Source organism: Zingiber officinale, chromosome 9A (genome assembly GCF_018446385.1).
Source record: "Zingiber officinale cultivar Zhangliang chromosome 9A, Zo_v1.1, whole genome shotgun sequence".
Lineage (NCBI taxonomy): Eukaryota > Viridiplantae > Streptophyta > Magnoliopsida > Zingiberales > Zingiberaceae > Zingiber > Zingiber officinale.
In genome coordinates, this window is record NC_056002.1 from 5,208,236 (window position 1) to 5,350,551 (window position 142,316).

General features: G+C 39.9%; 12 protein-coding genes and 1 long non-coding RNA gene across 18 annotated transcripts; 3 read left to right on the top strand and 10 right to left on the bottom strand.

Annotated features, from left to right (window-relative positions):
• Positions 1-11,429: 11,429 nt before the first annotated feature.
• Positions 11,430-13,699, bottom strand: LOC122021870 (probable trehalose-phosphate phosphatase 6). 2 transcript variants are annotated; one of them, XM_042580044.1, is made up of 10 exons: positions 13,275-13,699; positions 13,033-13,173; positions 12,861-12,932; positions 12,684-12,782; positions 12,448-12,603; positions 12,288-12,365; positions 12,147-12,216; positions 11,996-12,066; positions 11,835-11,927; positions 11,433-11,736 (listed from the first exon to the last, which is right to left on the bottom strand). In XM_042580044.1, exons 1-10 carry the CDS (start codon positions 13,569-13,571, stop codon positions 11,677-11,679), a joined length of 1,137 nt encoding a protein of 378 aa, XP_042435978.1. In that variant the 5' UTR covers positions 13,572-13,699; the 3' UTR covers positions 11,433-11,676. The 2 variants fall into 2 exon arrangements, with proteins under 2 accessions (XP_042435977.1, XP_042435978.1); XM_042580043.1 differs by having other exon boundaries at positions 11,430-11,736; positions 11,835-12,066.
• A 21,326-nt stretch (positions 13,700-35,025) lies between these two features.
• LOC122021320 (ethylene-responsive transcription factor RAP2-4-like) lies at positions 35,026-36,518 on the bottom strand. The gene has a single exon (XM_042579437.1). The coding sequence runs from the start codon at positions 36,123-36,125 to the stop codon at positions 35,283-35,285; it is 843 nt and encodes a 280-aa protein (XP_042435371.1). The 5' UTR covers positions 36,126-36,518; the 3' UTR covers positions 35,026-35,282.
• Positions 36,519-39,317: 2,799 nt separating this feature from the next.
• LOC122018740 (protein SOSEKI 2-like) lies at positions 39,318-41,608 on the bottom strand. 2 transcript variants are annotated; one of them, XM_042576149.1, is made up of 5 exons: positions 41,225-41,608; positions 41,078-41,147; positions 40,881-40,993; positions 40,040-40,793; positions 39,318-39,653 (listed from the first exon to the last, which is right to left on the bottom strand). In XM_042576149.1, exons 1-5 carry the CDS (start codon positions 41,475-41,477, stop codon positions 39,554-39,556), a joined length of 1,290 nt encoding a protein of 429 aa, XP_042432083.1. In that variant the 5' UTR covers positions 41,478-41,608; the 3' UTR covers positions 39,318-39,553. The 2 variants fall into 2 exon arrangements, with proteins under 2 accessions (XP_042432083.1, XP_042432082.1); XM_042576148.1 differs by having other exon boundaries at positions 39,318-39,656.
• Positions 41,609-47,086: 5,478 nt separating this feature from the next.
• Positions 47,087-49,873, top strand: LOC122020976. 2 transcript variants are annotated; one of them, XR_006122395.1, is made up of 3 exons: positions 47,087-47,396; positions 48,765-48,911; positions 49,611-49,872. It is a non-coding gene; the product is annotated as an uncharacterized LOC122020976 (long non-coding RNA). The 2 variants fall into 2 exon arrangements; XR_006122396.1 differs by lacking the exon at positions 47,087-47,396 and adding an exon at positions 47,776-47,794 and having other exon boundaries at positions 49,611-49,873.
• Positions 49,874-50,826: 953 nt separating this feature from the next.
• On the top strand, positions 50,827-56,552 carry LOC122021203 (18S rRNA aminocarboxypropyltransferase-like). The gene is made up of 10 exons (XM_042579290.1): positions 50,827-51,005; positions 51,278-51,315; positions 51,908-51,957; positions 52,062-52,127; positions 53,010-53,050; positions 53,253-53,389; positions 53,886-53,976; positions 54,909-54,980; positions 55,853-55,965; positions 56,116-56,552. The coding sequence occupies exons 1-10, from the start codon at positions 50,926-50,928 to the stop codon at positions 56,244-56,246; spliced, it is 819 nt and encodes a 272-aa protein (XP_042435224.1). The 5' UTR covers positions 50,827-50,925; the 3' UTR covers positions 56,247-56,552.
• A 1,670-nt stretch (positions 56,553-58,222) lies between these two features.
• Positions 58,223-59,061, bottom strand: LOC122021536 (50S ribosomal protein L7/L12-like). Its single transcript, XM_042579659.1, has one exon. The coding sequence runs from the start codon at positions 59,050-59,052 to the stop codon at positions 58,507-58,509; it is 546 nt and encodes a 181-aa protein (XP_042435593.1). The 5' UTR covers positions 59,053-59,061; the 3' UTR covers positions 58,223-58,506.
• Positions 59,025-59,429, bottom strand: LOC122021537. Its single transcript, XM_042579661.1, has one exon. It carries the CDS (start codon positions 59,427-59,429, stop codon positions 59,205-59,207), a length of 225 nt encoding a protein of 74 aa, XP_042435595.1. The 3' UTR covers positions 59,025-59,204.
• Positions 59,430-62,527: 3,098 nt separating this feature from the next.
• Positions 62,528-79,950, bottom strand: LOC122018627 (40S ribosomal protein S16-like). Its single transcript, XM_042575997.1, has 2 exons — positions 79,410-79,950; positions 62,528-62,807 (listed from the first exon to the last, which is right to left on the bottom strand). The coding sequence occupies exon 1, from the start codon at positions 79,854-79,856 to the stop codon at positions 79,419-79,421; it is 438 nt and encodes a 145-aa protein (XP_042431931.1). The 5' UTR covers positions 79,857-79,950; the 3' UTR covers positions 62,528-62,807; positions 79,410-79,418.
• A 166-nt stretch (positions 79,951-80,116) lies between these two features.
• On the top strand, positions 80,117-86,240 carry LOC122018625. 3 transcript variants are annotated; one of them, XM_042575996.1, is made up of 12 exons: positions 80,117-80,365; positions 80,453-80,540; positions 80,735-80,834; positions 80,939-81,012; positions 81,118-81,189; positions 81,378-81,455; positions 82,138-82,259; positions 83,690-83,762; positions 84,479-84,540; positions 84,612-84,995; positions 85,645-85,739; positions 85,824-85,965. In XM_042575996.1, the coding sequence occupies exons 1-11, from the start codon at positions 80,280-80,282 to the stop codon at positions 85,697-85,699; spliced, it is 1,194 nt and encodes a 397-aa protein (XP_042431930.1). In that variant the 5' UTR covers positions 80,117-80,279; the 3' UTR covers positions 85,700-85,739; positions 85,824-85,965. The 3 variants fall into 3 exon arrangements, 2 of the variants coding, with proteins under 2 accessions (XP_042431930.1, XP_042431929.1); XM_042575995.1 differs by having other exon boundaries at positions 80,118-80,365; positions 85,640-85,739; positions 85,824-86,240; XR_006121843.1 differs by lacking the exon at positions 85,824-85,965 and having other exon boundaries at positions 80,118-80,365; positions 84,612-85,455; positions 85,640-85,739.
• Positions 86,241-86,901: 661 nt separating this feature from the next.
• On the bottom strand, positions 86,902-91,760 carry LOC122021831. Its single transcript, XM_042579995.1, has 7 exons — positions 91,605-91,760; positions 91,273-91,358; positions 89,623-89,763; positions 89,363-89,525; positions 88,346-88,454; positions 87,576-87,783; positions 86,902-87,320 (listed from the first exon to the last, which is right to left on the bottom strand). The coding sequence occupies exons 1-7, from the start codon at positions 91,723-91,725 to the stop codon at positions 87,219-87,221; spliced, it is 930 nt and encodes a 309-aa protein (XP_042435929.1). The 5' UTR covers positions 91,726-91,760; the 3' UTR covers positions 86,902-87,218.
• A 2,339-nt stretch (positions 91,761-94,099) lies between these two features.
• On the bottom strand, positions 94,100-101,743 carry LOC122019926 (probable inactive receptor kinase At5g10020). The gene is made up of 3 exons (XM_042577567.1): positions 100,614-101,743; positions 97,149-98,792; positions 94,100-94,920 (listed from the first exon to the last, which is right to left on the bottom strand). Exons 1-3 carry the CDS (start codon positions 101,590-101,592, stop codon positions 94,340-94,342), a joined length of 3,204 nt encoding a protein of 1,067 aa, XP_042433501.1. The 5' UTR covers positions 101,593-101,743; the 3' UTR covers positions 94,100-94,339.
• Positions 101,744-120,889: 19,146 nt separating this feature from the next.
• LOC122018679 lies at positions 120,890-122,729 on the bottom strand. Its single transcript, XM_042576075.1, has 3 exons — positions 122,635-122,729; positions 122,288-122,557; positions 120,890-121,182 (listed from the first exon to the last, which is right to left on the bottom strand). Exons 1-3 carry the CDS (start codon positions 122,650-122,652, stop codon positions 121,135-121,137), a joined length of 336 nt encoding a protein of 111 aa, XP_042432009.1. The 5' UTR covers positions 122,653-122,729; the 3' UTR covers positions 120,890-121,134.
• A 669-nt stretch (positions 122,730-123,398) lies between these two features.
• LOC122020712 (probable serine/threonine-protein kinase PBL3) lies at positions 123,399-126,902 on the bottom strand. The gene is made up of 6 exons (XM_042578723.1): positions 126,531-126,902; positions 125,092-125,462; positions 124,866-125,001; positions 124,394-124,530; positions 124,144-124,267; positions 123,399-124,014 (listed from the first exon to the last, which is right to left on the bottom strand). The coding sequence occupies exons 1-6, from the start codon at positions 126,592-126,594 to the stop codon at positions 123,641-123,643; spliced, it is 1,206 nt and encodes a 401-aa protein (XP_042434657.1). The 5' UTR covers positions 126,595-126,902; the 3' UTR covers positions 123,399-123,640.
• Between the last annotated feature and the right edge of the window lie 15,414 nt (positions 126,903-142,316).

Here is a 142,316-nt window from a genome sequence, read left to right on the forward strand (position 1 = left end):
ACCCACTTGGAGAAATAGTCTACCGCCACTAGTAAAATTTCCTCTGCCCGGTCGCCATCGGAAATGGACCCACAATATCCATTCCCCATTGATCGAACGGACATGAGATGGTTGATGCCTTCATCTCCTCTGCAGGTCGGTGGGAGAAGTTGTGATACTTCGGCATGAAAGCATGTAGATACCGTCCGAGCGGCATCTGTTTGTAAAGTTGGCCAAAGTATCCGGCCAAGAGGATCTTCTTGGCCAATGAGCGTCCGCCCGGATGACCCCGCATGATCCTTGATGTACTTCCTGGAGGATGTGCCGAGTCCTCCGAGCTTACACATTTCAGCAGAGGACGCGAGAAAGTGAACCGATCGGCTCTTCTCTTAGGAGCCGGGCTTCATTCATCGGATGGTGTGGTGCCCGAACGGAGGAATTCTATAATAGGTGTCCTCCATCACTTGGAAACGCGAGGCCTTGCATCCGGTCGACATGCGCCACCGCTTTTTTCAATTGGTTGTTGAATGGCGACCGACGTTATTGAGCTCGCGAGTTTGGCTAACTCATCGGCCGCTGGTTCTCCGCTCGTGGGATCTTCTGAATAAGCACCTCTCGGAAAGTAGCTTTGAGTTTTCAAAGGCCTCGGCTAGAGTTTGAGCCGAACACTGTTGATTTCAAAGGTGCCAGAAAGTTGCTGAGCGGCCAACTGTGAATCGAATGTAGAGTCACCCGACCTGCTCCCACATGCCGGTCTGCCTGCAATCCGGCTATGAGGGCCTCATATTCTGCCTCATTATTCTAGCCGGACGGATAGGTGCATCTTTTCTTCTGAGGTGAGAGTAGTAATATTCCGATCCCACTTCCGAGCCGAGTGGAGGATCCATCCACATATATTCTCCACATAGCTTCCGTGGCCTTTGCACTTGGTCACAAAATCAGCCAAGGATTGGGCTTTAATCGCCGAGGGGCTGATATTGGATGTCAAATTCACTTAATTCGTCGTCCACTTGATAAGCCGTCCGGACGCTTACGGATTCAACAAGACTCTTCCAAGTGGACTGTTCGTCCGGACAACAATAGTGTGAGCCAAGAAATACGGCGCCGAGCGGCTAGAACCAAAGCAAAGGCCAACTTCTCGAGCCCAATGTAACGAGATTTAGCATCTTTTAAAATGTGGCTTAGAAAATACACCCTTTCGCCCTCAAGGCAATCTTGAGCCTGCTCGGTTGACGACAGATACATATAAAGTGACTCACCCCGACCGGCTTGGCTAACACTGGCGGAGAATTAAGATATGTCTTCAACTCTTCAAATGCTCGGTCACTTTCTTCATCCCATCTGGAACTTAGTGGCCTTGTAGATCGAAGAATGGCCACTTCAGTGGTTCCGAGATGAATCTGGATAAGCATTATCCGACCGTCAACCTTTGCACTTCTCTTGTATTTCTTGGGGCGGCATGTCTTGCGTTGCTTTAACCTTGGGATTTGCTTGATTCCCCGGTCACTATGTATCCCAAGCGCCCTCCTTTGGCTCGAGCAGACACTTTTGGGGATTTAGCTTGACTCCATATTTGCGCGGAAGGTTTCTTCCATATCCTTGAAAAGATCGGCCGCTCGGACGGATTTGATAAGAATGTCGCCCACATAAACTTCCGATTCCGCCTGATCTGCTCCTTGAACACCTTGTTCATCAAGCGTTGATAGGTGGCCCCGGCATTCTTCAATCCGAACGGCATCACATTGTAAGCTTACTTTTTCTTGATCTTCCCGAGCGAGCGGCACTTGATGATATCCTTGGTAGGCGTCAAGCATGCAAATTAATTCACAGCCGGCCGTAGAGTCTATCCGGGGCAGAGGATAAAAATCCTTGGGGCATGCCTTGTTTAAATCTCGAAAGTCGATGCAGACCCTCCGCCCGGCTTGGAGACCAAGACTACGTTGGCGGTCACTCGGGAACGCACCTCGCGATGTGGCGGCCTTGAAGTTTTCCACCTCCGGGATAATGGCATTACGCTCGTCAAGTCCCTTTTCTCTCGCTTCATCGCCGAGCGTCCGGTCGGACATGCAATTCATGCTAGGCTCGGCGAAATTCCGGGTAACTCATGTGTCGACCAGACGAATCATGATTTCGTTGGAGGCATTGAATCGCTCCTTCTTTCTCCGGATCGAGGCGATAAAGTCGTGGCCTCCGATCGGGTCGGATGGATCTGGACTTCCTCATTTTCATCATAAATTAAAGCAGGAGGCTTCTCGGTTACTGGGGCGCCTTCCGAGCGGAACAAGCTTCTGCCGGATCATCTCTATATAGCACCGCCGAGTTGCTATCTCCCCGCACTTCTCCTACTTTGTCCTCCACGGGAACCTTATCTTTTGGTGGAAGGTTGAGACAACCGCTCGAATTCGAGGGTCGGTCAAAATGACGTTGTAGGATGAGGAGAGTCGACCACCACGAAGTTTATTGTCCCGGTCCTCTGGCTCTTCTCCCAGTAGGTGGCCCCGGATTTGTCCGACCGGTGAACTTGCCGTAAACCCGTGAGCGGGTCGTCATGGCAAGACTCGGCTCGATCAATTTGCACTGATCGAACGCCTTCTTGAATATGATGTTGACCGAGCTCCCTGTGTCAACAAATATGCGGTGGATGGTGTAATTTGCTATTACCGCTTTAATGAGCAGCGCGTCGTTGGGGCACTTCTACTCCTTCTAAGTCCCCGGTCGAAAGTGATTTCGGTCCACTTGCCCGCTCTTGGTTGCAACCGACTGCGTGGACGCCCGCCTTTCGGCTCGGTTGGAGTCTCCTCCGGCCGGCCCACCAGTAACGTTGATCTCACCCCGGAAGTATTGCTCCTATTTTCCTCCTCTCGAGCGGACGGTCGTGACCGTTCTCTGGACGCCCGGCGATTCTCCAGCCCGAGTCGCGGTCGATCACGCGGATGCAGTTCTGGACTGCCCACCAGGGCGTGGCGTTTGCAAACTACCGAGGGCGTATCCTAAACGTGCAGGTGACCGTCGCTTGGGACAGGATGGGTCACCGTTACGGCCAGGAGGTCGATGTGTTGTGCGTATCCGTCGGTGGAAGGTGCGGAACATAGGGGTCCACCTCTTCTTTGGCTTGGGCGGCGGCCACTTGTACGTGCGATCCGGGCGTGAGGATCAATTGCCCCTCGGTCCTCCGGGTGGTCACGAGCGGCGCTTTGCTTCCGCCGGCATGAGCAGTGCGCTTACCGAGTTTCCTTTCCGAAGCGGCTTGCGCTTCTTCCACATTTATATATTCGTTGGCCCGATGTAGCATGTGATCATAATCTCGGGGCGGATGAGCGACCGGAAGAAGTCCCCATCCACAAGGCCTTACGTGAAGGCATTCATCATCGTCTCCGATGTGGCCGTGGGGATATCCATCGCCACTTGGTTGAATCACCGAATATAACCTCGGCGATTCTCTCGGCTCTTGCTTGATGGCGAATAAGCTGACACTTGTCTTTTGATAACGCCGACTATGGCGAAGTGGTGGAGGAAGGCCGTTCGGAATTCCTTGAAGCTCGTGATGGATCCGGCAACCTCCGAAACCACCGTTGAGCCGATCCCGAGAGGGTGGTAAGGAAGACTCTACACTTTACTCCATCGTGTACTGATGGAGCGTGGCTGTATTATCGAACTTACCCGGATGATCGTCCGGGTCCATTGTTCCATTGTATTCGCCGATCGTCGGAGGCACGTAGTGCTTGGGCGAGGGTCTCGTAGGATAGCCTCCGAAAATTGGCGATTGATCCGCTCGGGAGGAGTCCGCTGAGCTTTCCCTTCTGTCATCCCACCTTGGCATTTCATCCGAGGAAGATCCTCTATCTCTTCGGGCTGGAGGGGTGCGAAATAAGGTCCGATGGAATGCGACGGTGGTTGGAGGTGCTTCCGCTCGGCCACCGACGCAGATGTTGCTTGTTGCTCCGCCCGCTCGATGCTTGTTTTTGCTCCATGAGTTTGGCGGCCCTCATCTCGACCGGCGAGTTCTTCGCTGAAAGCGCCACCGTGTGTTGTCGTCCATCGCCCATTGTTCTTGTTCGAATGCAGGAGCGTTCCCACAGACCGGCCAATTTGATCTGTCCGAACCGGACAACGGACGCGGGCACGTGGCGCTCTCCGGGTCCGGCCATCCTGCAACAAAACCGAGCCGAGGGTGCCCGGCGACGGTCGACGCTCAAGTCAGGTAAGTGGTGGAGAAAGTGGCTGCCAAATTTGTATTATGCGTACCTTTGGCGAAGTAATAGCCTCTTTATATAGGACGGAGAAGGAACTGATGCACGCCCACCGAGGTGCATACGTGTCAGCAACCCATACCACAGTATGCACTTGTCAGAGAGCTTACCTGACACCATGCTGCCATAGTCCGAGCATGTTCTTTGATGGGACGGCAGGACCACCCGTTGTCAGACTAGAAGTATGGCACAGCCATACGACTTGACGGCTGTCAGAAGATGTCCCCGTCTTTTACCCACCGTCTGACTGGGGTGCCCGGCCCGCCGGGCGGGCGATGAACGTCGTCCGGACGACCTTGATTCTTTGCGCCGTCCGGGCGGCACCTCCTTCCGCTCGGTCATTACGCACTGCTTTATTTGAGCGTCGGACCCCTGGTCCCTACCAGGGTGCCTTTTACTATCAGATTTCCCTTTCTTCTGAGTCCGGTCGGCTCGCCCTTTTCCGGCGAGCCACTGGACCCTTTGACCTCCCCTCAGCGTTGACTCCTTATGGGGTTCCGGATTTTTACCGCCGGATCACGAGGTTTGGACGAATTTCACAAAGTGTTTGTCAAAGGATTTGAGTGTGCCTTTAGAAGACAATGCATTGACTATTTATAGTCATGAAAGAGGTGGCCAAGGCATATGAAGATATGGCTAGATAGAGGAGCATGACTAGATGAAAGGTCATGGCTAAGTGGAGCACTACAAGAATTCAGACTTTTAACGATGCATTTTAGCATTACCAAATGTATGTAAAATGAGTCGCAGAACATTTTGCGACGTCGGCATGCGTCGCAATTGGTCCGTATGCAAATGTCAATATGATCTTTGGCGACGCATTAAGGTACGCATCGCCAAATGTTACAACATTTCATGACGCAAGTATTGGCGACACCTTCTTTTATTACGTCGCCAAATGATGTTGTCAAAGGTGATGTCATTTCACAACACTAATATTGGCGACACCTTCTTTTATGCGTCACGAAAAGGTTCTAACATGTCACGACGCGTGAAATGCGTCGCGAAATGTATTTTTGCTATATTTTTTTCTTTAATTATTTGTGACGTAGTCTATGCATTACAAAATATATTGTTCGTCCAGTCACAACATTATAATGTGTCTAAAATACATCATAAAAGTGCAATTTACTATTAATTAGTCAAATATTTTTAAAACATGAAGACAACTAGTCAAATATTATCCAAAAGAACATAAGTACTGAAATGCGTGCATTATATAATGTTGCAAAATAAAAAATTACATAGTCGATGATGGAGGCGAGGGAGGTGGTTGTAACGCTTGCCCTTCCATTGCTTACGAAGGATAGAGTTACTTGAAACATACATACATGCATATATGACAGCGGAAGTAAATAAATAAAAACTAATAATCATGTTATCATAGAAGCGTGTCCGTTATCATAAAGCATATATCAAAAATATGTCATGTGAACAATGTGATCATGTATCATATTAACATGTGAACATGCTAGCATTCATAACTTGATTTAACATCTACTACTTGCTACGCGATACATGATCTTTTACTTAACTAGAGCATAAAGCATACTAACATGGAACATGAAAACAAATGTTCATAATGAGTATAAACCATCAAGTATCATCTATCAAAAGCATTATGTAGCAAAATAGGATCACATGCAAAACTTTAAAACATATAAGCATATATAAAGCAGATTTATTCCATCATGCCATTGCCACACACATCTTTGTCCTTCCTACTGCTCTCTTTTAGTTTAACCATTCTTTTCCCTTTTCTGCAGTACAAGGGAAATTAAACTATAAGCACATAGGCTTAGTAAGATCCTTTCATACTCACAAAAACATAAATCATGCATTTAAACATAAAGTAGTGACATGTTTATTTAACCAACATCTAAATATAAAATTTGCATGCTAGTATAAAGTAGTGTCATACTCATTTAAGCAAATCATAACATAGCATGTGAGAGCATAAACATAAAGTAGTAGCATGATCATCTAGGCATCATAGATATATTCTCAAAAAACATCTTACTAAAGCATAAAGAAAATCATTTAGCATGAAATAAGTATATGCAAGATGTCCTTTTGAAAACGTGTATCATGAAATGAGTATATGCAAGATGTCCTTTTGAAAACATATATCATATAAGTACTTAAACATAATATCAACATGAGGACCCGACTTTGTACCACATACATGAATTTGTGCGCATCCTAAATAGATCTGAGGTAGCTAATCTTGAACCTATTAGGAACTAGGCCGTTTCCTTGACCATCGACCTAAGGGCACTTAGGAGTTCATCCCTTACTAGGCCCGTTTCTTTGACCATCGACCTAGGGGCAACTTAGGAGTCCATCCCCGGTATAAGCCATACAAAAGTAAAATAGCATATATATCATTTTTCTTATCATATCATGGCATATCATGTTTCTTGTCATATCACGGCATATCATGTTCTTGTCATATCATGGCATATCATGTTCTTGTCATATCATGAAGAGTGCTCTTAATCCCAACTTAAGGGAAGCATCTCTTAGGCTTTTCATCATACATAAGCCTTGCATAAGCATAACATGATGGCATAAAGTGCACATAACATATAGCATATCATAGAGAAAGCATAACATGATGACATAAGTGCACATAACATATAACATATTATAGAGAAAGCATAACATGATGGCATAAGTGCACATAACATATAGCATATCATAGAGAAAGCATAACATGATGGCATAAATGCACATAACATATAGCATATCATAGAGAAAGCATAACATAATGGTATAAGTGCACATAACATATAACATGGTGACATAAAATCCATATCACATCATAAAGAGTCATTATCATGCATGATTGGGGTTTTGAACTTCCTACAAACCCGAAATCATAACTTGGCCGAAACATATAAGCATGAATCATAGATTTTCAAGCAACATAAAAACATGGGATCAATAGCCTAAGTTCTCATAATACTTAACATAACATGTGAGACCTTTAAAAACCCTAGGTAGCTCCTTAACCTCATTTTTCTTGTCTTGGCCGAAACTTGTGAGCATGAATCTTAGGTTTTCAAGCAACATAAAAGCATGGACTCAATAACCTAAGTTCTCATAATACTTAACATAACATGTGAGACCTTTAAAAACCCTAGGTAGCTTCTTAACCTAAATCTCTTGTCTTGGCCGAAACATGCAAGCATGATTCTAGTTTTCTTCTAACAACTTAAAGCATGAAACTTTTACACCATACATAGTATAGCAAGTGAGACTCTTAGTAGGCATAAATGAGGTTCTAACCCTAATGTTCAAATCTTGGCCGAAACCTCTAGAAGCATGATTCTAAATTTTAATGCAACATAAGGCATGGAACTTAAACTAACAATATATAGAAGATCATACATTATGAGGAAGCATAAGCAAACATAATTTAGGTCTAAAAACTTTCTCTAAACCTTTTCATTTCTTTTGGCCGGAACCTAAAGGTAAGGCTCTAGGTTTTTAATGCAACATAAGGCATGGAAACTTAAACTAACATTATATAGAAAGTCATACATCATGAGGAAGCATAAGCAAACATAATTTAGGTCTAAAAACTTCCTCTAAGGCCTTTATTTCTTCTTGGCCGAAACCCTAAAAGCATAGTTCCAAGTTTTTCTTTTTTTTTTTCTTTTAACAACATGAAGCATGAAAGCTCTTAGTAACCATAAATAACCTCTTAACTTTATCTTGGCCGAAACTTTACAAGGTAAGACCCTAGGTTTTTCAAGCAACCTTTAAGCATAAAGCATACGAAAGCTACTTGTACTGTAGGTGAGGGAATACTTACTTCCTTTCGCTAAGGAAAAGTACCCTTGCTTGAGAAGTTTTCCTAGGAAGAAGACCCCTTAGCTTGGTTTCGGCAATGAAGAAGATGGGCTTGGGATTTTGGTGGGAGAAAGAAGGAGGAGAAAGAAAGAAGAAAAAATGAAGTTTCCCTTTCCTTTCTCTTATTTATCCAAAATGAAGGAAGAAGGCAAAACCATCTTCTTATTGGGAAGGAAGAAGGAAACTCAAACTTTTCCTTCTAAGTGAAGGGGGCCTTCACTTTCACCACCCTTAACTACAATCTCCCTTCTCTTTCTAATAGCACACCCTTGCTGATGCTACTGGTTATCATATATAACCACTTACCAAGAGGTTCAAGGTTCAAACCTTGGTCATGCCTCTTTTTTTTATTCTTTTTGCTCTTTATTTTTTTTTGAAAAGTCGACATAAAGCTCATTTTAATCATGCAATAATTTATATAAAATTGCTAGGGATCCTATGGGTGTTACAGTGGTGGAGGAGGTCGAATTGAAGAGCATGTTGCTGGAGGCTGGAATGAGAAGCCAGGAATGACCTGTTGAAGTTGGTGCAATAATGCTTCAAATTTTTGATGTTGCTCACATATAGTCAGATTATGTTCATTAATTGTTTTCTGCATAGTTGTAAATTTTCCATAATCATCATGATGTTTTGAACTGATGTTTGTGGCTCTAGAACCACCCACTACAAATAGTTTAGGTAATGGACCTAAACCCTTCACGTAACGAGACCATGAGTCTAAGACTTGCGTCATGATATTGACATCCTTTGGTTGGTGCACATTATCAATAGTAGAGGTGAACACTTCACTTTCTGATTGAGTCAATCGAAGATCTACCATTTCAGCCTAAAAAAAATATTAGTATGAAAAATAATGGATTAATGAATTTAAATTTTATGAATAAATACATCAACAATATGTAAAAAAAATTATAAACAAATTAATCATCAAATATACAAATAAATAACCAAATGTTATTTCATTTTACATTAATTCAATGAAGCGGAAGGAATTATGTAAAGTACGTATCAACTATATATGCAAACAACACAATCAAACTAGAATTGGATCAAGTAGTAACTATTATGTATAGATATACATTAAACAGAATTCTTAAAACAAAATATTAAGAAACATGCAAGCAATAGAAACATTCGAACACCTATTACATAATTAGGTACATAGATATAATGTAAGGGTTTGTTTGAATATGTAACTTTCAACAATAGATATAAATATTCATTAAACAATATAACTATGTATAGATATTCATTAAATAAAATTCTTAAAATAAAATATTAAAAAATATGCAATCATTGTTAACGTAATTAATTAGTTAACAGTCAAATAGGTTCATTAATTCAAATGTAAGGGTGGTGTGTGGTGAAGGAATGCCTCATTGTCTCAAAGTGTAGTTAAAGATTATTATTATCCATCAACTTCTCTTATTCTATAGTACTATATATGTACGTAATTAAAGATATATGTAAGGTTTGCTTGAATATGTAACTTTCAACAATAAAATTCTTCAAATCAAAGATATTCTACAGTATTATATATGTTTCACTTGATTGTTATAATACCCGTAGATGAGGTGATCAGTGGTACAACCTCAAGGTTAAATGCTGGTTGGGTTGACCTTTGTCTCCATTATATTCTCGAAGGTAATAAATACTTATATGTTTTTGTGCAGCCCAATCATTCTTTCATTGTCCTCCTTTGTGAAAAAATTTCTCGAAGGTGTCGATCACACTCGGAGGCTCTCTCGTCATAGGATCAGCCATTAAGAGGGTCATCTATTAAGAGGCTAGATGAAGAGTCATGGCTAGATGAAAGATCATGGATAGATGAATGGTCACCATACCATTACAACATATCATAGTATCTACTAGTGGCTCTATAACCAAAATCGGGTCTTTACGTAAGCCTCTTAAGCTCGATCAATTCTTGAGCCGACTGACTATGTACTAAATGTCAAGGGTGAGAAGTCGAGCCCCGATAACAATGATTCATTTAATTGTATATATTCCGATTCTGATTGACACCTTATATAAACTTTGATTGTTACATTATTTTAACCATGGATCCCATATTATCTCTGGTCTACTCATACCATATCGTATCAAGACCTTTTCTAAATCCTAAATATTAGCGTTGATTACTTAATTTCTGACCTCATTATATTACGAGGTGTAGCTTTGATTAAGCAAGCACCCATATGAATTCATTGGCACAGTACTGTTGTTTAACTTCATGCATCGCCATGCACGTAGCACTGCCTGCATGTGTCAGAGCAACTGTAGCCACCACGGCCGACATGTCTTGACTATGACGACAAGCATCTTTCCAACATTTAATCAAGGCTTAACCCCCACACACACTAAATCATGGATGGTTATTTGCTGATAAATACAGGGATCCCCCTGCTCCAATTCTTTGAGATGCCTTACCTTCGTCCCCAGAGTCATGGTATCACGATAGAATATTCAGATTGTCTCCCAGATATTTACGGTTCGAATATCAGCTACAGTGTATTTGTAGGAATTTTTCCTCCAAATGGGGGTATAATCAAAGGATGTTGGGTTTCTGGATTGGTCACCGTGTGCACTTCCTGATTTATCTTGGTGGCCGGTGGAAAACTTCCATGAGACCGGATTGATCACCCTAGAGATAATCAATGAGGTTAACTGAGATTATTAAATTTTTTTTTTTTTTAAATGTCTTGCCTACACTTTACTCTTGAGGTCTTTGGGTGGAGTCTAGTACTGACCTTTCCACGCATGAAATCGGTGGAAAAGAGGCTCACCAGGCATGTCTCAGTGGACCCTGAAAATGATTCACAGGGAGAGAGTTCCCAATGGATGCCAACTCCTCTCTCATCAAGGTTGTTCTTCTGCACTGCCTTCCTTTCCTTCCCTTCCCTTTCATGGCCTAACAAATTATTGACTTTCTTTTCACAACGAGAAAAGAAGGAAAAGAAAATCAAATAAAATATTGACATTAATTTGATCCAAAAATGATTGAATCTTTGAAGTGAGTCGTTCGATTGAACTGGTGAGGGTAGTTTCTGGGTTATGGGCCAACTGTAGATGTTATTATAGTTAGAAAAGTCGTTGGAGTTGTGTTTGGGTTGAGTACAGTAGGAGCACATTCGATCTATCTTTAAACTTTATAAAAATTAATTTTAATTTTATCACTAGTCATGGACAATAATTTAGACTTGCCAACATTGTTTTAGTATTATAAACTATGTATTAGCGAGTGTTTTAGTTTGACACTCCAAGTCGCAGAGATCTCAAGGCACTGTCTGCTTCTCCAATTTTAGTCCAAGATTCTGGAAGGAACAAGTCCTCGTTGTCAAAATATTTCTTTATTTCATTGCTGACAAAAAGATCATCAACAGCCTGCGTGAATGCTCTTCCATTTTCCGACAGAATAATGGCAGTGCGAGGCACGGAGGGAACAAGGATCTTGGAGGAAATTTTTTGACAATTTAAGGGATTCACTTTGTTTTTTTATATCTCTTACTTTATTTTCTTGAATAACTACATTAATCCTTGCCAACAAGATCCAACTCAAGGAAAGAAAAGCTCCTTAATTAATCTCAACTCAGTTCTTGGAGGAAGGGCGGCGCTTCCATTCCACAAGACGGCGCAAAAATTCCTTAACCTGGAATCATAGTTCCGATCAACAGTTTAATTTTTTTTTTTTTTCACAAACAACAAAAACATACAAACACACACACAGAAAAATCCATTGTTGCTCACTTCAGTAGGGTCTCTGAGGGAAAACGATGCTTTGGTTTTCTTTGCGACCTTGGAAACGAGAATGCCCACTCCCTGTCCCCTTTCATGCAAAACCTGAAGTGCAAATACACTGAATATTTTACAGATTGAATGTTTAATTGGATAAGAATTATGTGTGATACCCTGAAAGCATCTTCGTCGGTGTTATCGTCTCCAATGTAAACTGGGAACACATTGCTGCAGTCGGCGAATCCTGGAGTTCGGAAATTATCAGCATGAACAGGGAATTAAAAAGTTGGTCATGTGTCGTAACTGTGGCTGATTTAAGCATACCGAGAGATTCCAACAAGAACTCGAGGGCCTTCCCCTTGTCCCACTTAATAGTTGGCCGAATTTCCAGTACCTGAAAACGAATAATCAAATTAATGAATTGTTTTCAGGGGGAACCGAGAGAGATTGATTGAGCTAAGCTACCTTTCTTCCCACTGTGAGAGTGAGTTGAGGGTAGTCCTTGACCACTGCCCTGACTTGATCAGTTAAGGAGCTCCATTTCTGGCATCGAGTAGGAGGAGGATTAGTTGTTGTTCTTGAGAAGAAAACAGAGAGTGAGAATGAGATGTTTGTTGTTCTTCACCTTTTCGTCGACGCAGCGGAAGTGAACTGAAAGAGTGAATTTGTTGTTCTCGATTCTCGATCCTGAGATTGAATTTGTTTTCTCCACCAACGTTTTGTAGACCTCATCGATCATGGGAAGGTGTTCGCTCGCGGGTTGGAAGGATACAGATTTGTCCTGCAACGATCGAATCAGTGAGATCAGTAGGCAGAAGTAGAAGCGATGTGGATGCGAAAGAGTGAGAGAAGGACAGAGACCTTAGAATTTGTTCGCTTTGTTTGTTTGCTGGGGCCTTTGATGTCCATGCCGTGGCTCCCAGCGTAGTACAACTCCCTCAATTGCACGAAGTTAAACACCTGGAAAGTATCGAATATCGAGATTGAACACGAGCGTTCGTGCATTTAATTTGATCGAATGATTAGATGGCGATGGACCTTGTCGCGGCATCTCCCGCTCACGATCGCAGTGGGGAAATGCCTCGCTACGTCTCTCACGGCTTCTCGCATCTGTGAAAAAAAATAAAAGTTGAGATTTTTAAGCTTGAAATGAAGCAGAGTGAAAGCAGAGAGGAAGGGAGAGAGGGCGGCGGCGGCGGCGGCGGCGTACGGCGTCGGACATGAAGGCGCAGTCCGGGTCGTCGACAATTGGAGAGAGAGTGCCGTCGTAATCGAGGAACATCACGATGCGTTTCCCCTTCGATGTCGCGACGATGTCGTCGAAGTTTACCAGAGCAGAAGGGTGCTGCCTCTGCGCCGAGATCATCAGCGACATTAATTTTTTTTTTTTAAAAAAAAAAGCATTTTTAAGGCAACAAAATCGTATTTTTAGCGTGGAGGAGGAGAACGGACCGCCCATTTCTCGTACTCCTCCTCCTCGCGGGCGGCGGAGAAGGCGGCCTTGACGTGGGTGGGGGAGGAGGCGTGAAGGGAGTCGACCCACGGGTTGATCCTCGCGCTTCCGCCGCCGGCGCCGCCGGCGCCGCCGTTTCCTATTTCGAGCTGGCTGACAATCTTGCAGTTTGCGGCGATTCCGCCTAGGAAGGCGGAGTCGCCTCCGCTAGCTGCGGCCGCAGCCATCGCCCTCGTGAGGGCGAGCTCCTCCGGCACTATCACATTCTGCTTCCTCATCTCGGCCACCGAAACCATGAGCAATCTAAGGCTTCTCTCTCGGTCTCGAGAGAGAGAGAGAGAGAGCAACGAATTTAAATAGTAAAAAAAGTAATCGAAATTGCAGCGTAATTTCTTCGGCGTCGAGAGGAAAATACACGCGCGACTGGGACGACGAGCGACCTCCGCCGGTGGCATTTATATAGGGCGCGGGGAGAAGCATCGAAACGGACAAAGCCACGTCAAATCAACCCGCCTCGCCACCCACCGAGAACAGAACACCAAAAGATCCTCTTTCGTAATAGAATCCTCCACGTGTCCGGGCCCCACGCTCCCTCCAATAGTGATTTCTCACGTGGCCGGGTGCCGGCCGCCAACGCCTAGGCACCACCTCAACACCACTCCCTGTTGCGTGATTGCGCAGGATAGTTGATCCCCGCAAGGTCGCGGCTCAAAGTTTAATACAAATATTTTATACATCAATTCCTTTTTTTTAATTCCTTTAAAGATATTTAGCGATTTATTTTATTTAATTTTTATTACTTTTTAAAGGAAAAGGCCAAAACGTACTTGGGCAGCCCTAACGCCCCTGGGTTTACCCAGCAGCTGTGGGCTGCACTTAAAACCAGTTGCCCTAAGAGGCCTAGTGGAGGGTAGTTTTGGTACCCAAGTTTTTTACTTAGGGTAAATTATATATATGTATATATAAAAGGCCATGATCATTGACATTTCCTATATTTGAGTTTGACATGTCAACTAATTAGTGTTGTTTAGAATAAAATTAGCATATACTTGGTGAGAAATCTTCTCTTGTTTAATTAGTCATTTTCGTAATATTTTGTACACAACTCAACTTGAGCTTGATTGTCTCCTCCATAGACTAGCACACATTCTAAAGCTAAAACAAAGTACATGTCATTTTCAGTGAAATTATAAAAGATCTCTGTAAATCTTACTAAGGTTAATATATATATATATATATATATATATATATATATATATATATATATATATATATATATATATATATATATATATATATATATATAGATTCTCCTCAAAAGTTTGGTAGGGATGAAGCGATATAGGGGTTGTCTCTTCAAAGATGGAAAACGACATTGGTGAAGCCGAAGTTAATATCACTATGAAATAGGAATGGCATGTTGTTGATGGTGGTAGTGGAGTGGATGTAAACTAAGGGCGAAGGGAATATAGGCATGAGATGTGCCCATAGATTTGGCTTGGAATCGAGCCATCTTGGGGGATGTATGATGTAGTAGGTGAACCATATTGGAGACTTTCCAAAAGGTTCCCACACTTCGCCCATTCTTAATACTTTCTAGTTGTCGAACTCAAAACTTTGGATACCTCTTAGACTTATTGCCAATAATTAGTCGTTGTAGTGCCAATAATGAAGAGAAGTTTATTGAGTTGAGAATAAATAACTACAACTATCGCTCGTATCATAGTTTATATATAGAATCTTATAGATTATATATAGGAAATAATGGTTCGTGTCCAAATGAGAACAACAATTAATTAAGAGTTCAACATAACTCATTTTGAAACGAATAGTGTTGTGCTTAGTTTGACAAAGCTATGTTTGATGAAGCTTTCCTAGCACATGGGCTAACCCAACGGCTAGTATAAACTATAAGCATTAACATCATTTTTCTTCCCTAGAATAAAATAATAAGAATTTTGTTTCAAATTTATTTATGTCTTATGTGAAAGGAGAGAGATATTACCATAGTTGATCTACAATAAAGTATCTAACTAAATTAAATCTATATACACATGGTCTTCTTAACACATTTATTAAAGTCCACAAAGAAAAGGACATTTTCTTGTTTACTTGCCTATCAAAAGATTTTATTTAAGATACTGTCGACCATCTCATTAAGGATGTCATTTTCTTATTATTTTAAAAATTACTCTATTTATATGGGTCATGATTAAAGTGAGATTTTCATAAATCTATTTTCTCTCTTGTCATTTTCTCCTAATCGAGGTAGTTGGTGTAAGAGCTTCGAACACTTAAAAAAAAAAAAAATTACCTGAGGTTAACGTCTCCGTCATGCACTTTCCATCTGTGTACCTATGTTTACCTCTCTCTATATTCATGGGACCGACTTTAGGAAGGTCGCTGATGTGACGGTTCTACATTTTTTTTTTGAGCACTTAAAAATTAGTTCGCAAATAAAATTAAACTTGACATGCCATGTGCTTCTTCCTTTTAAGTCTCACATGAAATTTGTTTTCTTTTCCATATAAATATTAGGGATATATATGTACTAAACATGAATTCTAAGTCCAAGTCTACGTTTCATTGCGAAGTTTCCTCGTCTACGTTCAAAGTCAATGATGGAAAATTATACTAGAAATCAACAAGAAATAACAAGAGAAGTTACTAATTAATTTCTCTCTCAGAAAAAAAAAAACTTGTAAACTTAGTGTAATTTTGTTTTGCTCCAAGTCAATGGCAGTTCTTATTGAGTCAATTTAACTTGACCCGGCACTCACCATGAAGACTCAAAATTATAATTAATTGAATACCTTATTTGATCCTCTCAAAATTTTCCATTGAAAACATCAAAGTTGTTACACCAAATTGAAAATAAAATAACTAAATACTGTATAGATAGGAATAGGGTTGTGAACAAATCAAATCGAACCAAGTCGAGCTTTATAGTGTTCAAGTTTGTTTGATAAGATAATCGAACTCAGCCGAGTCGAGCTTAAAATGAACCAAGCATTTGAAATAATTGTTCAAGTTTGATTTGACTTGTTTTTTTATAAGTTTGAGCTTGTTTGAAACTTGACTTTAACTTGCTTCATTTGGATGTTATCAAACTCTCAATTCAAATTTGACTCGAGCTTGATTTATTTGAATATTATCAAGCTCTCAATTCAAGTTTAATTAATTATTTAATTTTTTTACTTGTTTGATTGATTATTAAAAATTTAATAATTCAAACTTATTTATTTATTTTATTTTAGTTTTTTATTTATTTAGTGTGTTGATAAGAGTTTTATTAATGAATATGGTTCGTAAACATTGTTTAAAAATATTATTCACAAATATTATTCATGAACATTAACGAGTTGAACATATATGTGTTCAAGTTTGTTTGTTTAATTTAACGAAATGTCCAAACTTGTTAATTTAATTGATCTTATGTATCTTAAACAAGTATAAATAAACTCTTGGTAAAATATTATCACAACATCTTCATTATTATCATTGTTATACTTAACAATTGTCACAAAAATTAGAGAAGTGTAAAAGAAATAATCATTTGAAATGTCCTGTAAAAGACAATACCAAAAGTGTCACAAAAGGAACCTTCTATTAATACTTTAATAACTTTAATGGCAATCGAACACTCTTCCCATCCCCACAATAAGATTACGATAGAATTTGATTTCTTTCACATAGAAGATGCTTTTTTTTTTCTTTCTTCGAAATAACATCAGAGAATAAAAAGATAGAATATAACTGTAGAAAACATTTTTTTTATTTAAAAAAAGGAACTATTTTCACAACCAAACACAAACCAAAACATGGAATTTATCTTCTTTCGTATTGTTCCACATCAATCAACCACCTTATGCTCTTTCGTTTGACCCAGCCTTCCAACTTGCGTCCACTGAAATAATCCTTCTCAAACACTCTTTTTTCTTCGGTTCGCATCACTTCAGCACCACGATGCATCATCACTGACACAGCAAAACATTTACTTTGCTTTCTTTATGAAATTCCAAAAACAATTATATTATTCCAACTTTTTGACAGATCTAATTGTCGATCCTCATCATCACTCTATCATTATATACTACCATCATAATTGTCCTTCGGATCTTCACATAAGAGAGAAAATGGATATTGTATAAATTATACTTTGAATTTATTTACTTACTTAATATGCGAACTAAGGCATTCAGAGATGGAACTATATCATGCACGTTGAAAGTAGAATAGCAAGCTTTCGTAAGATGTTTTGTGTGTTACGCTAGGCAGGCGAAAAGTTAACAGAAGCTCTATAAAAGCCAAACAAAACAGAACAAAACTCGCATTCAACATCACTAGACATGCAAGTCACACCGACTGTGCACGACGATGGTGGACTGATTAATCATGCATATTACTTCCTGAAATATGACAGATCAATCGAGCCTGAGCATGCTTTAAGTAAAGAGAGAATTAAACTGAGTTAATCGTGCATATTAATTAATAAATCAACCATCTTCAATTCGCGTGTTGCTTTGCAATGTGCATGCCTTGGAAGTTTGGCAAATTAATTGACAAAACAGCTGATCTAACTCCAGCTTTTGGAGATTTTGACTGGTGAGACGAATGGAGACTCAGATTCTGGTTGCTTACAACTCAGAGTGAACTTTACAGCGAACAGTCAGAATCAATCAATGGAGATGGAGTAATTGATTGGTTTTATTCACAAGAGGAGGAATGCAGAAGGAAATGGAGGCTGAAAGTTGATTTGGTCCTGATTAATTTCTCATCAAGAAAGTGACTACTTTTGCTAGATTTCAAGCGAATCAACTGGAAATCAGTGGGGGGAAAAATATGAGAATCTAGAAGAGAAGCTTCCTAGGTGAGTGTAATAACACTAATTAATTCAGATTGAATATTTGGTTGCCAAAGGAGCTCGTTAAGGAGGCCCATCGAGATCAGAGTTTATGAAATTGGGCTTATGAGTTAGAAGGAAAAACATTAGAGTACTTTCAGAGACAATGGGTGATACGACAAATGGGGCCCCGAAGTCAGGGTCAAAGTCAAGAATACCGACTGAGGTGGTGATAGGAGTCAACACTCGAAGCTAGCATGATCACATGTCTCAGCTGAGTGGTCTAGCCGATCTGACCAAAGGTCCGATCGGGATCGATGAAACATTGAGTTGTATTGGTGTCATTCAAAGTTGAGTCAGTGTCACAGTCAAGTGGTCTGGCTGTAGTACCTTCGATCCAATTGGACATGCTAGGCACACGGTCCGACCAGACTAGACTCTTGTGTTAGACCTCATGGTAGTTTTGATGTGATCAGCCAAGTTGGTTAGGTCCTGCTTTGTGTTTGATCCCTGTGTTTGAGTGTGCAGTAGCTTAGGAGCGCAGGAAGTTGAGCGGAAGACGCAGCCAACGAGAAGGACGGCACAGGAAGGAGCCGACGGGCTCCGTGCGTCCGAAGGACGAGAGAGCTGCGGAAGAGTACTCTAGTGGAGCGAGAAGAACGTGCGCAGTGTTCGAGGGACGAGAAGCCGGACGGAAGCCTGCTCGAGGAGAAGGCCGGGAATTGGGTTCGGGTGAGCCCTATTCCGGTTGGCCGCAATCACCCAAAAGAACGGAGCTTCGGAAGTCAAAGCGAAGGAAAAAAAAGAAGCTGGAAGCTATTTATACTATGCAGAAATTGGGCTATGCAGAAATTGGGCCATGTAGAAATTGGGCCATGTAGAAATTGGGCTATGCAGAAATTGGGCCATGCAGGAACCTTGAAGGCGCCTTGAACATGCATTGAAGGCGCCTTCAACATTGAAGGCGCCTTCATTGCTTGTTGAATGCGCCTTGAGCCATGTCAGAATGACCGTTCGAGCACCGGATAGAATTCTATCCACTCACTGAGCTGGAGCGCCTTGGACCTTGTTGGAGGTGCCTTGGACCCTCGGGATAGAATTTCCAGAGGCTATTTAAAGGTCCCTGGAGCTAGGAATTAAATATAACTTCTACATTCAACTCTGTAAGCAACTCCTAGTAATAGTTCTGAGCCGTTAGAGTGTAAAAGGCTTCTCCGTCTTAAGCAAAGGAAATTCTTTTTAGTGCGCTTCTCATTGCCCTGGATTAACAACATCCTTTGTTGTAACCAGGTTAAATTTCTGTCTTTCTTATTCTGCCTTTTAATTGTTATTGTTTACTATTGTAATTTTGAGTTGAAAGATCCGAGGAGGGTATAATTTTATTTTTCAGGAGCAATTCACCCCCTTTGCCGGCCTCCGCTGCACCTACATCTTGGACCAAGCGGAAAGGCCGAGCGAAAGTCGAGTCCCCGAGAGACTCATCATTCTTTAGCTGACCCAATCCTAGCCACGAGCGAAGGCTAATCTGATGACAAAGACGACTCGATCAACCTACCAGCAAAACATATTAAGGGTCCCTCAGTCAACGACCTAATTTTGGTGTTTTGTGTAACGATTCTCAGATAATCAAGGGAATATTCCTTGATGCGTTGATGATGAAGGGTCCCACCCTGCTGCCATGGTGGAGATCAGAGGAGGTCAAAGTCAAGGCAGTTAACGCGCAGATGGCAACGTATGGTCGGGCGAAGCATGCCCCGACCGGGAAGAAGGTTCTAACCCGCTGTCGCCTTCGACACAAGGAGCAATCAAATAACCGATGCTCAAGACAATGTACAGAAGCTGAACCGAGCGGCGACCCCACTCTGCTAGACAACAGAGATGTGCAAAGTTCAACTTCGGCCGAGCGGCTACCCCGCTCAGCCTGACAGCAGCCTTCAACCATAACAAAGTGTACCTTTGGTCGAGCAGACACACTATAGGAACAGCGAGGTTCTGACCGACCAAATGGGGCACCAGGGCGGCGGAATTCAGGCCGAGCGATCAATCCGCTCGGCCTAGTAGTACACTCCCGATGATATCCAGTGATATCCTTTTGGGAGTTGGTGCCGCCGACACCGGACATGGGCTGCGAGAAGATCGTACAACAGAAGCTTCCACTGTCACTTCAAAGATATGCTCGACCAGTTAAGGTACTGTGTTAGAGACACTTTATTGACATGTCTTTTCAGGGAAAGTTTTGAGAAGCGTGCTCACCTTGGGAAGCGTGCACGTGCGCTACCGGAGCTCTATATAAAGAGGGGTCCAAGAATCGGCGGAGGTATGCGAGATTCACTGTTTGTGCTACAGGCTTGTTGCTTCTCTTTCCACTTCATCGCTAATGACTGACTTGAGCGTCGGAAGGCCAACGCCGGGGACCCCTTGCCTGGCTCGGCACTGATGTTGTCTGTGTTGCAGGTTTGAGCGGAGTCCACAGGAGATCAGCGTGAACACCACATCCCAAGCTTTCTGTCTCTTCGACTTTCGAACAGGATCATATTTGGAGCGTAAGCAAGACAGCCGGTCGACCAAAGAAACTTCCCTTTGCGGCGAACTCGCCTCCAAGGATAATGTGCTGGCCATCGCAAAGGATGAGCTGGAGGCCTCCCGAACGGCCTTGAAGACCTACCAAGAAGCCGAGTCTAGCCATTTCGAGGCTATGAAGAAGAATTACCTTCGCTCGGATGTTTTCAACAAGAAGGTCGCCGATCGAGCTTTACGCCTTTTCGGCCTAGCCATCGATGGGACGATCGACCAACTCAAGAAGGGTGGCTACCTACCAACAACTCTGTCCAACAACGTCATCAGCTGGGATAAGCTTACCTCGTTACTACCTGATGATGTTCTGGATTACCTTGAGTGAGGTCGAAAGCTCTTGTAAAGTTTTGGAGTCATAATATTTTAAAGTCTTAATGAATGCTCATTCGCTCGGACGAGTTTTATCTCCTTGAATGTTTTTTTGACTCCCCTTTTCTTTGAGCATTTGCACGAACTCGTAGCCTCGTGACTCCAATCGTCCGTAATTAGTCTATCCAGCCGATCGATCCCTTTTGTATTCAGTGTCATCATGATTCTACAAACTGCCAATCGGCCCTAGAAGCATTTCGAAGAATAGTGTCGAACGGTCACTATATTTAAAATACTTACAAGCTTTTTGAAGACCATTCGACTCTGAATGAGGGGAGATAAGAGATCCGATATATTGGTCCACGACCAATGAAGATCACTCGACCCGAATGGGGGAGATAGGAGAGCCGATATGTTAGTCTGCGACCAGTGAAGAGTGTAGATCCGGGTTTAAGGTCGCCGCTCGATCGTCGATGGAGACAAGCGTTTAAGGTTGTCGCTCGATCGTCGATGGAGACACACGTTTAAGCTCGTCGCTCGACCATTGACGGAGACACACGTTTAAGGTTGCCGCTCGACCATTGCTGTAGCCCCAGGTTTAAGGTCGTCGCTCGACCATCGATGGAGACAAGGATTTAAGGTCGTCGCTCGACCGTCGATGAAGACTCACGTTTAAGGTTGTCGCTCGACCATTGACGGAGACACGCGTTTAAGGTCGTCGCTCGACCATTGCTGTAGCCCCAGGTTTAAGGTCACCGCTCGACCGTCAATGGAGACACGAGTTTAAGGTCGCCGCTCAACCGTCGATGGAGACACGCATTTAAGGTCGCCGCTCGACCGTCGATGGAGACATGAGTTCATGGTCGCCGCTCGACCGTTGATGAAGACACGCGTTTAAGGTCACCCCTCGACCGCCGATGGAGATATGCATTTCAGGTCGCCGCTTGACCGTCGATGGTGACACGTGTTTAAGGTTGTCGCTCGACCACTGATGATGAATCGAGTTTAAGGTCACCGCTCAACCGTTGATGGAGACACGCATTTAAGGTTGCCGCTCGACCGTTTATGGAGACAAGGGTTTAAGGTCGCCGCTTGACTGTCGATGGAGACAAGGGTTTAAGATTGTCGCTCGACCGTTGATGGAGACATGCGTTTAAGGTTGTCGTTCGACCGTCAATGGAGACAAGGGTTTAAGGTCGCCGCTCGACCGAAGGGTGCACAGGAGTAGAGAAGGACTGAAGGACTGTCGCCGGAAGCGCTTGAAGATGGCAAAGCGTAGAGGAGGAATGCGATGCGACGGGGCTTATAAGCCTCGGAGTTGACCGACCGAAGCCATCTGATCTAGGTGGCAGAAACCTAGGCCGAGATCTATTCGTTGAATTTAAACCATCAAACGTCACATCAATATCCTGTCACGTCAAGCATGCGACAGCGATAGACGTGACACATGGTGTATCGCCACGGGTCAACATTTAATGACGACATGGGAGCGCGCTCAGCTTTAATGCTCAGAGATTTGCATGATTTCCTAAAAATCTAGGTGACGTAAGCCCTGTTCGCGCTCGCCCAAGACAGTCCAAGAAAAGATTTACAAGTATAAACCTTAGTGGTGTCAATCGGATTGAGGGAGCATACCTATGGTTGAATGACAAGCTTCAATAGGTCGATCAGCAAGGAACGATCACGTCTTGATCAGAAATCACATAGTGTCGAAGGCCGATCGGGAGGAAATCTGCTCAGACAATTATCCAGTCAGTCAGACTTACAGCGTCTTTCGACTATACTTGAGGGGAAGGCTTGTGATGCGGTGATGATGAAGGACCCCACCCCGCTGCCACGATGGAGGTCAGAGGAGTTCAAAGTCAAGGCGGTTAATGCGCAGATGACACCGACCGATCGAGCGAAGCATGGCCTGACCGGAAAGAAGGTTCCGACCCGCCATCGCCTCTGACATAAAGAGCAATCAAACAACTGACACTCAAGATAATGTATAGAAGCCGAGCCGAGTGGCTACCCCGCTCGGCCAGACAACAGAGATGTGTAGAGTTCAACTTCGGTCGAGCAACTACCCCACTCGGCCTAGCAATAGACTTCGATCTATCAGCTACCCCGCTCGACCTGGCAGCAGTCTTCAGCCATAACAAAGTGGACCTTCAGTCGAACAGACACATTACAGGAACAGCGAGGTTCTGGTGGAACAGATAGGGCACCAGGGCGACGGAATTCAGGCCGAGGTGTCAATCTGCTCGGCCTAGCAGTACACTCCCAATGATATCCAGTGATATCCTTTTGGGAGTTGGTTCCGCCGACACCGGGCATGGGCTGCTAGAAGATCGTATGGCGGAAGCTTCCACTGTCACTTCAAAGATATACTCGGCCTGTTAAGGTATTGTGTCATTGACACTTTACTAACACGTCTTTTTAGGAAAAACTTTGAGAGTGTGCTCACCTTGGGAAGCATGCATTCACACTACCGGAGCTCTATATAAAGAGGGGTCCAAGTATCAGCGGAGTTATGCGAGATTCACTGTTTGTGCTACAGTCTTGTTGCTCTGCTTTCCACTTCATTGCCGGTGACTGACTTGAGCGTCGAAGGGCCAACGCCGGGGACCCCTTCCCTGGCTCGACACTGACATAGTCTATGTTGCAGGTCTGAGCGGAGTCCATAGCAGGTCAACACAAGCGCCACATCCCCAGCTTTCCGTCTCTTCGACTTTCGGACAGGATCATTCCCTGTGCAGTCATTACAATGAAAGTTTCTACTTGGCAAAGCACAAAAGCTATGAGTCCATTTTCAGAAAGGTGTCAAAATATCATAATGGTGAGTCCTTTTTTGAAAAAGCAACAATATTCGTGCACAGAGGAAAATTGATACTATATAAGAGGTCTCCTCCTAAAGGCGTAGGTATGCAAGATTACGCACTTAGAGCCCATTATTCTTTTCTACTATTCATTGCATCTTTTTTCCTCTTGGCCACCTATTTAACTTGAGCATTAGAGTGCTTGCGCTGGGGACCCCTCCTTGGTCGGTCGCTGACATTTTTCTCTCTCTATTTCTCCTTTTTTTTTATACACAGGATCGCTCAACACACTCTGTTTCCAGCTCAAAGTCTTCTCACAGTCAATATTGATGCCACCTACCCAGCATGCCATCTTCTCCGACTTCAGACAAGATCAAATTTGGTGCAATCTGTGAGAAGTTCACCTTATTCTGAAGTGCAAGGATGGAAGAGACTAGACAATTCACTACAATTACTGTTGGTCCCGGTGCAGCCGACAAGAGAATGGTGAATTGCCCTAAAATAAGAGTTAAAAAAATCTCTTACTTTTGAACTACCAAAGATAGATAATTAATTAAACAGAAACAAATGCATAAAATAATAGCAAGAGGCAAGAACGATTTATTTGGTTATAACCGGGGATGCTGTTAGTCTAAGACTTTGAAAACTCCACTAAAAATCTTCTTCTAGTAGAGTGACCTTTAACAGTAATTAAGTACAAAAAATAGAAAGATGTAAACAATAGAAGTAAGTGTTTCATTTTTGAGTGTTATATAAATGAAGAGGACTAGGGCTTTATTTATAGTCGATTGGTCAGATTCGTCCCTTGGCTGAAGTAGCATCTCTGGGCATCTAGAGTAGGGCTGGGCACCCCTAGCGATGTAATCTATCTTCTCCGCAACAGCTCTTCAACAGTTTGAGGATAAAATTTTATCCTCACTTGGGCGCCTAGAATGTTGCTGACATGAACTTCGACGCCATCGTCATGACAACGACTTACCGAGGCACCGGTATTGTTCCTGGGTGGTCCGGGCACCCGAACCGAGTTCGAACGCCTAGACAAGTCAACACAAAGTAGACTTGTTCGGCTATTGCTCTGGTCGCTTGAGTGATTCTCCGGCCATCCAGAATTGAGATCATTAGAATACAACTACAGAATTGATTCTCCGGTCTTCTTCTCGAGCAGTCTTCCGCTTCGGCTTCTCGTCCCTCGTAACCGCCGAGCGTATCCTTCTTATTCACTGTTGTACTCTTCTACAACTTATCGTCCCTCGGATGTACTGAGTTCGTCGACTTGCTTCCTATGCCATCCGTCTTGTCCACTGGATCTTTCACTCGATTTCTTGTATTTCTAAGTCCCTGCAAACTTAGACACAAGGCATTAAAAATGTAGAGCCTAACTTAACCCGATTGATCATATCAAAATTCACCTCGGGTATTTACAATTTCTCCCTTTTTTATGTGCATCAAAAGTTAAGTTAGAGTAATAACAAACAATGAAATAAGTGATTTTTGCAAATAAGTACACTAATTTGGCAATAAAAAAAATATACTCTCCCTAAACTCAATTCCTAATTTCTCCCCCTTTATCATATAAAAAAATAGGATAAACACAAAAAAGAATAGTTAGAAAAATAGTAAAGCATTTTTCTAGAGATGTAAGATAGAACTATCAGTTATATGTCATTTTACGAAAATTAAATTCAAAAAGGAATAATTTTTAACCAATTAATCAGAAGTTTTGAAAAAAATAATTTAAAAATTACTTTTAAAAAAAAATATATTAAAAGTATAAAATATTTATATTTTAACCGTAAAAAAATTTAATATAGATAGAGTTATATTTCAAAAATGAAATTTTAAAAATAGTTTTTCACATCTAAAAATCTGGATGATTTTTCTCAATATTCAAAATACAACAGTAATTCCTCAAAAAATTAAAATTTTTAAAATTAATCTTTGAAGGGATTTTAAAATTTAAATTATATTTTTTAATAAAAAATTTAGAAAAAATATATAGTCATTGAAAAATCCCAAATAGTTTTATACTAACAGAATATTCATATTTGTGCAACACAAAACAAATTCAATAAAAAATATGAACAACAACTATATGAACCAATTAATTTTATAAACAAAATTAATGAAATTAAAATTAAAGCATTCATAAAATTTAAACTAAGCTTGATTAGAACCCAACATATGTTCCTATCTACTAGATTAACAAGGTAATTTTTTGAAATATTTTTTCATATTACTTTTCTAATTTGACCCATATAATATCTAAAATATCAATTAAGTCCTCTATTATTTCTAAAATTTGAGATTGACGAAAAATTCAAAGATTCATCATTCTTTTCAATAATTCTATTTATTCTTTTGATGTTGAATTTTTTCCATTTTCAATTTTTCAAAACCTTCTAGCAGCCATATATAATTTTTCTTTGATTTTAGATATTTAGATCTAGTTTTACATAAAATTATACTTAACATTTTAATACACTCATACAGTTGATCTAGAGAAAGTTTACTTACCTTACTTACTATGTCATACTCGTCAATAGATGCTCCACCTTCATCAATGCTCTTCTCAAAAATAGTTTCATTGTCGAGTAGATATTCGGCTATTAGTGTTGTGTCGGTGATTTCCTCGGTCTCGAATTTCTCTGATGACGAAGTGATGTTCATCGAAAAGTCAGATGACAAAGCGATGGAAGAATTAGATTCTTCTTTTCTTGATTCTTCATAGAGTTCCAAGAACTTTTCTCAAATTTTTTTTTGCATATTTATAGGAGCCAATTCTTTCGAGTTCTTGAGCAGGTAACACACTCAAAAGATGGAACTCGATCTTACCATTTGCCATAAATTATTCCCGTTGTTTGTTAGTCCAATGATGTTCCTCACTTTTTTTTCCCATTTTACTTTTGGGCACCTAAAACCAAATTTAAATGTTAATAAAATATTGAAGTCGATTTTGAAAAATACCTCAATGCGACTCTTCCAAAACGTAAACTCCCCCTTGAACATTAGTGGATAGATGCTAGATCTGGTCATCTTTATTTTGTTTTAATTGACAATTAGTCCTTCTAAAACGTCCTTGCTTCGATATCAATTGTTGGTCCCAGTGCGATCGACAAGAGGGGGTTAAATTGCCCTGAAATAAGAGTTAAAAAAATTCTTGCTTTTGAACTATTAAGGATAGACAATTAATTAAACAAAAACAAATACATAAAATAATAAGAAGAGGCAAGAATGATTTACTTGGTTACAACCGGTGAGGTTATTAGTCTAAGATTTTGAAAGCTCCGCTAAAAATCTTCTTTTAGCGGAATAACCTTTTACGGCAATTAAGTACAGAAAATATAAAGAAGTAAACAATAGAAGCAAGTGTTTCATTTTCGAGTGTTATCTAAATGAAGAGGATCAGGACTCTATTTATAGCTGACTGGTCAGATTCATCCACTCGTTGACGTGGCATCTTTGGATGCCTAGAGTAGGTCAGGGCGCCCCCGTGGTGCACTCTATCTTCTCCACAATGGTTCTTCGACGATTTCAGGATAAAATTTTATCTTCGCCTCGGCGTTTGGACCAATCTAGGCTCCTAGAGTGTTGCTAACGTGGACTTCGATGTCATCCTTGTAGGAATGACTCGTCGAGGCACCCTACTGTACCAAGGTAGTCTGATGCCCAGACCTTGCCTGAGCACCTGGAGTCCGAGCGCTGGACAAATCAACACAAAGTTGACTTGCCCAGTTGCTATTCTGATCACTTGGGTGATTCTTCAGCCATTTAGATTGTTGGGTTGTAAGGTTGCAAATATAGTCCTATATTGAAAACACATGAAAAAGATCATGAGTTTATAAGAAAAAGATATCTCTATTGACATAAGACCTTTTGGGTAGAACCCAAAAGCAAAACCATGAGGGCTTATATCCAAAGTAGACAATATCATATTATTGTGGAGATATCTAAATTCTTTTCGATCCTACAATTGGTATCAGAGCGAGGTCGCTCTTCACCGAACTAACCACCAGAAGAAGTACGAGCCAGAGCCATGATCCAACATCGAACCATATGGGTGAAACCTGCTTGAGGGGGACCCTGTAGTCCTTTGTTTGAGAGAGAGATTGTTGGGGTTACAAGGTTGCAAACATAGTCCCACATTGAAAACACGTAGAAAAGATCATGGATTTATAAAAAAAGATATCTCCATTGGTATGAGATCTTTTGGTTAGAGCCCAAGAGCAAACCATGAGAGCTTAGACCCAAAGTGGACAATATCATACTATTATGAAGATATCTAAATTCTTTTTGATCCAACAGAATTGAGCTCACTCGAACCCAACTCCGACCTTCTCTTCGAGTATTCTTTCATTCTGGCTTCTTGTCCCTCGGAAGCATCGCATGCGTCCTTCCCGCTCGACCAATGTACTCTTCTGCAACTTCTCGTCCCTCGGATGCACCTTCCCGTGCCATCCTTCTCATTCGCTATATCTTCCGCTCAACTTCTTGTGTTCCTAAGTCCCTGCACATTTAGACATAAAACATTAAAAACGTAGAGCCTAACTTAACACAGTTGATCACATCAAAACTTACCCAAGGTACATATAGTTACTTTGTCGTAAGAAGACTTGGAGTTGCTAGTAACTGGTAGAGCGCAGAAGTTGGTGCAACAACAACAAGTAACGATCGGGGGCCACCTACAATCGATGAATATAGAGTGACACAATAGTGATATTATAAAAGGGGATCTTCACCCACAAGCAAGGTATGCGATGCTACATATTTCTACATGCTTATTGCTATAGTTTTTTTTTACTCTTCTTCTATAAGAATCTATCACTGACTTGAGAGTCAGAGGGTCAACGTCGGAGACTCATTCCCTGACCCAAGACTAATATTTTTTATGACACATAGGACAATGAGAAGTTTTCATCTAGTCAACATCAGAGCGGAGTGTCCAGCTAGTCATCTTCCTAGCTTTCGGGCAGGATCAGTTGCTGTTGTTTAGTTGAAGAGGTGGTAAAAAGGAGATAGGAAGTGCGACAAGCACCCCAGTCGGTGCTATAGAGATTGAGGGTGTCCGCATGAATGAAACAAGGGTTGGACGATCAGCTCTGAGCGTCGAAGGAATGGATGACGAACTCTCTCCCTGCTCAAACGGGGGACATGGAGCTAGGGCTTCGTGGGAAGTTCGTTGTGCGGGTGTAGTAGATGAGCACTTCTTGCACTGTTGGCATTGAAGCAGGGGTTCTTCAAAGTTGGTGGACTTAGAGGGGACCTCCAAGAGCAACAGGGAAGGCTAGGGAGGCGGCCGTTCCTCAATGTTTGCAGCTACATCACTCCCCATGACTTGGCTGGTGCCTTCGTTGCCAGTCGGCTCCTCTGTTGAGCCGATCAGCATAAGCCCATGGCTTGCCAATTCGACCTCACCACGAGCATCCATTTCCTTGTCATCCAACTTGGTGGAATCCCCAAATCAAGCTTTCTACATAATTTTGGTTGTAAAATAGGAAAATAAATCAGTTGGATACAACAATAAAAGGAGGTTGAATTTCTCATTGAAGTTGTCGGGCAGTCGAGCTCAGATGAGGCGGAGCCCAAAGATATACAAGACACCCTCCACGAGCAGCTTGTGAATGTTAAACTTTAGACTGGACAACTGACTAGATACAATGAGGTAGACCAACTCCCATCAGAATACGCCCAGCTCAGGAGCAGGGGTAATTTCATTTGCTAGTCGATCGGGTAGGCTACTGGAGGGATCAGTTGAATATAAAAGTAATGAGACTTTCAACTTTTGTTGGAAGTGGATATTTTATCGAAGAAAACAGAGCCCACTCGAGCTTGGAAGATGAAAATACTTGGCTCAAATTTTTTTGGAGAGTAAAAATAATAGAAGATTCGGGGTATAAGGGGACTCAGTACAAATAAAATAAAATGAGGATTTCAAACAATAACCTAATGGAATTGGGGGCTGACTATTGGAGAAGAATGTGGAAATAGTTACAAATTTCAGTGGAAATGGATGTAAGGGAAAACGAAGAGTGACTAAAAATTAGCCCTTGAAAAAAGTTAAGTAGCCAGCAAGTGGACGGTTGTAGCCAGAGGGAATGGCGATGTGGTGGTTGTGGGGGAGACTATATGTAAGCCACATCTAGTCTACTTACTTGCCATTGAAATCAGAGGCGGTGGAGGTGTACTAGAGACCTTAGACGGCAATGGGAGGAGCAGTAGCCATGAGAATATTCCTTTTTGGTATTTTGTATAATGGTTGTCAAAGAATCAAGAGAATATTCCATATGCAGTCTTTATAATGGAAGTTTCTATCCAACAAAGTACAGAAACGGTGAGTCTATTTTTAAAAAATGTCAGAATATCATAATGGTCGGTCCTTTTTTGGAAATACATCAATATTTGTGTACAGAGAAAATTTGACACCATGTAAGAGATCTCCTCCTAAAGGCGCAGGTATGCAAGATTACGTACTCATAGCCCACTATTCCTTTCTACTGTTCATTGCATTATTTTTCCTCTCGGTCGCTTGTTTAACTTGAGCGTTGGAGTACCTGTGCCGGGGACACCTTCTTGGCTCAGTCGTTGATGTTTTCTTCTCTATATTTCCCCTTTTTTGATAAACAAGATCGCTCGATGCCCTCTGCTTCCAACTCAAAGTCTTCTCATAGTCAACATTGAGATCACCTACCCAGCACGTCATCTTTTCCGACTTCAGACAGGATCAGTAGTATCAAAAAGCTTGTTTTATATTTTATTTTCTAGTCAACTTGCAATTTTCTTCGTATAAATCAGAGTTTAAGATGACGATAGTATCAATTGTCCTCCAAAGGAAAGTCACATGGTGTTGGACAATCTGATTATATGCCGGAGATAGAGAATTAATGAATTGAAATTGAAATTTAACTTCAATCCACCATTGACGATTTGTGACCACCTCCTCTGGATCTTCTTCTTGCTCAATGTTTGAGCATGAGTTAATTTGGTTCAGTATAATCGGACCCTAGATTTATATCTCTAATGGCTCAAGCATGAGAGAGTCTCTCCCTTTTCAATTATTCTCAACATCAATATTTATGAATCAATATAAAGATTCTCATTATAGAATTAAAGTCTCGTTCACAATGGAATGTTTTTCATCTCCAACTCTTTTTTTTTCACATATATTCAATCGTTACCAAAGCCGACCATGGGGTGGTGAAGGTCAGGTAAGCGCACAGGACCCCACTTCCCGCTGGCCCACATATATATATATATATATATATAATTTTTAAATATTTTTTTTAGGTAAATGCTAATAAAGTTCATTGAAATTTTTAAATAAAAAAGATAGGTCCATTTTTTTTTATTTTTATGCATTTTTTTAAAGTAAATAATAACAAAACAATATCCGTGAAAAAAAATTAAATTAAAAAGAACTAGATATAAATTCTAAAATATTATAAATTATTTTATATAATAGTGTCCAACAACAAAAGAAAAATAGACACGGAGTAGTCAAGCAGACATTTCCTCCCCCTCCATCTAGGGCGGTAAATAAGTCAAGTCGAGCCGAGTTTTGAGGTGTTCAAACTTGTTCGAGCCGAACTTAAAATGAACCAAGCTTTTGAAATGAGTGTTCAAGCTTGGCTTGGTTTATTTTTTATGAGCTTGAGCTTGTTTGAAGCTTAGTTTGAACTTGGTTCGTTTAGATGTTATCAAGCTCTCAATTCAATCTTGGCTTAAGTTTGGTTCGTTTAGATGTTATCAAGTTTTTAATTCAAGTTTATTTGATTGTTTGAAACTTTTAGTTGTTTGATTGATTATTGAACTTGATAATTTAAATTTATTTATTTATTTTATTATTTATTTGGCATATTGAAAAGAGTTTTATTAATAAATATGGTTTGTGAACTTTGTTCACGAAAATTGTTCATGAACGTTAACAAGCTGAACACATATGTGTTCAAGCTTGTTTGTTTAGCTTAATAAGTTGTTCAAGTTTATTTGTTTAATTAATCTTATGTATATTGAACGAACATAAACAAGTTCTTATCAAGCTGAATACCAAATTTGTTCACGAATACTTGATTCATTTACAGCCCTACCTCCATCGTCCTTTTCTTATTTTTATTTTCTAAATCTTAAAACCCCTAAACATAAAGTAAACCCCATGAAACTCAAATGCGTTGGCATTTATAAAACATCTATATAAATAGAAAAGTTTATTTTAAAAAAAAATCGGAGCCTTCAAAATTTAGGACCGGTAGGACCGGCCCTGGCCGTTACTACTTGACCTCAAGTGCATTGACATCTATAAAGTAAACACCATGAAGTCCGAGTGCTTGACGACTTGCACATTGATTTCTAACTTATACAGTGAGAGTTATAATATGTTTGCAAGGTTGATGCTCTTCCTTAATTATCATATCCAAGCACTATAGACGGTACTGGGTATAGCCGCAGCATGATCAAAGACCATGGATGGATCATGTAGGAGTCCCCTTAGATGGGTCTAATAGTTAGCGCATGAGGTGTTATTATAATAAAGTCTGAGGTTCGAATCTTGGTAAAGTCGAGATAAATATCTCCCTTATGTGCTAGTCACTATTCTAAAGGTTAGTAGTCTCCTCCGTATTGATCTTGGGATGGATTAACGGGAACACTGAAGACGAACGTATTCGCTTTTTACCATAATTGATGGATCATGTAAGAAGTCCATGGAGTTCAAGAAATTGAACAAGGATATTCTTGTTGCGTTGCCAATAGTTGCTTCTTCAAAGCTTGATCTGGTTTGATTGATTTGTTTCTAGCTTGAGCATGAAGGCAAAATAATTGTCTCAAATGGAAAATATTAATTTAGTTCAAAATTAGAGGTTCGATCTAATTTAATTAGGGTTCAGACTGATCAATAATTGCTTCCAGTTAAATTCTGATAAAACTAATTAGTAGTTAAGCTGTTTTGTTAAGGTGATTCAACGCTTAACCAAAGAGACAATCAATTCAAATCGATCAATTTAAGCTGATTTAACTCACTAATAGCTCAAGTTGATTTGCCAAGAGAAACAAAGCGAAGCTTCATTCAATTGACATAAGTAGCCCAATTGATTGGGCTTGGTCGGGCTAGTTCAGGTAGTCCAGAGATCGGTTCAATGGGAAGGGCGCACAAGATAGTTCGTTAGATAGTGGAAGTCACTTTTGATTGAAAAAAGGGACTCCGCCTCAATTCAAGATAGATCCAATTTGAAAAAATATTAAACATCAAAATCATCCAACTTGACTGTAGAGTTAGGAACTATAAGGTTATAAGAAACTACAATACTATAACTCCGTTCAAAATTATGGGAGAAATGCTCACGAATAAGCATTCACTCTTGTCTTCTTTTCTACCTTGTGACGTCGGATAAGTTAATGATTATTTTATGAACAAGACAAGGAGAAAAATTGAGAGAGAAAGAGAGAAGAGAACACTCCAAGAATACCAAAAATAAAACTCGTCATTCACTAAATAAAGAAACTTTATATGATTTCTCATATAGTTAGATATGTGTTTATATAGTCTTTAGACCCTAAGACCAAGAAAGAAAAGAAATCTTGAAATATAGATCTCAATTATAAATTAAAGAAATTCAGAAAGAAAAAGATCTTGAAATATAGAGAAAGAAAAAGATCTTTCCAAAAAAGAAAATCTCTTGATATAAATTAAAATTAACAGAACAAGAAATTGATATAAATAAATTAGGATCCATAAATACCAGAAATATCAAAATTACCTTAACTATCATAAAAATATAAATTACTAAACGATGGCAACCAAATTCACCCAACCAAATTCACCTCGAGGAATGCAGTAGATTCTCTCGAGCGATATAGTTGAGTTCCTCCTTTGGAGGTTGAATGAATATGGTCAGGCAATACATCAAAGTCTACAAGATGATGTTACTTAGTTCCACCTAGCAGTGTTAAAGGTCCGTCAAGCAATATGGTCATGTTTCCATAAAGTAACCACATGGAGGTATACATAACAATGTCACCAAGGTTTGCCGAGTAATAACTCTATGTCCCGCAGAGCATCCTTATGAGATTCGCCAAGCAATAACTCTATGTCTTACAAAGCAACCTTACAAAAAATTACCACAATAACTCTGTGTTCTGTAGAGGAACCTTATGAAGAATCGCCGAGCAATAACTTTGCGTCAGAGCAACCTGTGAAGGTCCCCCAAGCAATGATACTAAAAGTTCACAAGGCAATAACATTAGGGTCCGTCGAGCGATAATTCTAAAAGTTCACAGGCCAATAACATTAGGGTTTGTAGAGTAATACTATTAAGCGAGTCATTCATTATGAAGCTTTTGATTGTCAACACGTGGTGATAACTGAATGGAGAGATGTTCGAGGCGTTTTCTTTGATCCCTTCTCATCTTATGTGAAGACTAATGATTGGGAAAAACAAGTGATGGACGTTAGAGGCGATTCCCTTGATTCCTTCTTTATAACACATAACAATTTGTAAATGGTGGATGAGTTGTGGCTGTCAAAGGCGGTTTTCTTGGAGCCCTCTTCACTTTATGTAGAAGTCAGGGTTTGAGAGCACGGTAATAAATTATCAGGAACTGCGTCCTCACTGACTTAGGTGGGAAGAAGAGAAAATACACGAAGACAGGTGACATGGAGATTCTCTTCTAACAACTATATAATATATAAGCACCTTAGATGATAGCTTATATGTACGATGGTCTTTTGTTTTCTAACTAGCAGAAGTGACTCTTTCATAAGTTCTTCTTCTTCTTCCTTTACTTGTTCTCTCCATCGATCATTGAGTTAAACATCGGAGGGGTCATGCCAGAGGAACCGATCTGACTCTCCAGTGTTACTTTCTCATATCTACAAAGCTATATGGAAAAGGAGAGCTTGTGGAGGAGGACCCGAGCAAGTAGAAAAAGAAGTCATTACTAAAAATAGCAAAGATGCTCCTAGAAGGGTCTAAATAGTAGAATTTAGGTCTGAAATTTGACAATTATGAGTTTTTGTAATAATGTAGATTTTGAAATTCTACACGTGCGGCCACTGATATAACCTGATTCTAAATCCCTAGTCAAAAGTCATGACCTTTTAAAATTTGAGTTGATCCTGTGTCACCTTATCAAAGCTTTGAACTTGAGCTACAAGGCTTAGTTATTTTTCTCCCACAAGTAACTTCTTAGCCAAAGACAATGCACAAAATTCTCACTTCAGAAAGTTCTCAAAAGTTTATAGTAATTAAACAACAGTCTAGACCTTTTAATGCAGATATATATCATACACAGCAGAGATTTTACCAAATCACAAATATACACAAATGAGAATTGCAAAGAAGATGACAAACTACATGGTTTTGCTTCAAAAAAATCAGCAAACCATGAGGTTTTCCTGCATTCAACTGCAATAATTTCTACTAATGAGAAGAAGAGGCCATGCAAATGTCTAAAACACCATTTGCAAGGAGCCACCGAACCACAAACCGATGCTAATCGGTGGAGAGAATGGAGTCCCAATCGATCTCCCACGACGGATACTTGCGCAGCACAAAGCTTTCCGACTCGTCCCACGGCGCCTCTGTGAAGTCCAGGTGCAGCATCGCTGACCCAGCTGACGACGACTCGCCGCCTTCGTCCGACGAAGAGTTGGATTTGTTGTCCTCCATGCTGCCCTCGCTGGCCACCGGGCAAGACGGAGAGGCTTCCCGCTTCCTGATGCTCCCCAGGGTCTCGCATATGGCCTGGAGCTTGCCGTCCACTGCGGGGTGCAGGGGCGGCCCCAAGTGCGCCCCGCCGCGGCGGAACTCTGGGAAATTGAGCCTTGCGCCGTCGCCGCGGAGCTTGAACGCGGCCTTGTCGTAGGCCAAGGCAGCCTCCTCGGCTGTGTCGAAGGTGCCGAGCCACAGGCGGGTGCGGTTGCGGGGAAGGCGGATCTCCGCCACCCATTTGCCCCAGTGCCGCTGCCTGACCCCGCGGAAGAGCTTGGCAGGCTTCGGCGACGACGCCGCGCGCTTCATGGGTTTTGGCTGGGGAGCGATCGGGGGATTCCTCTGGTTCCCGTGGTGGAATTGAGCCTGGATCTGGTGGATTTGAGCAGGGGAGAGGTAATTTAACTCGACCGAGTTGGCGTTTTGAGGAACCATCTCGGAGCCGTATCCAACAGGCATGGACAGATCGAAACTACTGTTTGGAGAAGGATAGAAGGAGGAGAAACTCGAGGAGAGTGGAACAGGGGAGGAAGAAGCTTCAATAGAAGGCCCAACCTCTTCTCTCAATGAATCCGAGGAGGAGAAAACTAGCAGACTACTGTACGAATCCATGGCTGTCGCCATGTCTGATCTGTAACGCAAAGCTACCGCTTTTCCTAAAACAATTAACCTACTGAGGCGGAAAAGAAGCTAAAAAGCTGCAGATCGCGAACAAGAAAGAGATCGAAAACGAGAACTAGTGCTAAAAAGTAGATCTTCCGATCAAAAAACAAATTAAACAAACGATCGAAATCAACCTGAGGGTTTGAAAAAGCCCTCTTTCAAACTAAACCTGGATCTGATCGTACAGAAACCAGAAAGGGAAAAAGAAAAAAAAAAGTAGGAAAACTAACGATTAGAGATCGAAGAAGGCGGAATCAGATTAGGGATCGAACCTTTTCTTACACGCGAATGAATCTCTCAGCTCACCGATGGGGTGGGCAATGGTGTTTTTTTTTTCTTCGCTCGTTGCTTTCTCCCTGGTGAAATGGAGACCGGTTTTAGGTATTAATAGGGATCCTACTCCCCCTTTGGCGAATGGATAGACGCCACGTGTACTATAACTGCGATCGTCGCGGGAAGCAACGGCTGATTAGTCAGGACGCGTGTCGTTACTCCGTTGGATATTTTGATTGGCCGACGAGATTCGAATGGCTTTTAAATCGACAGTTGTCGATTTGTTATTGGGACGCTGGCGGTTGGATGATCCTAGTGACATTGAAGACTAAGTTGTGGAAGCTAGATGGCGAAACGTGATTGGCTGAAGTTTTTAAGGAAGAAATCATTGAGGCTTTGGGGTGAGTGAGGTGGTCAAACAATGGATGATTAACGAAATATTTTATGTATACATTTTAAAATTTATTATTTTTATTTTTTTAAAAAAAATTTATTATTAAATTTGTTTGGCATCTATTAGTGAAGTTTGAAGTCTTTACCGGATTAGTTGTTACTTCAAAGGAAAAGTAGTTCCTTTTGACAAGCCAAGCAACAAGGTTAGAGTGAGAAGAACGAGATCACAGCCGCTAGTTTTCCATCCGGCGGCTGAGATGGTGTGGATTGCAAGGCAGAGGAGGGAAGTTACGTACGGTTGCTTGCTTGTTGGGAGAAGCTCCAAAATTGAGTTGTCTTTTTTAGGTCTTTTTTGCCTTCAAGTTATGTCTATAAAGAAATGAATGATAAGGCAAAAGCAACAAGCTGATAAGAAAAACATATAAATATTTTATATGCCAAGACTCAAAATAAGGTTCGGACAGAATGCAAAACCAAACAGCACAGTCACATATCAAAATGTGGCACAATAATATTTACTTATTGTTTTTCTAGGATTACTGTCCTCTCTTGGAATTGTTGGTGCTATCATAGTTAATTCTCTCCACCTCCTCTATTTTTATTATTAGTTCAGATAACTAAATATTTGGTCCGATTAATCCCAGAAGTATAGTGGCTCCAGATAATGGCCCAACTATCCTAATAGTTCGAGCGCTAATTGCCCTATATGGAAATTGAACTTGGATGAATGAAAATATTATTCTGCCTCCTCATGTTGCCCCATGTCTGGACCTGCCCGTCTCCTTGAATGGGTATGGTGGCTAGCACATGAGGTATTGTCATAATGAAATCTAGGGTTCGAATCTCGGCAAAGTCGAAGTAAATACTTCCTTTATGTGTTAGTCACTATTCCAAAGGCTAGTAGCCGTCCGTGATTTACCTCCTCTGTGTTGGCCTTGCAACGGGTTGGCGGGGACGTTGGGAGCGAGCGTATTCGCCTTTTGCCACAATGTCTGAGACCTGTCCTCTATAGACAGATTTAGAAGTGAAACCAAGTAAATTAGCATCTAGATGATGTTGTATGTAAGAAGGTCAACCCTAGTAGTCGCCCCGTGATTTACCTCCTCCATGTTGGCTCTGGGACGGATTGGCGGGGGCGCTGGGGGCGAACGTATTCATCTTTTGTCACAATGTAAGAAGGTCAATAATAGTGCATCAATTTTAAAGCGTTTTGATATAAAGATTAAGGTGGGAAGGTGGGGTTCCTTAAGTCAGGTCAAGGTCAAAGTCAAAGTCGACTGATATGATGATTAAAGTTAAAAAAAAAGTCAATTATTGAAGTCAATGTAGTCAATTGTAACGACCAAGAGATTATTTGACCGGACCAATGGGTCAATCGGACCATTGGGTCAAGAGGTTATCTGACCAAACCATCAGATCAGTCGGACACCAAGCCTCTCAATATGGACGAATAACTTAAGATGAATCAACACTCTCTAAGGCCAAATTTTTTTTTAATACAACACAACTGAATAGCTCAATTGAGCAGTTTAGCCGATCGACACTACGGTCCGATAGGACAGAATGAACGCTCGGTCCAACTGAACTCTTTGGTTAAAATCGATAGGCCGAGTAAGGGATGAGTCCTCGACGATATTCTATATGTCCGATCGACCAAGCGATTGCCGACCGAGTCATTGAAAAAACTCTGTCGATTTACTAGATAAGTAGGTTGTGGGCCCTCCCAACCCAACAATCTCATATTCTTTGTTGGCTTTTTGTGTCACGAAGGATAGTAATATTCTATATACAAGTTTTATATCAAAAGCTTCCTCTTTGCCAAATGCCAAAATTAGAGACCCATTTTAGAAAATGTATCAAAACTTCTTTATGCTCTGTTTTTTTCTGGAAACATTTTAAGATTCATGCATAGGTAAATAGTAATTTTCACTATTTATTCATATTATTATTTATCATTTTCTACCTATTACTGATTTGAACATGGGAGGTCTACTAATACTCATTTTGATAGCAGAAGTGCTTCTTCAAACCAGATGAGGTTTAATTTCGAATTCTATTTTGGATTGCACCCCTTAATTTTTGTCTAAAATTTGAGGCAGTACTACAAGTCTAGCGATTTGTGTATGTGGAGTGGCAAAGGATAACACACTAAAGTTACTTCCAAATTTGACTAATGATTAGAGTGGCAAAGAATCCGATGAAGCAGGACGAACGAGTGGTAAAGAATCCAAGTAAATTAAGCCAAAGATTTGTTTAGAAACCCTAAAAAAGACAAAAACAGAGACACTAGATTGATGCTTAAAAAAGAAATGAAAATTCAAAACAGAGAGACTATTTAGAGACCCTTCACGTGATAGAGTCTCTATGTCCACAACATACGGCCCTGCAATGCAAATCCAGGAAGGAAAAAAACAAACACTTCCCAAAGTAATTTATATATATATATATATATATATAAAAGGCAAGATAATAGCTAATCCACACAAGAAACCTAAGACCCAGCACAGACTTACTAAACGCAGAATCCACAGTAGAATCCACAGAAAGATTTTCCATATTCTCAGGCTCAGACCAACTTTTTCATTAAATGCCACACTACTCCTCATCTCACTGCATGCCAGCCACAATAAAGTGCAGTGGCACTGCACACAAACACACACAAATTCCATGCTGCGTCTTCCTCCTCGATTAATTGAAAGCTGCTACTGTTGCTGCCTCTGCCATTACTGTTGCTTGCCAGAGCACCTCCTCCTCCCTGGAATGCATTTCCCCTTCACTTCCTTCCCTGCTCTCTCCTCCTCTACGCCGATCCCCACCTTCGAGCTGCTGCAATATCAACAATGTTTTTTATTCTTCTAAAGTTAAGCTTTCAAAAACAGTGAAAAAGAGAGTTAAAATTTGCTTTCCAAAGCCGAAACAGAGCTGTGGGCCGAAGCATCGCTTCCAGAACGTGCAGCTTGTTTTTTTTTTTTAACTTTCAGAAGGACTATTTTGCATGCAAACAGTGATTCAATTTGCAACAGTTGATTTCTCATAAAGCTGCTTTGTGTAAATACAGGAAGAAATTTAGAGTTCCTATCAGTTTTATTATTTTTTTTAAAACTTTGATCTCAGAATACTGATCGAAAGATCAAGGAATTAGGTTAATGTCATGAAGATTGAATTTAGGCAAAACTAATGGTGGCAAAACTTGAAGTGTAATAATTAACCTTTCTTCATTGTAAGAGGATGATTTCTGGAGGATAGGCTCCGGCGGGCCGCCTCCTCTGCTTCCCTCCTCGACAATGCTGCCGCTGAAGTACTCCTTGTCTTCGACGAGGGGGTGGCAGTAGCGAGGGTTCTCCGAGTAGCACCGCGATGACTCGTCATCGTCTGCCGCTCGGGCCGTGAGTCGACTAGCCGCGCTGTGACGCACGCAACCGGCGGAAGCTGCGGCTGCGTCCGAGGCTGAGTTGGCGGCCGCCGACGCCGCCTTTATTGCTCCGCTGTTCTGGGTGCCTCTTCCCTTGAGCGCGGCCGAGCCGCAGGCGATCAGTTGGAGCAGGACCGAGTTGCGCGACAAAACCGGTTCCGGCGCCGGGTCGACGTCATCGAACCTCTGAGAGACGCCGCCGCAGGTAGCTGCGGCGGGGTAAGCTTGATTGCGAGGCTTGTCCGAGGAGGATGACGACGGAGGGGAGGAATCATCGAGGGGAAGCTCGGTGGGAGCGTGGTGGCGACTCGCTCGAGCCGCCGTCCGGCAGTCGACTCCCTCCATTTCCTCCGTGGAAACCCCGCAGGTACGACGCGGGTATCCCACGCGCATATTCTCACCGACGGTGCGCTTACCCACCACCGTCTCCTCCTCTGCTCCTTGCTCCATATCCTCTGCGTCATCGTCGTCGACAAATTCCAAATGAAGCTTTCGAGGCGCCGGAAGTGCTTTTATCTGCCTGCTGCTCGCCGGAATAGGTTGGAAACGATCTACCATTTCCCAATTCCAAGTAAAATTGATCAAAAATTATTCAAAAAACTCTGAATTAATCATCTCTAAAATCAGGAGGAAGAGACCGTAAGCGCCGGGGAAGATCTCAGAGCCTTTGAGCACGTACTCGACGCCGTCGGCGGGGTAGATTATATCATTCTCGGCCAAGTCATTCCACACGTACCCATTCTTGTAGCTCCTTTAAAGATCAGTAACGATATCAAAAATAAAATAAAATCACAGACGCAAATAAGCAAGCACTGAAACAGGGATTGACTACTACCTCTTGCAAGACCAGGAGAAGAGCGAAGGCATGCCTTTGCCTCTGAGAAGAGTTAATCTCTCAATCACATCTATTGCAGAAGAGAAGGGGTCAACGTGAGCTCAACGAGGAGACTAAAATGGAAGAGGAAGGAGGTAACTAATGGACCTTTGAGGCGGAGGTGGTGGTTCGGGAGGTAAGGGAGCTCGATGAAGTGGGGGTGCTCCAATTGGCCATTCCTGCAGAGGTAGTAAACAACTTGAAGCTTACGGAGAGGCCTGGCGAACCTCTGCTGCGGCAACGGGCGCGGCGGGGGCGGCGGAGGTTGCTGCTGCTGGGCGTAGGCGAGTTTGGCTCGGTCTGGACTCGACTCCCTGCTACTTAATAACCGGCGCCTGCCTCTTCCACCATCGACTTCCATGGCCGCAAAGGCAACAGGACGGGCGGCAAAAGGTGGAGTGGGAAAGGTCCGGGACGATGTTAGAGAATGAGATCGATGGAGGTGAAAGCAACGTGTCGGGGAGGAAGATCGGCCCCTTGCTCCGCAAACTCAAATCCTGTTCCGTGTTATTTATATCAGTTTCAAGTACAGAGCGACACAGCGTGAAACGTGAATATGTTTTTTTTTCTTTTTCTTTTTTTTTTTCTTTTAATTTTTCTTTCGATCCTGTGGGGCAGTTGCGGAGGCTGTGGGTTTTTTTTGTTTTTGTTTTTTTTTTGCTGAAGTGAATATGATTTTTTACGAGAAAAAAAATCCATGTACCCCTGTACTTTTTGCATTTACGTTTTACTCCTATAACTTAAAATATTATATTTTACACTGCATAATCAGCACAGTGAAATGGAAAAGTCAAATATATCATTTAATAAATTAGTTTATAAAAACAGTAATGGACCTCGCATTTAAAATTATGAAACTTTTAAAATATGAATTTAACTTTTAAATTTTCTATTTGTTTTTATTTTATCCTCCCTGTCAATGACTGTGTTATTTTATTAAGAAAAAAAAATATGATACTTCTACTTTAATAGCTCTCTTACAAGCTTTCCATATCATTAGGGGAGAATTCAGTAACAATCTTAATTAATAAATGTATTGACGGTCTATAAAGATGAACTTTCATCGAATTTCATTATTTTCATATTCTTCAGTCCAAAGAATCACATGATATTACATTTCAAAAGTCAATACAATAGTGTTGATTTTCAAAATATAATATTGGTATTGATTTTTAATCCATAGAGATGATGTGCTGAACAAATGATTCTGTTGTTGACTGGGAGAAGACTCTAAGATGGAGAATATATGACACCAGACACTCCTTCATGTGCACACCGCAAAATGAGCAAAGGAAAATGTTAGAGCAAAAATCATGAAGGAGATCTTTGATACAGATACTTCGATGTTTAAGTCAGTATGGGAGCCATGTGAAAATGAAGAAGAAAATGTACAGTAAACACTTGTGCATAAGAACGTATAGTAAAATGTTGTCCAAATATGTAAAAATACATACATGACCAACAAAGAAAATCCTTTTTTATACTAACCCTTAGAAACTCCATAATCATAAGGTGTTAGTCCTTCGCGGAATATGTCGAATACTGAATATCTGATCTCAAAATATTTCGAATACTGAATATGTACGGTCATCCTTCGCGGAAGGTTCCGTTGTAGATATATGAACCATCTTGTGTAATCTCTGTACTCACGAGGTAGCTGAGAATGCTTGATGTCAGAATATGCCGAGTAACGCCAGACAATGAAAGTTATACGAACAACCTCAAAGGAAGGTTTCCCGCATGTATATGCTATGATAACAGAATATTCTTTGATAAGTAGTTGTTATGATTCTTTGACAATGTTATTTTCTAGAGACAGTTTGGTCGACTTTGTAGTCAACCATTGTATGACGGGAGACTAGCACATGAGAAGTGGAGAGCTTAGCTCCATAGGTTCGACCAACTTCATAGTCAATCGACCGTATATAGAGTGTCTTGGTGCTAAGAAATGGGGAACCACGTCTTGGAAGTCTGACCAGCTCTCAAGTCGATCGACTATATATTGAGAATTATATTGTAAAAATGGGAGCAAGTCTTTCAAGTTTGACCGACTTTTGGTCTGATCAATTATATACTGAGAGTTGTATTGTAAAAACAGTGAACTAAGTCCTTTAAGTCCGACAAACTTTGAAATTGACCAATCGTATGTTGACAGACTTATATTTGAAGAATGAAGATCTGCACCTCGTAAGTTTGACCGGTATTGAGGACGACTTGATGTATTTTGAGAACATTTTATGTGAAAAATAGAGACCTAAGCCTCTTAAACCTGACCAACTTTTGGATCCACGAATGTCTGTACTAAATGAGAAGCTAAATTTTGATAAGAATAAATCATTCAGTTATATATATTCTGACTCTGGTTATCATCTCATTCCAATTTTAACCACTATTTTACATTACCTTTAAGATCACCCGTGACAGGCCTTATCAATTTTAAAGTTTATACCATATCAGTATGGCAGTTACCATTTGAATGCGATACCATGGTAATTAATGGGAGGGTAAAATGAAAAATAAATACGTATTTTAAGAAATCGTAAAAATCAATCGCCCAGTAACAGTGTTATAATTTAAAATACCTCAATTGAGAAATTATATATATATATATATATATAAAATCTTGAAAAACACAGATACAAGCCTCTGCTCCACCTTTTGACCATGTAAACCTGTTAATCGTTTTCACTCTAAAAACACCCTTTTAACCATTCTCTTATAGGTTCAAACATGAGCAGCGCGCGATGAAGCAATAAATGAGGCCGACTGACGAAGAGGGTGAAGCAGGACCTGTGATCCCACATTGACATTTGCCTCGAGGCCCTGTTTTAGACTAAAGCTGAAGCTCCCTCCATTGATGAGGCCTCTGCCTAAAGCTGAAGCTCCGCCATCGCAGGGCTCTGCGTCCGAGGTAAGAAGAAGGAGAGAGAGATAGGACTAGTTTAGTTCCTTATCCCATCACGTACCTCTGTCTCTGTCTTCGTTCCATCTCTGTTCTCGTCTACTCTCCATTAAGTCGTTGCTGCTTGGGTAGTAATTGCAGGGAGGGAGCAAGCTTTTGCATCATTCCTTGGTCCAATTGCCCGGTCCATTTGTGCTCTTTTCCACTTGGGTAGATGAATAGTCATTCGTCGCACTCGGTCGCAGTGGTAGAGGGTCCTCTCTTGTTTTTTGTGCGCGTTCTTTGTTTCTCCCCGCCGAGGACGACAAACAATGACAATATTTAGGCAAATTTAAGGCATTGCTCGAAAAGCACCATGATATATATCGGTATGAACTATGAAGCAGAGAATTCGATACTATTACTCCTGTGATTTCTCCGTGGACCAGATTCATAGTTTCTCGATTCAGTATCGATGGGAATGAGTAGTTCAATCATTGTTCCTTCGATGTCTCATCATTTGGAGCTCCTCGACGTTGTATCACACTCACACACCCTTTTTATTCAGCCGGCGATTTAAATCTTTAAACAAACCCAAAAGAGTGATAAGAACAAGGAACGGTGACGAGAGAATTGAAAAGGTCCACTGTGATTCTGATCGATTCATGACTTCCCATCAAGTCCTTGTCGTGGCGGTCTCAGGAAAAGAACAAGAAGCAAACAGAGAAGAGAATGAAGCTGGCGATGCGACAAATGGATGGATTCCCAAGACAAGCAGAAAACGTCTTTTCCTCCCTCCCTGAAGACCAGCAAAATGGCGCTGACGTGGCGACAAACGTACACGTGTATGCGTACGTGCTATTAAAATCGAGAGCTTTTCTGCCAGCTCAGATATATATATTTTAATTATCGATGTTAGTATTGGTAGGGCAGTCAACTGTTAATAAGTCAACGGAATCGAGGCCATCAAATCCCATTGGAAACTGGATGAACGGAATTGATGAGATGTGACCTGATGAGATGGGAGGTGACATGCCACGTGAAACTCATCCTATCTTGGGTGGGTAGCGTGTAAAGTCTAGCCTCTAGGTCAGGTCCTAAAATTAGAAATAAATCTAAATTAGTATTTAACTAAGATCCTTTTACAAAAAGGACCTTTTGTAAATGGTATTACATTTTTTTGTTGTGTGATAGATATTTTTTTTGCTTTGAGATACTGAAAACTATAAATATGTCATTGTGAAGATCATTAGTTTATTTAATATTAGGGAGACTTCTCTGCAGTCGTGATTTGTCTTTATTCTTGTAAAAAAGGGTCGACTTGGATGATCGACCTGCTGTTAGAAAAAGCTGATTGACCATTCCTAAACTGGGCCCTCCAGCTACAGTTTCTGGGAATATCTATCTGTGCGCATTATAAACATTAAAAATCTGTTTTATGCAATGGTGTGTTATAAAATGATGCTTTTGCAAATCCTCTCAACTCATTTTTCATATTTAATTTGCGTAAATGGGCTTTAGTCTTTCCAAATTGTTCCGCTAGAATCAATAGATTCTGCCTACAGCATCTTGATCTTCAACATTCTTCTAGATTCGGAGAAGGCTCTTTGTCGCCCCCGGGTGCTGCATAAGGGTACCCCCAGATGCATAGAAGGGTGCTAAATGGTCATTCAAGTATTCGCAGTTTGATTATCAGATACAACGTATTTATAGAGATTTTTGTTTCAAATCAGACGAGCAACTATAGGATGCTAAGTTTTTAGACCATCATCGTGCGAGATAGGTGGTCCAGATTCAATATTATCTGGTTCCATATTTTGCAGAGAATAACTATTTGTCTCAAATGCAGGAGCAACAATGCAGCCTCCTTAGCACTGGCCTTCTTCAGGTGATGTACTGAGGGGTAGTCCCTTTGCTACCTTCTTTCTATGCAGTGAAAATCTGAATAAAAAACACTCGCTTCTCAATTTGCTAGGTACTAAGTCTTGAGTTTTACTCTCCATTTTAATTCCTGTGATTGTGAAGATCCGAAGACTAAAGCATCTAGTCCTTAGTTTGTTACTTCTAAGAAAGGCTATCGATCCTTCCCGTGCTATATCTTTAGTTTTAGCTAAACAGTCCTACACTGCATAGGCACTGGCAGAAGCCCGTATTTTTTATTAAAAAGAGGGGGGCCTGCACTTCAAGTGATTGTGGCTCTGGTAATGCGGGTTGTGAGATTTATCAGGTTGTCCAAGGCCTTCTGCATTGTCTGGGGTAGTCAGAGCTCCCCTTCCTTCTTTAACAATAGAAAGAAGGAACAAATAAAAAATTCCTTCATAAAAAAAAATCAAAAAGGTTTATTTCGGTGTCTCTTTATTTTTTTTTCAAATATTTTTATTTTAAAATTTTCTTCATTTTCATAAAATATATGTATATTTCGGTTTCAGATTCCATATGCTTCTTTACACATCCTTGCAATGAACGTGACGGGTTAAGAGATAGCCGGCTACAAGCAGTACCACGCATGAAATTGCACCTCGATTTCTCCAACAATTGAACAAAGCGAAATCAAAAGCCAAATCTCCTATCAATATAAATACATCCCCATGATCAACAATTGAATCATTCTGCACGCTCACTCGTATGATGTGCTTCACATTTGGACAGAAACCTCCGAAGGCAAAGAGGCAGACAAAAGAGGAGGCCCGGAAGTTGAAAGAGAAGGCAGAGAAAAGAAGGGAGAAAGAGACGAAGATAAGGGAGGAGAAGAAGAAGAGGAAAGAGAAAGAAGAGAAGAGGAAGAGGGAAGAGAGAAAAAGGAAGGAACAGGAGGAAAAGAAGAGAAGGGAAAGGGAGAAGAGGAGGAGAAGACAGAGGAGATTTTGGTTTTGAAGAAGTTTTTTTTTTTTATGCATCCAAATTCCAGTCTTTGGATGGGATTTTATTATTTGGCGGGGTCGGGCGAACAGTAAAATAGTTAAGGGATTCTTTTGCAAATATGTCCAGGGCGTTAAATTAGGGCAGAAGGAAATCGAGCTTCTCTTCTTGTCTCATGATGCAAAAGGTTGGAACCGCCAACCCAGCGGCCCCCTCACCCCGGCCCCACAAGTATGAGAGGGAGTAAATCACGGTGAATACGGGCCCAGTTATGACATGGCGGTCTTAGGTGTTTAGCACGGACAGATATTGATATTATCACAATTGCTGCCGCAGACCTTTGACCTCCCGACTCATGATGCAAGAATACCATGTCATAACCGGCTGATCCCGCCCGTGGGGGCAGCTTCTCTTCTTGTCTCGATACGACGGATGGGGGCCGAAGAACAGCAGGCGCAGAAAGCTGGCAATGGTGTCGGGGGTTTGGCGACTCCAACTCCCATCTCTGAGGCCCAATTCCTGTCGTGGAAGCGCCGAAAGGTTTTTGATTATTCGTGTTCATCTTGTTTCACTGCAATTTCATCTTACATGGATTTATATTTCTGAATTTCATTGTTGGAGGGTGAGCCTGCTTGGAGTTTCTGCTGTTCTCTTTGTGCTCGACATTTATTTAATTAGTTCTCATCATTACTCGTTCATTCTCATTGTTTGATTCGTTGCCTTCTTTTGTTTGTTTATCGTTTCATCGGGGGTTTTCTCCATCTCTATGTAATAATGCGGAATTTTGGTTGTATGAGGCTTATATCTTTCGCACTTCATTCGATTTCCATCTTTATAATTTTTCTCTCTGATACTTATTTCGTTTCCCTCTTTCAGGATAGTTCATTTCGATCATCAGAAGTGAATACTAATACGACTATTTTTCTGAAAGAAAATAGGTCATATTTTGTTTAGCATCAATGTTTGTATTCTCTACTATCGTACTTACGACTAGTTTTGACTTTGGGATTTATACGCCATTATCCCTTTCCATTTGTTTCACGAGTCCTAGATAGAGTAGAGTGCTAGAAACTCTATTGTCTGTTGGGAGGTTTACACTTATGTTGGAGCTTTTCTCTTTTAAAATTTGCAGTATCATATGGTTTCTTGTGTTTTTTATTTTTTAGTTGTACTATGGAAGTTGTTTTTTTTTCCCGCATATCTTGCCTGAGATGCATACTTAAGATCCAATTACGCATGATTAATAACCAATAGTGACTTAAATGAATGTTTGTATAAGTGAGATAGTGAATATACTGGTAGGCATCTGTAATGACACACTGGATGTATGCAATCTTGATAGTATTGTGAAATGAGAAATTAAGTTTTGCTACAATTTGAATAGTTTTCAGTATAGAGAAACTTGGAGTATACATATATGTATGTGCTCTTACAGTACTTAACCCTTGAACTTGTCGACTTAGTGTTCTTCCAATTATTTCGACCTTGTTGTTGTGAACAAGGACTATATCGGATATAGTTCTATATGTTGTACCTTGTAATGTCATATGCCATTTAGGTAGCTACTTAAGTTTTACCCTCCCTTTTTCTTGTTTAAGTTAGTTCTTGAATTATCTTAGATACACCAAACATAATGAACATCTTGTGTTGCGGTTCACCTCATTGTAAATTTTCATTAATATTTTAGGGGTTAGTTACTTTGGTTTTCCTCTGGAGCTCCATTGCTCCAGTTATCTGATTGCTAAATTAATGCACATTTGCTCTTAGGCTGTTAGGCATGTGCTTCTTGTGTCATTCATATAGATGAATGCATATGCAAGTTATTTACTTTGCTCACTTGATTGCTTATTGGTCTACTTAACCTAGTTATTATTGTCGGCTAAATCTCAAGTTAATGTTCATAAACAGGATGCTGAAGCAGCAGCAAGAAAAGCTGAAGCAGCTCAAAAACGTGCAGAGGACATAGCTGCAGGAACAGTTCAGATGAATGGCCGTGAGCTTTTTCACCATGAGCCTTGGGTATTTGATAATGATCAATACTGATTTTCATCAGAGGTTAGTGTGGTTTGTTACTTAACTTCCTTTGTCTTTTTGCCTATCTTGTGGACTTTCTCTTTATTAGGGTCGTAGCTGGATGTATAGCAGCATTTGTTTCTTTTGGATACACTTATTCCTAGTTAAGATTTGTGTAGCAATTCTTAGTAGAGTTTTATTAGTTTTGTGAGATAGAAATTTCAAGGGTGGTTTGGAATCGGGATTAGGCCAAGACCAGCTGGATGACTTTTTGGACTTGAAGATATTCATACTTGGATGTTTGTTAATAGCACACCGGATCGCATAGAATGTTGCACGATACTCCTTGCTTCCTCTCCAATGCTTGATCCTTGGCTACTCAATGTAGTTCTCATTTGATTTACCTTCCAAGTCATGTTACTAAAATTATTGGTAGTGTCTTCTTTACGGTTATTATGGAACACACTGACATCAATTTATTACTATTGTCATATCAGGTTTATCCTTGACTGGTATATAGTGGATTCCCATGCAAAATTCATACATGAGTTGTTTCGCTAATTCTTTTTTTTTCTTGAATCAATTAGGTAATAGCATATTTCGTCTTGGTCCTCACACTGTGTTGTTTACTGAACAAATAAGGATTCATCAATGACAGTTTTTGAAGTTATACCTTGAATGCTTGAAGTTAATTTGCTGTACCTTTTAAATAGTCTAATAAGTTACTGCTACTACTTACAGGTGTTCAAGCAACAAGAGAGGAAAGAAATATGTCATCAACGAGGATTTCGAGTTGGTGGTAAAACGTGACACAATATTAAAATTTGAAGTATGTACTTCTTTGGATGAATTACCAATTTATGTACTTCCTTGAACCAGTTTATGTAGTTTGTAACCTGAGACATTTTGAAGCCTCAGTAAAAGAACCTCTTTGTTCAACAAATGCAGTGTAAAGGTTGGAGAAGCATTGTAACCTGAGGTTCATGCTTGCTAACATGCACAGTAGAAATAGCAGTTTTCATTCAATGCTCTGCCAAAATTGTTTTTTCTCAAGGTACCCTCGACTTATTAGTATTTTTAAAATCGAAGCTTAGAAAAACATGTAAAAATCATTTAGCTTATAATTATTTAATGTGTAGTTATTTCAGCATCGATTGAGTTTTGGTCAAAAGTTTTTTGAGTGAAGAACAAAAATCTAAAATAAATTTAAAAGGTTGGTTGCATTATACTGTTATTTAGAGTTCTTGATATGTTTTTTTTTTTTAAATTATGTAATATATTTCGACACTCAATCAAATTTTAATTAGTGCAAAAATAAAGTTGTAGACCAATGACTCTTATTAAGACATTACTCATGCACTTTAAATTTTGATTTATTAAGTTATGAATTTTAAAAAAAATTAATGAATCCTTTACTGACCTCTAATAAGGCTTGTAATCTTTTATTTTCTCCTTTTTTCAAGAATTTTTTTACATCTAATAAAATTTTAGTTAAAACGTGATGGATGCTGAAATATGCTATATAATATTTTAAAGCATGCCATTTTTTATTTATTAAATTGATTAGTGAATTTAATATTATAAATTTTTATTTAAAATTTTGATAAGAGATTTATTAACAAACATGATTCATAAATATTATTTTCAAATAATCATAATATGTATTCATTAAAATATATACGCATACAAATTTATTCATGAGTTTATTTAAATATATTATTTAATTGATCTTGTAAATAAAATCTTACTATATCAAATAATGTTTTATTCATTTACAATTAACTATTTCTTCCAAACAAATATTGATGTTAATTAACTTGGTCATCTTTATTAACCATCTCCTTAATTTTGTTATGTTAAGCCCAACAAACGATTTGAATTTCTAACCCAAACCGAACCAACTCGATCCGTTGAGACTTAAATCGGCTGATACGGTGCTTTTGTACCACTATTAAACTGGTCTTGGTTCAGTGAGGACCGGTTCAACTCGTTCGTTTCCTAAGAAACCCTTGCACTGCTGTGCTTTGAGGCGGTGGCGCCGCTCGTTCCAGCTCCGATGGGATACAACCGATCACGCCGCCCTGGGAACCGCTCTGATCGTCGAGGGCAGGCAGGTACTAGCCGAGGAACTCAGTGGTAAGTCCTGCACCTCCTCTTCCTCTTCCTCTAAAATTAGGGATTCGCTTCGTAAGTGGCGCGGTGGCTCCACTTGCGACTTTGCGAACTAGATGTCCATTCTCAATTCACATTTTCTCAGACAGTTAAATTTGTTGCAATAATTGCGTTGAATCTTTGTGTTAGCTCATAGATTCCGGCAAGGTTATAGTTACGTTGGTTTGGTTAGTGGTATTGTGATTATGTATAGCTATAGCTATGTATCACTTTTTCTTATGAATGATATTTTGCAGGAATGAGGACCTGAACAGTTCGCTGCGAACACATGAAGGTATTTAGTTTTTTCACTTGGTAAATGAGACTTATGGTACTTGTAGTATCATTATATTCGTGTGCACTTATGTACTGTCTGTATTTTATTGGACATGATTTCCATCCTCGAAATTAGAAATGAAAAGACAATGATGATCCTGTAATGGGGTTATGCTGCATATATTTAATAGCAAGAAGATTGTGTATTGTCAAGGCACCTTAAAGAGTTAAAGTTCATTATCATGGACATGAACTTATAAAAAAAAAACATATGTTTTGTTTTGTACTCTGTGAACTCTACTTTACAGCCTTTTGTAGTAATGATTGTCCTTCACCATATTTTTCATTTATGAGCTTTTGAGATGTATTAGTATTCATATCAGCTAATTTGTATAATTAGATTTAACAATAGCAAGCGATATATTGATCTTTGCATGCCCAGTTAGCAAAATTTCAGCAATCATTTATCATCAAATTCTTGGGAGTTGTGTTGTCTCAGTTAATTGTTTTATACCATATATGAGTTTTGGATAGACATATAGGCTTCTGAGAAATTTAGTTTCTTCCTTTTAACTGGAACTATTCAAGATGATATATGTCAATTATTGCAGAAGATGGTCACGAAGAAACTAATACTCCAAGGATTAAGCTTGCAATGTGGGTATGTGTTAAACTATGCAGGATGTTAACAGTTTTAATATGTGCACTTCTAAGCCGCCTGAACTAGACATCTTCTACACTCTTTCTATGTCTTGGCTAAATCAGGATTTTGGACAATGCGACATTAAAAGATGTACTGGTCGCAAACTATCAAGATTTGGATTATTGAGGGTAAGTGTTCTATTATTTGAATGGTTTTCTTGGAGTGCAAATCTTAGGTTAGGTTGTCAATTGTGGCCAAATTAGTCTCTGTAGTCTGTCCCATAGGTGGATTGTGTTTGAGGTTCCAGTTTTTTTTTTGTTGACTCTGGTTTTGTCTTTTTGAGAATTATGACATATATACCAAACAAAGAAGGATCACAGCTAGAATTAGCAATTTGGTAAATTGTATTTTGGAACAGGGATTTGAGAATGAGCAAGTTTGCGATCCCTTGCCTTCTGTCCATTTCCCTGTGGATTATATATTTATGAAGTATTATACTAAACAAAGAAGCATCATAGCTAGAATTAGCAAATGAGCAAGTTAGCAACCCCTTGCCTTCTGTCCATTTCCCCGTGAATTATTTTTAAAATTTTTTTTTATTGATATATAACTTTCCAAGGTTTCAAAGTTCTTTTTTGTGCTATGCGTTTACCTCAAAGGTAAGCTTTGAAGATTTTCCCACCATTCAAGGTGCTTATTGAGGGAGTTAAGTTTGGCACGCTGGAAAGGGGTGAAATTGGCTAAGTGTGCAGCTTTATGATTTCACAGAATTATGCATGCATTTATGTATACTTTTTGATGGCAGCAACTGTTGGCAGTAAATATTTGAATCTTGTATTTAGAAATTTTACCTTATTTCTGATATTTAACCAAGGCAAGGTATTCTGCTCATTTTTATTTCCAAAATAATTATTAACCACCATTAACAAATAAAGAACCAAGATAGCCAAGCCAAATTTATGTGCTCTTCTTTCATCCAGTGGCAATGCAAATAGAGTGGTTGATTATTCTGATGCATTACTATAAATTGTTACCATAGTTTACTAACAATTTTATAATATATCCTACAGGAACTTCGTGTAAATAATGGTTTTGGTGGTGTTGTCTTAAGGTACATCTTAGAAAAGTCATCTTTTACTTTTCTAATTTCCTACAATATCACTGTTGATACATACATGTAATGTTCTCAATAAAATTATATGATAAGGATCTAGTGGATCATTACTCATCCTACATTTTTAGAGCTCGATAAAGTTTTGCATTCTAAAATACACAATTTTTGATATGTCTCTTTTTTTTGCATTTGTTGGCAGTCCTGTTGGGAAGCAATGTGTATCCAAGGAAGATCAGGATTTGATTGAGCGAAAAGGACTTGCTGTAGTGGATTGCTCATGGGCACGGCTGGATGATGTTCCTTTTATTAAACTTCGCTGTGGTGCTCCTCGCCTTTGTAAGACCTGAAATACCCATTAGCAATTGTATCTCTTGTTTCTTGACATAATACAGATCAGTGTCTTCTTTTAGTGTTTTAGTATTCACTAAGGCAAATGATGATTTGATTCTGATCTATTTTTTGGGGATTTGACACTCCAAATATTAAAAATGCTATAACACATGATTTAAAGATGTTTTTTAATTCTTGAGCTGTCAGCATGCTCACAGCTCAAGTGTAGCATGGTGAAGGTCTCATCTTTGCGGGATGAATAGATATTTTTTCTTCTATTTTTTTATTTTTAAAATTTCGATATAAACATAGTTGAATGGTACTATGGAAGTGCACATTCCATGGAAATTTATAATTAATGGCTATGTCTTGATATATAAGTTTACAGAAGCATGTGTAACAGATATGCCTAATCACATTTCATGTTTATATATATTATAGGTTCTTATAGCCTATAAACCTTTGCCATTCAGATTGAGTTATTTTGGTTTGATTAATGCAGTACCATGGCTGGTGGCAGCAAATCCAGTGAATTATGGCCGTCCATGTGAATTATCTTGTGTTGAGGCTCTGTCAGCCGCTTTGATAATCTGGTACTAACTCTTCTGTTAGATTGTTGTGGTGGATGTCAAGTTTAGTTTAAAATGTTCTCTGATCTATGGTTCGGCCATAAACGAATTTTGGTACTTTCAAGGATTCAACATCAATCTCATGACTTGCGACATCAATTCAGTCGTGTTAGTTATCTTTCCCACCCATTTATCAGAGCTATATTCTCATTTCACCCAACATTCTTTGTGTACAGCAAATCTTTACAGGAAGGTAATGCATACATCAACTATTGCCCATGGCTGGTCCAAATTATGGATCAATGTTTACTTAAGTGGTTTAGAAAAAATTGTTGAATGTAAGATGATTTTGAACTGTTACCTATCAGGGATAGCTGATCTGATGAACACAGTTGTGGGTGCCTTTGTGACCTTCGAGTTTTTGGTACTGTAGAATTCTTAATGATTGGCACTTTATGCTGATTTAACCACATTGAGTCTTTAATAGAATTTCACATCCTCTCTGCTTCTAGAGCTAAAAGGTTCATAAAAGAAACTGTGGGGTAAGACATCTTCTACAGCATGCCTTTTTATGCTGTTCAGGCCTCCAGCTAAAGTAGCACAAGCAACTTATAATTTGCAGTGAGCCCAAATGATGAGTTCTCGGCATTAACCATACCCATTGAATATAAAGTAGAAACATTAAACTAAATGCCCAAAATAAAAAGACCATGCCTTTATACGGAATTGTTGTGCTTTATTTTTTCTTGATTCTTTACCTAGAATAGAAAAAGGTGGAAATTAGAATTTAGCACGATCCAGTTTCTGCTTGTTGCAACATGTAAAATTTCTAAAAGATCATGGGCCTTGCAGTATATAATGTCCATCTCTGAAGTACAATTCAAGTGAAATATTTGGTTTTTAAAAATTTGAAAGCATGCACATAAGTTCAATTTTTGCTTCCACATTTTTGTCAGCGGTGAGGAGGACACAGCAAATCTGCTGTTAGGCAAATTCAAGTGGGGGCACTCATTCTTGTCTCTCAACAGGTATATGCACTGGCTTGAGATGCTGTTTAAAATTAGTAGTCTGAGTTGCCTATATCTAAGTGCTATGCCTCCATTAACTGAAAAATACAATGTTAATTCCTTATTAAGGTGTTTATTAACCATTTATGAACATTGATCAGTCTGGGATGTAAAATGCATGATTCTTTGGAAAGGTGTTAATTTTGATGTGGGATTTCTTTGTTTTAGGTGAGCAAGAAAATATAGTCGCTCGGAGAGACTATTGAAAATGATACATTATAATGAAAATTTACCATCAGAATTACACCATGGTGCATATCTTAATGATTTATTTTTTCCTTCAAAAAAATTGCTTCAATAAGTGCAACAATTGGCAGATAGTGTTTGGTGCAGGAGTAGCCATGGTGTTGTTGTCTTTTCATACCATGTGTTAGTTACAAAATTAACAGTATGACAAGTACCCTACCCTAAGGAAGCTCCTTTGTCTACGTCATGCATTGTGAAACTAGTCCTGGTAGCTTGCTCTTCTCATGTTTATTGCCAAACTAATTCATTTTTATACTTTGAGGAAAATCTTGCTAACTTCTAATGTAGGTCAATGCTTAAAAAATTCACGATCACTGCTTACTTTTCCAACTATTACTTTTGGAAGTGTGATTCTAACCATGATTATCGGATGACTACTCTTTTGTGTTGGAACTGAAAAGCCTTTGTTACAGGGATTTTTTTTAGTCAAAACGATTATGTTGAATATAGGTAGGTCTACCTAACTGTTAATGCAATCCATAAATATGTCTTACGTAGCTGACAAACTGATTTTTGTTTTTATGGAGAGTCTAACATGCTATCTCTTATGTTGCTACTTATTAATCATATATGTTCGTTGTCTGCAGAGAGCTACTTAATGCATATTCCAATTGCCAGACTGGATCCGAGGTGATTTCTTTCCAGAACTCCTGGTTAGCTAGTAATTCACGAATACCGAAGCAACCACCATGCCTAGAAGGTATATCATGATACAATGGTTTCTTACTGCGTGAAGAAATATTCTACAAGGAGCTTTGTTTGAAGTCGACAAGAAACTGTCTTATCTCGTTAGTTTTCCACATTATGATGCAAGTCAAAACTAAATGAGTTGTCATCTGCTACACCGCAGGTACACCCAATGCATCTCTATGTTCTGATCCATCTGGTAGTGATTCTGAAGAAGGATTGCCGCCGCTAGAAGAGAACTTGAACCACATGACATTACAAGAGAGTGGAGAGAGTGATGAAGAAAGTGAATGAAAGGTGGAGTTATCACTGAAATTTTATCCGAACTATTTGCCTATTAACTTTAAGTTTTGGAGGTTAGAAAATTCATGAGAAGAATACTCAAAGTTTCAGAAATTATTATAGAGAATCTTGAGATAAAGCTGGGATATCTCATGCTTCCTTCATGACTGCGATGGCTACAGAGTTGAAAGCGAACATTTAGGATAAAATAATTGAACTACTGTATCAACTGCACACTTGCACTATAGTTTTGTAATATAAATTCGAATGATATTTAATTTGATGGAATAGAAAAAAATTGCATCAATTTACTGTAAATTTCAATGCATGTTCTTCCTTCTTGTTGCTTTCACTGACACTTGGAATAACCATCCTTTCAATGATTCTCTCTCAATGACACATGACATCTCATCAATACGGGAAAAGTGGGGCTTATTTTATTGCCAGAGAAAAAAATATGCCGAATATTGCTTAAGCATTAAAATTCCTTTTTTCTGAAATTTGGCGAAAAAAAAACAAACAACAAATTTTATCTTCAAACTCAGCAAAAGGATATTTTATCTTCAAAATTTTATTAAGTACTTTTCTGTTTTATTATTAATTGTGTTGTTTCATCTTACTTGTTTCGTTAGTATACATAATTTTCTTGCTTTCTCCTTGTTGTTTCTCACTAAAAGGCAAAGGATGAGAATTGGAGATGACGACATCGGCGCTGGAAGCATTGACCGAAGGAAACTTCAAAGCAATGTTGGCATTGAAGTTTTGAGCAGCGGTGTGTTGCCCAACATCCAGCGTTGTTGCTCTTTTTGGGAAACCCATTTCACCAACAAGATGCTTAACGCAAAGTTACTGTATGCAAACAACACTTCATAGAATCCCAACATCTAGCAAGTAGTTACCGAACTTTAGCTCGGAAGCTCGAGTACCATTTACACCTCCATGTCAAGGTTTATGAGCACAGAAAACATATCGGTATTGCGTAATGCCAAAACCAGCTTGATCTGCACTTTGGAGCTACATTCAAGAAAACTGATTCTTTCATCGTATTTCCTAAAAATTAAAGCAGGCCAAAACTGATTCTAGCTTCCAGTAATCTTTACTACTAACTTCAGTTCTGAATGGAAATTGGAAAACCATGAACCATGTTTCACTTGTTATCGATCACGTTTGCACTCAGTCGAGATACAGACTCAGTTAACTACTAGCCGTTCAAGTACTTTGTACAAAGCTACCAAACTCCTGGATGAAAAATCCTAAACCATGGATTAACTTGCCATTGATCACATTTCAGTTGAGGCACATACTAGTTAATTAGTTCCCGTGAGATATCCAGTTAGTTAGAGGGTGGCAGATTTATTACAATGAACTAGAGATCAATTCAGGAAAAAAACTCCTTCCAACCCCTAACCACTTGGCGGTTGACTATAAGCTGATCTCTGTGATTTTCCTCCCATCACATAATTCGGGGACGGACTGTGAGAGATACCTGGATGAGTACTTAACTACACTAAAGGAAATCATTTGCCGAGACAGTGACTTTGTACCTATTATCCACACTGTAATTTTAAACAACCACGTAATTGATTGTCCCAACCATTTGGAATCAGCTACATGACAATCTTATCCAAGCAAAAAAAAAACAAAAAAAAAGGATTAAGATCTATATCCAGGGTTTAAATAATCTTGAGGGCGTCCGTCTGGACTAACCTAATGCAACTCTTAACCTTTTTCTTCACTGACTTTGTAGCAACTATCAGATATGATCAAAATGAAATATACACATGCTTAGACTGGAATGAAAAGATATCTGATACTAACATAGAAGAAACACAAAAGGAAGCATATTATTTTCATCTCAAGTAAGATAAGATGATTCTTACATGCATAGAGCAAATATCAAAGAAAGATCAGAATGAACAGATAATAGAAGTGAGAAATATGACAATATGGAAGGCAACATGTTAATTAGGTTAAGAATGAACATCACATGAACAACACAGAAGCTTAGTTCTTAGATTAAAATACCAATTAGTGTCACTTTAGCTAAAACAAGATAATGAACTTGCAGCAACCATTGATTCTACACTGAAGGACTGTGTTTGTTTTAGGAGAAAACTGAGAACAGGCCAACAGAATCATCAAGTCTTTTAGTTTGTGCTCGAAACAAAACAACAAAAAAAAATGCATTCAATTAGTTCAACCAGTTTCCTTGCTGAAGATAGGCAACAATGAACATGAAAATGGTGTAAAGTTGAGACCTTGACTTATGTTTCTACTCCAGCGCGATAGTGGCGCCGACCGCCTTGAGTTTGGCAGCGATCGCCTCCGCCTCCTCCTTTGTCACCCCGGTCTTGAGCACGACGGGGGCCTTCTCCACCAGCTCCTTGGCCTCTTTCAGCCCCAAATCGGTGAACGTTCTCACCTCCTTGATGACCTTGATCTTGGCCGCCGCGTCGAACTTCTCCAGCTTAATGTCGAACGCAGTCTTCTCCTTCTCCTCGACCACGCTCGCAGCTTCGGCCGCCTGACCCGGCGCAGCGGAGGGCAGCCCGGCGCCGGACTGCACCAGATTGTGGAGTCCGAGGCGGAGACGGAACAGGATAGAGTAGTCCTTGCGCTCCTCCTCCGTCAGGGAAAGAAGATCATCGGCGATCTGCTGGATCCTCTGCGTGCGGGCCTCGGGCGCCACAGAGGAGAAGGGGCGGGCGGCGGCGGCGCAGAGTAGGCGACGGAGGGGTACCATTTTGTGAGGTATCCGCTTTCTCGTCTCTCTGCTATGTAAAAGGGCGATTCGGGTAAAATCCGGATCCGATAACATCCCTGATTTCTTCTTTTTATTTAAATTAACCGCAATTATTCCGCTTTATGTTCCATATTTTTTTACATCAGAAACATAGAAATATTTACACGTCCCCAGTTTTTTCCCCCTTTCAAAACCAGATTTGGATTTTGAATTCGACGATGGATCCACTAAGCGGAGAAGAGCCCGTCGAAGGCGGCGGACCCGACGGAGCTCCTCGGCTCCACCGCCCGGCGCACTTCCTTCAAGGCCATCGCCGCCGTCTTCCTCGCCACCTCCATGGCAGAGAAGGTAGCCAAGAAGCGGACGCGCTTCTCCTCCTTCTCCCACCCCTCGCTCCTCCTCCTCCTCCTCTCCTCGTAGTCCTCGGCCACCAGAAGAGCTATGTCGGACATTTTCGCGAACGCCTCCTCCTCCTCGCCTGCAGCTCTCCGTCAAGCCCGAAGCAACCGTGATGCCGTGCGCCGATGGATCGGGACTCAGGCGTGGATTTTATAGGGGGGATTCGGAGAGCGTGAGATCAGCGTAGGAAGAGGTCGGTCATCGGTGGGGTTTCGGATAAGGATGAGATCGGTTCGGCTTTGTAGCGTTATTGGTTATTGCTCGCTGACCGACTGCCCACTGCAATTGTTGTGGGCTTGCTTCGGGTTTTCCTGTGGAGCTGCTTCTGGTTTTGAAATGTACAATAATAGAAACTTTTTATTTTACCCCTTGATACTTTGGAATACTAAATTTTATCTCGATAGTTAACAACATACTCCAAATGAAAATGCTATTTTTTGCAGATACCCATCGCATGTGATGTCATGGATAGTTGAGGGTTCCTCCGTGTTATCTAGGAATGGGTTGGCGGAGATGTTGAAGGTGAGCAAATCGTCTTTTGCAATATGGATAGTTGAGGGTGTTTTTCATCAAATCGTGTTTAAATACAATTTTGAGGGAGAACCTTGCACACAAAGGAACGAGTAGTTTCATGACATAAGAAAGATTACATAACCCCCTCTCTCATAGAAAGCAATTTTGGCAATTTAAAATAATATTACATAAAATTTAGTGACAATTTAACAATATCAAAATTTTAGACGGTAGTTAAAACGTAAGGGTAATTGATAATATAATTTTGAAAAGGCGACAAAAACGTGGGCATTTCGAAATATCTTTTAATTCTGTTTCGATGAAATGCCTAGTGCATGTAACGTTGCAAAAAAAAAAAAAAAAAAAAAAAAAAAGAACCGTCACCTAAGCGGCCGCTTGAATCCGGCCCCATAAATATTCAGAGGGGGTAAATCATGATTAAATTGGGCAGGAGGGATGACTGGGGATCAAGTGAAATTTAAAACGTAATAAATCGAGATTTTACGCCCGTGTACAACTGGTGACTCTCGACCCCTCAACCTTCGTTGTAAGTATTAGGCACCCTTCCAGTTGATCTAACCCGTGGGGACACCTAGTGCATGTAACGTTGCAAAAGGTGAAACCGCCACCTTAGCAGCACCCTGGGTCCGGCCCCACAGATATCCAAAGGAGGTAAATCACGGTTAAGCGGGCAGGAGGGGTGACTGGAGGTTGAGTGGAATTTAAAACGTAGCAGACTGAGATTTTATATACGTGTGTAACTAATGACCCTCGACCCCTGAACCTTCGTTACAAATATCAGGCACCCTTCCAACTGATCCAGTCCGTGGGGGTACCAAGTGCATGTAACGTGATCCACGGGAGGAGCGTTGTACTTTTATTGTTCATCTTATGATGGGCATAGCAGAATACTCTAAATAATAATGGGTAAAATAGAAATGTGAACAAATTATAGATGGTAAAATAAAATTTTCTCTAATAATAATAATAATAATAATATTATTATTAGCAATACGCTTGCCACCTTCCTGGAAGCGTGGTCGTGTGTGGTAGGACCTTAGGCTTAGTGTGGGGTCGGGCCAACAGGTAACGTGTCGATCAATTATCGAAACTGTCATTAGTGACGTGTCTTCCATAAGAAAAATGAACGAGTTAGATTAGTCATGACATGACTTGGCCAAGTCATCGTAATTAATTAAAAAGGTCTACCTTAATAAATATTTTATAAAATTCATTTTATATTATCTTATATATTTATTTATTCGTAATTTTAAATTTGAAGGGACCTAATGAGGCAATTATAACGATACGCATATCAACTTTTTTTTAAAAACACAGAATTATCTTCAATTTTATATTTTAAATAAAAAATCTTTCCACCCACCTCGCTACTTATTTTTTTTTAATTTAAATTTTCATAAATAATACTTTTCTAAATATTTTCATCCATTTCTCTATAAATATCTCTAAAATTTAAAATAAATCATTTACTTTATTAAATTTATTAGACAATTATTTTTCATTACACATAATATTTGTTATGCTAAAAATTTTATTATCTTTATTTTTATTATTATTTTATTCTCTTTTTTATTTTTTTTAATTATTTTTTTCTCTTCTTATATAATATCTATTTTTCATTATCCAATATATTTAATTTATTTTTCTCTCTCTCAAATTGAATGATATCTTAATCTTTAAAGAATAAATTTCATTCTCTAAATTTACAAAAAATAATATTTATGAAATCTAAATTTAAAAAATAAATAGTATAGTTGATGTAAATATTTGTTTATGTAAAATATAAAATTTAAAATAAATTATGTCTTTAGGGAACTGATGTATATACTCTTAAAATATCCATATCAATTTCTTTATAATATTTTTAAAATTTAAAATAAATCATTCTCTTTATTAAATTTAAACAATCACTTTTCATTATATACTATATCGATTATCTTAAAATTTTCAATATCTATATTTTTTATTATTTTATTCACTCTCTTTTACTTCTTTTTATTATTTTTTTTTCTTTCGTTGTAATATCTAATTTTCATAATTTAATTCATCTACTTTATTTAACTTTTCTAAATTAAATAATATTTTAATATTGAAGGAATAAATTTAATTTTCTAAATTTTAAAAAAATATTATCCATAAATTTAAATATATTAAGTAATAGATAGAGGAGTTAATGGAAAGATTTTCTTTAGGTAAAATTTAAGATAAATTCTATATTTAGGAAAAGTTAATATAAATTAAATAAAATATATTCTTTAAATATTAAAATATTATTTAATTTAGGAAAAAAAATAAAAGAAATGGATTGGATAATCACAAGTAGATATTACGAGAAGAGAAAAAATTTTTAAAATAAAGAAAAGAGAGAAGAAAATAATAATAAAAAAATAAAGATAATGAAAATTGTAAAGATGATATAGTATATAGTAAAAAATATTTATTTAAATTTAGTATTGTAAAAAATGATAGACGGTGATGAGGTGATCCGTGATCGCTTACTGCCTCAACCACCAAAGTACTTGAAATTTTTCAAGATTTATACAATTAAAAAAAAGATAAATTAAAATAATTAATAAAAATTCATCTTCATATTAATAATAAAAATATAATATCATTATTTATACTAAAAGTGCAAGTTAAAAAAAAAAATTGAAGTTTCAATTCAATGTAATAACAAGTCAACAGAACCAAACATAACTAATCTTCTAAATCATCTATACATGTGACAAAAGGCAAATCATTCACTTCCAGCGCCACTACCAACTCGTCCCTAGGCCAATACAGAGGAGATAAATCATGAATGACTACTAGCTATTAGTGCAGTGGCAAGATATGAGGGGGGAAGTATGCTCGGAATCGTTTGTAGGTCTCTTGACGGCCAACTAGAGGAGATGAGCCTGCATAAGAAAAAAAACAAATCTTTCACGAACTTTACAGGTTTACTAAACTAAACACTGTATAAAAAAAATTAAGAAATTGTTTAAAAAGAAGCGGCACAAAAAAGTTATTTGATTTGCAATAAGGAGATTGTTAATCAAAGGAAATTGAAGTTCACTAAATAACCTCCTTCAGACGGAGAAGTCTCTTAAAACAGTTGAAGCACTTAATTACAGAACAAAACTAAAAAAGAATTATTTACAAGCATTATTCTGAGCTACTGGGACCAGGACTATATTTATAGCTCGGGTCGGAGAGCCTAAAAGGGTTTCAGACGCCTAGAGGGGGATAAAATTTTTATCCCCGTCGCAATGAAATGCACCACGTCGCATTTGGATGAAATTCTTGGTCTAGGCACTCAGACCGAGTAAGTCAACTTCCTATTGACTTTCAATCCTAGTCTTCCGTTCCGGTTCCGCTAGCATTGGTCGGGGTCTTATGCTTCGATTCCACTTGCTTAGGTGATTTTGGCCATCAAGAATATGACTCACCCGAACCTATTATCCAACCTTCGAGCAGTCTCCACTTCAGCTTCTCATTGCTCGGAAACACTGCGCGCCTTCTTCTCGTCTGCTAGTGTATTCTATTGGTGTAATTGACCTCTAGGGGTTCGATGTTTGACAATGCACTCAAATTTGATCAATTTGACCAAAGGTTAATTCAAACAAGACTTGATATTTGGAAGAGAGTAGTCTAGTCAGGACTAGATGACTAGCAAGGATAAGTCTTAACCGAAGGATAAGCAAGTGAGTGAAACTATGTGGTGGAAGTCTTGGTGAATGAAGCCGGACCCTAGTGAGTGAAACTAGGTGATGGAAGTCCTGGTGAGTGAAGCCAGACCCTAGTGAATGAAGCTAGGTGGAGAAAATCATGGTGAGTGAAACCAGGTAATGGAAGTCCTAGTGAGTGAAGCTAGTCAACCCTAGGGAGGTGACCTTAGATAATGTGTAACCGACCGGACCAGCGAATCCTAAAATAAGTTGACACTGTTTTACTTTAATATTTTATCTATTGTACTAACTCAATGTGCAAGAGTGGACAGGTCTGAGGAAGTCCAAATAGATCAACGGGCTGACCGGATAGCTGACATGAAGTCCATACAGGTCGACGGGCTGACCGAATATCTAACAAGTTGATAAGTTAAGGTAAGTCACTGAAGGAGAGTGACTTTGTGAGGATGCATCCCGGTTGAGGGGGCAGTAGACATCGATCCAATTTAAGTCCATTTTGAATCCCTAAACTGAGATCTTGACTAGTTCCTAGCCTAGGGAGAACAGGAACTAATTACTACTCTCTAATTATAATAATGCTAACGCTTGTCTTGTAGGTTTATTGGACTAATATTGTTTTGCAAAACAAAAGAGGGAAATTGCATTTATGTGATTCACCCCCCCCTTTCAGGTGCGATCGATCCAACATGCTCTTCCGCAACGCTTCGTCCCTCGGACGCACCGAGCCCGCCTGCTCTCTCTCATACCGTCCTTCTCACTAACTACGTCTTTCGCTCAACTTCCTGTGCTTTTAAGTTCTTGCACACTTAGACACAGAAGTTAAATACTAATATGACCTAACCTGACTTGATTGATCACATCAAAACTACCTTGGAGTACTAACAATCTTCGCCTTTTTAATGTAAAGAACCCAAGTTAAGTTAGAGGAAAAAAACATAAGTCAATAATAACAAAGTAAATTTTACAAATAATAATGTGCAATAATTAATGTCACCCTCCCTTTAGACTTAATTTTCATGTCTCTCCCTTTGATCACATTAAAATTAGAGTATTCGCAAATCCTTTGAAAAATAAATCTAACCAAAGTCTAAGGGAAGCACCACTTTTCAGAAAATTATTTTTTTTTTTGAAAAATCTGAAATCTTATAATGAATTTTAAAAAATTTAAAAAACTTTACTAAGGGTTGAGTAAACATAAATTTTTTTCAAAACAAAACTTTTCAGAAAAATGATAATTTTTGAAAACAACTTCGCAAAAAAATTAAACATAAAACATTTTAAAATTTTTGAATAACTAAAAATTTAACTTCTAAATAATTTAAATTTTGACAAATAATTTGTTTAAAAGCATTAGATAATTTTTAATTACATGTTTAACGATTAGTTAATTAAATATTAATTTCAGTACTTTAACTTCCAGGTTACGACGAGACACTAAACTTTCTTGATTATTATACAATCATTTCTAAAAAAAATCTTTTAAATAAATTAAATATTTAATTTTCTTTCTAAAAACTCTTGATCTAACTTTAAAACATAACAATTTAATCTAAGCATGTTTTTGAAACCTAATATAAATTCCTATCTATTGGATTAATTAAAAATTTTTCTTAAGGATATATTTCTGTGATATTTTTTAAATTTGCCCATGTGATATCTAATATGCCACTTAAGTCATGAATTATTTCTTACTTTTGAAGGAATGTAAGTAGAACAATTTTTCAAATTTTATATTTGTTTCTTTAAATTTTCATTTTCTAATTTTAGTTTGTTAAAATCCTCTAATCGACAAGTCATTACTAGAGTTTAACTAATTATTTTCTTTTAATAATTTTTTTTTTCTATTTATAATTTGCAAGAATTGTTTGATAACATTTTTATAAAGAGAAATAACTTATCAGAAGGTAGAGACCGTACCTGACTTATCTTGTCGATCATATGGTCTGAAACTCCCTCTAAAGTGCTACTTCCTTCTGATGTTGCTCCTCCGTCATCGATGTTCTCGATGCTCATTGAGAATAAGCTTGCTTCGTCTTCATCTTTCTAGTGACTTGCCACTAACGCAAGTCCGGCGATGACTTTGATTTTTGATTTGGACGACATTTCATCCCACGTCGCCTTTAGATTATAGTTGGTCTGAGCTGGCTTCTTATTCTTCTCCTTGTCCTTGTCCTTGCTTTTCAATTTAGGGCACTTGTCTTTCACGTGCCCTTCTTCATTACAGTGATAGTATCTTATCTTTCTCTTCCTTCTATTACCCTATTCTTAATTAAATTTATTAGTTTTAAATAATCTTTTAAAATTTCTTATCATGTATGTCGTTTCATCATCATCGAGAGAAGATTCAGAATCTGGTTCGTCCAATTTTGCCTTTAAGGCAATAGTGTGCATAGGCTCCTTCAAATCTACACATCTTATTTCATGAACTTTAGAGATATAATAAACATTTACTAATGATGCTCATTCAGTAATCCTAAAAAATACATTAAACACATATCTTAGTGAATCTCGATTGGTTACCTTTTCTCCGAGATTCCTAAAAAATGTCCACTTATCAATAGGGCCTGAGATGCTTTCACTTTTTTTTTAAAAAAGAATCTCTCTCACTTGGATAATCTTCATCCTTTACATCAACACCTATATTACTTACATCATCTTTTCTTTTAGTTCTTCCACCCTTTCTCACTTACTATTCTTGTTATTTTCAAGATAAACTCTTACTCTTTTTTGTCTTCATCAGATGCAATATGATGTTTCATCCAATAAACTTCTTTGATAAACCTCTTATATGAACCAATTTCTTTTTTCTTTACAATACAATACCCCATAATCTCAAATAATATCATTAGACTTCCGCTTCAATTCTACCTCCTGTTGTTTATCATTTTCCACCATTAATCTTTAATAATAAAAAAAAATTAAGAATTAAAAGTTAGAGCAACAATTTAACCTAAATATTAAGAATCCAGATCTGATTATTGAGGACCGACCACTTAAGCATATTACCTCTCAAATGCAAGATTCTTTCCGAAAGCATATCAGATCTCTGCTAGACTTAAACGGTTGCATGGAAGGATGGGGAGGGGTTCTGAAATGGAAACCTCAGAAATATGATCCAAAGACTGCAGAATCAATAAGTACTTATGCAAGCGGCAAGTTTTCCCCATTAAAATCCACTATTGACGCAAAAATTCATGCCATAATGAATTGCATGAACAGCTTAAGATATATTATCTTGATAAGGAGGAGCTTCTTATTCGAACAGATTGTCAGGCAATTATAAGCTTCTTTAACAAAACTGCGCAAAACAAACCGTCGCGTGTCCGCTGGATAGCATTTATGGACTTTATCACTGGATTAGGCATTCCTGTCCACTTCCAGCACATAGAAGGTAAAGACAATACCTTGGCTGACACATTATCACGCTAGGTTTCTTTTATTGCAGGGCCATGGACCCTTTCAAACGAAGACGAATTGATAATACAACAATGGGAGGAAGCAATTCATCAGTTGCAGGCCAAGCCCAGCAACAAGGCAGCTTCATATCTGGAGAGCCTTATCACTTTCTGGCTCAATACAAAGAAGTCTCCTGTAGCCGCGGCCCAAGGGTATACACTATCCTTGAAGAAGACACTTGGCCGACATCGAAAAGACCGTTGCAAACCAACTCATCCACAACATCCTGGAGCTCAAGCTTATTCATGACATCAAGGAAGCAGATTTCAGCATCAGAAGTGAACATCCCAAATGACTCTACTTTAAAGATGCCTTACCCAGCGTCTCAGCTGTAAAGGCGTCCTTATTCACAGCTTTTCTGCAACTACAAGACACCATCCAACATATGGTGGACACACCACCATAAGAAGACAGAGCGTGGTGAGCCCAACAAATCCAAAGTAGATTTGCTTTAACAAAAGCATATTCGAATTCACATGGACTGAGCCTCGGGGAGCCGTCCAAATGAAAAAGAATCTAGCCTTAGCTGTAAAAACTATAGGCTGCGTTATAAAGCTTGTAAAGGGATAAGAAAGAGGAACAGATAAGGATACCCGTGAGTGATGACGAGGCCCACAAGTGCACTCAGCTCATCTCTATCCTTCTCCTTCTCTTTTCTATATAACCCTCTAGTTAGCTCATTGCAGAACACACACCGCTTCACGGTACAAGTTCTACTTTGAGAAATATAAATCTGTAAGTCTTAAGCTTTTAAGTTCCTTTTCTTGTAATTTAGTCCTGTACTTTTCTCTTTGGTACATTATCTAAGTTATTTGAAAAGAAGACGTTTCCGCACGTTATGGTATCAGAGTTAATTTTTATGGCTGAGTAAACCCTACTCAGGGTATTCACAGGGGAGAGGATGGGTGAAAGTAGTAATTACCTTTATGTGTTTTTCCTTAAACAATAAAAGACATCTTTCTTTAAAACTCGGATCTAGCGAATTGCAACAGTTGATCAGTTATAGCGAACTCCGAAGGCATGTCTAGCGAATTGCAACTGTTGATCAGTTATAGCAAAAACATGAACTGATATAGTGTCTGAATAACAGGGTCCTAAAGTTTATCAAACTAAAAGTCTTGTGGTAATAAGGCGACCGGGGAACGACGAGTGGATTGCAAAAGAACAGGTCCTAACTTGGTAACAAAGCAAGGGATGCTGATATAAATCCAAGGGCACACCTGTGTGAGCAAGAAAGCTTTTAGAACCTCCTAAGCTGTAAGCCACAATTCATAGGAATGATAAACCATAGGGTACAGTTATAATTGTGTCTATGTCTAGACGTTGGGAAGAACATATACAGGAATGGTAAACTAAATCCCATACCTCGAACCTAGAATACCTTGATCTATTGATCTAGCCAAAACAGATAAACAGCCTACTAAAAGAGAATTAGCTCATAACCTCTCGGTAATATACGACAGAGTTTGTCTTTCCTGTAGAATTCACCTCAAAAACTTTAAACAAATACAGGAAGAACTAGAAGAACTGCAAAAGGAAAACCAAAAACTTAGTGAGGCCGTGAAAAACATCACTAAAGAGGTTTTAGAAAACAAACCATTGACCAAAAGATAACTTGAAGATCTTATCCTAAAGATAACTGAACAGCCAAAGCAGAAAGAACAACAAGTGCTACAGTTATCAGAAGAATTGAAACAAAAGGTTGACAAGGTAGAAACCATGTTACAAAAGGTTGAAAGTTGGATATTTTCATGAGCTATATAAACACTAAAGCCACAAGCTCATACAAAGAAGCACTTCAAGCTACTGAAGGCATAGAAGCACCAGCTGACTACAAAAGAGGTATTAACAGTAATAATATTCTTATTAAACAAGCTAATACGCAGATACAGCTTTTGGTCACCATCCTAGAGAAACTTGAATCTCTAGAAGAAAGAATAAAGAAACTTGAAGCAAAGGAAGCTCCAGCCCAACAAGCTCTTCCAGAAGAAATTGTCAAAAATCTTTCTGAAAGAATCCAAGTCATCTCTATTCACGAAAAGCCAAAGGAGTCAAAAGGAAGGCTAAGAGTTTTTACAGATCCCTTTCAAATATTGTAAGAAGAACAAGCAAAAACTGCAAAAAGTGATGGCTACGAAAAGCAGAAACCCTCCTGTAACAACAATCACCAGAACAGAAGGGGCACCGCTCTTTGAAGACCAAGTACGAGAATACAGACAAGGTCAAAGGCGTAGATATAATGCGCAAAGAGCTATACAGCGAATAACAAGAAGGATAGCTGGGAGAAGCTACAACAATGCCCTAGAACAACAGCTTGACCCTCAGACTCAGCTTCGGCTTTCAATGCAAGAAAGAGCCTCAATAGTACCAGCTGAAGTCTTATATCATTCACGAAGAGATGATGTACACCATAGGGTGTATGTTCATAGGTCAGAAGAAGCAATACTTGTCACCAGCAATCAAGTTGATAGAGCATTCATACAACCAGAAAGCTTTACTCAACTCCAAAGAAGTGGTATGCGTTTCCTTCATATGGGGGTAATACAAGTAAGAATTCAAATTCTGCACAGACAAGAAGAAGGAACATTGGCACTGGTTGTTTTTAGAGACAACAGATGGCACGGTGATCAAGCCATCTTTGCCACCATGGAAATTGACTTAACACATGGAAGTCAATTAGTTTATGTTATACCTGATACAATGCTTACAATTTCTGATTTCTACAGAAATATACAGATATCAATACTGGCACGAGGATATGAAAACTGGAGAAATGGAGAAGCCAACTTACTAGTTACACGAGGACTGGTAGGTCGATTATCTAATATACCTAACGTTGGTTTTGCATATGAAATCCAGAATGTAGTTGACTACTTAGCAAGCCATGGTGTAAGGGCTCTTCCAGGAAGAAGTTATAACACCAGGGATGTCTTAGGGCATAACTGGGTTATAAGACAATCAACTGTTAACCTGCCCATGCAGCCTACAGAAGTTAACACAAGAAACATGCTTGATGGAAGTGTGTCACTACAGTTTAACCAATATCAAGCAGCAACCACATCATCTCCACCTAAATTCAATTTAAAGGACGAGGAGATACAATCAGATGAAGAAGAATTGACAAGCCATACTATTGCAGTACTTGTGGAAGAAGAAAGATATTCTCCTGAATTGCTGGTCAAAAGAATATCTTCGCTCGCACAACTCCCTATTAGACGAACACCAGGAGCTGCGGGGTATGATATCTCTATTACTCATGCACAAGATATACCTGCTCTTGGTAGGTCTTTATTATCAACTGACATTTGTATACAAATTCCACAAAACACCTATGCAAGAATAATCCCCCGATCAAGCACTGCCTTAAGGGGCATTATTATAATGGGAGGCGTCATCGACTCAGACTATCGAGGAAAAGTCAAGGTTATGACTTTCAACACAACAAATGAAGATATATTTCTTAACAAACAGGAATGCATTGCTCAGCTTATCATAGAGCATATTGCCACACCAGATGTAAGGGAGGTTGAGTTATTGGGTTCAACGAACAGAGGGACATCCGGATTTGGTTCAACAACGAGAAACCAGGTTTGCTCTAGTTATAAAGCTAATCCTGCCTGCCTTGGTTGTCATAACTGTTGTAGTGATGACGATTGTGCGGAAGAATATGAAGCAACCTGTTCAAAGGCTGAAGAATATAAAGCAAGCCGTTCCAAAACTCAACAAAAAGAACCTGTCACTGACGAACAAATGCTGGCAATGCAAAAGAGAGCAAGACAGTATGCAATAGAGCAACATAAATTTTATGAAGAAGAGACATATCTGAATTTATTAGACGGCCCTCCATCAATGGAGCGCAGTTTTGCTATTTCACGACGGCAATTAAGAACTTCAAGGGAATATAGACGACAGTTACAAGCAGAACTTGATGCCATGCCATCCTCTTCACAAGCTTCCTCAAATTCAGGGCAATTTCTGTGTATGTTTACAGAAATAACCACTGATACTGATGATAATGATTATCTTGATTACCTGCAATATCTAGCTTTGCAGGATTCACCTCATTCTCCAATTTCTGAAGATGAATTTATCAATCCATTCGCGGAAGATGGTGGGGAAGAAGTAATAGCTGCAGGTAGCAGTAGTGGTATTACAAAACCAACAGATTGAGTTTTTGATTATCCACAATTACAGCAGCTGCAAGAACAAGTTTATTCTCAAGCAGAATCTGCATATAGGCCACCTGCTGATACAACAATGAATCCTGTTGGTTACCCCCCAAACCGTGCTCCCAAAGATGAGCCCGTAAGTATTGCAGTTCCACCCACGACCAAGACAAAATTCAAGCATAATGATCAGAATGAATGGTGGAATTTACCTACAGCCCATCAACAAACAGGGGCAATTCTTACACTCCCCAGCAGTTACTAAAAACGTAGTAGCCTTACAGAATTTCAGAGACCCTCAAGACAAGGCCGACTATATTGAAAACCTGCTAGGAGAGACAGAAAGATTAACCTGGATACAGTGGCGAATGACTTACCCAAATGAGTATCAAGAGTTAATCAATTCTAGTGACGGAAGAAATGACACGCAGAATATTATTTCCCAAATAAGAAGAGTATTCTTACTAGAAGATCCATTTCAAGGATCAACTGATATGCAAGATAGGGCATATAGAGATCTGGAAAGACTTAGCTGTCAACAGGTAAAAGATCTTATTCCATTTCTAACTGATTATATGCATCTTGCTTCGAAAACAGGAAGGTTATTTACTGGACCAGAACTATCTGAAAAATTCTGGCTAAAACTTTCTGGAGAATTGGGTCGTCGTATTAAAGCAGCATTCGAAGAAAAGTACCAGGGCAATACTATGGGAGTGCATCCCAGAGTTATATTTACCTACAAATATTTAGAGGAAGAATACAAGAAGGCAGCTTTTAGCAAATCCCTTAAAGATTTATCCTTCTGCAATCAAATGCCCATCCCTGGATATTATAAAGACCCAAAGAAGAAATATGGACTCAGAAAATCCACCACTTACAAGGGCAAGCCTCATCAGACACATGCAAGAGTAGAGAAAAAGAAACATCTACTACGAAACAAGAAGTGCAAGTGTTTCCTTTGTGGTGAAGAAGATCATTTTGCACGAGATTGCCCTAAAGAATTCAAGAATACAAAGAGAGTGGCTCTTTTTGAAGGATTGGAAATTCCTGATGACTATGAAATCCTGTCTGTACAAGAAGGCGATGAGCCCTCAGACGCTATATTTAATATATCAGAGCGAGAAAACCACCAGGTGAACACTGTTCTTAATCAAGAATTTCTATTTGTTTTTATAGAACAGACAAATTCCTACATGATAGGAAAAACAGAAGGGTGGCAACCTATGGTAAAAATACCGAAGGTTCAGCATGACTGCAATCATATATGGGAAATCAATGGAGAGATAGCATCCCCCTACCAAAAATATACGTGTTGCAAAAGGGAGACGATGCAGAGGCACCATATGCACTGTAGTACTTGCCATATAACTTCATGTGGTATGTGTACAAGAAATTATTTCGACATGAGCATACCTATAGAAAGGTCAGTACCAGTTCCTTTCTCTCCAACTACATTGATCCAAGAGCAACAAAATTATATTGCATGGTCAGCAGCAGAAATTGAAAGGTTAAAGCAAGAAGTTATCAGCACCAAATTATTAGCAGAAATTCAGATTGAAGCATTAAAGAAAAAATTTACTGCTGAAAAGGAAGAAATGCTGAGAATTAGTAGTGCCAACACCTTAGAAGTCTGCACTGAAAATGAAGAACTTCATTTTAAAATTGACCGCCTGGAATTAGAGAACAAAGATTTATTAAAAAGATTGGAGAAAAGCAAGGAATCCTTCAATCCTGAGGAAGAAGATGAAGAAATACATGTCCTAATTGATTCAGGAAGAGAGAAAATATTCTCTATGGAAGAGGCAAAACAACCAAGACCCAAAACAAATGGCCTTTTTAACTTGGTTGTAGAGCTTTCTATCCCAGGGGTGGATAGCTTCAAAGTAAACGCCATCCTTGACACCGACGCTACCACCTGCTGTATTGATCAGGTATCCATATCTCCTCTTGCCATTGAAGATAATACTTTTGTTGTTAATTTCTGTGGTATAAACTCAAAGAAAACAGCTAACAAGAAGTTGAGGTACGTTAATATGAAGATTGGGGAACATCAATTCAGAATACCCTAATCCAATGTGAGTGGGAAAGCATAAGTATAGTGTATTCTGAATTGATGTTCCCCAATCTTCATATTTCCGTACCTCAACTTCTTGTTAGCTGTTGTCTTTGAGTTTATACCACTGAAATTAACAACAAAAGTATTATCTTCAATGGCATGAGGAGGTATGGATACCTGATCAATACAGCAGGTGGTAGCGCCGGTGTCAAGGATGGCGTTACTTTGAAGCTATCCACCCCTGGGATAGAAAGTTCTACAACCAAGTTAAAAAGGCCATTTGTTTTGGGTCTTGGTTGTTTTGCCTCTTCCATAGAGAATATTTTCTCCCTTCCTGAATCAATTAGGACATGTATTTCTTCTTCACATATTTCTTCATCTTCTTCCTCATGATTGAAGGATTCCTTGCCTTTCTCCAATCTTTTTAATAAATCTTTGTTCTCTAATTCCAGACAGTCAATTTTAAAATGAAGTTCTTCATTTTCAGTGCAGACTTCTAAGGTGTTGGCACTACTAATTCTCAACATTTCTTCCTTTTCAGCAGTAAATTCTTTCTTTAATGCTTTAATCTGAATTTCTGCTAATAATTTGGTGCTGATAACTTCTTGCTTTAACCTTTCAATTTCTGCTGCTGACCATGCAATATAATTTTGTTGCTCTTGGATCAATGTAGTTGGAGAGAAAGGAACTGGTACTGACCATTCTATAGGTATGCTCATGTCGAAATAATTTCTTGTACACATACCGCATGAAGTTATATGGCAAGTACTACAGTGCATACGGTGCCTCTGCATCGTCTCCCTTTTGCAACACGTACATTTTTGGTAGGGGGATGCTATCTCTCCATTGATTTCCCATATATGATTGCAGTCATGGCGAACCTTCGGTATTTTTACCATAGGTTGTCACCCTTCTGTTTTTCCTATTATGTAGGAATTTGTTTGTTCTATAAAAACAAATAGAAATTCTTGATTAAGAACAGTGTTCACCTGGTGGTCTTCTCGCTCTTATATACTAAATATAGCGTCTGAGGGCTCATCTCCTTCTTGTACAGACAGGATTTCATAGTCATCAGGATTTCCAATCATTCAAAAAGAGCCACTCTCTTTGTATTCTTGAATTCTTTAGGGCAATCTCGTGCAAAATGACCTTCTTCACCACAAAGGAAACACTTGCACTTCTTGTTTCATAGTAGATGTTTCTTTTTCTCTACTCTTGCATATGTCTGATGAGGCTTGCCCTTGTAAGTGGTGGACTTTCTGAGTCCATATTTCTTCTTTGGGTCTTTATAATATCCAGGGATGGGCATTTGATTGCAGAAGGATAAATCTTTAAGAGATTTGCTAAAAGCTGCCTTCTTGTATTCTTCCTCTAGATATTTGTAAGTAAATATAACTCTGGGATGCACTCCCATAGTATTGCCTTGGAACTTTTCTTCGAATACTGCTTTAATACGACGACCCAATTCTCCAGGAAGTTTTAGCCAGAATTTTTCAGATAGTTCTGGTCCAGTAAATAACCTTCCTATTTTCGAAGCAAGATGCATATAATCAGTTAGAAATGGAATAAGATCTTTTACCTGTTGACAGCTAAGTCTTTCCAGATCTCTATATGCCCTATCTTGCATATCAGTTGATCCTTGAAATGGATCTTCTAGTAAGAATACTCTTCTTATTTGGGAAATAATATTCTGCGTGTCATTTCTTCCGTCACTAGAATTGATTAACTCTTGATACTCATTTGGGTAAGTCATTCGCCACTGTATCCAGGTTAATCTTTCTGTCTCTCCTAGCAGGTTTTCAATATAGTCGGCCTTGTCTTGAGGGTCTCTGAAATTCTGTAAGGCTACTACGTTTTTAGTAACTGCTTCCCATCTTAAAAAGGCATCCTCTATTCTGTGTAGCTGGGGGGGAGTGTAAGAATTGCCCCTGTTTGTTGATGGGCTGTAGGTAAATTCCACCATTCATTCTGATCATTATGCTTGAATTTTGTCTTGGTCGTGGGTGGAACTGCAATACTTACGGGCTCATCTTTGGGAGCACGGTTTGGGGGGTAACCAACAGGATTCATTGTTGTATCAGCAGGTGGCCTATATGCAGATTCTGCTTGAGAATAAACTTGTTCTTGCAGCTGCTGTAATTGTGGATAATCAAAAACTCAATCTGTTGGTTTTGTAATACCACTACTGCTACCTGCAGCTATTACTTCTTCCCCACCATCTTCCGCGAATGGATTGATAAATTCTGACAATATGCTCTATGATAAGCTGAGCAATGCATTCCTGTTTGTTAAGAAATATATCTTCATTTGTTGTGTTGAAAGCCATAACCTTGACTTCTCCTCGATAGTCTGAGTCGATGACGCCTCCCATTATAATAATGCCCCTTAAGGCAGTGCTTGATCGGGGGACTATTCTTGCATAGGTGTTTTGTAGAATTTGTATACAAATGCGAGTTGATAATAAAGACCTACCAAGAGCAGGTATATCTTGTGCATGAGTAATAGAGATATCATACCCCGCAGCTCCTGGTGTTCGTCTAATAGGGAGTTGTGCGAGCGAAGATATTCTTTTGACCGGCAATTCAGGAGAATATCTTTCTTCTTCCACAAGTACTGCAATAGTATGGCTTGTCAACTCTTCTTCATCTGATTGTATCTCCTCGTCCTTTAAATTGAATTTAGGTGGAGATGATGTGGTTGCTGCTTGATATTGGTTAAACTGTAGTGACACACTTCCATCAAGCATGTTTCTTGTGTTCACTTCTGTAGGCTGCATGGGCAGGTTAACAGTTGATTGTCTTATAACCCAGTTCTGCCCTAAGACATCCCTGGTGTTATAACTTCTTCCTGGAAGAGCCCTTACACCATGGCTTGCTAAGTAGTCAACTACATTCTGGATTTCATATGCAAAGCCAACGTTAGGTGTATTAGATAATCGACCTACCAGTCCTCGTGTAACTAGTAAGTTGGCTTCTCCATTTCTCCAATTTTCATATCCTCGTGCCAGTATTGATACCTGTATATTTCTGTAGAAATCAGAAATTGTAAACATTGTATCAGGTATAACATAAACTAATTGACTTCCATGTGTTAAGTCAATTTCCATGGTGGCAAAGATGAGGCGCCCCTTCTGTTCTGGTGATTGTTGTTACAGGAGGGTTTCTGCTTTGCGTAGCCATCACTTTCTTGCAGTTTTTGCTTGTTCTTCTTTCAATATTTGAAAGGGATCTATAAAAACTCTTAGCCTTCCTTTTGACTCCTTTGGCTTTTCGTGAATAGAGATGGCTTGGATTCTTTCAGAAAGATTTTTGACAATTTCTTCTGGAATAGCTTGTTGGGTTGGAGCTTCCTTTGCTTCAAGTTTCTTTATTCTTTCTTCTAGAGATTCAAATTTCTCTAGGATGGTGACCAAAAGCTGTATCTGCGTATTAGCTTGTTTAATAAGAATATTATTACTGCTAATACCTCCTTTGTAGTCAGCTGGTCGTCCACCGGTGGCTACATGCCGCGCTTTTGTGCTTCGCTGCTGCCTTGTGCGGCGTCAAGATAGTTATTCAGGACCAGAACAGCTACCCTTGACTCTTGAACCAGCTCAGTTATCTTTAGGATAAGATCTTCAAGTTGCCTTTTGGTCAATGGTTTGTTTTCTAAAACCTCTTTAGTGATGTTTTTCACGGCCTCACTAAGTTTTTGGTTTTTCTTTTTCAGTTCTTCTAGTTATTCCTGTATTTGTTTAAAGTTTTTGAGGTGGATTCTACAGGAAAGACAAACTCTGTCGTATATTACCGAGAGGTTATGAGCTAATTCTCTTTTAGTAGGCTGTTTCTCTGTTTTGGTTAGATCAAGGTATTCTAGGTTCGAGGTATGAAATTTAGTATACCATTCCTGTATATATTCTTCCCAACGTCTAGACATAGACACAATTATAACTATACCCTATGGTTTATCATTCCTATGAATTGTGGCTTACATCTTAGGAGGTTCTAAAAGCTTTCTTGCTCACACAGGTGTGCCCTTGGATTTATATCGGCATCCCTTGCCTTGTTACCAAGTTAGGACCTGTTCTTTTGCAATCCACTCGTCGTTCCCCGGTCGCCTTATTACCACAAGACTTTCAGTTTGATAAACTTTAGGACCCTGTTATTCAGACACTATATCAGTTCATGTTTTTGCTATTACTGATCAACAGTTGCAATTCGCTAGACATGCCTTCGGAGTTCGCTATAACTGATCAACAGTTGCAATTCACTAGATCCGAGTTTTAAAGAAAGATGTCTTTTATTGTTTAAGGAAAAACACATAAAGGTAATTACTACTTTCACCCATCCTCTCCCCTGTGAATACCCTGAGTAGGGTTTACTCAGCCATAAAAATTAGCTCTGATATCATAAAATTGCGGAAACGTCTTCTTTTCAAATAACTTAGATAATGTACCAAAGAGAAAAGTACAGGACTAAATTACAAGAAAAGGAACTTAAAAGCTTAAGAGCTTAAGACTTACAGATTTATACTTCTCAAAGTAGAACTTGTACCGTGAAGCGGTGTGTGTTCTGCAATGAGCTAACTAGAGGGTTATATAGAAAAGAGAAGGAGAAGGATAGAGATGAGCTGAGTGCACTTGTGAGCCTCGTCATCACTCACGGGTATCCTTATCTGTTCCTCTTTCTTACCCCTTTACAAGCTTTACAACGCAGCCTATAGTCTTTACAGCTAAGGCTAGATTCTTTTTCATTTGGACGGCTCCCCGAGGCTCAGTCCATGTGAATTCGAATCTGCTTTTATTAAAGCAAATCTACTTTGGATTTGTTGGGCTCACCACGCTCTGTCTTCTTATGGTGGTGTGTCCACCATATGTTGGATGGTGTCTTGTAGTTGCAAAAAAGCTGTGAATAAGGACGTCTTTACAGCTGAGACGCTGGGTAAGGCATCTTTAAAGTAGAGTCCTTTGGGATGTTCACTTCTGATGCTGAAATCTGCTTCCTTGATGTCATGGATAAGCTTGAGTTCCAGGATGTTGTGGATGAGCTGGTTTGCAACGATCTTTTCGATGTCGGCCAAGTGTCTTCTGGCGTCTTCTTCAAGGATAATGCATATCCTTGGGCCGCGGCTACAGGAGACTTCTTTGTATTGAGCCAGAAAGTGATAAGGCTCTCCAGATATGAAGCTGCCTTGTTGCTGGACTTGACAGTTTCAGAACTGACAGTTCCACAGTTCAAAATTGACAGTTCAACAAATCTTAACAAATCAACCCTTAATCTTAATTGTCCAAAACGATTACGATTCACGGTTCGATTCACGATTCGAGAGTATTATTATTTAAAAAATATTTAAAAATAAAAACTCATCTCTCCCCAACAATCAAAACCATCAATCTAGCGATCGAAATTTGCTTTTACTCGTTGAATCCGGCCCACGGTTGGGTTTACTCCAACCAGAGATTTTGAAACTGGACTACTGAACTGAGATATGTGTACATCTTTAACAACACTATAGCCAAAAACTATGCAGTCAAACGGATTGTTTCATTATCATCATCAAATGGACAACTCTTTAACATTAACCTATATGAAACATTATATAAGTGATAAGATCATCCTGACATATACGGATAAAGATCTTGAACTAGTCACTTGAGATGGCAAATACCCCTTTTGATTTATGTAATCAATACTATTGCGCTCAAAGAATGAGGACGCAGGAAACTGATGTCAAAGCTAGAAATGTCTAAAGATAGTCATGCATTTTGACCTTCAACAAAAACAGGCAGTTTATGGATCATGTAGCAAGGACAATGCAAGAGTTTTTAGCTCCAGAATACACAGAAACTGCTAACCAGAGTACACTCTTAGGGCATCCCCTCCCCTTGTTTCAAAAAGCAACAGCTATACTTATGCAATGGGAAATCATATTCATATTTAATCCGCTTATGATCACACAAAAAACGGATTATGAAAGTAACACAGATTCCTAACTTGTAGAAATCTTTTAAGACACAAATTGTTTGTTTAAACTAATTTTAACAACGGCAAACAAAAAAAATGATTAAGCTAGTTCAAAATCAAGACACTAAACATGATCCAAAACCAACGTACAAAGAAGCAACAGCAAATAAAAGCATGAGAAAAAAAAAGGGAAAGGTTTGAAATTGCTGACCCTGTGGATCTACCGGTACGATTTCTGGAAACGAGCGCGAGCGCCACGACCACCAAATTTCTTGGGCTCGCATCGGCGGGGATCAGCAACGAGAAGGGTCCGGTCGTAGCGCACGAGGATGTCTTTGATCTCCTGCTTGGACTGCTCGTCAACGTACTTTTGGTTGTAGGCGACGAGGGCCTTGGCGATGCTCTGGCGGATGGCATAGATCTGGGAAGTCTTACCACCGCCCTTGACGCGGATGCGGATATCAACTCCCACGAACCGCTGCCGCCCGAGGAGGAGGATCGGCTCGAATGCTTTGAGGCGGAGGATCTCCGGCTTCACCAGCTCGATGGGGACGCCGTTCACCTTGATCAGGCCACGGCCTCGCTTGCAGTGCGCCACCGCGACGGCTGTCTTCTTCCTGCCGAAGCACTGCACGGATTCAGTTGCCGTCGACGCCATCTTCGCCGACGAGCTCGAGTAAAAGCAAACCAACAAGAGAAATGAGATCGGCGCGGCGCGGCGCCTCGCGTAGCAGAGAAAGTGCTCAACAAATCCACGTGTATATATACATGGTTGTGTTCGGCGAAGCCCTAATTCGATCCAACAAAATAAACGGGGCTTCGTGGGCCGAATTATTGGACTCAATCACGGCCCACGTTTAATACTTGGGCTTCTATGTGCTGTGTACCCGGTAAATGCAATATCATTAAAATACGAAACCTGAGATGATCCGTATTTTCCCTCTTCCAATCACAATCCTTCCGATCTCAATGCCTGAAGAAAACCTAGGTTTACATCGCGTTCGCAGAAGCCAGAAGCGAAGCCTCCTTCCGATTGCCAGCAAGCATTTTTTAGGATCATTTTCATTGGTGGTGGTAATTCATGGCGAGGAAATCCAGTAGCAGTTGCTGCGCCATCTGCGAGGGTTCCAATCTCGCGTCAATTTGTGCGCCCTGCGTTAATTATAGGTGACTGCTCTAGTTTGGTCACATATAATTGGGCAGTTATGGAAATCTGTCGTTATATGCTTATGCTTTTGCTTTGAAAATTTTCAGATTAAATGAGTACAGTGCCTTGATGAAATCTCTTAATATCGTCCGTCAATCTTACTATTCCAAGCTCTTCGATTTTCTTGAGAAGAAGGTTCGTTATCGTGCCTATTGATATTGTAGTTCGAATCAGTTTACTTTTGATCATTTTGCCCTTCTTAATTAAATCATCATGCAAATAATTGCCTCACTTTAAAAATTTATTTTTGGCAGCATAAACTCATCTTCTGTTTTAATTTTCTTTTGGTGGATAATTAGGTTTGACTTGTTTTCATATTTGGTCTACAGAGAATAGCAGATGAGCAAAATAATTGGATATCGGATCAAAATGAGAAACTCAAGAAATTGGAGCAGCGGCTAACCTACTTAAAGGCGAAACGTGTAGAAGGTTGGTCTTTCTCTAGGAAATGAACGTCAAGCATCCTTGCTTGTGTCAAGGATGCTTCATTATCTCACACCCTATTTTCTTGAACTTTTCTACTGCTGTTACAGATAAGGCTAAGGTTGCTGAACAATCAAATGATCTGAAGTCGAAATACGAGTCATTAGAATTAGCATTTGAAATAGTGAGATAATGACCTTTTACTGTTTGTGCCCTCTGATTCTATATTTTCTGCATTGATATGAAGCTTTGTCTGAACCTTGCGTTACTTCTGACTTACCATTTTTAGATAAAAAAGAAGCGCACAGATGTATTGGATAAATTCAATACTGATCTGATATACAACCAGCGGTCAGCTTATGTAAGATCCATTTTTAAATGGTGATGTTTAAAATTTAAATGCATTTTTAGACTTCTAAAGTTAAACACAACATGTTGCTTCTGTGGTTTCACTATTTTTCTTAGTTTCTCGTATGCTTTATCCTCATTGTCTCTTTGCCTATTATTGTTTTAGCTGACATGAAAGAGCTTTTTTTTTTTTTTTTGCAGATGGCTATCACTTCTGAACTTTTTCATCGGCAGTCAGTGATTGTAAAACAGATTTGCAAGATCTTCCCTCTGCGCAAGGCAAGTACTGATTGACTCTTTGACATGATGACTTTTGTTGATGTGATGGATTGGCTTCATTTGCTAAGGGAGATACAGCCCTAAATGGATGTTCGTGTGCTTGTCCTTTGATGAAGTGCTTATTGAGAACATGATTCTATTTTACTTTTCCACGTATTTAACAAGTTTTCATTTTGCTATCTACATTATAACATATTTGGTTGTCTTACTATCTGCCCAAGTAACACAAATGGAAAGTAAACATCTTGGAGGAGTTTACATTTAGAAAGATGAACAAAATCATTTATGCATCAGAAAACTGCATACAGAATCTATTACCAAGACAATAAATGACATTTTTGTTAATTTTAAAGTGATACACTTTGAATGAAGTAACCAATTCCAATATGTATCTTTTTCTTTTCTACTATAGCAGGATGTGTGTTTATTTAATTGCATGGAGTTTTTGAACAATGATGCCCAACATTTGTTTTTTAATCTTATCTATTGTATTTTGGTTCACATCTTTCTTTCATTGCTATTTTGTTTATATATATATATATTATTTCTGAAGATCTACTTATAGGTTCTTTCTCTTGTAATGATCTGAGCATGTGCAGGTGTACCATTTCCTATTACTTATTACAATTTGAATATATCTAATGTGCAAATGACTGATAGTGTTTCTTTTATTGATTTACAGGTGAACTCAGATGCAAAAAAAGATGGATCAAATAGCATGTGTGACCAAATATGCAATGCTCGCTTACCTAGAGGATTGGATCCACATTCTGTACCTCCTGAACAGCTTGCAGCTTCTTTAGGGTAATTCTCCATGAATTCATGTTAAGTTTTATGCGTATCTTTTTTCATGATTCTTATTCTATGTGAATATATATATGGATTGAAGTAATTCCCGAGGTATTAGTTTAAAAAAATTTAGCTATGCGCTTATTTAGTATGGCATGAAAAGAATCTTGAAGAATCATTCACTATTTCACCTAATTACTTAGTTAGGAAAATGTATCTTTCTTATTATATATGTGGATGATATTATCATTTCTATTAGTAATGATTCTATTGGGACTTTCAAGATTAAACACTTGAATAACCTTAACTTCTTCAGTATAGAGCTTATTACACTAAGGGACAAGCATTTACATTTCTCAATGGAAGTATATACTTGATATACTTGAGAAGGTTAGCATGCTAGGAACCAAACTAGTTGACGTTCCTATGAGTCCTAGTGGCAGATTGGTACGAGGATAGAAGCCACTAATTTATTACAGAAAGTACAGAAGATAATTAGAGTACTGAACTACCATAGTTACAAGACCTGATATTTCAGACAGTACGAACAATTAGTCATTAGAAATCTCATGTTTCAGGATTATCTAATAAATTCTTCTCTAGATGATCAAGATCGGGCTACTCCATTCTTTCATGAGGTAATCTAACATCTGTAAAGACAAGAAACAGACTATCATAACTTGATTGAGTGCAATTGTGGAATATAAGTAAGACCCTAGCTACGTATTATTTTATCTGGGTTAAAGATGATGACTCAAAGTTGGGACATTAAACATGCTCTTTTAAAGCCAATGAAATTGTATTGTGATAGTCAAGTTGCAATCCACAGAACCTCTAAGATTAAAGGAACTGAACAAAGCACATAGAGCTCAATGGCCACTTCATGTGAGGGAAAGTGTAGTCTAATAGAAGTGTCATTCTCATTTGTTTGCTCTAATATTGGCTATATTGTATTTTTAAAAATCCTTAAAAGATCCTAAAATTGAGAGCATTTATGACAAGCTAAGTTTCCACTTATACTGAACGAGCTTCAAGAGAACCTTATAAACCTTAATATAAATCCCATTACTACTATAGACTTATGTAATTACAATTAATAGTAGAGGATTGTAAATTTTTTACATTGATGGATAATATATATCAGCAGAGGGGACTAACTTGGGAAATATCCTTGATCTTTCCTCTTACAGTATGAAACTCTTGCAGTAGGAAAACACATCTGCTTGTTAACTGTTACATGTAGAGAATCTGCAGCATTTGCTATGTTAAGTTCTGGTAAATGATTAGTATTACATGCTTGCACACTGTTGCTGCATCAACTTATCCTGCTCTTGCCAACTTCAGGTGGTGTTTATTTATCTACCTTCAAATATTTGTGTTTGCATATTCTTGATGGTGCATAGCTCTATTTTTCTGAATTAGATATTGTTTTGCATTCCAAACAGGTACATGATTCAATTGCTGAATCTGATTGTTCCAATTTTGGCTGCTCCAGTTCTTCATAACTCTGGTTTTGCAGTAAGCTATATTATCTCATTACAACTACTACCAATGAGAATTAGCAAGATAAAGAAATTATTACAGGATCAATAACCAAGATCCAGTAACTTTATTCAGGTCTCTTGCTTCATACCTGAAAGACAAGCTAACATTTTTTTTTCTGGAAAAGACTGCTTAATGTTGGATATTTCTATACAGTTGTTACATTCTTTTTCACGATGAAGTTAATGCCTGAAATACTATTTATGGTTTTCTTCAGAATCATATAAAATTTAATTAATATGAAAGTGTGGCAAAAGAAGGAGCGTCTTGATGCAACAGTAAAGTTGCTGTCGTGTGACCTCGAGGTCACGGATTCAAGTCTCTGAAATAAACTCTTAGAAAAAGCAGGGTAAGGCTGCATATAATAGACTTTTCCTCGGGACCTGTATTAGTAGGAGCTTCGTGCACTAGGCTACCCTTTGTGAAAGTGTGACAAAACGTAGTGCTTGCCTGATTTATTATGCTCATCATTGCTAAATTTACTTTTGATTGAACACTTTTTATGGTTTATTTTTTCCGCTTGCAAGTTGATGAATCAAATGGTAGATGTTGTAGCATATTTTGTACATTTGAAGTATCTTAGTATGTTAATGCTATATCATTTTTGCTGGACCAAAGTAAAAGAAAATTACAACACTTTCTGACACTGTATCATCATATCTCCTTCAGTGTAAACTTATCTCTTTCTACAGGGGTCATGTTCACGGATATGGCAACGAGCCTCATATTGGGATGCTTGCCCATTCTCACAGAGGTACTAAATTTGAAGGAATTTTTATCCTATATTACTGACTATACAACACATTTGATTTCTCTATTTTGCAGCAAGGAATATCCACTTTTCATACCACGACAGAGTTTCTGCACTTCAGGTGGAGAAAATTTGTGGTCTAATAGAAGCTCCTCAAATTTCGGTGTTGCTTCAGTAGAATCTGAAAGCAGACCTTATTTAGAGAGTTCCAGAAGTAGTAGTTTTAATTATTCCCTTGCTTCACCACATTCTCTTGAAAATCACACGGACCTGCAGAAAGGAATTTCCCTACTCAAGAAAAGTGTGGCATGCATCACAACATATTGGTATAATATCTTGGATCTGGATATGCCTTCAGAAGCTTCTACCTTTGAAACATTTGGTAAATTGTTGGTTCTTCTATCATCTTCAAAGGAATTACAGTTGATCAGAAACTCTTTGAAGATGGCTTGCTCAAGGTGTGAGTTCAATGCTTTAATTACCATGTGATCTTGGGGACTATACATGTCTTTGGAACTCATTCGGCTTTTTCCCTGTCAACTTTTGTAGTCACCATAGCTAAGAGAATGGTTGCATCTACAAATAGTTTGCCTATCTCTGATTATTTTGCTCACTGGTATATAACTTTGCGATTTTTGCCTTCATTGTACAATAACCATCTTATTAGGTAGTGACACTGTGGAAGCAGTCTTATCGGATGTTTGCTGTTGACCATTATTTCAATCCTTCTGAGATGAGGAGATGCAGATTAATGCTGAAGTCAAATGATTTATTATGCTGTTTTAGCAGGCAAACCAAACGCCGTGGTTTATACTTTGATGTGCTCTTCTTCTTAGGAATCACAGTTTTTTCTTGGGAAGATTAGGATGATTGGTAGCATGATTGAAGAAATCGACCCAGCAAAGCTTATCCCTTCATGTTAAGTTATAATGGCCATCATTTCTCTAGTTTCAATTGCAACTTGCAAGCCCCTTTTAAGTTTAGAGGCACTGACAGAACCGAAAGATTTGCAAAATGCTGTTTAGAGAAGTTGACAGAACTGATATTTTAATCTGAATTATAATCAGTTGTTTAAATAATTATTGATATCACTTCTATGCAGCTCAGAAAAACAAGCTCAGCAGCTGAAGAGTTCTATGTGGAACGAAAGCTCAACAGTTAGTCCCTCAAGTAGCATAGTCGAGGGCGAACAGTCCATACTGGTCAGCTTTAGTAACATGCAAACTTTGTGTTCTTCGCTAATAACATAGATAAGATGTCTAACTTTGTTTTTCTCTGCTGATCAGTCAACTGTTGATGATAACGACTTCTCAAACCCCAACTCAAGTTTCATCTGCACAGCCGAGATGATTGACTACGTAAAGCCCAAAAGTCTCGAGGAAGGGTGGGACATCGTGGAACATCCTACATTTTCCCCACCCCTATCAGAGACCGAGGACGTTGAGCACTGGTTGCGCGCTATGTACATAGATGTCCCAAAGAAATAGTGAGGTATCTTTGTCCTGCTGTCCATAATCTTCATTATTATCTCATGTATCCATTTTTTCCAACCGAAAAAAATCTTCTACATTCATGTGAATAGCTAGTGATCTTTAGATTAGGTGATGGCCGTGTTTGTGGCATTTTCTGAAACTGGAATCGTCAGGCCACGGTAAAATGTTTATGGTTTATGAAGTAAATCACCAATCACGTAGATAAAATAACTCACTGGTAAGTTGCAATTGCTTTGCCACTGTGTGCATAGTAGAAGATATGGTAAACTGAACTCCTTCATCCACGTACAGAATTAAAGAACGTAGTGAAGCTTCTTGCAATAGGTTGTAAAGATGTTTGTTTGAAGTGTTGTACTGGTTGGCCTCACGGAAAATCACAGTGAATTAACTTTTTGGTTATGTAATGGAAATGAGTGGAAGTTGTTTCGTAAAAATGGTTTTTGCTAGTAAATGACTTCTGGGAAAATCATAATCAATTAACTTCTTTTTAGTTGGAGGCAGTAGTGGACGTTATTTTCTTCATAGTTTACTGCTCACAGACCATTGAATTCTACTTGTTCGCTCGTCTATGATGCAGAATAGCAATGTACTGTTCTTCGTCAAGATTAAGTCGAAATTGACACCTTGTTGATCGCTAAGGTCGCTCGATACTTTTCATCATTTGTCACCTAGCAGAAGGGGGCTGTGTTGATCAATGTCATCCATGGTCTTTGCATCATCAATTGTTTCATAATAATATTAAAAGGAGAAAATATTTTCCTTATAAAGTACTCAATTTAAAAAAAATAATATCATTGTTATTTTACACTAATATTACGCAGATCAATCAGACCGTTAGTCATCGAAACATGTTCCATATAAAATAACGAAATTGTTGCAAGATATCATCATTTATCTATTACGATCATCATCGCCTTGTGTTGGTATTAGTTGCAATATACATACGTACACAAATGCCTACACAACATTACATATACGGCATTTCAAGGATCTAGGTATTAGTATAGAACACTATTGGTTGCTCTAAAATATTTTGTATTGGAATCATGGAAGTACCATGACGACACTTTGAAATAGTTGGCTATAGAACATTAATTGCACTAAATAAAGGGCTGAAGAAGTGTTGTTTTGCCTTCAGAAGCTTTCTATCCAACACTAGTAGCCTTCGACGGGTTTTGGTGTATCGAACTAAAGAAATCCAAGTCCTGCAAGCTCTTTGACATGAGCAGGTGGAAGGGGTGGTGGGCACCAATCTTTAACTAAACCATCAACATCCTCGACTACATACTCCTGTTTTTTATGTTTGGAAAAAAAATGATCAGACATCGTGAAGGAACTTAAAAAAGAATCAAAAACATAGCTTTAAGGTCACAAAAACTGGAGCTGCTGGAAGCAACAATTGGAAAAAGATAATATAAAACAGTTTGATCATTAGGTAATATTTATGCTGGAAACTACTAAAGCAAGGAGTCTGTATATCTCTGTTGAATGTAAATGATCAAAGGTGATAGGCGAACTAATTAGTATGAAGAAGGGGTGACTCACTCTCATCAGCAATTGTTTTCCGCGTGTGTAAAAATGGTGCTTCCAAATTTGTCGGCCAAAAACTGATGCGATGGTAATGGCGTAGAATATGCTCATGAAGGGGATAATCACTATGACAAAAAACTCCATAATGAACATCAACTCTAGCCAAGCTCGATCAACTTCTGCCATGGATCCATAGTAAAATGCTTTGATACACTCATTCCTCCTGCAGAATATGCCAAATAAATCCTTGAGCAACAAAGACATGTATATAGCTGAAAAGGGAAACAAGTAAACAAATTGACGTAGCAATCAGATGGGTTAAGGTCTTAAGGATAGGGCAATGAATGAGCTGAGCCAAGCTTGACTGAGCTCAAGCTTGGTTAGCAAAATCCTTATCAAAATTGAGCTTGTTATCAAAGCTCAATTAGTCATTGTCGTGCTTAAAAATTAGTCAAAATAATGATCTAATAAATAAATTTTATTATTTTCTCACTTTTAATATATTGTAAATAATATAAAAGTATAGAAATTGTGCGATATGTATAATATTTTTAATATATTTGCATGTGAAATAAGATTTTAGACAAATTAATAAATAAGGTTATTTACAGAAAAAATTTAATTCTAAATCAACCATGGTTTGACTTTACTGCCCACAAATAAATCTTTCAGAAATTGCAGAACATGGATATAAAGATTTGCAGGAGAAATTCCAAGATAGAATTCCATCTACGATGAATGTCTGGCTTCAGAAATAAGCAAAAAAAAAAAAGTCAGACAAATACCAGGATCTGTTGTCTTGATATGATTGAGGGTTGCGCTTGAGTATTCCTAGATGATAGCAAGCCAGGAAGAATCCGGAAAATCCAAGAAGAAGGCAACATAGTAGCACCACTATGGATACAAGAACAAATAGTAAGAACATTACTGCAAAAATAGAGCAGTACTCTCTAAAACAACATTTGTTTAAGAGTCCAATAGATTCCAATTCATAAATATATGCTAGATATATATCTTCTAGAGACAGATTTTTCCTCTAAAGGACTAAATTAGTTAGAGAATTTACTATGACAATCAACATAAATACATTCACTGCATATTTTTATTCTTTGCATATGCTAGGCTTTTAAACTGTCTTTGAGGATGTATCCTGCGTGAATAATATGGAACTTATTTCCTGAACATTTTCAGACTTGACTGGCTCGTTTTAGTGAAAGTTCAGCAATAATAAATCTAAAATCAGCCAGTGTAGTATTCTTTTCATAGTTTTAAAGAAAAAAAGTGAACTAAATGCAACACAATCCATTGTTTCAAGAGTCTTCAAGAGTGATTTGTTGACTTGACTGACTACATATAAAGATGCATTTTGATTTCCATGGATCTGAAATCATTAACTATTTGTCCTAAACGAGCATACTCTATCATAGAAATGGTATATGCTTCATCCTGTTTGCCAGTTATGCTTCCATCTAATTCTTGTTTGAACATCAAGATCAAAACAGCTATCACAACAAACACTATTGATTACTCTCCCTTCCAGAGGGGCATTTCCATTAGGTGTTTGCAGGTTAATTAGCATCAATTCCTGCTTAAATTAAGAGTGACCAACTCTTGGATCTGATTTTGCACTTCGAACAAAATTCCAATTTATAAATACATTTAAAATAAAATCACTCTATTCCTAGAAAAAAATGTATGTCTCACCAAAAATTCAGAACTGGATTGTGTTAACTATCATTATGATTTCATCATCATAATCATCAGTATCAGTAATTGCCATAGAATGGATAGAGGAAACATACCAAGACCATAATAGACATTGAATTCTGTAGCATAAACCCTGCCTAACGGCCACCAATAGTAGAAATAGTCGTAAAAAGTTCTACCATGAGAGTAACTGAATCTGCCAAAATAAGTCTGGGTTCCACAAACCAAATACCCGATACTTGCCAATAAACAGATTGTCTGGAGTAACACAGTGCGGTCATGTGAGAAAAACAAACAAGATATGATGTTCTCTACATAATAATGAATTAATAGGATGAAGTGAAAGCAAACCTACAATTTGAATCATTGCAAATAAGCATAGTATATTTCGAAACTTGAGGAACTGGAGAATTCTCCCTTTTCTTTCTGGATGAATATGTATCCTTAGATAGTAGGGAGCTTTGCAATCTGTACAGTTGGCAAATGCAAATCTTTCCTAAACAAAAAGAAATTTGTGAACTCAGATATAATGGGAGAACATTTTTTTTACAAAAGAAATAAAACAGAGAATGTGTACCATAACACAAATACAAAAATTGCTAAGATGGCTTTCGTCAAATAAGATCTAGTTCATTACTTAATATTCCTTCTTGAATTTGACATTTCATGCCTAATCAGCTAGTCTATTCCCTTAACAACACCAGAGAGACTGAGAAACTACTGTAACTATTATTCATACCCAAATTAGTCAACACCCATGCTCCATGCAAGTTATTTCTCTTTAAATGCATGACTATGTTTATTGCTTGAAATATGTTTATAGTCCAAGCAATCAACTAAAAGCACTTGTTCCCACTAGGTACGAATATTCTAGAGGTTGACTTCTAAGTGTGCATGAGTTGTGCTCCAATTAGGGGAACTAAGAGAAAAGGCCATCTACCTATTATCCAAAAAAAAAAAAAAAAAAACTAACTAAAAGCCCTTGTTTGGAATCAAAGTTAATTATTATTTAGTCTGCGCCAATATGACTGTTAATAGTCTTGCATAAAGCAACCAGTCAACCATAGGGCTGTAAACGAGCCGAGCCGAGCCGAGCTTTGGGGTGTTCAAGCTTGTTTGATAAGATAACCGAGCCGAGCCGAGCCGAGCTTAAAATGAACCAAACTTTTGAAATGAGTGTTCAAGTTTGGCTTGGTTTATTTTTTATGAGCTTGAGCTTGGTTCGTTTAGATGTTATCAAGCTCTCAATTCAAGCTTGGCTTGAGCTTGGTTCGTTTAGATATTATCAAGCTCTCAACTCAAGCTTGTTTGATTGTTTGAAACTTTTAATTGTTTGATTGGTTATTAAGATTGATAATTTAAATTTATTTATTTATTTTATTTTATTTTATTATTTATTTAGGATATTGAAAAGAATTTTATTAATAAATATGGTTCGTGAACATTGTTCACGAACGTTGTTCACGAACGTTGTTCACGAACGTTAACGAGCTGAACACATAAGTGTTCAAGCTTGTTTGTTTAGCTTAACAAGCTATTCAAGCTTGTTTGTTTAATTAATCCTATGTATATTGAACGAACATAAACAAGCTCTTACCAAGCCGAACACCAAGCTTGTTCACGAACGCTTGGTTCATTTACAGCCCTGACTCAACCATTGAGAAAAAAGAAATTCAAAACTTTCTCATCCAAGCTTGATATCTTTTGTGATGACTCTCAAATTTTTCTAATTTATGCTATTGTCACTCCCCTCGAGTATTCTTCACACCTCAAGCACTAAAAAATTCAGTCAAAAAAATTATTTCACAATTAACCATGAGATTATCGGTATGTAATTCCATCTTTTCAAGTGTCTGGCTTATCAAAGATGCGAGAATATTGTCTGCTAATATATCAATAAAAAAACACCACAGCTTAACATGCAAATAACCATCTTTAATTTCAACCAAAATAAAAATCAGATCTCTCTAGGAAAAAAGAAGGATTAGTACTTTTCTTAACTCACCTTTACAGCCCTATGATAGTTCAAGCATTCTCGGTGGACGAACTTCGAAGATCCCTCGCATTTGCAGGGTGAAATGAGATCCCTTCCTGAAAAATTTACAAAAGAAGAAGCCGAAACAATTCAGAAACCCATTTTTTCTCGAAAAACCCGTCATCCAAACCAGAAAAGATAAACCCCCTTTTGGCTTATCATTTTTTTTTTCTTTTTTCAATCTCCATTAGAACTCAAGTGGATGAACCAAGACTGATCGAAAAACCGAAAGAGGGGTAGAAAAAAAAAGTAATAAGGAGAGAGAAGAGATTGGGAGAAGGGATTTGAGGGAAGAAAATCACCATCACTTCTGAGGCAGACTCGGCAAAGGATTTGACTCAGCCGCCCAGCCTCCAGCTGGTCTACCTCATCGGGAGCATCGAGGGGCTCGGACGCCACAAGGGAGCCCTTCGTCTCCGCCATTAACCAAGAAGCGAAGAAGAGCAAGAGCAAAGAGCCTCCCCGGCTCAAACCCGAATATATAGATTTAAATAAGCAATATTCAATTAGCCCCTTGAAATTTGGGTCGCTGCCATTACAAACTATTGCCCATAGAATATTTCATAAAAGGTCGTGCGATTCAATAACTTAAACTAAATGGATTTACTAAACACTCATCTAAATATATGTAAAAGATAAAAGGGTTCAATTGCAAATTAGTTCAAGTCGAAAGTAACGATCCATTCCCAACGCGTTTGCATTTCTAAAACGGAGAGGGGGTTATTGTAAATTCAGTAGTTCAGATTTGACGTAGGATTACGACAATTATTATTATTTATTTATTATTTATAATATTTGGCCGGATAAGTTTTGGTCTCAAAAGTCAATTCGTAAGAAAGGCTTCGACTTGGCAAAGGCCAGCAAGTCAAACCAACAATTCCTTTGCATTTCTTCTGCACGTCAATTAATTCCCGTCGTTATGTTTCCAGCTGGAAAATAAAGGGAAATAATTGAAGGAAAATTGTTATCCAATAAAAATAGGAGTGTAATCAAGTCAAATTAAATTAAATTTTGAATATTTAAGTTTTATTTATTTATTATTGAACCGAATTTAAATTTTATTTAACGAATATATTTATTTCTCACGAGATTATTAAAATTTTTATTGAGCCTAAATGAAATTAATAAATTTAAATTTAAATATTTAATAAAAATTAAATTATATATTTAAAAAAAATTATAATATTCTTATTAAAATTTATAATTTTATTTTTATAAATAAATTTAATATATTTATCTATATGTTTCTATAAATTCAATATCAAAATTATTATTTTTATTTAAAAATTGATTCATGAGTTTAACGAACATGTTCACGAGCTAATAAATTGAATATTATGAACCTTAAGCTTGGTTTATTTATCTTAACAAGACTCATTAAATGAGCTCAAACGAATTTTTATCGAATCGAGCTTCAAATAGTTCATGAACGACTTGATTTATTTATACTCCTAAATAAAGATAATAATATCTATAAATAAAAATTATGAATAATATTAGTAAATAAAATTTATAAATTATATTTATCAATTTGTAATCATATAAAGAAGCTCTGACTAATTTGACTATCAAAGTATGAGAAGGGAGAGAGTGGAGGTGTTGGTTTGGTGCAATTCAATCATAATTTTTTTTAATTCAAATATGGTTCACGTCTAAAATGAGAATATATCAACTAACCAATTTAACTGTCAACTAACCGGATTAACATTCAATAAAACACTAGTTGGGACATAAGACTCCTAATTCTTTACAATTTTAATAATTCTGAGATTTGTTGAGAGAGAACTCCTGATAAAAAAAATCAATTAGGGATGGTTCACTCCCAATTATAATTAGATCATAATTCCAATCTGACCACAATTAATTATGATCCCTTCATAAGTTCATCATCTCCATCAGATTATAATTTGGATCAGAATGGACGGTTAGAAACCGCCCGAAGGCCGTCAGAAGTGGGCAAATACTCAGGTTATCGGGCGCTAAGCAAGAGGCGACCTCCAGACAACCTCCGACAGTCCGCTCCGATCCAAATTATAATTTATTGAGGACGATGAACTCATGAAAAAATCACAAATAATTATGACTGAATTATAATTATGATCCGATTACATTTAAGAATAGATCATCCCTTAGTCCACCTTTTTATTTTATCAATTGAAGATCTGGTCCCATTTGTTTATTTTATGAATTGAAGATCTGGTCCCATTTGTTCATGACATATACCAAACAGAAGTATCCTTGCCGAAGGAAGTTTCCATTGACAGTGTACGGAAGTTGCTTCATATTTTTATCCTGAATTATCAATCAATGTAATATTATAATTTTCTATAAGATTCATATCAAAATATTTTTTTCTACTCATAAATAGGTTGAAATGCTCTAATTTTCATGAAGAACTTAATAATATTATGGATCATTTATAATCATGCATTTTCTGGTTGGTGAATTATTTTTTTTAATAATATAATACAATGATATTTAGATACTTTGATTTACCATAAGAATATAATAAAAAATCATTAGTTAAAATAATCTTATTTCTTTTACATTTTTACAATTGAAGAGTGTGGCATTTGTCAAATTGTAATTGCACTAAGGCATTTGAAAGTTAATATATGTACCAAATGTTATATTAACACCTTTTAATCAATACAAATAAGATTTCAAGATTCGCACCATATAATGCAGCAAGGGATCTAAAAGAAACTCTTTATAAGCTTAACAAATCCACAAAGTTGTAACTATGTCAAATAAAATATATCAATATGTTTTAAGAGATTTGTGGTTCCTGTCAAAATGGATACGAAAGAGATCCCTTGGAAGGGCCACATGATCTAGACAGAATTGGTAAAACAAAGATCATCCTTTGCAATTCAACTCAACACACTCGCACTGATCCAATCAACAAATGATAAGCTCTTTACACTAAATTTTGAAGGTGCCTTGGGTTGCAAGGCTTTTGAACCCGAAAAAAAATGTGGGGAAAAAATTAAATTCCAGCTACATGTACAAAAGGAGGAAATTAGGGGAGAAATTTTCATATTGTTATGGCACAGAGATCTTGAAAGACCGTCCTGATGTTTGGTCTCTCATTTGCTGGAAGAATACACCGGAGCGATACTGCAAGCAGTTCGTCCATGACCCTCGGAGCTTCCTCTAAACCTGAGATATCCCTGTCAAAGCAGTCAGTTCCCCTTCCCTCCCTGTTGCACATTTGCACCCAATCGGTAAGATCAACTGCACCCGTTTGGCCTGAGATGATATCACCCGCACTTCTTCGAGTAAGCATCTCCATGAGTATTACGCCGAATGCATACACATCAGCCTTGAAAGATGGGGATGGCTTGCTTGCAGTTTGCAGCTCAGGTGCCCGGTACCCAAGTGCTCCCAAGTTTAAAATTTGTTCTGCTGTTCCATTGTGTGTCATGAGACGATGAAGGCTATAATCTGTCAACCTAGCAGTGAGATCTGGACCAGTGAGGAGGATATTTGTTGGTTTTAGACTTCCATGAGCTAGGCCCTTCTCATTATGGAGGTAATACAAACAACAAGCCACATCGATAGCAATTTTTAGCCTTTGGCTAACCGAGAGGCGGGAGTACCTTCTAGGTGTTGACTCTGCATAAAGAAGCAATTTAACCACAACATTAGATGCTCCCATTGTCTGAAAGCTTAAATATTTGATAACCTCATACAGTCAAATACAATTCAACTTCACAATCACCAACCTAATTTCTAGTTTTAAGCTACAGCCAATGGAGATAAGGTAGGCCAAATAAATGTGCTTTGGAAACAGAAGCGCAAACAAAATTGGTTAAAAGTGAAAGGCCAAACAATATAGCACAAGGGAAAAGAAAAATCACAGCAATAATTGTGTTTTCAATCTCCATGCTTGACCATTCTCATTAACTGCCTATTCTTATAACCTTCTTACATGTCCATGTTTAGCCATTCTGACATTTTGCTCGCAATTGTCTACAACATTCCATCTCACAAGTCTGAAATTCCCTCATTAGACCATCTGCGGCCTGATTTTGTTCTTTCAATTATTTTGTATTCAGTAATTTGTGTGATAGTTGCTGATAATGCACTAGAAGAATGGAAAAACTAGCTCAAGTACTGAACAAAAATATAATGTTGATCCATCTTCTAGTCTACGATTAATCTTCATTTTCTAGCACCAGATAGATAAGGAACAAACTGTAGGTAGCCTGAGGTAGTTTTGATGTGGTCAACCGAGTTAAATTTGATCCTGTGTGTATTCGATGCCTTATGCCTAAGTATGCAGAAACTTAGGAGCACAAGAAGTCGAGCGAAAGACGCAACTAGCAAGAAGGATGGCACGGGAGAGTTGACGGACTCGATGCGTCCGAGAGACGAGGTGCTGCGGAAAAGTACGCTGGCAGATGAGAAGGAAGCGTATGATGTTTCCGACGGACGAGAAACCAAAGTGGAAGCTTGCTCGAGGAGAAGGCCGAAAAATGAGTTCGGATGAGCCCTCTTTCAGATGGCCGAAATCACCCAAGCGAACGGAGTTGGAACGAAGGAGAAACGAGCAGTCAACAAAGGTTGACTGCTCCAGGTGCCCGGATGCTCCGGGCGCTCGGACTCCCTGGGGCAGGCCCAAGGCGCCTCCCTTGGCGAGCTTCGAACGGGTCGTGTCAGTACGATCCGGGCGCCCAGAGGTGGTTCGAGTGCTCGGAGGTGCTCCAGGTACTCGGACCAAATAAGTTTTATCCTAATCGAGCTGTTGCGAACATTGCAGCGTGTATAAAGTTTTATCCACACTCAAGCGCCCAGAGCCCTTCTGGGCGCCCAGAACTGCCACATAAGCAAATGGTCAAATTCGACCAGCATGCTATAAATAGAGCCCTAATCTCAGTAGTTCGGTCATTCACTTGTACACGAATTCATTTTCTGTTTTACTACTTTAATTGTGAGTTGTCAACATTGTAAGAGGCTACTCCGCTCGAAAGAGAATTCTAAGTGAGCTTTTCATAGTCTTGGATTAACAATCTTTTGATTACAAACAAAGTAAATTTCTATATCTCTTTTTTTTATTAATTAGTTTATTATTTTTTTTATACAAGTGTTTGTCTAAATTATTTCAAAAGATCGAGAAAGGTCAGTTTGTTTTTTTTGGACAATTTACCCTCTCTTACTGGCCAACCAAGGACCAACACAAACTACATTTCAATTGACAAACAACTGAAAAATTCTACCAGGAAAATATTATATTCATTATTATGTAGTATCAAATTTGATCAAGTGTCAAAATATTCATATCGATTTGTACTTAGAATACTACTTCGATAAATTTATTGAACCGGTAGTATGGGGAGTTATTGACAGCACACTTATGATGAATTTCTTGAACTTATGATATGCAGTGTTGTTTAGGTTACCCTTATGATGAACTTATTGAAACTGTGGTACGGAGGTGAAGTATTAATGAGAAAAAAGAGTCCTTTACAAATAAGAATGTCACCAAATTATACCAGTTCTAAAAGGGCATTAACAATCTTTATTTTATTCATTCAAAGTTGATCAAAATCCCTTCCAATGATTTAGTAAATTATACTGACGCCTCTAGTCTTATATTTGCTTATGATTTGATAATTGAGTAATGCTAGGCTTCAAGGCTGAGTTAATTGATTTTATATGACAGGGTACATTGACAAAACAATGGAAGGCATTATCTGAAGAAGTTTACTACAGGTTTCAGTGGTAGATTGTTCACATAACACTAGGGGGGAAATCCTTCCCACAGATCATATAAAAGTCTAGCAACCAATGTCAATATCCAAAAAGCGGCTGACATAGAATAAAGTTGAAGAAACTCATACCGTAAAGATAAAGTGACAAACTATCTCCATTAACGTAGTCAGAAATGATCAATCTTTCTTGCTCCCTTGGACCCCAATAATAGCCCCTCCAAGGGATGATATTTGGATGTCTGATGGTTCCAATTCTCTTTGCCTCCTTAGCAAATTCCTTTTTGACTTTAACAAGGCCTACTCTTAGCCACTTGACAGTCATAACATGGCCACTATCGAGGGTTGCTTTGTAGGATGTACCATGGCTGCTTCTACCAAGAACTTCTGCAGGGGCACGAGATAATTCTTCAGCTGTGAATATCAAAGAGTTGTCTAAGAAAAAGAGTTCTCCAGCTAAACGATCTGGTGAATAAACGTCCAACATTACTGGTTGTTCAGATACAAGTGAATTGGTAAAATGAGGTGATGAGCACAATGGTGATCCTGGAGAAGACCTCTCTCCTTCTGTAGCAGGATAATTTTGCACGTGGTTCATAGAAGTTTCTGAAGTTTTACTATCAGAATATCCATATTCAACAGCCTCTGCCAATAACTCCTTCTGTGCCGATACTGTTCTAGAAGCTGTCAATAAATGGTCATTGGAAAAACTAACTGAAGTAGTCACAGGATTATCCTTCAATGATCTGAATATATTTGGACGGCCTAATCTCCCCAGTTTTAATTCTCTTCCAGTAGATCGGTCTCCAGAACAATTCTTTCCACAGAGTTCCTGGGACCGGATCATGTATAATATCATCACTGCAAATAAAATTAACATGACACCACCAACTGACCCGACAATAGCAGCTATTCGGACGTTATACTTCCAACGGTCATGATTTCCATCCAATTCACCATCATTTTCTGAAGGCATGCCACGAGGAGAGACAAGTAATGTATTCCCAGGATAAAATGAGTCAGGTGGAAATCTCTGCAGACTTTGTGGGATGGTGCCAGACAGATCATTATAGGAAACGTTAAAAACCTTCAGAGTTGGTTGAGGCATATCAGGTATATCACCATCAAAATGATTTATTGACAGATCAAGGATTTCCAAAGAGTTGAGCTTGCCTAGCTCACTAGGCAACTCTCCCAACAAGGAATTATTTCGAAGAATAAGAAGCTTAAGTCTTTGAAGGTTAACAATTTCTATCGGCAATGGACCAGTCAACGTGTTATCAGATAAGTCAAGGCTCTCTAAATGACAATAAGATGGTAAAACAAGTGATTCAGTTGAATGTGAGCTTTGAATTGGAATATTCCCAAAAAATTGGTTTCCTGAGAGATTCAAACTAGTTAGAATAGATTTGAAAAATCCTGGAAGAATTGATCCTGAGAATCCATTCATACTGAGATCAAGTTCTGACAACAAAGGATAGTTTTCCAATGCAGACGGAAGGACGCCTGTTAAATGGTTATTTTGAATCCTTATGGATCTCAGGTTCTGGAGTTGAGATGCCTCAGGATAGTTACCCGACAATGAATTTGAACTTAAATCAATAGCTTCTAATGTGTTTCCCCAATTGGGCAGTACAGATAGATCACCAGATATATTATTATTACTAAAATCCACTGATATACACAACCCTATTCTTGAAGGCAATGAACCTGTTAGCATATTGGATGAGAGATTTAGAAGCTTCAGGGAAGTAGAGTTGACATCCAAAGCATTACCTGCGTATACATCAAACTTGTTATTTTGGATGAAACACTACAGTGTAATGTAAAGTTCCATAAAACAAACAAAATTTCAGTTAAACTGTAACTGAAAAATCAGAAAGCGCAGGCATTAGTACCATGAAGAAGGATAATTTTATCCATCTTAGGCAGAGCAGTCAACTGATTTTTCATGTAACTATTTGTAGGAGTCATGAGATATTGTTTTGACAAGACTTCCAGTTTTGGACCAATTCTTTTCCATAAAAAAAAATGGAAGAAATTTTAAAAAATAGAGAGAACACCTATATCCATATCTTCATTCTTAAAGGTCAGAACGCCCCGGATAAGTGCAGGATATATATCAAGCCTACAATAGACCCACCAATTCTTCAACCCAACTTGCCCACCTATCATTATCATCATGAAGTTATGTTTGTTCAAACTATTTGATGTCAGCAATTTGCCTCCCTAAACTTTCAAATAAATCTTTAATGTTTCTGATGTTATTTGATATAGTCAAAGAGGCACTGAAGATTTGACAAAATACTAACACCTCCACACCAGTCCATACTTTTCTGAAAGACAAGTGGATTGTGTGGATTGCTAAGGCCAAGCAAGGATAATTGCTTTGGACACAGCCACATCCACACACAAGGAAGTTGTACAAGATTAAGCTCCCATCCTATTCAATGAATCTCTTCCAGAACAGGTGCACCTAAGAAGGCTTTTCGCCTCCCATACAAATCAGTCAACCAGCCACACATGCAAGCACATTTGTTTCATCCATCCCATTAACAAAGGGCATGTGCAATGACCAAAATTGATAATTGTACGGGGAAAATCTATTCATTTATAAGGGCACACTTAAGACCCAGAACAATACAATCAAGATACACATATCAGCCCTTTTATGATATATTTTCATTTATATTTGAGAAGTTTATGTCCTCTGGTTGTCCCAAGCCCCTTCAGTTAAATCAATAATCAATATACATATCCCATTTTCCTGCAAATCTCATGTCCCAACTCAACCCTTGAAACGAACCTCTGCCAAGTATGTTGCAGTTGTCATCTCCAATGACTATGTTCTCTCTTTAATGTGATCGTTAACACCTCTATAAGGGAGAATGAGAGGCTTTTCTATAGTCACATTGATTTTTGTTTACATTACTTTTCTCTTTCATATCTAACTTAGCATTACAATGTTTTCAAAATTCTGCAAATGTTTCCAATTAGTCACACTCTGAATTATGAATTACACAACTATTTATGTTGTTTGATTAGATTCATCTTCTCTTTTCATACAATGAGACACTCAGAATTAATAACACAACTAATTGCATTGACTTTAAGGGACTAATTTATTTCTGTATAATCACTAAAGCTACCAATAGATCATTTCAGAGGACCAGAACCCACAAAGTCTTGTAAATATTCTGTGTGCCAGGTAGGACTAAAAGTGAATGGCAATTATTCTCTGTCCCAAAAGAAAAAATCAATGAAGCAAATACTTCCCACTTGAGTTGATTTCTCTCACTCTGATGGGTGAGTGATACGTGCAAAAAATTTGATAAAAATACATTAATCTTTGTACCCTGATGGAATATAAATTATCTGAAAAACACAAAAATAAAACATCCATATATGATATCTAAGTTCAATAGTCTTATTCATTAATATCTCTATTAGCAATGAGTATGAGAAGTAAAAAAGGGATAAAGGCACAGTTTAAGTGAAAGTAAATAATGGCAAGCACAAGAATACTCAAATGGGCCATGTTTCTCTGGGAAGTTTCACAAGAGGTCTTCATAACATCATATGTGGTAGCTTATTTACCTGTAAGCCCATTTCCACTAAGGTCTATTTCCTGCAACTGCAGTGGACTGGCAAGCAATGCACGTGGCATAGATCCATACAGCTTATTACCAGCAGCACGAAAAACTTTTAAGCTGTACACGGAATCAAAAGCCGGAAGCTCTCCAGTCAATTGATTGTTGCTCACATCTAACATCTCCAAATTCTTGAACGTCTGAATCAATTCATTTGTAAAGAAGCCACCAAAGAGATTGTTATTGCTCAAATTCAAATACTTGACCGTATTCCCCAAGGCCGTGAGGTTAACTGCGTCAACAAGGAGATTTCCAGTGAAGTAATTGCTACTCAGATCAACATATTCATTGTTCCTTAGCGCCGCAAGAAGCTCCGCCATGTCACCCCACAGGCCATTGGACCGCAAATCAAGCACCCTAAGCTGCTGTAGATTCCGAATCCCCGTGGGGAATCCTTGCGTAAAATTGTTATAAGAGAGATCGAGGAACAACAGGCCGCCGATATCAGTAATTCGCTCAGGTACGGGACCGTAAAACCTGTTCCCCGAGAGATCCAAGTGCTTGAGCTGGGCCATGCTGCCGAGGCCGGGCACAAGGCGGCCGGTGAAGTCATTGCCGGAGAGGCTGAGGTTCTGGAGGTAACTGAGGCCAGTTAGAGTCGAGAACTTGAGGTCGCCGCTAAGGTCGCGGCGGGAGAGGTCGACGGAGACGACGTTCCCGGCGGCGTCGCAAGAGACGCCGAACCAGGAGGGAGTGGCGCCGCAGGGGGTGGATCCGGGCTTCCAGGAGTCGAGGGCGGAGACGGAGGGGCTGGAGATGCCTTTCTTGAACTCGAGGAGTGACTTGGCGTCGTCGGCCGGGCCGGCCGCGGAGGCGGAGGAGGCGAGGAGGAGGAAGACGAGGGGAAGTGCAGCGCGGAGGCACGGATCCATCGTCTGCCAGAGTTTCTCTCCGCCAGTGAGGAGGGTGGGAGAGAGGGGTTTCATGTCCAGGGAGCGACGGAGGGAACCCTAGCCATGAGAGACAGAGAGACAGCGAGAAGGTTGCGGGCGTTTGGGAAGAAGTTAGAACATGGAAACGGTATTAATTAACGAGAATGAAAAAACCTTTGCAGAAGAGAAGCCAAGAGAAAGAGAAGCGAGGAAGCGCACACAGCTATAAACTTACAGACTGTAAAGGCCGCGGTTTTTTTTTTAATAAATAAATAAAGAAAATGAAAGAGAAAAACACCTAACACCACGGCGCCACGTACAAGACTGCAAATAGGCCAATAGGGTCTTCGGTGTGTTTTATTATTATTATTATTAAAAAAAAAAAAAAAAGAGTGTTCTTGATTATTTTTCTAAAAAATGTTTGTTTGTGTTTCTTGCATGAATATGTACACTTGAGAATTTGCTTATAAGTGCTTCTTGTTTAAAAGAACTTATTTTTCATCTAATTTAAGCATGTGAATGAATACTCTCGAGATTAAAAACAAAAGAATTGATTTTATTTTTAAAAGAGCATACATAATATAGCACGTTACCAAGACATTTTTTAATGATCAAATCATAATCTACGAAGATATTTATTGGTCAAATCTGACCAAGTTAATTGGTATAGTTGTATAATTCTTAATATAAAATTACTATAAGTTAAATTATAAAAATATTTTTAATTATGATTGTTTCAGTCTGAAATTGGTGAAGACGGTGAATTAAGGACATGACTTTGCTATTGACTTGTTGAAGACTTCGTGTTGTCCGAGTGTTGGTGTCGAATTAGGGAAGGAGTCCCCGACATTCGCTCTGCACGCTCAAGTCAGTGATTGGTTTAGAAGAAGAAAGTGATAGCAATGAACCGTAGTAAAGAATGTGTACAAATAAGAAGCAACGCATACTTTTACATGTAGATGGAGACTTCTTTTATAGTATCACTGTTGCGTTATATACGCATCTCAAAAGTATTAACATATTTACCAAAGCTTTCCTAAAAAAAGGACAGACCATATATAAAATACTTCAAACATTTTTCCTTAAGTAGACACATAAATATGTATGATTTGACAGGCTAGAAGCTTCTAAAAGATGATTTATTAACAGAATATTTTCTGTCATTTTCGATACAAACTTCTAAAAGAATATAATATGACATATATTTGAGTCTCATCGTAGGTCGACCGGTCGCCACTCGATTGGTCCTTCATTTGCCAAAGAGGTCTACTATATCCGATTGGATGGAATGATAGACTGGGTACATAGTTTTAAAGCTCATCTATAAGTTTTAAAGGGCAGTCGTTTTGAAGGTCTGGTTGGCACTTCACGTTCGACTGACAATGTGAGATTCACTCAATCGACGTAGCCTAGTCAACGATTCTAGGTCCACCTGACCATATGATTTTAATGTAGGATCGAAAAGAATTTAGATATCTCCACATTTGCATGATATTGTCCACTTTAGGCCTACACCCTCATGGCTTTGTTCTTTGACTCTCCCCAAAAGGCCTCGTACCAATGAAGATATTTTTTCTCTTTATAAATTATGATTTTTTCCATGTATTTTATAATATAAAATTATATTTACAACCTTGCAAACCCAACATTTAATCTTCACTTCAATTGATCCTCTTTACTTTAACTCATTTTTAATGACATCTTGCCCCCACGGGCTGGATCAACTAGTAAGTTGCCTGGTTGTTTGCTCAAATGGCCAAAGGTCGAGGGTCGCCAGTTGCACACGGGAATAATATTCCTGATTTGTTGGTCAAAAACTCCTAAGACCCCAGTCAACTTTCTAGCCCAGCACTCACCGTGATTTACTTCCTCTGAAATCCTGGCGGGCCAGGTTCGGGGGCCGCTAGGGTGACGGTTCCACTTTGTTGCTCAAATTTTTAATGACATCTTTATCATTATCACGGTATCAATGACTTTATTGAAAGATAATTTTTTAACACGCACGGAATTTTAGTTGGTGAAATTTCTCTTTCCTATAGTGATATTAAAAATGATCATCCATATAAAATTAGATAGGAACCAAAATAGGAGTTGATTAAGCTTAAAAGACACTTAATACTTGATTAGCGCTGTAATTTGCAAGCTAAGAATAGGATGGGCTATTCAATTGTTTATGTTTTCTTAATCCACCCTCGAAATGTACTTTATCTCATATTGAACCATATATAAACAATTGGCACCAATCTGCAAACTATATTGAATTCATACATGGCGAATTAAGCCAAGTTACTAAACTTCTAGTTAGACCCCTGGATTTAAATAAATATAGATATAAAAAATTATAAACTAATGATATCCACTCATTCCTAATTAATATATGATTAATTATCAGTTTATGGTCAGCTCTGTAAAGGAGGATCGCATTCATTATCATTATAACTATAAATTATTACACCATTAATTAATTACCCTCTAATAAACTGATTAATTATATTGTCACGTCAAGAACAAGATGGAAAGGAAGGAGAATTTTTAGGTGTAGTGCCTCTCTGCCTACCAGGCAAAAGAACAACTCAAATCTGTGGTCAGATTAGACAAATTAAGAGTAAGTCAGAGAGATAAGGCATGATGTCCCAATTGGAAGACAACCAAGTAAACTTATCTATTCCAGCTCATTATTGCTTTACAGAGCATATAATATGTGAATCAAGTCTCAAATTACTACAACTCTATCATTTTCCAGACACACACTGCAACAGTGGTGAGGATGAGGAAATGCATGAACATTGCAGCTTTCCATGTGCATGCCACATGGAATGTATGATTGGAGAGGCATGATCAGCAGCAGCTGCTACGTTGAAATTTAGTTTAATATAATATAATAATGAATGAGGGTGGGGCATGCATGGGCATGGCACATGACTGCTTGCTGCAATTTCTGAGCCAGGGTTTTTGAGCTTTGACTCGCCTGGTACTTTCTAATTTGTATATACGTATGACTTTTCAGGTCAGTGTTGTTGTCTCAGAAGTACTAATTTTGAGAGAGATGGTGAGAAAATGGTAGAAGGTGACTCATCAATCATTGACTTTATGTTTAAAACAAGCAATCGGAATAGATAGATAGATGCAAGTGATCATATATTATCTATAACAGTTTTTGAATGGATGACAGATTGAATGTGCTTGAGTTTGGATTTGAGATGGATGTTATATATTGCATGACATGGTTTGATTCATCACCTTTCAATGCAGGATATGATTTATATCTGATGTTTCACTTTGAGATCCATAGAAATGGTTGCCAAACTCTGTTTTGTCTGAAAGATATGCAATAACTCTCCAGTTATGTAAAAAGATAAAATCTATTATCTTGACAGTCTCATGACTATCTCATAGAAGGAATAAATAAGAAAATTAAAGTTAATCATCCTATAAAAAGATAACTCCTTAATTTTTATTAGAATTCAATTCTTATTTAATTTTATAAATCTATTATTTAATAATCAACTTTAGAAAGCACTGTTGATGCAAGAGAAAACTAAATAATGCATAGGAAAATAATAATGACAAAAAGTCACAATCAGATTACTATCATATAAATCTAAATCTCAAGGCACAGTACTTCTGAGAATGACATACAGATACTTTTATTGTAACTAGAAAAAAGGAGTAATTATGAGAGTGATCTTTTGAATCTCACGTACTCCAACTCAAGCCATAGACCGAAGGGTATTTGGATCAATGGGATCTTCCGACAAGAAATTATAGTTGTTTCTACTCGAGACGTCTTAAAATGACTCATCGATGAATAAACTCAGATTTTGACCCCTGTTGACTAAAAGAAGAGGGATCATCATCTTCAAAAATATCTACAAATAAAGATGCCGAGAGGTAGGATGACGTTTTCACTCCGACACTAAATTAGAAGCGCTAACAAGAAAAGAAGGGAAAATAACAAAAGAACTTGAAAAACAAATCTTGCCTTCCAATTTATACCTGTTTTGATAACTCTCTATCTTCTCCTATGTAATGACATTAATCGCGATAGAAGGTCTCTTTGTGTTGTCCTCTTGATATTCAATGGAGCTATAATGAATATAGAATAATGTTTTCTTTTGTTTATTCTTCTCCACATTTAAGTGTCATCTTTAAGGGAGTCGTAATAATAAGGAGGAATGTTCTTTTTTATTTCCTTTTGCCCAGTTTACATACTTGTCGCTAATTAATACCCTTATCATTTCAACTTCAGATTCCATAACCACTACCTACCAGATAAAATACTCTTCGCCTGGCCGAGGGAGCATTGGGACATTGGCTTATAACCATCTGAGCTATGTTTGTCCCGATCTGGATTAGTCTTTGCCTAAACATTAGATCCTGATTGATAGTAGATTACGTTATTTTCCCGTCGCTAAGAGTTCTTGTTATCTCTCGGTCGGTCAAATGTTCCCTTTTCCCAATCAGTAGTAGATTACTCTACTTCCCGATCACTAATAGCTCCTATTTTCTCCTGGTCACTAATAGCTCCTGTTGTCTTTCGGAAAATTAGATACTCCTTTGTATTCGGTCCATCTTTGACTCTTTCATCCACGTAGACTAGATTTCTTGACTTAGGAAGGACATGTGGCAGTCTTATCTTTTCCCCATATAACAAGTCTTCCTATCAAGTCCAGTCGAAAGAAGAATAAGTCTGACTGACTGGCTGAACGAGTATTGTAAAGTGAGCATTGAGGATGTCATGTGGATTGACACAAATCTTTGTCATTAATAAGAAAGCATGCTCCGAATGATGGAGATAGAATGTATCTTAAATGAGGCGTGAGGGGCCTTTAAGGAGGAGTGATGTCATGGGACTACATAGGGACACCTGTCATACTCTCATTCCTCCTAGCCCGTAGTCAAGCAAAAGGATGGGCTCAAGTCATATGTGTCTGACCATAGCAATGATGGTCAAAGATGATCTTGATTTTAGTGCATGAATCCAACGGTGAGAAAACAACTTCCACTTTTTTTCTAATGTCTAATCGAACGACTAAGTTTTCCCTGAGGAAACTATAAGTCGATACGAAAGTTGGAGCGCCGCCTCTGTGCACTCCTTCCTCTACCCTATAAAATCAGCCATGCTCATTGCTTGGTCATGAGTTTAGGCTTCCCTTCTGTCTGTAAGTTTGTTTAATCTGTCTTTCTTTATTTTTTCTTTTTTTCTTTTATCTTTGTACGATGGTTGGCGGTCCTTTGCTCTCCCCTTGGTATGAGTGGGTAAATTCTTCACTAACCAGAGGGAGATGCGATTATCTTACAGGATTTCACCTAACTTTAAAATCCATATGCCTAAACCTAATCAAGTTCCTTATTTGCCACCATCGGGATATCTTACTTTCTTCTCTAATCAACTGAATGGGGGTTTGAATTTTTCTATCCCTGAATTCTTTAGGGAAGTTTCAAAATATTTTAATATCTCTCTCTATCAATTAACTCCTAATATTTTTAGAATTATGAGTGGTGTAGCTGTGATTTTTAAGTTGTATTATATACTTGTTTTTTTCCATGATTTCTATCATCCTAAGAGAGCAAAGTTAGGCTTCTTTAATTTCATGGCTCGAATGGGTTGTTGCTTCCTGGATGGGTTCCCTTCTTCTCACAAGGGATGAAAAAATCACTTTTTTTTTTTTTATCTTAAGCCTTCATTCCCCATTACTTTCTCGGTTGGTTGGCAAGTTGACATACCCGATCCATTGCCGCTTGGCAAATATAGAAAGGACCCAAAGTATCAAAGATCCCTCGAAGTGTTAACGGGAATGTGTTTTAATGCCACCTACCTTGCCAGAAATGAGGGCTTATTATATCGTGCTCGATTGAGCCCTAATGCTGCCGACTTGGAGGCACCGCTCGGTAAGTCTCACTCTACCCTTTTTTTGTTTGTGAATACTAATTCATGTTCCTTTTCACCTACAGAAGTCATCATGTTGAACCTGTCGATGAGCAAGTAGACCAAGTGGGACTTGTCGGATCGATCTGCAAACGTTCTTAACCCTAGAAGTTTCAGAAGATGTTCCAAATGTCACATAGAGTGATTCTGACTTGCCTCCTTCTCACGCCCTTATGAGCACATGTTTCGAGAAATCCCCTAGTCATTCACAAGCAACTGAAGTAACTGTTCCTACTTAGCCACCTAAGCTAAGAGAAGCGACATTCCCCCTTCATCTTATTTAGTATTGGAAAGAGCCCACCCATTGCGACTTTTACCTACCATTAAAGACACGGCTGAAGAAACTCACATAATGCCCATTGCAACTGGTTTTCCTTCCGTCGCTCTGATGAAGAAGAGAAAGCGCCTAGTTTCTTTGGGTCAAAGGTGCATGCTGATATCCCCTGGAGTGGCCTTTCCAGAGTAAGCTCTCAAGCTGGAGATGTACCCCATGGGTCCTCGAGGTGTTTGAGCCCTGAAGGGTCAGGTTTACCAATGCTAAGTGAGCTGGGCGAGACGTTATCACCAACCCCGTCAGTTGTTTCTCAACCTAAGATGTTGTCGATTGCCACAGAGACTGGTGCTTCAGCCAGATCTTGTCGCAAGGCAGAGACTGAGCCAACTTGTTAGCTCTAATCATGGAGGGCGGCTACACCAAAGAGTTGAGGGGTTTGGAAACTCTTGAAGTCAACAATTGAGCAAATAACTATATAATTAAGGTATGTATCTATTTGTTTTAAATTAGATAGCACCACTTTATTATCCTTAGCCATGATCTCTTTGTAGTTGTGGTCTAAGCATGTAGAAGTTCACAATCGAGTGCCCCATTTAGTGAGGCAGATTGGGTTGCTAAGAAACGAGGTGAAGACTTGGAGGGTTAACTAGCCACGCCTTCCCGAGCGGTGGAAGAGGCCAGAGCTGAGGTTGCTCAGGCCGTTGTAGAATCTCATCTATAAGACAACTTATCAGCTCGTCTCTAGAAGGAACTGGAAGAGTCTCAGTTTGAGTCTGACGTAGAGGCAGCTACTCATAGGGAGGAAGAATTTTTTCAGTTGCAGCTTGCTCCTTTGGAAGTAGAGAGAGGTCGTTTACCGGCTTAGGTGGAGCTACTAGAGTCCCGACTTAGCCGACAAGAAGAGCATATTACCAATCTGAGTAATCTTACTTCCTAACTACAAGAGAATATAGCCCAGGCGGTCGAGGGCTCTGAGACATTAAGGGATCACGTGAATGCAGCTATTCAAGACCAAGGGGCAATGATCATTCAACTCGAACTAACTAAGGTCATGCTGACGGACTATAAGGCTGCAGAGACAGAGTGAAGTTCAAATTTTAAGACCAATTTTCTTAAATAATAGAAGTACTATAATCTGCTTGCCGCCCAGATATCTAAAAGAATGCGACAAGGATTTGAGGGTAATATCCGACAAGTTATTCGAGCGGGGTATCTACCACCTGACACTTCTCTAAGCTTCCTTGATCCACAAAAAGTGTAGGAGGAGCTCCTAGATTCAGAGAAGGCGAATACCTAAGTTAGTTTGACTTTTGTAACTTCTTTGTCAAAATTTACAACTTTGGTGTCAATATTCCTTGTCTATCTTTCACCAAGAACGTAGGTTTTTATCGAGGTGTTTGAATTTTGACTGGCCGAGTTCAAGTAGCTAGTCTTGATCATTTATGTACTTGACCGAGCGGGATGTCTTGCAAGAGGAAATTTTTCATGGTCAATTGAGATTAAGGACTCAAGACTGAGTGGTCAGTGCGGTCTTGCCATTCATAAACTTGAGAAATCTAGATCACTCAGAGACTCTCATATAGGAGGATAAGAGCCCTCATAAGGGCAGCTTTCGTTAACTTCTGTTTAAGAAGTTGAAACTTTGATCGGGGTCTTTCGCAGCTCCCCCTCAGGGAAGTTGAGCATCTCTAAGGATAAGTTTATGATAGTTCCTGTTCAGGGAAGTTGAGCCTCTCTAAGGGTAAATACAATTTTTCTGAAGCTAGGTCCGATAAGATTGTATTTTTATTATGGGCCAGCATGACACATAAGATATTTTAGAGATGAACAATTGAAATACTCATTGGGTACGGTAAGGTTGCAGATGAGTTACGTTCCAAGGACGACTCGACTTCTTCCCGTTAAGTTCCTCCAGATAGTAGTTGTTTGACTTCAGCTTGTTGCTAACCCGATACGGACCTCCCCATTGCGACTCAAGTTTATTGACATCACCAACTAGCTTAATTTTTCACCATACGAGATCTTCCACCTGAAATGAGCGAGGGAGAACTTTCCGATTGTATACTTATTGTTGGGACCTTTGTGCCCGCTAGAGGGGGGGTGAATAGCGTCTCGTCGCGCTCTCGTTGGTTGCGTCTTGATGATATGCAGCGGAAAGAAAGACACAACAAGGCAAAACGCTAACACCTAGGGTTTACTTGGTATCCACCTCAAGAAGAGGTGACTAATCCAAGGATCCACACACCGACTCACTCCTTCACTATGAAACACTCCTTCTCGGTCGCAGCCGGAGGCGGAGAAGTCTTGTAGAAACACACACAACACTACAACACTCACACAAGAATAAAATACACGAATACAACTGAAATATACACTTCTTATTTACTTGTTGCTTGTTGTTGTTGCCTCTTGAATCTTGGAGATGCACTCCAAGAATCCTCAAGAACTGGCAAGAATCTAGGAGAAGATCGCTGGTGAAAATCACAGCAAATCGCAGGAGAAGAACGCAAAGTTCTGCGGAGAAAACGCTCCGCAATGGCTATATCCTGTGCTCCCAATCGATTGAAATCAACCTTAATCGATTGCCACATCATCTCTACACAATCCCAGCTGTCTATCACCTATATCTTGCGCAACGACCACTTCCCAATCTATCGACCGATCGATTGGGACTGCCTCAATCGATCGTCCGATCGATTTAGAGCCTTTCTGTGCTCTCGCATCCACGCGAGAGCTTCTGTTGCCCAATCGATCGACTAATCAATTGACAGCTCCCAATCGATCGACCGATCGATTGGGAAAGCCTATGTGCTCGTGATTTCACCACCCAATCGATCGACTGATCGATTGGGTCTTCCCACAATCGCAGCACACTCCAATCGATTGACTGATCGATTAGACCGTGGTTCAATCGATCGCCCGATCGATTGAACAACCTGGACTTGACTTAAACTCAAGTCCAAAGTCTCCAACCCAACTCCTGGTCAACCATGACCTGTTGGGTCTCCATGCCTAGCAGTTGGTCACACTTGACCAATCTCGAACTAGCCTTCTAGCCTCCTCCATCAGTCTTGCGTCCCTCGGATATCTCTCATCCTTCACGTCTTGCCTTCAGGAGCTTCCTTCGGCCTCATCCTAGTTGTCGGATTATACCACCACACTCGACTAATCTCGAACTAGCCTTCTAGCCTCCTCCATCAGTTTTGCGTCCCTCAGATATCTCCCCATCCTTCACACCTTGCTTTCAAGAACTTCCTTCGGCCTCATCCTAGTTATCGAGTTCTCCTTGCCAAGTCACACTAGGACTTACCTTGCTAAGACCACATGCTTGGACTTACAACCTGTGTCAAGATCACACTTGGACTTCCCAATTGCTTGGCTCCTCACTAGGATTTTCTCCCTTGCCAAGATCACACTTGGACTTTCCAAATGCCTGGCTCCTCACTAAGATTTTCTCCCTTACCAAGATCACACTTGGACTTTCCAAATGCCTGATTCCTCACCAGGACTTTCTCCCTTTCCAAGATCACACTTGGACTTTCCAATTGCCTGGCTCCTCATCAGGACTTTTTCCTTTGCCTAACCTCTAGTTAGGGCTTCCACCACTGCCTAAACTCCAGTTAGGACTTCCATACGCCTAACTTCCAGTTAGGACTTTCCCAGTCAAGTCTCCTGTCAACCTTGACCTACTTGACTTATATTCTCATCAACCTGGTCAACCCTTTGACCATCTCTATAACCAGACGATTGCTCCAGCAATCTCCTTATATTGTCAAATATCAAAACTCAAATCCCGACTTAAGCTTGACTCAACTCAAACTTAGTCAAATTGATCAATATTGACCTAGGGAAATTGCCCCAATACTTGTCTCATCCGTTGTCTATATACTTTCAACTAAGTGGATGTCTTATCTTTATCTTCAATTATAAAGTCAAGCTCAAGCAGTTGGCTTTGAATATTGATTTCTTTTTTATAATTGCTTTGCCACATAGATTCTTCTCCCACATTTATCGGTATCATTGCTTCTTCTCCATACACCAGGTTGAATGGGGTATGACTAATACTTTCTCTAGGGTTATTCGATATGTCCATAGGATGCACGAGAGCTCTTCCACCCAACTGCTCTTCATATGATTTAATTTTACCTTGAGTTCTCATATAATTTCTCTGTTGCTAGCCTTTGCTTGTCTATTACTATGAGGGTAGGCTACTGATCCGGATGTAGTTTGGGACATGAAAGGAAATAAGGAGATGAGGGAGGGCATTCTCGTCTTTTGGTGCATTTAGGGGTTTGAGTGCTTTTAAGCACTGTTCACAGTGCAAACAGAGGAGGGGCTGCTGCTTCGGGCTTGTTGGACGCCGCCACCACTGCGGAGGGAAGCCGATTTCTTCCTCAGGCTCTTGCGACACCCTCGCCGGCGCCGTTGGCCTCCTCCCTTCCTCTCTCTCCCTCTCTTTCTCTCCGCCGCCCACAGGACCAAGAGGAAGCTCATCTTCTTCGTCCTAGCATTCCTCACCAACGCCGCCGGCATGAGGGATCGACACCAGCATCCACAGCTGTGCTCCGACCACGCTCTTACTTGTCTCCTCGTCGCAGCGGCTGACCATCACCGCCGGTGAGGCATGCCCCTGACTCTCCTTCCCGCCGAGCTATGGACGCCTCCTTTTCTTCAAGCCGCCGCACACCTTCTCCTTCCTCGCTGAAGGCCATGACCGCACACTGCCGAGGTCGCCGCTGCATCTCTCTTCACTGATCTCCTTCGCCGCCTCGCGCCCAAGGGGTGCTTTTGCTGCCTGCGGCTACATCCGGGGTGGAAGCAAAGCTTCTTGATCCTTTGCTACTGCCGCCGGATAGACCCGCCGCCGACGAGGGGACCCCCTCCTCCCTTATCCTCCGACCTCGATGCCTCCCTCCGCCCCTGACGATGGTGGAGGTTGCCGCCTATGCCTCAAGCAGGCGTCCACGCCTCACGCCATAGACACCGTTGATAGCACAGCATAGCAGCCGCTGTTCCCGTCCAACTAGCCGCTGTCCGAACGCTTAGGTTTGCCTGCGTTAGCCTTCGAGTCGGGTTAGTGCTCGGCCAGCGAGCCGAGGGGGTTCCGGCCATCGAGTCGTTGGGTTTTACTCTGTGCATCTTTATTATGATTATGAGCTATTTGTGTTATCCGGCCTGCGTGCCGCCTATCGGCCTACGAGCCGTTATGTCTCAGCCTACATGCCGCATTCCGGATCCAGGCTGCATCGGATTCCGTGCCGCCACCATTAGATTTGACTTCTCAGCGGGTTCACACCCATCTACTTGTCACGACCGCGACGACTTGATCAGCACCACGACCAGCTCACTCATCCATCCGAGGGTGCCCCCCTAGGCCAGGGTACGTTCTCGTACCTTTTCTGCATTTAGTTAATTATTCTGTCATTAGTATTCGGTTGCTCATATATATATGTGATTTGCCTCGAGCACCGAGGTACCAGAGGCCGGGGTGACCCGGTCGCTGGATGCAGGTACAGTTGACCGAAGGAGGACTTTCGACGATCTGGTCAACGTAGAGGACAGATCATCAACCGGGTCATGGGGATGCGGTCAACCTTCCAGACACGTCATTCCGGCAGGTTCGTCTTCTCAGCTTCCAGACAGGAACAACTACTAATGTGAAGGTTTGCTGAATGCCCAATCCTTCACATCACTCCTTAAGCTTACAACCCTGGAATTGATGTCCATTATCGGATACCAATTTATGAGGTATCCCAAATCGACAGATGATATTTTTCATAAAATTTTCATCATGACCTCTTCGATTATCCGCACCAAAGCCTCCACTTCCACCCACTTGGAGAAGTAGTCTACTATTACCAGGAGGAATTTTTTCTATCGCGGCGCAACTAGGAAGGGACCGACGTCCATTCTCCATTAGTCGAAGGGATAAGAGATAATAGAAGCTTTTAAAATTTCAATTGGTCGGTGAGAGATATGTTGATGCTTCTGGCAATGTTCACATCTGGTCACAAATTTTACGGCTTCGTCTTGTAGGGCACGCCAAAAGTAATTAGCCAATAACACTTTGTGAGCAAGAGTTCTTCATCCCATGTGATTACAGCAAATACCTTCATGGATCTCTCTTATGACATAATCAGTGTCCTTCAACCCAAGGCAGTTTAAGAGAGAGCAAGAGGACGCTCTACGGTATAAATGATCATTAATAAGAGAGAATTGAGAGGTCTTTCTCTTTATTAACTGAGCTTCTTCTGGACTAGCAGACAAAACACAACTATAAAGATAAGAGATTATGGGGATTCTCCAGTCACTTACTTCTTCCCAATCGGGTGTCTGGTCGATGTGGGCTACAGACATTGAGTCATCCGAGGTCCAAGTTGCTAAAGCACTCACCATTTTGTCTAGCTCATCTGCTCTCAAGTTGTCTGATCGAGACACCTTTCGAAGAGTTACCTCCTAGAAGTCAGCCCTAACTTGAGAGAAGGTTTCAGCGTAGCACCATAGCATTTCATTTTTGATCTCAAAACCTCCTTTTATCTGTGAAAAAGCTAACTGAGAGTCTGAATGTATTATGACTAGAAAAACTTACACGCATTTAGCCACCTGTAATCCGACCAGTAGGACTTGATTTTCTACTTCATTATCGAGGCTCGAAAATTGAGTCGAATGGGAAGCATGTAGAATATCTTCCTTGGATGAGATTAATAATACCCCAACATAGCTGGATTGCTTGGTGACTGAACCGTTAATATATATTTTCCATAAACCCTCCAACTCTGACTATACAATTTCTGTCACAAAATACATCAAAACTTGAGCTTTCATAGATGTTCTTGGACAGTATTGAATGTCATATTCACTGAGCTCTGTGGTCTATTTGACTAGCCACTCAGAAGCTTCCGGGTTGATTAATACTTGTTCCAAAGGATTATCGATAAGGACTGTCACTAGATGAGATAAGAAATAAGGTCTCAACGGTTGAGTTATCAAGACCAATCCGAAAGCCAACTTTTTTAGAATAGAGTATCGTCTTTCTGCATCTTTTAACAAGTGGCTAAAGAAATAAATTGGGTATTGGGTATTACCTTCTTCTCATAGTAGGACGGAACCGACCGCCTACTCGGCCGCTGATAGGTACAATAATAAGTTCTCTCCGACCACCGACTTAGAAAAGGATGGGTAATCTTGACAGGTATTCTTTAAGCTCCACAAAATTTCGATTGCATTTTTCATCCCATTCAAATTTAGAGGCTTGACAGAGTACTTAAAAGAAAGGATGACTAGGGTCGATCAATCTGGAAATGAATATGGAGAGAGCAATAATTCAACCCACCAACCTTTTACCTCTTGGAGACTGCGTGGAGGAGACATCTGTTGGATTGCCTAAACTTTCTTTGGGTTAACTTCAATTCCTCGTTTGGTCACCATATACCCCAGAAACCACCCGCTTCTCACGCTAAATAAGCATTTGTTTAGGTTTAGCTTAAGCCCATGCCTTCTCAGAGTACTAAAAGTTTCTTCTATATTAGTCATCAGGTTTTTAGTCTGTCTAGTTTTAATGAGGATGTCATCCACATATACCTCAATATTTCTTCCAATTTGGTGTTGGAATATTTGATCCATTATTCGCTGATAGGTTGATCTGACATTCTTAAAATTAAAGGACATAACATTATAACAAAAAATCCCATCAACAGTGACAAAACTAACCTTCTTTTAATCCTCCAGGGCCAAAGGTACTTAGTGAAAGCCTTGGTATGCATTTAACATGAAAATGACCTCATACTTGGAAGTAGAGTCCACCATTTGGTCATTCTACGGAAGAGGGTAACAATCTTTTATGTAGACTTGATTAAGATCTTGGAAATCCACACACTCCCTTCATTTTCCTCCTGGTTTAGAGATCAAGATTATATTGGCTAGCCAAGTTGGGAATTGTACTTCTTGAACATGACCTGTTTCCAAGAGTTGGTTGACTTCCGTTCAAATTATCTGATTTTGTTGAGCCCCATAATGTCTTCTTCTTTGTTTAATTGACCTTGAGTTTGGTTGAATATTAAGTCGATCTACAGCCAGATTGGGAGAGACACCTTCAATTGATGCAGCAAACCACGCGAAAACATCATAGTTGGATGAGAGGCAAGCCACCAGTCCTTTCTTCAATTTGGGTTAGAGGTCAGCAACTATCCGAGTTATTTCGTTCTCCCGCTCGAGATAGATATAGATTTTTTTCATACTTTTTTTCTGGATACAGTTCTAATTGTTGTCTCGTTCGGGTGGGAGCTTCAATATCTATCAGGAGCAACTCTTGTATCTTTTGGATTTTACGAGAATCCATTTGAACGAAATCCACCATAATACTTGCGAAAGGTTAGCTGACCTCCTTTGGCTTCTCCGACTTGCTGCCCTATGAGACACTTTATCTTCTGATGGAACGTGGATACCACAGCTTGGAAGGAATTTAGTGTCGGTCTTTCAAATATGACAATGTAAGAGGAAGAGACATCTACCACCATAAACAATGTCTTCATGGTCCTTTCCAGGGGCTCTTCTCCCAAGGTAAGAGAGAGGGAGATCTACCCGAGCAGCTATAATTGATGACCCGTAAAGCTAAATAATGGGATAGCCATAAGGCACAACTCTTCATCTTCTATTTGTATCTGATCCAGGGCTATCTTGAATATAATATTGACCGAGCTGCCTATATTTATAAAAACTCTTTTCATATTATATCTATAAAGACTCTTCATCTTCTATTTTATGATTCCTCTAAGAGATCCTTCTTCAAAACAAAAAACACCAAATTCATTGAGAACAGTGGAAGTGATAAAATAAAGGAGGTATCTTTTGAGAAAAGCGTTAGCGATCCTCCTGTGGTCATTACTAGTGCGATCAGTAGCAGCATGATTGTCATATCACACATTATGGATATTACATATAAGTAAGCATAGAGAACCAATATATTCTCATGACATTTTTAATGTAATTGGAGGAGTTTGCCACTAAAATTGAGGTATTGCTTTATATTGATGAGTAAGTACGTTAACCACCTCAAACACAAATGTCTTTAAGGTGATCCACAAAGGAACGGAGAACCACAAATTTTTGTGATTATGTTTATCTCTAAGATCATGATTTTGACATAGGGTTGGAAAGTGATCCTATATCATTCCAAGAAGTCAAATAATGCTCTAACCCTAAAAGGTGAATTAACGTTAACCCTAAAGGTAGATTAATGTTTGGGAACTTGTCGAATTACCTGAAGATAAGAAGCCCGTTGGTTGTAAATGAATATTTAAAATAAGCAGGATTCAAGGGGAAATGTTGAAAAGTATAAGGCTCGTCTTGTTGCTAAACTTAGAAAGAATATATTAGTTACAAGGGGACTTTCTCACCTGTGTCGATGAAAGACTCCGTTAGGGTAATCATAACACTTAAACTTTGAGTCTAAGGACTCAAAACACCTAGTATGTTGATTAAAGAAGTCTATTTATAGTTTAAAATAAGTGTCTTGTCAATGGTACCAAAAATAAAGTGGTTACCTCATTTAGATTTAAAGAGAACCCTGTTTATTAGTGCATATATGTCATTCAGTGGGAGCAAGTTTGTTATACTTGTTCTGTATATGGATGATATATTGCTTGCAAGAAATAATAAAAGTTTGTTGCATGAAACCAAGTCATTTATATTCGATAATTTTGAAATGAAAGATCTTGGTGAAGCATATTTTGTTTTAGACATACAGATTTATCGTGATCGTTCAAGAGGCATTCTTGGACTTTCACAACATGCCTATATTGAAAAGGTGCTTATAAGGTATGACATGCAGAACTGTACACCTAGTGACACACTTGTGTCAAGAAGTGACAAGTTCAGCTTGCAGCAATGTCGATGGCTTGAACTTGAAATAAAAGAGATGAAACAATTCTCATATGCGTCAGCAATGGGAAGCCTCATATATACACAAGTTTGTACTTGATCAGATATAACGTTTATAGTGAGGATGTTAGGCAAATATGTTAATAATTTAGGATTAGCACATTAGAAAGTGATTAAGAGAGTGATACAGCATTTGTAAAGAATTAAAAGACATATGCTCACGTATCGAAGATCAGATCACCTGGAGGTGATTAGATATTCAGACTCCGATTTTGTTTGACGCTTGGATAGTAGAAGGTCCATTTCGGACTATATTTTCATACTTGCTAGAGAGCTTATATCTTGGAAGAGTGTTAAACAGACACGAGTAGCTACTTCTACTATGGAAGTAAAGTTGGTAGCATACTATAAAGCATTCAATTACGGGATTTGGTTGCAGAACTTAATTATAGCATTGTAAATCGTTGATGACATTAACAGACTATTGAGAATCTACTATGATAATAAAGCCGCAGAACTTTATGTCAAGAACAACCGTAGGTCGTCTAAGTCTAAACATTTCAACATTAAGTTTCTAACCGCTATAGAAATAATTCAGAGTCGCCAGGTCATGATAGAACACATCAGCACAGATTCCATGTTGGCCGATCCATTCACCAAAGGCTTTATGCCTAAGGTGTTTTATGCACATATTGTGGATATAAGAGTCATTCTAATGGGAGAAGAACATCTAGTGGGGTCTATATTTATTTTATTGCTTTATGTTGATTACTAAAGATAAACATTTATTTTGATTATTTTACGTACTTAAAGTTCAAAACATTCATCGGTATTTTATTTGTTTAACAATTTGAATAAAATATATCATGATTTACTGTTACTATTTAGCATTTGGTGTTTATAAATATGATATATAGATTAAAGTTTATCATAATTTACAATTATAGTTAGCATAAAATATTTTACAAATATGATCTGACATCTTTTGAGGTCATCTTAGGATCAGTTGAAAATTGACATATACTGATTATATTTCATGTAATTTCTACTCTACACATCCACATCTTGATATGTCATTAATAACATCGATATTGTAACTGTTGGGGTTTGTTACAATTATATATAGTAGCTATTATATTTTTAGTCTTATATAAATGAAGTTAATGGACCAGATTGTTACAGAGATATCTTGTACTCATAAAGTTTAATATCAACTAAAATTTTACTTGTATTATATATACAGCTTACAAGTAGTCTAAGTGGATGATTATTGGTTATTATCTCAAATTGGTGGACTTAATTGTAAATTATGCATAAGTGTATAAACTGAATCCATTAAAGTGATCTAACTTAAGTTTATTGGATTTCGGGTTATCAAACGTGGATTGAATGTGTAAAACTCTTTAGTCTGATCCGTTATTATTTATGGGTTGATAACGAATTGGTTGTCTATATAAGGTAAGGCTTCTAAGGGTTTTTGGTTTTCCATTAAACTAGAGCTTTTCAACGCCACCCTCCTCTAAGCTCCTTGGAAGATCAACCTTCTCCTAGCATGAGATGGAGAAGAGACGACGATACAATAATGACACTTCCACTGCAATCATGCATGTTCTATGTCATTACTTAAAAAAAAATATATAGATCCGCTACATTAACGTCTATATCATTATTTTAAAGTTTTTATTCTTGTTATACCATGATGTGTAGAAACTAGATTTTGTTGTTGTATTTCCTCTTTAAATTCTTATTCAATTTGTAAAATCCATGCGGAGTAAGGTTTACAACATCTATCAACTTATTCTGAAATAAGGTTTTTTACATTAAACTTGATCAGTTTACTTCTCAAGGTGACCTAGAAAAAAAAACACTAACCTTGGAAAAGCAATTGGTCCTCCATAAGCCATCAGACATCCCTCAGGCTTGCTGATTTCAATTGTCTCCTTTTTCAAGGATTGATTGATGGGCATATGCACCTTTTTCTTTCTTCCATCCTCGTGAGTGACTTGGTTGAGAGGGGGAATGCAGGGCAAGAAAAGTGGTTGACATGTCCTTAACTTTGTGTTCATGGCCCATCTAGTTGACATTGTGGTCCGGTGTGGGGGTGTGGAGCCTCTCAGTAGGGTTCTTTGAAATGATTCTAGTGTTTTTTTCCCCAAGGGGTTGGCAGTACTTTGTCTATAGTTGAACATATGTGCATTTTTTTATCTTGTTTTGATGGCAAGCAAGATGAACAAGTAAACACACACCTAGTGACCAAAATAATCTGACTGATTATCTATTAAATTAATCACATCTCTGATTCATTGCATGCTTGAAGAAACAGAGAAGTTTACTCTAAGCCAATGACGATAGAAAACTACGTTCTTCATTTTTAGGGATGTGTATTTTCAAGAACTGTTTCTGTTTGGCCATGAGCGAGCAACCATTGAAAGACTCATATTATGGTTACATCGGCACTATAAAATGAGATTTGAATATAACGAAACTGGTGAAGGAACACCAATAATGCTAACGAAGATCACTTGAATTGCACTGTGAACCTACATATGGCGCATAGCTCACCATCCAACTAGCCTTCCCGGGGTTGGTACAATGGGTATTATGTTTGCTCTAATAGATTTTAAGATTAATTTTTGACGGTAAAGTGTCTGACCTCCCTTTATAAAGGACCACTAGACTAGGATAAAATATCTCTATAATTTATTTTACCATAAGACCAATGATACTAAACCGCTTATGAACTATACAACTTTTGTTCCAATATTTCACCATTCAACTGCAGCACGAAGATAGCTTAGCAATCTTCAGATAATGCATGAAGCTGATTGTTTAGCACACTAGTACAATCAACCGAATTATATTTTAAATAGCATTAAATCGCATTAAACATACTATTGAATTATACCTATTATAAAACTAAAAATTAATAATACTTTTAACATTTATACACATCTATTTTCGCGTCTAGGAGGTCATATGCCAATAGAGTCTACCGTTGGTTGCTAAGAAGCTCCTCATCTCCTTCAATTGATCTAGTTGGCTATTGGCAGACATAAATCGGCAAACAGCCCTCTCTTCGACTGGTTGATAGAAGACACTTTAAATGACTCATGTGCCTCTCTTTTTCACGAGATGAAGGTGCCGTCTTGGCATTTTTCTCCCAAGCTTCCAATAAATACAGTTAGGTGCTGGAGCAAAGAGATATGCATATCAAGAACCAAATGAAGGAAAGCCTGTCACAAAGGCACAAGAGCCAGCTCCGCAATCCATGATACAACCAACCTTCATTCAAGACTTCTAAAATACAGTTTTGTCAAATGGAAAACGAAAAAACAAATAGAGAGAGAGAGAGAGAGAGAGAGAGAGAGAGAGAGATCAAAGTTAAGACCAACTGAGCAATCTGTGGCAATTAAGGCAGTAGCCACAGAGTCTACTGGCAAATATTAGTACAAAAGCCACTCAAAGGTCTCAAACCAGAACTTCATTATATCGGTTGAATGTAGCCACAACCTACTCATGCGCCTATGCAACACTGGAAGTAGCCCATAAACTTCTTCCTCCCCTGCACACACCGTATTGGCAAAACATGGAAAATGTAAGATCATAATAAAATTAAGGTTTTTGTCTGCTTCAGGAAGTCAATAGATTGAAAGCCTAAGACAAAAAGGTGATTACGCTGAGCAGCTCTATGTGAAACCACGTGTAGTAGTTGTTTAAGCAATCTTAATGAAAAATTCCTTCTATCTACAACTGACATTTGATGATATAGTAGGTACGGAAAAAGGTTGCTAGAATGCCAGAAGATGACTAAAATCTATTTTAATGATTGACAAACTTTTTCTCAACTGGTCTGATAGCCAGGGTATACAATTCAAAACAACAGAAAGACACTCAATAGAATAATTAGGAGCCATTTATTTTGTTAAAGTGATAAAGGCTAAGCTTTTAGCTGGAGAAATGCTCTCTTTTACTGTCAGGAACTATGAAATGATTCTTGCTGTACTTGGTCCACCAACCATAAATTTCACAGCAAAAAGCAAAGCAGGGCAGCTAGCTGTACATCCGATCATCAATCAAGGAAGATACCTTTCACTCTGTTCCAAACTGGTAAATAAACCACGACTCTGATCAAACTCTATCAATGAAATCAATGGATGACTGTAGTTTTGCCTGTCAACCCACCTTTGTCATCAAGTCTTTGTCTACTTCCCTACCGCACATGAATAAGCACAAAATAGTTGATGATCTAATTGGGAAGCAAGGAAGCCCTGTGGACTAAACTGTTATGAAACACCCTAGTTTTTTTTAATGGTTCCAACCAATATGAAGCTGCAATTCTAATAAAGGAAAATAGCCATTATTCTAATGTTCGGGATTGGGCAATTAAGGGCATGGAACCAGGTCTAAATTTCTCATCTTAGACTACGATTTTTCTCAAGAAAACCTGTTTTAAGAAAACTTCTCACAGCCAAGTTCAGCTTTGCTCCTACTACAAACCCTAGCTATTTAAGTTGTAGTCCGTCGTTCACTATTACCAGCTAGCTTTCTCAATCAAAAGATCATTTTTTTTAGGTTTTAAGAAATAGCGAAGAGCAATAAAATCAAGAAAACTGAAATTAATACATTAACACGCAGGGATTGAGGTAGAAGTAGAAAGAAATATATACGGAAGGGGAGCCGTGATGATGGTTGCGGATGGGTCGGTGGACTTGGGAAGTGGCGAGATCGCTGCGGCGACAGCGGTCCTCCTTGGCCCCCTTGTCGGCGAGCTTGTTGAGCTCCTCCTCGTTGCCGAGGCTGGCGCGGGAGGGGTTCTTGTTGTTCTTGCGCATCTCGCGGATCTTGGTGAAATCCATGGAGTAGTCCGGCACGCCGTTCTTGGAGTCCCATTCCCCGAACGCCGGCACCGACATCCACCCACTCGCACTGTGATCCTCCTGGTTTACCAAGAAACCGGCATCAAAAGCGAGGGAGAGGCGACCAGAGAGAATGAGAAAGAGTAAGAGACAGGTACCAGCTTGGAATCGGCCATGGCGGTGGTGGATCTTCTCCGCGTATTTGGAATTCGAGAGCTGGTGGCGATCGAGGTTGAACTGATTTATAGTGGATGTGGCCATGTGAAATCAAGCCGGGGATGTTGATCCAACTCCGGCTCATAACTCCGACCGTGACCCGGTTCAAACAATTCTCCGGGTCAGCCGGTTGGATGGCTAGTGCGGCTCGGTTGGAGCCCACCTCGTGGGTCGGTTATGCAATTCTCATCAATCGCGGTCCCGATTTGTTTTTCTCGGTTCGCTCTGGCGATTGTTATGAGATCCATGTGCTGGTTGGAGAGAGCCCACGTGACTCACGGATCATCCGAGATGATAAATGATAAAATATTTATCATATAAGATTACGGAATTGAATCATAGGATTATCAGACGTAAATCTCTGAATCCTGTGTAACTTATTCCACCACTACTTGTCCTCTTGACTATCATGATTTATTTCTCTCGTGATGACCTAGGGTCAGATACGACGGGGCATTGGGAGCAAACGATTTTGCTTTTTTATCACATGATTGGAGAGAGTCATCGCGATTAAGAATGCTAACTGTTTGGATAGATATTTAAATTAAAAAAAAAACTGAGGTTGGCAGGCGTTTCCATCGTTAACGACACTTGTTTTGTTTGGTTTAATATATGGTGGTTATTATTAGAACATGAGATGAATAATTGTTTTTATATAATTCAAGAAATCAAAAATAGGAATTGCACAAGGAAAGAAGGAAAAAAATTGAGAGGAATCAAAGAGTACACCTCTTTAGATCGATCAAAACAATCACAAAAGTCGCATAAGCATTTCTCTTCGAATATGAATTCTCCATCACAAGCTAATACACTTTAACACACGCACACACACAACAGCCAATCAATAACCGTATCAGCCCCATCAAACACGCATTGAAATGAAGTAGTTATTTCGCCTAGTGTGTACTGCGACCGGCGATACGATGGCAATGAGGAACTAAATGCAATTCATTGGTGACTTGGCAATGCGTTGGCAGTCTTATGTTGATCTTTCGGCAGCGGAAACACTGTAGATCTTGGATCTTGCAATTGCTCCAGTGAGGCTAACACATCAGACATCCGAGGTCGGAGTTTGGCATCGAGAGAGATGCACTGCAGCGCGAGCAAGGAAACTGCATGGGCTCCTTTTTTCGTGTATTGGCCTTCCAATCTTGTGTCCATGATCCGGTATAGTTTTCGCTTGTCCCCTAAACAAGGCTTTGCCCATTCGACAAGCTTCTGCTCGATGCCTATCTTTGATTTGTCAATGGCCCGACGTCCTGACAAGAGCTCCAACAATACGACTCCGAAACTGTAGACATCAGCTTTCACTGAGAGTCTACCTGTAAATATTGGATTTTTTTTTTAATTGTAACTACAGCTACAGCGAGCGAAGAAGATATATGAAAGTTCAGTTGATCACATATCTGAATAACTAATTGAATGACATTTTGATCGAATATACAACAAACCTGTTGCGATATATTCAGGAGCTGCATATCCATGAGTACCTATCACTTGAGTTGATACGTGAGTTTTATCTCCAGTCGGTCCAGCTTTTGCTAGGCCAAAATCTGATAGCTTAGGATTGAACTCCTGCAAAAGAAGGAAAAGAAAGAAATTTATTGAAACACGTACTCCATGCTCTGATATGCTTTAATTTACCCCTCTTATCTCCAACCTTATAAACAATACATTTCCCATGTGTTACTAACAGCATACCGAGTCAAGGAGAATATTTGAAGCCTTAAAATCTCGATAAATAACTTGAGATTCAGCGTCGTGCAAAAAAGTGAGTCCTCTAGCAGCTCCAATTGCAACTTTGATCCTAGTTGCCCAAGGTAGTGGCTCAGCGCCTCCTAGAAGCACCCATGAAAATAATGTCAGACCAGATCTTTCAAAACAGTAAAAATGTGGAATCATTCTCATATTACTAATTTCAAATGTTAATATAACAGATGCAAGCATTTAAGCAAGAACAACAAGCGTAAAGAACATGGTAGGGCCAACTGCCTAGCAGAAGAATGTGATGTGGCAAACAATATGCTAAGTTTATGAGAATTTATATTGCAAACCTAAATATATGCATTATGGTAAGTTCCTTATCCCTACCTCAATAATAGCAGTCCCCTGATCTAAACAATGACCGATTTCAAAGTAATATCACGATATATATACCACACATTTTACGTACTTCTGAACAGGTGATTTTCCAAGCTGCCTTTTGGCATGAACTCATAAACGAGAAGTTTATTATCCCCTTCTGAACAGTAACCAATGAGCTTAACCAAATTTGGGTGGTGAAGCTGACCAAGATAATCAACCTCTGTCTGCAATCATTTGATAGCAATGGTCAACACACAGAAGTCTTAACAAAGATTTTATGTAAAGGGAACCACACAAGATAGGATGACACAAACCAGCCATTCCTTGTGGCCCTGAAAACTTTCAGGTTTAAGCTTCTTAACAGCAACAACTATTCCACAGCCCGGCTTTGAAGCAGAAAAAGTTTGTTCGTCAATCCAACCTTTATACACATAACCAAAGCCTCCTTCTCCTAGTAAGCTGTCAGGTCGAAAGTTCCTCGTGGTATTCCTCAATTCATTGAATGTGAAATTCTTCAACTGTGAGGATGACAAAATTTCACCTTCAGTTCTTGGTGTAGGAAGAATCATACTGCCTGGCTTATCAGTGAAGGATTGCACAGATAAAGTTGAAGGGATTGAGTATGCTGTCCGACTTGAGGAGACTGAAAATATACTTCTCTTACTACTAACAACTTTCGAAGAATCTGTCATTGTGAGAAATGGGAAAATAAGGAAATCTTGTAACTACATGTGTACCATTCTACTGAAAACAAAAGTGCAACAAATAAGTAAAAATTCTCTTTTAGTACAACACAAACAGAAAACAATGATAGACATATATTATTACAATTTTACATGCCTCATCTACAATAATGAAGCATAATTTAGTAAAGAGAATTCATGATGCTTCTTCGGAGATTGCTCAAAATTTAAATGTTTTGCTTATGATGATGCTATACAATCTTTTCTCATAGCTTGTCTCGTCCAAACAATTGTCTAGTCTGTAATGCTAGAATCATTTTAAAGAACTCTTTGATGATATTCAGCAACTATGGTCTGTTAAGCAGCAACTCTTCAATCATACTGGCACTTATCAGATTACGCGATCCTATTGTATCATACAATAGAGAGAAATCCAAAATGAAAAAAAATCAGGTAATGCTAAGGCTACCGTACATATTTAACCTTCAATTATTAGAGATAGAATACTACAAGTGGTATGGCAGATTCCATCTGTGTTCATAAAACAAGGCTTTCTCAACTGCACTGATTTATCAAAGCAAGCATTCTATCATCAAAACACTGACTGCTTAATTCCTCCAATATATAAAGCATTTTCCCTTGCCAAAAAATATTGTGATGCATTGATTATCCATCTAATTTAAAGGTTTTCCTCGAGAACAAGCTTTACCAGCTAAATCAGAGAACCCACGAGAGAACAAAAAGGGAAAACACATGCCGATGAATCAAATTTTGCTCCCAATATCCGAAAAGGAATCTATGTATAATTAGTATGGCAAAACTGCAACTCTAGTCGAAAAACTTCTGGAAAGTTGGCTGAGAACTGCCAAGAACTGATATCCGCCATAAAAGAGACCTTCTTGAACCTAAATCATACAACTCCTCTAAGCAAATGAAGCAACAAACTATGGAAGGAATCCTAGAGTAAAAAACCAAGGTCATAACGAGAAATATGAGCAAAAAAAAAAAAAGGCCCCCCAAAAGAAGACAATCTTCAACAAGATCTCGACTTTAAGCAGAAAATGACTCACATGAGGCATCTCGCGGGGAGTGAGCACTCTCGACCCGCGGCGAAGAGTTCAGACAGTTGCCCATCTCCTCCTTCCCCTGCCAACAACAACAATCACCCGCGCATCCACAAAACCCCAGCTTCCACAAGAAGCAAGCGGCCCAGAGGTCCGTCTTTTCCTCGCAACCCGCTTCTCCGGCGCAGCTGAAAGAGGAGTGAGGAGACGGCGCAGCGAGAGTGGAGAAGCGCGTCGGGGCGTCTGGGTTTCCACTTTCCAAAGCGAACGGAGGCGGCGAAGCAGGAAGAAGGGCGAGGTGGGTATCGTGGCGCCGTTACGGTGGCCGATACGCCGTCCCCGTTATATCAAGTCGCCCCTCCGGCGTTTTTTTGAGATTCCCGTTTCGAAAGCGATATGGAATATTTTTTATGCTTTTAAAATTTTCTAGTTTATTTATTAATTTAATATTCTCATACTTATTTCTTTATTGTTACGATAGTTAATCCAACAAGTCACGTTTTAAATATTTGTCCACCCCCTTTCAAACTCCAAATGTAAGTATTTAGATATTTTACTCGTGATTTTTTTTTTTAACTCCTAACTTTTTTTTTTCTTCATCCAATATTTCCATGTACGATTAATAGAATTCGGAAAAAGATTAATATGGAAACTAAAAGTCTCAATTAAGTGGGCTCACTCTATCAGGTCTCCCATCGGTCAAGATTCTCTACCGACACAACCATCAGATTAGATTCGATATGGACCCAATTCCCCCGTAGCCGTATCCATACCATTTATGAATCTTCTTTAATTTCAATTATTATTTATCCCCTTCTTTTAAAATCTATGTATATATATTTTTTTAAAATTCAAACGTAAAGAAATAAAAGAAAATACATTAAGCAAATCTTAGAAGGGAACTTTTTGTTTTTATTTTTCTTATTTAAAAAAAGTATCAAAAAGAACACTCCCTCATATTTTTATTTCAAAAATACATTTTTATTCTAATAAATTTGAACAAAACTCCTCCAACATAATCATAATTTGACCAAAAATACATTTACAATATGCTCATAGTATTTGTAAACGAGACGAGCCGAGCCGAGCCGAGTCGAGATTTAAGGTGTTCAAATTTTTTTAATAAGGTGATCGAATCGATCTGAGCCAAGCCGAACTTAAAATGAACTAAGTTTTTGAAATAATTGTTCAAAATTAGCTTGGTTTATTTTTGATGAGTTTGAGCTTATTTGAAACTTGGTTTGAGTTTAATTTGTATAGATGTTATCAAACTTTTAATTCAAACTTAGTTCGAGGTTGATTCGTTTAAATATTATCAAATTCTCAATTCAAACTTATTTGATTGTTTGAAAATTTTAACTGTTCGATTGGCTATTGAGCTTGATTGTTTAAATTTATTTATTTATTTTATTTATTCATTAAACATATTAAAAAGAGTTTTATTAATGAGTATACTTCATGAACATGATTCTAACATTAACGAATTGAATACATATGTGTTCTGATCCTGTCCGAGCGCTGAGTCAACGGACACTGGGGACGTGGCACGCTCCACTGTCTCCGACCGGTGGTGTAGCTCTCCGATGAACCTGCAAAGAAGCCGAGCCGGGAGGGGTTTCCCGACGACGGCCCTCCGACGCTCAAGTCAGGCAACGAGAGAGACAGCGTAATGAGGCTACAGTAGAGATGTGCGCATACCTTCGTCGACGTCTGGGGGTTTTTATATAGGACCCTAAGAGAGCGCGGGCACGCTTCCCGATGTGCGCACGCTTCCCCAAACATACCTTAACGAGCCTGTGTCAGAAAAGTACCTCTGGCGCCATTCCACAATCGTCCGAGCATATCCCGGATGTGACGGTGGAAGCTTCCACCATATGATTCTGTGTACGGCTCGACCGCCAACTCTGCTGCTTGTCGGCGGCAGGTGTCTCGAGGATGATGTTATCTCATGTCTCCGTTGTCCTCTTGCGTCCCCTGTCTGTTCCAGGGCCGAGCGGATCGACCGCTCGGCAGGCATATCACTTCTGCATCGGTCATATGCTCGGATGAGACTGCTCCTGCCTGTGTTGCCTTGTGCACCGGCCGAACGGACAGCCCGCTCGACCCTTGAAACCTTTTTACCTTGAGCATCGGAAACCCGACCCCTAGTCGGGTTGTCTGTCATTCGGTTCGGGGGATTCGCGGTCGGTCGGCCTGCGGTGCCCGGTCGGTAGGCCTGTTTCTTTCGGTCGGCCGGTCTCCGTGTTGATTCTCTTGACCTTTGACCTCCACGTGTCGTTGACCCTCCGCCGACGAGGATCCCCTGTCCTTATCACCAGATCACATGTCTCCCCTTTAAGTCTAGTCGAAGGAGGCGCTAAGTCCGACTGACTAGACTGCCGGTCGGCCTGAATGACATCGCCCTGCCACTCTGGAATGTTCCTCAAGCGGCCGCTCGGCCCCTTCCGAGCACTAGCTTTGCTGCCGCGTCGACGGTCCTCGCTGACGCCCTTCAGATCTCCTCGGGATTAGTGCAAATCTTCTCCATTAGGACCGAGCACGCGCGTTGCGCGCCGTAATGGTGCTCATTAAATGCGCCCTTATGACATGATGCCACGTGGCGCCTCTGCTGGCGTCATCGTACGACTCGGCGGTGTGTCCGATGGGACATCGGCGGTTTGAAATAAACAGCCCGATGGGGGCCTCGGTTCCTGTGACCTGCATCGGACGGTCGAGGTCGATCGGGCCCAACCTTATAAAGCCGTCGCCTTCCCCTTCCGTCACACCTCTGCCTTCGTGTGTTCCGCCGCCTCCCTTTGGTGCTTCAGCGTTCCGGCGACTCCGCCACACTGTTTCCCGACGATTTCCCGCCGTCTACCTTCGATTCCCCAGCCTCTTCGTAAGGTTTCTCCGCCTTTCCTCTCTGTTTTCTTCGTCTTTCTTGTCGAGTTCTCGTCTTCTGGTCGCTGTCCTTCTCATCGTCTCCTTACCTTGTGTCATTTTCTATTCTCTTGGCTTTTGCTTTCTTGCCTGATCGGATAATGGCAATTCATCTCGCCTCGTAGATCCGGCTTTAGGTCCTTGATATACTACCATGGAGTCTCGTTTCGACCAGCGTGACGCTGAGGCTCTGCTCGATGGTTTTGACATTCCATCTGACTTCGAACTTATTCTACCCTCACCAACCGCTCGGCCTCACAAACCGCCGAGCGAAGCCATCTGTTTTTTCCACGACCAATTCACATCCGGTCTGCGGTTTCCTCTTCACCCCTTCTTCGCCGATGTTTGCAACTTCTTTGGTCTTCTGCTCGCCCAACTAGTTCCTAACACTTTCCGCCTTTTGTGTGGAGTGGTTGTACTATTCAAGATACACCGCATCCCTCTCCGACCGGAAATTTTTTACTATTTTTATTATCCCAAACAGTCCGAGCTGGGCACCTATTTATTCCAGGCTCGGCCCGGTCTAGTCTTCTTCGATAAACTTCCTTCCTCCAATAAACACTGGAAGGAGTATTACTTCTATCTTCGTCTCCCCGAGCGGGCTCCCTTTCGAACCAAATGGCAGGTCGGACCGCCTACCTCTCCCGAGCTAAAAAGATTTAAGACCCGACCAGACTATCTCGAGGCCGCGAATCTGCTTGCCGGTTTGAAGCTTGATATCAACAAGCTTCTGCCTGAAGGCGTGCTGTATATCTTCGGCCTGAGTCCGAGCCGCACTCCACTTCTGAGCAGCTTCGGTAAGCATTTCACTTGCACAAATACTTTGAGTGCTAACTGATTTTTTCTTTTTCCTTTACAGCAAATATCGTCATGGAGTCCGTGATGCTCGGGATTTTGAAGAGGAAAGCCGAGGCGCTCGAGGCGGCCGCCGCCAAAGAGATTGAGCGATTGGGCATCACTCCGGTCGGCTCGCACGAGGGTGAGAGCAAGACACATGCAGAAGAGTCAGCCGCTCAGGCCTCCCCCGTGGAGGTGACGGGAGGCAACACTTCAAACAGGGAGCCAACCATGCAAGAGGAAGGCTCTGGTCAGGAAGACGAGCAGCCACTCAGACAAAAGAGACGTCGGACGGATACACCGTTGCGATCGGCTACTTCTGCTGTTCGCGTGTCCGAGTAGGCGGGGTCCGATTCTTGTGGGAAAACTCCAATGGTGGAGGCATTATCCTCCGATCGGACTCTGTCTCAACTAAACTTGCCCGTCAACCCTATTGAGGTCGTGCCGGTTAGTGCTCTCCCACCTGCCCCCAGCCGGGTCCAACGCTCAGTTATTTTGTCCAAATTCTCCGCCCCGGCCTCTGCTCCTTCTGCATCTGCTCATACGTCTCCCGGTCGGAGCCGCACAATCAGGGCCACCTTGCATCTTCCCACCGAAGAACTTTTGCCAGAGTCTGATCGACCAACTGCGTCCGAGCATATGATCACCATCAATGGGCCCCTCGTCGAGATGTGGGTCAATGCTCGGGCCCGAGTCGCTATGATTCCGCTCGGCAAATTGGCGAACAGTCATATGCAGCAGGCTACCGGGGTAAGTGTGTTTTATTCCGAAGTCCTTTACGCCCTCTTTCCAATCGACCATTAATACTCTTGTTTATGTCAAAGATGGGTGGAGGAGATCGCTGTCGCCAATCGCCTAGCCATGGTGGACGAAGAGCTGAAGAAGCTAAAGAGTTCAGGCGGTCCGTCCTCCCAGAGTCCCTCATATGTCGAGCTGCAGAAAGAGCTCAAGAAGACCAAAGACTCGTTGGAGGCGGAGCGAAAGAAGACGGCCGACCAAGCCCATACTCTGGTCGAACTCGAACGACATGTCAAGTCACTTGACCGGAAAATAAGCCTAGCCACCGATCGGAAGAAAACGACCATCGCCGATCTAGAAAAGAAAAATGTCGAGGCGAGGGGCCTGGAGCAACGGGTCAAAGAGTTGATGGAGCAGCTGGACGGCGAGAAGGTGAGCCGCTCAGGTGAAGCGATCAAACATAAAGACAAGCTGAAGAACTTGCAGGAAGGTCTTGAAGCCTCCCAAGCTGCCTTCAAGGAATATCAAGAGGTCGAGCCAAGCCGGGTCGCCGCCCTGAAGCAGCAGCACATCTGCTCGAACGAATTTTCCGAGAAGGTCTGCGAGCGGATGTATACCGTCTTTGAGCTGGCCATTTCTGCCACGACGGACTATCTGAAGTCCAAGGGTCAGCTTCCCAACTCCACAATCATCCCGGCCGAAGACTATGTGGCGCTTCTTTCCTCCATCCCGAAGACCGTTTATGATTTTCTTGAGTGGTGCTCCTTGTAACCCTTCCGATCGACCCTAAGGCCTAAATTGTAATGAAGATATGCCGTATTTTTAGTAACTTACTTTTTTTTTCTTTTTGTCAATGTTTGTGTCTTCCGATCGGATCGCGAATTACTGCCGTTTGCGTTTCCCCTTTCTTTCTTCTTCGTTAATTGTTTCTCATCCCGCCTTGCTTTCCTAAGGAATTTTTCACGAAGTATTCTACATATCCAGGCCGCTTGCCCCCACTTCTTTAAATGAGATTCCCGATAGATGTTTACGAAGTACCTTTAGTAACTTGGCCGATCGGCCTATCGACTCACAGGTCGACCTCTTTATTGTCTTTTTCCGACCGGAGGGTTTATAGTCACCGGTCCGACTCTAGAGTTTAATGTTGCTGCTCGACGGTCTTCAAGCCGAGGGGTTTATAGTCGCCGGTCCGACTCTAGAGTTTAACGTCGCCGCTCGACGGTCTTCAAGCCGGGGGGTTTATAGTCGCCGGTCCGACTCTAGAGTTTAACGTCGCCGCTCGACGGTCTTCAATAATAAGCTTATAGCTCGGATACTATACTCCCGGTCGAACGGCACGGGGTCTTCGCCATCGAGCAATTGGCTTGGATAATATACTCCCGGCCGAACGACATGGGGTATTCGCCATGCCTTTATACAATTATCCTATGGGTGCACAGTGCTCATACCTTTGCTTTGTTCTTATAGCTTTCATTCCTGCAACCAAAAGATACATTCGAACGGCATATTCATGAAATACATTACATCGGCGCACCTTTCATCCGGCCCGATAGGGCTGGAGGTGGTTTGCGCTCCATGGCCTATCCAGCCGCCGACCATCCTTATCCTCCAAGTAGTAGGCTCCAGACCGGAGCTTCTCGACGACCTTGAAGGGTCCCGCCCAGGGAGCTTCCAGCTTGCCTACGTCACCGACCGGCTTCACTTTCTTCCAGACCAAGTCGCCCACCTGGAATGCTCGAGGAATCACGCGGCGGTTGTAGTTCTGCTTCATTCTTTGCCTATAAACCATCAGCCGAACGGATGCTTTGGCTCGCTCCTCGTCGATCAAGTCCAATTCTAGTTGCCTCCGCTCGGAATTCGCCTCATCGTAGTTCTGGACCCGGACGGACTCTACGCCGACTTAGACTGGGACGACTGTCTCGCCCCCGTACACCAGGTGGAACGGTGTTACCCCCGTTCCCTCCTTAGGGGTCGTGCGGATGACCCATAAGACTCCCGACAGCTCGTCCACCCAGCTTCCTCCCATGTGGTCGAGCCGAGCTCGAAGAATTCGGAGTATCTCCCGGTTGGCTACTTCAGCTTGACCATTGGTTTGGGGATACGCCACAGACGTGAAGTGCTGCTCAATGTCATATCCCTTGCACCATTCCTCGAGCTGATTTCCGACGAACTGTCGCCTGTTGTCCGACACGAGCCGACGTGGAATGTCGAACCGACAGATGATGTTTTGCCAGATGAAGTTCTTGACCATGTGCTCGGTTATCTTGGCCAATGGCTCAGCCTCCGCCCACTTGGAGAAGTAATCTACTGCCACCAATAGAAACTTCCGTTGTCCGGTCGCCATAGGGAAGGGTCCTACGATGTCCATGCCCCACTGGTCGAACAGGCAAGACACTGTGGACGCTTTCATTTCTTCCGTCGGCTTATGCGAGAAACTGTGGTACTTCTGACAGGAAAGACACGTTGCGACGGTCCGAGCGGCGTCCTCGTGTAGCGTTGGCCAGAAGTATCCGGCCAACAGGATCTTCCTATCCAAAGACCGGCCGCTCGGATGACCTCCGCACGATCCTTGATGTACCTCCTGGAGAATGTACTCGGCGTCTTCCGAGCTGACGCACTTCAGCAGAGGTCGGGAGAACGTCATTTTGTAAAGTTACTCTCCGATGAGTGTGAACCGGCCGGCTCTCCTTCTTAGTAGCTGAGCTTCGTCCCGATCGGAGGGCGTGGCCCCTGAGCGCAGAAACTCCATGATGGTCGTTCTCCAATCGCTCGGGAACGTAAGGCCTTCCATCCGGTCTATGTGCGCTACCAAGGATACTTGCTTGATTAGTTGCTGGATGATGACCGGCGATATCGAGCTTGCTAGCTTGGCTAATTCATCGGCCGCCTGGTTCTCCGCTCGGGGTATCTTCTGGACCATCACCTCAGTGAAGCTGGTCTTGAGTTTTTCAAAAGCCTCCGCGTACAACCTGAGTCTTGCATTGTTTATCTTGAAGGCACCCATGAGTTGTTGAGCGGCTAGTTGGGAATCTGAGTGAATCACCACCCGGCTGGCTCCAACATGCCGTGCGGCTTGCAATCCGGTTATGAGGGCTTCGTACTCTGCCTCATTATTTGTTGCCCGATAGTCCAGCCGGACGGATATATGCATCCGCTCTCCCTGAGGCGAAAGTAGCAGGATCCCAATTCCGCTTCCGAGCCGAGTGGACGATCCATCCACATATATTTTCCATGTAGCTTCGGCTCGGGCTTTTGTACTTCGGTCACGAAATCTGCCAAGGACTGTGCTTTAATCGCCGAGCGGGGTTGGTATTGGATGTCAAATTCGCTTAGCTCCGTCGTCCACTTGATGAGTCGTCCAGATGCTTCAGGGTTCAGGAGTACCCTTGCTAGCGGGCTATTCGTCATCACAATAATGGTGTGCACCAAAAAATAAGGACGCAACCTCCGGACGGCAAGAACCAAGGCGAAAGCCAACTTCTCGAGACCAGTGTAGCGAGACTCATCATCCTTTAAAATATGGCTTAAAAAGTACACCGGCTGCTCCTCGCCGCTCAGCCTTACTAATGTTGAGCCCACAACATGCTCAGTTGAAGATAAATAAATGCGAAGCGGCTCACCTACGGCTGGTTTCGCCAACACGGGTAAAGAATTCAGATAAGTCTTCAATTCCTCGAATGTCCGATCGCACTCCTCGTCCCATTGGAACTTGGTGGCTTTACGGAGAATCTTGAAAAATGGCAAGCTCCGGTCGGCGGTCTTAGAAATAAATCTTGACAGCGCCGTTATCCTACCGGTGAGACGCTGTACATCTCGGAGATTTCTGGGAGGCGGCATGTCCTGCAATGCCTTTATCTTGCTGGGGTTCGCCTCTATGCCCCGCTCGGTCACAATGTAACCCAGGAAGCGCCCACCTTTTGCTTCGAACAGACACTTCTGAGGGTTAAGTTTGACGTCATATCTTCTTAATGTTTGGAAGGTCTCCTCCATGTCCGTGTAGAGATTGGCCGCCCGGGAGGACTTGATAAGTATGTCGTCCACGTACACTTCCAATTGCGTCCGATCTGCTCCCTGAAGACCTTGTTCATCATACGCTGGTAGGTGACTCCCGCGTTCTTCAATCCGAACGGCATTACATTGTAACAGTAGGTGTCGTTCGCCGTGACGAAGCTGACCTTCTCTTGGTCTTCTCGGGCGAGCGGCACTTGATGGTAGCCTTGGTATGCATCCAACATCTATATCAGCTCGCACCCGGTCGTGAAATCCACCAGCTGATCGATCCGGGGAAGGGGGTAGAAGTCCTTCGAGCACGCCTTGTTCAAGTCCCGGAAGTCGATGCAAACTCTCCACTTGTTGCTCGGCTTGGAAACCAGGACCACATTTGCAAGCCAACTCGGGAATTGTACTTCCCTTATGTGACCGGCCTCCAGAAGCTTCTCTACCTCTGCCCGAATGATTACATTTTGCTCCGCGCTAAAGTCCCTCTTCCTTTGCTTCACCGGACGAGCGTCCGGGCGGACATGAAGTTCATGCTGCGCTACGCTTGGCGAGACCCCAGGCAGCTCATGGGTCGACCAGGCGAAGACGTCGCAGTTTCGCTGGAGGCATTTGATCACCTTTTCCTTCTGCCTCTCCCCCAGATCGGATGCTATGAAGGTGGTGGCCTCCGGTCGGGAAGTGTCAATCTGCATCTCCTCCTTTTCTTCATAAACTAAAGAAGGTGACTTTTCAGTAATAGCATGTACCTCGACCCGCGGCACTTTCCGAGCGGACTTGGCTTCGGCCCGGACCATCTCCACGTAGCATCTTCGAGCGGCCAGCTGGTCTCCTCGCACCTCCCCTACTTGATCCTCCACCGGGAACTTGATCATCTGACAGAAGGTAGAGACGACCGCCCGGAACTCGTTGAGAGCCGGTCGCCCCAGGATGACGTTGTATGCAGAAGGAGCATCAACCACGATGAAGGTGGTGGTCATTGTCCTTCTGAGCGGCTCCTCGCCCAACGAGATAGCTAACCGGATTTGGCCGACCGGCAAGACTTCATTCCCCGTGAATCCGTAGAGGGGGGTCGTCATTGGCAGTAGTTTGGCTCGGTCAATTTGTAGTTGGTCGAAGGCCTTCTTGAAGATTATGTTGACCGAGCTGCCTGTGTCAATGAAAATGCGGTGAATAGTATAATTGGCTATTACCGCTCGAATGATCAGGGCGTCATCGTATGGGACTTCAACTCCTTGGAGGTCCCTGGGCCCAAAGTTGATATCGGGTCCGCTCGCCCTTTCCTGGCTGTAGCCGACCGCGTGGATACTCAGCTGCCTTGCATGTGCCTTTCTGACTCTATTGAAATCTCCGCCGGTCGGGCCTCCAGCGATAATGTTGATCTCTCCCCGAGATGTGTTGCCCCTATTTTCCTCCTCCCGAGCGGAAGGTCGAGGTCGTTCATTTGACGCCCGATGGTGGACTCCGTGCTGCTGACGATGATGCCGCTCGGGGGATTGCCTTTCTATCCTTTGCATTGGGCTCCGTTGTCGATGTCGTTGGTCTGGTGAAGGCGATCGGCGGCGGTAACTCCTCGGTGCGGGATGAGCGATGGGGGGTAGGCTTCGACAGTCGTGGGTACTGTGAGTGGCCGACTGATGGAGTGAACAAAACATCGGGGTCCATACCTTCCCCTTGTGCTTAGGTCGATCAGCCGCGACTTGCTGGACGGCGTGCGGCCGAGTGTGCTGATGAGGACGGGCGGCTTCGGCTCGCGGTCCTCTGGGTGGCTGGTGACTAACAGGCTGCTTTCGCTCGGCGGGAGCTGGTTGGTCGCTCTGGGCTTCTTTTCTTCTCGCCGCCTGGGCTTCCTCCACATTGATGTATTCGTTGGCTTTATACAGCATGTGGTCGTAGTCCCGAGGCGGATTCCGGATGAGCGAGTGGAAGAAGTCATCGCCCATGAGCCCTTGCGTGAACGCGTTCACCATTGTTTCCGAGGTGACCTTTGGAATGTCCATGGCCACCTGGTTGAAGCGCTGAATGTACGCTCGGAGCGGCTCCCTCGCGCCTTGCTTGATGGCAAACAAGCTGACGCTTATCTTCTGGTGGCGCCTACTGCTCGCAAAATGATGGAGGAACGCCGTTCGAAATTCCTTGAAACCTGTGATGGAGCCGTCCGGCAGTCTTCGAAACCACCGATGCGCCGATCCCGAAAGCGTGGTGAGGAACACTCGGCATTTCACACCATCTGTGTACTGATGCAGAGTGGCGGTGCTGTCGAATTTACCCAGGTGGTCGTCTGGGTTGGTTGTCTCGTTGTACTCCCCGATCGCAGGGGGCACATAATGCCTCGGCAATGGATCGCGAAGAATGACATCTGAGAACTGCCGGTTGGTCCGCTCGGGAGATGCATCCGATCGGGACGCCTTTCCTTTTCTAACGTCCCGGATGGGTGCTTCGTCCGATGAAGATCCCTTGTCTTGGTTAGCCTGTGCTACCTCCGAGGGCGTCTGGAACAGGGTCCGATGAAAAGGTATCGGGGCGGGCGGCGCCCCCATCTGAGTGCCGGTCGACCCCTTGTTTTGCCTCCATATTGAGAGCTGCTCTTGCCTGTCTTCGGGTGGCGCTCGGCCCCCCGAGGCTGATGTCGCCTGCTGCGCTGCCCGCTCAGCCTGAGCTTTCTGTTGCTACTCCACGATTTTTGCGGCTCTCGCTTGGACAAGTGCTTCGAGCTCCTCGGGAGAGAGCGTTACCAGAAGTTGACGTCTAGCTTCTTCCATCTCCTTGGCTAGAATTCAAGTGCGTTCCCACAGACGGCGCCAATTTGATCTTGTCCGAGCGCTGAGTCGACGGACGCTGGGGACGTGACACGCTCCGCTGTCTCCGACCGGTGGTGTAGCTCTCCGATGAACCTGCAAAGAAGCCGAGCCGGGAGGGGTTTCCCGACGACGGCCCTCCGACGCTCAAGTCAGGCAATGAGAGAGGCAGCGTAATGAGGCTACAGTAGAGATGTGTGCATACCTTCGTCGACGTCTGGGGGTCTTTATATAGGACCCCGGGGGAGCGTGGGCACGCTTCCCGATGCGTACACGCTTCCCCAAACATACCTTAACGAGCCTGTGTCAGAAAAGTACCTCTGGCGCCATTCCAAATCTTCCGAGTATATCCCGGATGTGACGATGGAAGCTTCCACCGTATGATTTTGTGTACGGCTCGGCCGCCAACTCTACTACTTGTCGGCGGCAGGTGTCTCGAGGATGATGTTATCCCCTGTCTCCGTTGTCCTCTTGCTTTCCCTGTCTGTTCCAGGGCCGAGCGGATCGACCGCTCGGCTGGCATATCACTTCTGCATCGATCATATGCTCGGATGAGACTGCTCCTGCCCGCGTTGCCTTGTGCACCAGCCGAACGAACAGCCCGCTCGACCCTTGAAACCTTTTTACCTTGAGCATCGGAAACCCGACCCCTAGTCGGGTTGTCTGTCATTCGGTTCGGGGGATTCACAATCGGTCAGCCTGCGATGCCCGGTCGGTAGGTCTGTTTCTTCCGGTCGGCCGGTCTCCGGGTTGATTCTCTTGACCTTTGACCTCCACGCGTGTCGTTAACCCTCCGCCGATGAGGATCCTCCGTTCTTATCATCGGATCATGTTCAAATTTTTTTATTTAGTTTAAGAAGATATTCAAACTTATTTATTTAATTAATTGGTGTACATTGAATGAATATAAATAAATTTTTATAATTTATCTACGACCACTCAAAGTAAGTCAGTGTCCGTTTTGTACGAAGCAAAAGAAAAGAAAATGTCAACCTCATGACTTGGCTGGCTGCATGAATCAGATAGCTCGGAGATGATGCCTTCCACACGGCCAGGTAACCATCATAAAGCATTTCACTTTTGTTTTTTTTTTCTTTTTCTTTGTTTTTTTTATAGCTACACCACGTATACGGGATTATTCTACACCAATAATTGCCTTAAGCTCTTGCTTGCAAGCATGCACAACATCAAGAGAGACAATCTACCTTCTACCGCACTGAGTCAATCCAGGCAGTCACGCTTTGTCTCGTCCTAAACTTTCTAAAACGAAGAGATCGGGTTCATGATTCAAAGCATGTTCTCAGTTTCGCAAGTTGAGAATGGCCATACGAAGAATGGGAACAAAAGCGATGATACAAGAGTCAAGGAAAGAGTCAAAAGATACGTGAATCACTAAACAATTCCTTTTAACAAGGAGCATGGAGCATGAATGCTTTTTAAAAGTCAAAAAAAAATCTTCATAGATACAGAAAAAGGAGATAAGAATGGGAGGCAATTATATGTATAATAATAAAACAGTAAGTATTTTTATGAGGTAAGAAATACACAATTCTTATGATTAAGAAATCATAATTTAAAAAAAAATAAACACTGCTTCAGTGCAATGCTATCCCAGTTGGCCACCACTAAGCTAACTTAACAAGCATATTTCTCAGCTAATTCAAAAGCTACTTTTTGACTAGGCCAAACTAATTTTCATGATCTATCTGTTATTTTAGAGTAGTGGAAGTGATACTGAGATCGTAAGCTGTGATGTCAGTTTTGTCCCCATCAAATCTAGCTGTTTGTGGAGGAACAGACAAGAAAGTCCCTGGTCCCAATAGACTCTCCTGCCATCTAATTTATGAAGAGTAGGGCATCCTAATTAATCTCAGATGTACTGTTGGAGATCGATGACTGCAGGAATGAGTTCATAGCCACTGCAAAAAGGTCGTCAGCCAAGTGTCAAACCAAAATGATAACATTTAACCTACAAGATTCACTAGGAAATGAACTACATCAGGAACAGCCAAAGGTTGATACAAGAGAAAGAAGCATGAGGAACATGCGATCAGCAAAAGTCAGTAAGCAGTCTCAAGGTTCAGAAATCAGTGCACAGCAGCAACCAAGTCCCTTTCTAGTTTTTACCAGATGTTAAGTCTTTGTCGGTTTTCTTTGTGACTAGATAGCAAACAAGAAAATGCCAACCTCTGTGATTTTACTGCATGAATCTGCAGTGAAAGTCTATGGTTTTTTGATGATAAAACGGTAATGAGATGGCTCAGTAGATGGTGACTTCCATGAAGAGTCAATCTAGGCAGTCATGCAGTCTCGTCCTAAATTTCAAAAATATAAAAGATTGGCTTTGTGATTTTAAGCATGTTCTTAGGTTCACAAGAATAGTCATAAAATGTATGGTGCACAGCTTTCAGATGTATGCTGATACAAGAGACAAGAGTGGCAGTATAACGCAGACAAAAAAGGGGGGAAAAAAGAGAGAGTCAAAGATGCTTAAATTACTCCTCGATTTAATATGGAGGAAAGAATGCTGTCAAATTTATTCCATAGGTGAGGAAGGTAGGCAAGACAGTAAAGGACATCTGGTTGGCTTTTCAACTAACTTTTTCAAGCGTGAAGAGTCTTTACACTGCAAGTGCTTTTAGACCAGAACTCCGAAAGATCTCAGAGATTGATGCAGATATATGAAATTAATCTATTTCAAACAATCTAATAGTACAATTTATTGTGATTAGGAATTCATGTAGGTCCGGTTAGGCCTGCTAGAAGGGGATGAATAACCTTGCAATCTGAGTTAGAAAAATTCTCTTGCTATTGAACTTAGGCAAGAGCATAAGATTAGTTAGACATAAACAATTAACATTAAAACAATAACAATTTAAAACGAATAAGTAAAAAGTTAGAGTTTATTTGGTTACAATTTAAATGGTTGTAATTCAAAGCAGTTGAAAAAACTAAAAAGATCTTCTTCGTTAAAGGCAGAGAAGCCTTTTACACTCTTTGACAGCTCAAAAATTAACTACAAATTGAATACAGTAGTTATTGTTTAATTCCTAACTTTAGGGGGTCTTTTATAGTCTCCTGGGATCAATTATCATTATTTAAAGTGTCTCCAAGACAATTCAGGGCGCTTCCAAGTAAATAAAATTTTATCCACTTTTCAACGGTCAACCAATGGCTAACCAAAGACTTTCTAAGTTTGAGGGTGCCTTCAGCTTCTTTGAGGGCGAGGGTGCCTCCAAGCAGCTTCAGGGCGCCTCCATCAATAGCGCGAGGGCGCCTCCATTCTTAATCCAAGGCGCATCCAGCTTCATTGGAGACCTACAAATGGTTAACTCTTCTTTGCACTTCTTTGGGTGATGCTCCGGTGGTCCAAAATTGAGCTCGCCCAAACTTAATTCCAACTTCTCCTTGAGCAGACTCTCTCCCCGACTTCTCGTCGCTCGGATACGTCACATGCATCCTTCTTGTCCATTGATGTACTCTTCCACAACTTCTCGTCCCTCGGATACACCATGTCCGTCGACTCACTTCCCGTGTCATCCTTCTCGTCTGCTACGTTTTCCGTTCAACTTCTTGTGTTCCTAAGTTTCTGCACACTTAGACACAAGGTATTAAATACAACAGGATATAATTTAGCTCGATTGACCATATTAAAATCAACCCGGGGTACTTGCAATCTCTTCCTTTTTGAGGTATATCAACCCAAGTTAAGTTAGGTTAACTAATAATAAAATAACATATGAAATATTAAGAACAAGCAAAAAATGATTTACAATTAAGTATAGAAAAAAATTACAATAATGCAAACATTATATGTAAAAAAATATTTTCAATATCGCCCCCCTAACTTAACCCCTACATTTTCTCCCTATTTGATGATATCAAAAAATTAGGGAAAAATACAAAAACATATAAAAAAATTTTCTTAGGGTTTAAAATAGAGTTTTTAGGAATATTATTTTTTATCAAAATTAATTTTCAAAAGTAATAATTTATCTTAGTTTTGGTAAAAATAATTTAAAAATTATTTTTAAATTTCAAAAAATACTGAGACTTTTGTCATAGTAAAATAGAAAAAGTAGGATCAGGAAAAAAAAATTCAAGATAAAATTATTTTTATTTTGACCAGAATATTTATTTTTAAATAGAAATAATTACTTTTGAATTTAAATATTTAAAAATAGATTTTTAGCTCTAAAAAATATTGTTAATTTTTTTTAACGTCGTTAGCTGAAAAATCAGGTATCTCAATATTTATCTCCGGAAAATTTTTAAATTTAAAATTATGTTTTTTAATTAAAAATTCATAAAAGATCATATAATTACAAAAAAAAAAATGAAAATGTTTACATTAACAAAAAAACAAATTCACGATTAAAAAAAATTAAGTTTTTGAAAAATCAATTTTCTAAATATTTTTAATTATCAAAATTTAATTTTTGAAAGAAGAATTAAAAAGAAATAATATAACAGTTAGTAAATAGATAATGTCTTTATTTTTCAC

Coding starts and splice junctions, on each gene's coding strand:
- LOC122018627 (XM_042575997.1), bottom strand. CDS start 79,856: ATGGCGTCGACGGCAACTGAATCCGTGCAGTGCTTCGGCAGGAAGAAG.
- LOC122018679 (XM_042576075.1), bottom strand. Junction 121,183..122,287: donor ATCATCACGGCTCCCCTTCC/GTATATATTTCT, acceptor CGGTGTGTGCAG/GGGAGGAAGAAGTTTATGGG.
- LOC122021870 (XM_042580043.1), bottom strand. CDS start 13,571: ATGGTTTCGGTGGCCGAGATGAGGAAGCAGAATGTGATAGTGCCGGAG. Junction 13,174..13,274: donor AGGAGTACGAGAAATGGGCG/GTCCGTTCTCCT, acceptor ATCTCGGCGCAG/AGGCAGCACCCTTCTGCTCT. Junction 12,217..12,287: donor CTCTCACAGTGGGAAGAAAG/GTAGCTTAGCTC, acceptor ATTCGTTTTCAG/GTACTGGAAATTCGGCCAAC.
- LOC122021320 (XM_042579437.1), bottom strand. CDS start 36,125: ATGGCGACAGCCATGGATTCGTACAGTAGTCTGCTAGTTTTCTCCTCC.
- LOC122021203 (XM_042579290.1), top strand. CDS start 50,926: ATGGGATACAACCGATCACGCCGCCCTGGGAACCGCTCTGATCGTCGA. Junction 51,006..51,277: donor ACTAGCCGAGGAACTCAGTG/GTAAGTCCTGCA, acceptor GATATTTTGCAG/GAATGAGGACCTGAACAGTT. Junction 54,981..55,852: donor TCATTCTTGTCTCTCAACAG/GTATATGCACTG, acceptor CGTTGTCTGCAG/AGAGCTACTTAATGCATATT.
- LOC122021831 (XM_042579995.1), bottom strand. CDS start 91,725: ATGGCGGAGACGAAGGGCTCCCTTGTGGCGTCCGAGCCCCTCGATGCT. Junction 87,784..88,345: donor TATCAAGACAACAGATCCTG/GTATTTGTCTGA, acceptor CATATTCTGCAG/GAGGAATGAGTGTATCAAAG. Junction 87,321..87,575: donor GAAAACAATTGCTGATGAGA/GTGAGTCACCCC, acceptor CATAAAAAACAG/GAGTATGTAGTCGAGGATGT.
- LOC122021537 (XM_042579661.1), bottom strand. CDS start 59,429: ATGTCCGACATAGCTCTTCTGGTGGCCGAGGACTACGAGGAGAGGAGG.
- LOC122018625 (XM_042575995.1), top strand. CDS start 80,280: ATGGCGAGGAAATCCAGTAGCAGTTGCTGCGCCATCTGCGAGGGTTCC. Junction 80,366..80,452: donor GCGCCCTGCGTTAATTATAG/GTGACTGCTCTA, acceptor GAAAATTTTCAG/ATTAAATGAGTACAGTGCCT. Junction 83,763..84,478: donor TTCATAACTCTGGTTTTGCA/GTAAGCTATATT, acceptor CTCTTTCTACAG/GGGTCATGTTCACGGATATG.
- LOC122021536 (XM_042579659.1), bottom strand. CDS start 59,052: ATGTTATCGGATCCGGATTTTACCCGAATCGCCCTTTTACATAGCAGA.
- LOC122019926 (XM_042577567.1), bottom strand. CDS start 101,592: ATGAAACCCCTCTCTCCCACCCTCCTCACTGGCGGAGAGAAACTCTGG. Junction 98,793..100,613: donor TAGTGGAAATGGGCTTACAG/GTAAATAAGCTA, acceptor ATGTATACGCAG/GTAATGCTTTGGATGTCAAC. Junction 94,921..97,148: donor TTTGTCACTTTATCTTTACG/GTATGAGTTTCT, acceptor TTCTTTATGCAG/AGTCAACACCTAGAAGGTAC.
- LOC122018740 (XM_042576148.1), bottom strand. CDS start 41,477: ATGGAAGTCGATGGTGGAAGAGGCAGGCGCCGGTTATTAAGTAGCAGG. Junction 41,148..41,224: donor CCACCACCTCCGCCTCAAAG/GTCCATTAGTTA, acceptor CTTCTGCAATAG/ATGTGATTGAGAGATTAACT. Junction 40,994..41,077: donor TTCTCCTGGTCTTGCAAGAG/GTAGTAGTCAAT, acceptor TGATCTTTAAAG/GAGCTACAAGAATGGGTACG.
- LOC122020712 (XM_042578723.1), bottom strand. CDS start 126,594: ATGGGCAACTGTCTGAACTCTTCGCCGCGGGTCGAGAGTGCTCACTCC. Junction 125,463..126,530: donor CTCCCCGCGAGATGCCTCAT/GTGAGTCATTTT, acceptor TCACAATGACAG/ATTCTTCGAAAGTTGTTAGT. Junction 125,002..125,091: donor AGGGCCACAAGGAATGGCTG/GTTTGTGTCATC, acceptor AAATGATTGCAG/ACAGAGGTTGATTATCTTGG.